The sequence below is a fragment of the Haemaphysalis longicornis genome, unplaced genomic scaffold, assembly GCF_048455015.1.
Source record: "Haemaphysalis longicornis isolate Haplotype H1 unplaced genomic scaffold, Haemaphysalis longicornis Haplotype H1 scaffold_6, whole genome shotgun sequence".
NCBI classification, from domain to species: domain Eukaryota; kingdom Metazoa; phylum Arthropoda; class Arachnida; order Ixodida; family Ixodidae; genus Haemaphysalis; species Haemaphysalis longicornis.
The window spans coordinates 2,687,545-2,817,514 of NW_027526407.1; the positions used below are offsets into that span (position 1 = coordinate 2,687,545).

The window sequence follows — 129,970 nt, forward strand, 5'->3', positions numbered from 1 at the left end:
AACAGCCCCGAAAGACGACACATGAATACATACACACACTCCATTCATTCCTAAACCTAAATAATGGGAACAGAAAACATCATTCAATGGAACTGCAGAGGCCTCCTTAAAAATCTTGATGATGTGTATGATATCCTGCATGCCAATCAGCCAAGTCTCATGTGTCTCCAAGAGGCTCACCTCAATTCCAAACAGACAAATTTCTTAAATAGGTACATGGTATTCAGAAAGGACAGGGTTGGCTGCACACACTCTTCAGGAGGTGTGGCAATTGTCGCCCGGAAATCCTTAGCCTGCCACCCTGTCACTCTGAACACTGTCCTCGAGGCTGTAGCAATTCGAACAATAATATTTAATAGGTTGGTAACGGTGTGCTCCATTTACATTCCTCCTGATCATGCACTTTCGAGCTGTGATTTTGAGGCGCTGGTCGACCAGCTGCCCGAACCATACATCCTAACAGGCGACCTTAATGCGCACAATTCTCTTTGGGGCTCCTCCAGAACGGATGCCCGAGGTTCCCTGATAGAGAAATTTCTTACATCTTCAGGAGCATGCCTTTTCAACAAAAAACAGCTACATACCATAACTTAGGACATAATACGTACTCACATCTCGACTTGGCTATTGGTTCTGCAATTCTCTTTCCATGTCTTGAGTGGGGCGTGGGCATGGACCCATATGGTAGTGACCACTTCCCCACATCCCTAACATACAGAGGTAAAGGCCCATGCAGTCCATTTGCCCATAACAGGTTTAATGAAACAAAAGCAAACTGGAGTACATTCACAGAAACATCTAAACTACACCACACAACCATAAAACACCTACACGTGGAGGAAGCAGCCCAACTCGTCACGGTGCACATAGTCGACGCCGCCGAAAAGTCCATGCCCCAGGCCTCCAGTGCGTCCCGCAACCCAAGGAGGCCCTGGTGGAACGAGGACTGCAGGCGGGCGCGAGAGGCCCAGAACAAGGCGTGGGGTGTCCTTCGCCGGTACCCCACGTCAGATAACCTAATTTCTTTTAAACGGGCAAAGCCTTTGGGTAAGCGAGTGCGTCGTGAGGCAAAAAGGGAGAGTTGGCGCACATTCCTCACTTCCATCAACTCATACACTGACACACACAAAGTCTGGACACGAATACGAAAACTAAAAGGACAACAGACACACAGCCTGCCCCTGGTTAGTACAACAGGGGACACTCTGGAAGACCAGGCTGACACACTCGTACAACACTTCCAACACGTTTCCAGTTCAGCACACTACACAAACACTTTCCTGAAACACAAACAAATGGCCGAAAAGAAGCCTTTACATGACAATGACAGGTCAGCCACTTCTTATAACTCTGAGTTCACACTTCCTGAGCTGAGGGGTGCTCTGAGCACGTGTAAACCCTCAGCTCCAGGCCCAGATAACATTACATATACAATGATACAGAACTTACACACAGACACTCTTGTAACACTTCTTCACCTTTTAAACAAGGTATGGCTTTCGGGGCACATTCCAAAGTCTTGGAGGGATGCCATAGTTGTAGCATTTTTGAAAGAAGGGAAGGACCCTTCTTCTCCCGCTAGCTATCGACCCATTGCCCTGACCAGCTGCCTGTGCAAGCTTCTCGAGAAGATGATAAACCGGGGGCTTGTGTACTTTTTGGAGTACAACGGTCTTCTTGAGAGCTGCCAGGCAGGCTTCAGGGCAGGGAGATCCACAAACGATCAACTTGTGGCACTAGAGTCATACATTAAGGATGCCTTCATTCACAAACAATTCTGTCTTACGGTGTTTTTTGACATAGAGAAGGCCTATGACACCGCATGGCGTTATGGCATACTTACTGACCTTAAGTCGTTCGGAGTCTCTGGTAACATGTTAACTACCGTTATTAGTTATTTGTCGGAGAGAACCTTTCGCGTCAGAGTTGGTTCTGCGCTGTCAAAGGTACACGTGCAGGAAAATGGCGTGCCGCAAGGTGGAGTTTTAAGCTGCAGTCTCTTCATAGTAAGGATGAACTCCCTTGGGAAGGCACTGCCGCCTACAATTTCTTACTCTATGTATGTAGATGACGTGCAGATATCGTTTAAATCTTGTAATATGTCAATATGCGAACGTCAAGTCCAGCTCGGCGTCAAGAAACTTGCCAGCTGGGCAGACAAGAATGGTTTTAAATTGAATCCTGCAAAAAGCTCCTGCGTTGTGTTCTCTAGGAAGCGCGGGATCCTTCCAGACCCAGACATTAAACATAATGGCGTGTCGCTTCGTGTGAACAAGGAGCACAAGTTTTTAGGTGTTGTGTTTGACCAGAAACTCACATTTATTCCACACATCAAGAAACTTAAACATAAATGTCTTAAAACAATGAATATCCTGAAGGTTCTCTCCCACCATTCGTATGGTTCTGACAAAGAACTCCTGCTTCGCTTGTATACTGCTTTGGTTGGGTCTCGTTTGGACTATGGCAGTGTGGTATATGGGTCGGCGAGTAAAACAGCATTGCGAATGCTGGACCCAGTACTACACTTGGGGCTACGGCTTGCGTCGGGTGCTTTTCGCCCTAGCCCTGTCGAGAGTCTACATGTTGAATGTAATAAGTTGAGCCTTGAGAACCAGCGAGCGTACATGGACTTACTTTATGCTTTTAAAATTTCATCTCAGAATAGCCACCCTTTTTATCCTGTCCTTAACGATACATCCACATCTGTGTTGTTTGTAAATCGCCCGTCCGTTACTCCGCCTTTTTCACTTCGAGTGAGAGAGCGAGCCTCGGATCTGAGTGCTTCGTTTTTAGACGTGTACAGGTCATCCTCTTTAAACATTTTACCGCCTTGGCAAGTTCGCCCTGTGTCCTGTGACCTTTCTTTTATAAAGCTTGACAAAAATCGGGTACCGCGAGCTGCAATACTTCAGCACTTTCTTTCTTTGCAGCTCAAATACCCACGTGCTGAATTCTACAGTGACGCTTCTAAAACCTCCACTATGGTGTCGTGCGCTGCTCATGGTCCAAATTTCAATGCAGCCAGAACCATGAGCGTGCACACAACAATTTTTTCAGCAGAAGCGTACAGAATTTTACTGATTGTACGACATATCCTTGAAAATCAAATTCCCAATTCTATCATCTACACAGATTCTTTGAGTGTTGTTCGCGCATTATCATCGCATAAACTCCCCAAAAACCACATAATTAATCTTGTATTCAACACTATCATGTCGGTGTATGCGGAGAAGCATCGGCTGCTCCTCTGCTGGGTCCCAGGACACGCTGGGATCGCTGGGAACGAGTTGGCAGACGAGAGGGCCGGTGCTGCTGCACTCAGGAACACTGTAGACATTACAACGATACCCTACACAGACCTCAAGCCACACATAAGACAACACCTGCGCAGAACATGGCAAACACACTGGGACGAACAGACAGACAACAAGCTACACGTAATAAAGTCACACTTAGGACGGTACACATCTGACTCACACAACAGACATAAGGAAGTCGCCTTGGGTAGGCTACGGATAGGGCACACGCATGCAACTCACTCGTATCTGCTGACGGGATCTCCTAGGCCCCAGTGCAGCAGGTGCGGAGAGGCCCTATCCGTAGTACACATACTAATAACATGCAAGGCACTTCACACAACACGACACAAACACTTCAGAGAACTCTACAGACAACATATTCCCCTACACCCATTGCTGTTTCTTGGTGACAATGCCATGGTTTCCCTGAGACGTGTGTTTGAGTATTTGTCAGATGTTAAGATTTTAAACCTTATCTCATATCACGCATAATCAAATCTGGCCCTATACACCAGCCATCACCATTACCTTTAATTGATTTTACTAAGTTCGGTCTACATGTTTTTATACCTACCTTTTTGTGGTAATCACCTCGCTTCATTATATAACTTCTTTTCTGGCGCTCTTTGCCCTCGTTGGCCTTGCGCCATGAAACACCAACCATCATCATCATAAATATGCATTTCGGGCACACAGTTTAACGCACGGCTCGGTTTAAACTCTGAAACGGTGTGCAGGGACAGTAAACACGAGATGTGTTACACCCCAGCGTGAAAGATAGTTCTTAGTTTATATGAGAAAACAGAAAGTGCGTTTCTCTGAGGGCGAACCATTAGAGTCCCACACTGTTTCGGCCCGATTTAATTAAGCAGGTGGTGTATTCTTCAGATTGCTTATTGAGGTACTAAAGGAAAACAAGGTATTTTCGGTTGCGCCGCTTGGGAATTCATGCAATCCTACTTATAATGGCCACTGTTATAGCGAGAGGTCGGTTACAACAAACTAACGTGCCTTGACTATCGCAGCATGCAGTGAGGCAATGGCATTTTGTTTCTGATATAGCAAAACGCCAAGAGGGTGGATCTTGGGTACAGCGAACGATCACCATCACCCGACCGCGCCTTGCGATGGCAGTTGCCGCTTTATCGGCTTTCCGCGAACGCGAAACATAGAATAAACAGCGTGAGACACCCTTTTCCAAGAGAAAATATTGCAGCCAGCACAAGTACGCGAAAGGAAAATAAAGTGCATCACAAAGCGCGTCATCGCATCGGGTTTAGTAGTGTTGCACACCCTCCCCCCTTCCCCGCCCATTCAACATCGTCTGCAAGAGGACGGATGAACCACACGAAGAAAATGGGGTCAGGCGTGATAGGGGATAAAATTGGGGAGACGACGGAGAACTTGAAAAAACCTCGCATTCGCAATGTGCTGGGAAAAATTCCGTGGGACGGATTTTGTAGGGCCGTGAAATTAGTACCCATGAATTTCGGCAGTTCCCTTTCATGTTCGCTCGCGCTTTCCTCTCCAGTTAAGACGACAGAAATGTGAATAAGAAAAAATCAACCTTAAACACAGGCCATCAAGCCAAAACTTATTGAGTAACTCTGAGGTGTCGTGGGCTGTTCTCATCAGACATTGTGAACGCTCTAAAGGAAGAAACACTAAACTGCGACCACGTTAAGAAGCACCATCATGTCCAAGTAAGATATCTCTACAATTTTTTAAGACCAAAAAAACAACCTTAGCCCCAAGATGAATGACGAACAGTCTACCAGGAAGCACAATAGCCTCAATGATATTTCTTTCCACATTTACGCATTATTCATGACGTATTTCTCCGCATGTTTTACTCCCTTTTGGCCCTTAAGTTCTATTATGGCGGGCGAGGGGCTAACTTGGCTTCATGACTGCAGGCAGCGCCCAGTTATCGCCGGGAGCCTTCCGGGCAATGTGCGTTATCGCATGAGTGCGGTCACCGTATACATGACACATTTTTACGTGCAGAAGACGCCTTTACGGTCACCCTGGTGCTGTTGGTTTTGGTGAGTTACAATAATTGAATTGCAAGTAAACCGACTCAGACCTTAAGAGTTTAAGGGGAAGGATTTTGGAGTACGCATTTATTAGACACGGAATTTAACAGCTACACAAAATAACCCTGCCATTGAAAGTCACATTGAACAAACAATGTTCTGCCCATTTCAAAGATTCTTCAAAAGTGACGCAGATCGAGTATAAAGCGGTTGTTTTGTGAGGTGTAGATATTGGGGAACGTGACACGACATTAGAATTTATTATGTAGGGAAACGTGTTCTACAGGTGTGGTTGTCCTGTTCGGTCAAACTACAGGGTTGGCGGGAAGTATCGGAAGTCGCTATAATTATTTTTGGGTGTAACTCCTCTTTTTCGTATAAGGTAGATACCGGGAATATTTCTTAGTGGATTTCCTGAATGGCTATACAATCTGTTTGAATATCAGAGTCAGACAAAATATTTTGAGGCCGCCGCAGCCTCCTTTCTGCACTGCAAATCCTGTTGGTTCACTTAGGTACAGCAGGTTGATAGGTGGGCTTAAGAAATGTGTCTACATAGTAGAGCTGTGTGAGTTCTACCGGTGTTGTAAGGGCGATTTATGGAAAGTGTAGAAATTGACGTTCAGCAAGTTTTAAGCGGAGACATGTACCGCCGCTTTGTTAGGAAAATGGTCTTGTCGCAGGAATTTTCCTAAGGCAGTTATTCTTTCAATTACTTTACAAGAAAGTAAAAGTTCTAGATGCCGCCATACATCTGAGGAATATCCTTAAACCGGGAAGTAAGAATTCGACGCAAAAGATGACAGCTCAGGTCTGTGAAGTGGGGCTTTTTGAGCATTTCGGTGCCCCTTAAAGAAGATTTGTTTCTTGCTAAGGTGCCTCGGTTCACTTGAAGAGACAGTATGAGACTTCGTTTCTACAGAAAATGGGTGAACCCATAGTCATGCAGGAGGTCGGGCAGTAAGCTTAGCACGCGAATCTGGAGGATTGGAGATCTCCTCCACCCAATTGGAGATTGGAGATTAGAGATTGGGTGAGATCTTTTGGGGGAAGCTTTCTTAAACTTGTGACGCGAGTTGTATAACTGTTAGGTAGCTGAAGGAAATGAGTAGTGGCCTGTATTTTTGAGGGTTTGCCTTGCTATCCACTTTTTATTATGTGGAGAGTGCAGTGGACTGGTCTTTGAGACTAGATACTCATGTCAGGGGTGCGGATATGAGCCCGGAGCAGCAAACCTTCAGTTCACGAATAAAGTGTTTGCGAAGAGGAAGTTAAGCATGCCCCACATTGCGACCTGAGAGGTGAGAGCCGAGGAAAACGGGCTGAGGGCCCCCGCGAATCTGCGGGACAGCGTGCAATGGTTATCTTCAGTTTTGGTGCACTCCTAAGTAGCCAGGACATTATGGGAATTGTTCTCCTTATTTAAATGTTTCTCAGAAACTGTACACGATATGAGAAATATTGCCTTTAGCGCTACAGTATTCATTGAGGACGAAAAGAATAGCTTTTACCTAATTAAGTAGGGAATATACTTTTATGATGATGTCGTTGTTCGATTCAATTCGCATTGCAGATTAGCTCTTCTTCGGGCTTCTGTACACAAATGTAGTGCGAGTCAGCACGAAGGAGATCTGCTGTAGCCTATCATCACTCATTTCATGAGTTTGGCCACCCAAATGGCCTTGTCACACAAAGAGCAGACTATTGACGTCATATGAGCGCGCGATTTATGGTACAGTAGGTGCATCGAAAGAACGGTGAACTGTGAATTTCGTGCAAATGTCACCTGAATAATTTTCTTTTCTTTATATCTAATGAATTTTATTCAGAATTTTCAACACAGAATTGCGGATGTATGATATTGAAATTCCGGCATTAGTGGTGTATGCCTTGCCACGACTTCATATTTACATGATATGTTCGTCAATCCAGGTGCAGATTTTCAGAAGAACCGCCGATTTCATTGGAGATTTCCCTGTGACGACCCCTGCGAAGTGGTCACCAGCCTTAGGAAAGGCTACAATTACATGAAGGGCATTCTTAAAGGCTAATAGAAAGGTTCACGCAAGATACGCCAAACGTTTATGGCCATCATAAATAAGAAACAACACGTAAACCTGGTTTTACAAAGGGTTAAGGCGGAAATCAGACCCAACAGGCAGATGTGCGGTGAACTTAGTTGTCAGGAATCTCGGCAATTCCATCGTCGTCGGAGCTGGGCTGCGCTGCCGCTGGCGTAGAGCACGCCACCCCACCTGAATAAAGCCGGGAAGTTAGAACTGCTACGCTCTTGTAAACTGTTCTTTGAAGCAGTCGGAGCAATTCTAATACAATTGTTATGTGATTTTCTAGCTGTTCGTTCTTTTTTATTCTGATGAGGTTTTGCTAAGGTATCAAAAGCCAAACTAGTTGGCACCAGACTGACTGCGGTGAGTCACCGTCGTTGTTTATCGCTAATCGCATGACCTGCTACATTTTGGTTCTATGCAGGTCGTTGGGCCTTGCAGAGGCACTTTTGCTCCATCAGAAATAAGTCGCAAAAAACGCACCCACTTTCTAATCGGCCGTAAGAACGAAATGCACGATTCACTAAATACCATAGAAAAGAAGACAAGGGAATGAGGTTAATAAAATTTTATTCATAGGTTTTCCAAAGTACCAGTTTCGCACAGCTCAAAAGTCCCATCCTTCAACCTATTTTCGTCTTACAAAAAATAGTAGGATGTTTGATGACCGGAAATAATTTTTTTGAATTCAAAATATTTGTTAGCGATGACAGAAATCAACAAACTGAATAAAGCATGCAAACTTTTTTTTTAAGGATAAAATCGAAAAATGCACATCAACCTACAGGGTTTTCAACATAAATGTATTTAGGCAGTATTTGGAAATGGTCTACTCAAAAATGTATTGTGTGGTACGGCGCCGGCGCGATAAGAGCGGACGAAGAAATTCTTATCCAACACGCTGCTTTTTTTCAAGTTCAATACGAGAGTGTCCGTAATTCGCTGTACTTTAGTTCCATTTTCCTTACGGCTCGTAAAGAGCTGAGGGTAGACAACGTCGCATTGCTTCAAAACTGTAAGCAAAAATATTAGGGCACTGATTTGCTTTCTGTCAATGCCGTATTATGTCATTAAACTACGCCTGCAGGCTGCAAGGGAAAATTTTACTGTGCCAGAACAAAAAGCAATTGCTGCCGTACATTTAACATGGTGGTATATGGTCAAGCAGCCAATGATGACGCAGATGTTTAAGGGTAAAAACATTTTTGTGGAGCAAACTGGCGCTTTACTAAAAACACAAAATAGAACACAGGGGAGACGAAGCAGTATCAGCAGGACGTACAGAGGCCAGCGTGTATGGATCGAATGCCATGCCGTCAGCTCTGCGGTTATTCTTCGGCGGGATTTCTTCTCGAACCATCAACGTACATTGAGAACACTGCAGATCAAACATTATCCTAGTTTAGTAACGACAGGGGAACACAATCTCTTTATCAACTGAGTTAACTTGAGCGGAGTAAAAGAAGAAAGAATGGAATTGGCATGGCGTGGTAGAGCCGGTCGCGGAATAGCAGCAAAAACAAAACACGTAAGTGATGATGATGATGATGATGATTCCTATTGGTTTTCCCTTTGAAGCGGGGTGATGACATGTCATCTTACCAAAAAAGACTAATATAACCATGTTTTACACTCTTGGATTAACACCAGCGCTGCTTAGGGCAGGCACTAAAGCTTATTAGGCCCGAAATACTTTCTTTTCCCTGTTACAGGTGGTAACTGTCCTAGGCAATATTCCCCTCTCTGCTTTTCGTCCACCAGCATTCTAATCTTCTTTTCGTCCCCTCGACAGCCTTGAAGTTAACTTCCTCTCTGATACCCTTAAATACTAGGGCTTCTGAAAGCCCAATATTCCCTTCATGTAGATTTGGATGGATACCCTCACATTCTAACACTATGTGCCGCGTAGTTTCTGTTTTTTTCCGCAGACCACACCTACCCCATCATTTTGTGAATACTTCCTCACAAAACTCTTAGTTCGCAGGCAACCTGCTCTAGCCTCAAAAAGCAAAGCACTGCCCTGGGAATTATCGTAGAAATTTTCCTTTCTAATGTTCATCTTCTCAGCCCTGTACATCTCTAACGACGTTTTAGCTTCCATTTTTTCCCTCCATTTATTCTTTTCAATCTGCCTTGCCTCTTTTTTGGTTACCTTGGCTGTTTTCAATTCCCCACTGTTCTTTCCGTATTTCATCGTTATCCTTCTAGTCTTTCTTAACCACTGCGTGTCCAAGCTTTTCAAGTATAGGTACCTAAAAACCTTAGCTGCCCACCTTCGTTGATCCATTGCCCTCAACCTCATCTCAAAGCATATTTTACTCTGAGCTTCTCTAACTTCAAACGACGGCCAGCCCATATCTCCCTGAACTGTTCGTTAGTTGTTTTACCATGCGCGCCTAAGGCCAAACGTCCTACCGTTCTCTGAATTACTTCAAGGCCTGATAGAACGTCTGATTTTAAGCAGAGTACAGCATTCGCAAACGTGAGACCAGGAACCATTACTCCTTTCCACATTCCTCTTACTACTTCATATTTGTTATACCCCCACAGAGCTCTATGCTTCATTATAGCTGCGTTTCGCTTTCCCTTAACCTTAAGTTGCTCCTCGTGAGTACTTAAGTAGTTATCCCCTTCGTTTATCCACACTCGCAAATATTTATATTCCTTCACTCTAGGTATTTCGCCTTGCTGGATAGACACTACGTCGGTGGTAGCGTCATTGAAAACCATTATTCCTGATTTTTCTGCACTGAAATTTAACCCGAGGTCAGTGGCTTCCTGGCCGCAACTATTTATTAGCCCCTGCATATTGGTTTGGTTATCAGCTAAAAGAACACTGTCGTCTGCGTATAACATTCCCGGAATATGCTGTTGTACCACTTCGCCTTGTAGCATATGGGTTAGGCTAAACCCTACTTGACTTTCTTCCAGTTTCTTTTCTAACCCTGCCATGTAAAGCATGAACAGTATTGGGCTCAAAGGGCATCCCTGTTTCAGTCCCCGATGGATGTTGACCTGCTGGGCGCATTTCTGTCCTTCCCAAGTAAGGTGCACTCTATTGTCTTTTTATATTGCTATAAGGAACTGTACTAACTCGTCATCTAATCCCTGCAGTTTCAGCATTCTCCACAGCCGTTCTCTGTTTACGTTGTCATATGCCTCTTTAATGTCCAAGAACGTAATCCATAGTGGTCTATTCTGTGCTTTCGCAATTTCAATGCATTGCGTTATCACGAACAGATTGTCATCCAGTCGCCTGTCTTGTCTAAATTCATTCTGCAGTTCCCCAAGTATTTCATTTTCTTCCATCCATGCTTGAATTTCTGATTTTATCGCCTGCGCTACGAATCTATACACCACTGACGTTACTGTGAGTGGTCTGTATGAATCAATACTGGGTTTGTCTCCTCTGCCTTTATATATTAAATTCATCCTACTTTCTAACCAGTCCTCTGGTATTTGTTTGGTTTCTATCACCTTATCTATTGCCTTCATAAACGATTCCTTACTTTTAGGTCCAAGTAGGTTTATCAGTTGCATTGGTATACCGCCCGGGCCCACTGCTGTCTGGGGGGAAACCTTTTGCTCTGCTTTTTTCCAATCAAGGTTGCTCAAACTTACTTCCCTTTCCGCAGTCTTTTGTGGCGCTGATGTTATCGGTGCAGGTTCCCCTACCACTATTGTCCTAAACTTCTCACTAATCACTCGATGAATATGCGCCAACGCGTGCTCTCCTTCTAAATGTTCCCCCTCCTCATCAATCAGGAATTTTGGATGGTTATCGTTTTTTGAGCTTAGTGATTTTACATGGTTCCAAAACTTCTTGGATGCGCTTTTGTCCTTCTTCCGTATTTCTGCCATCCATTGTTCGCTTTTCTGCTTGATCTTTGCTTGCACCATTTTCTGCACTTCTGGTTTTTTCCCACGGTAGACATCCCACTTCTCCTTCACTACCTCCGGTCCCATACCAGTTCTTTTTGCTTCTCTATGTTCTCTCGACGCCTTTCTTCGCTGGTCAATAGCCTCTTTTATTTCCTTATTCCACCAGCTTCTCGGCTTTCTCTTCCCTTTCCATCGGTTTCGTTCCTTTGCTTCATTCATCTTACCCTTTATGAACGCAATCATTTCGCCGTAATCGCAATTTTTGCCTGGGTATTTATTGATTTCATCTTCCAATATATCAGCGATGATCTTTAACTGCTCATTATTCAAATTATTTCCTCCTATTGTACCTATTTCTGCATTTGTCCGGGTTGCGTCTCCTAAGTGCAAGCTAAACCGCTTGTGGTCACTTCCTAAGCTGTCTGTTCCATTTTCATCTATCCTCATTTCCCGCAGCCTTCCGTATACTGTCTCGGATAATAAACTGTAGTCTATGCTGGACTGTCTGTTACCGCTTTCCCACGTTATTTGTCCATCACACTTGCTTTCGTGTTTACTATTACAAGCCGGTTTTACTGGCATATATCTATCACTAGAGAACCGTTGTGGTTTGTGTATCCATCCAAACCTTCTATATGGGCATTCATATCACCAACTATGATTATTTCGCCCGAATCTTTGAACTAGTTTAATCTCTTCTCAAACAGTTTACCATTTCCTCCTTTTCCTCCCTAGCACTACTTCCGGTCCACAGATACACCACTCCTAACCATGTATTTTCCCCTCTATGGTGCCTCTAACCCATAGATGCTCTTTACAACTTTCATGCACTCTCTGCCAGTCGGTTCCTTGTTTAATGAGCATGCCAACACGCCCCCCTTTCTTCATTCCTGTGGTCCTGTTGCAACCTTCCCAGACATAATTGTCTATGATAGGTGGGGCTTCTAGGTCCCGGAGGTGAGTCTCGGCTAAAGCGTACACGTCTATACCTTTCCGTTCAAGTTGCTTTTGAATTTCCACCCACTTATCTGGCTTTCTGCCTGCCTGCATATTTATGTAGCTGATTAAATAGTTATTGCATTTGTTTTTCCCTTTCCGCTTACGGGGTCTGTTTTTGTCTTTTACAGAATTGTTTGCTCCATTGTTTCCACTTAAACGGCTTCTCTCAACGCTCTCAGTTACGTCCGTAGGTTCTTCGTTTAGCTCTAGACCCGGCTGCCTCCCAGCGTTGAGTGTGCATGTGTCTCTTGCTTCCCCTTTGTCTCCTAGTTTGCCTTCCTTAGCTGCGCGGGGCCCCCTAAAAAAGCTATAGCTCTACCACCTAAGCGCCACCCCACCTTGTTTCCCAGCCTGGGGCTGAAGTGAATCCCGTCCCACTGAAAAGCTTGCCTATGTCCGATGCTGCCCACTACCCTGTTCACGTCTATCACTTCAAGCCCAAGTTCCATGCCGCACCTCACGATCTCGCTGTTAGCAGCGAGTACTACCCGTTCGGTGTGCACGCCCTGCTTCATCACCTCCGGCACGGTGCAGACTGCAATGCGCACATTTGGGGCCGTCGCCCGAAGGTCCTTTACCCCCTTCGCTATCTCCTGGCCAAGTTTTCCCTCCTCTCCCTTTAGAGCATCGTTAAGCTCCGCGGCAATCACCACAAGGTTTCTAGCTTTACTAGACAAGGCTAGCTGCCCCTCGCTGCAGTCATCACCGTGTGCGTCGTTTGACCTGGGAAACACCCCACCTTCACACGCTTATCCCCCTTTACCCTTTCTACTATGGCAGCGCTGCTCCTCTTCATGTTAGAGTCACCCGCAATGATTACCACGCTATCATCTGCCACGTGCCGCTCTTTACTGGTACCCGGGTTATCGACTGGTTTTGCTGTCCTATTTCGGAGCACGTGGGAGTAGCTGTTGCCTATTGATGCTTCCACCCCCGGTGTCACCTCGGCGCATGCCTCCGCTTCGCTGCATGGGGCGAGGTGGTCGTCATTTGTTGGCGAAATGACGCTCCTTTCTAGCTTCCTCTCAGCTGCTTCTAACTTTCCCTCAACGGCCCTCCGTTCCTCGCGTTCGTTACTTAGCGCTGCCTCCAGTTCTGCAACCCCCTTAGCTAACCCCAAGTTATCCGCTTCTACGCGTTCTAGCGGCGATACCACTACGCATAACCGACACGTACCTGCCCCTTTGTCTGCCTCGCCGCCATCCCGCTGAAACGCCTCTGCGTCTACGTGCCGCGGACAGCTGCCACACAGTACCAGCTTTCTACGGGTCATCTCGGCTGAAACCCGGACACAACGAGAAAGAAACCGTGCAGGTAAATACTCAGCTTCGGATGTCCTCCGCTGTCTCTGCCGTTTCGCTGTCCTTCACTGTAGAAACACGCTGTTGTCGGAGCACTAGAAAAGCACGTCCGAATAGGTCGACTGCGCACTGCGCACTCCAACCAAAGCATGGTTGGAGTGCGCAGATCCAAACAAATCCAAAGCATGGTTCCCTGCAATACGCGTGACGTCTTCTTTGTGGCATCGCCAACTTTTTCAGAATTTCTACATCAATAAATATCCTGCCCGGTAAACTTGAAATAATTGGCAATACATGTGTGCGCAAGCGGCTGTGTTAGCACTTCCAATTATCTCTCGCCCCTGAATCCACACTGCTCCTGCGATCATGTTTGCATTGAATTCAATACTGCCACACGATTGTTCAGACAAACAAAGCGCGAGAGGGAACTTATGATTTCTTCATTAGACGTTTTCCCTATCGTGACAAGCATTCTCTCGGGAAGGGCCGTTTGGACAATTGCGAACATGCTAAGTACCACAAACTTGCACAGACGGGAACAGCAATGCAGCGACCTGGCGACTATCTTCGGTATCTTTTAATGTGAATACCGGAGCCTTGAGGCCTGCTGCTACTCTTCTGCTTTATTGCTATCTTAAGCAGCATATACTCAGCCCCCTATCTGCTTGGTTTCCGGAATATTGCCAGATATAAAATAATTCGTACCTATGTCATTACATTAAAACGAAGGATTCAAAAAGAAACGTTTCTACAGCTCCGTAAAAGGGTGCATCTGTCTTTCTGAATACATATAAAGCCAAAATTCTACTCCAAGCTCCTGTCAGAAAAAAGGTAATCGCAAAGCGAAAAGTCATATTAGTCAATGTTCCACACGCACTATACCAGTAAAATCGCCACTCCGCTGTCAGTAACAGTTTTTGAGGTCGTTCAGCTAAAGCTCCAAATTCCTAAAATCTGAAGCCGTTCCATTGTTCGCTAGCTTAGGTTGGCACTGTCTTTCGCTATACCTAAAAACCTAAGATACGTTCAGCGTTTTGGTAGCAAACAAACTTTGCAGTGGCAGTTTGCAGGCATTTGTAATGGGATGGCTAATCGTTACGCAGGCCTTTTTAATACAGTTGCTTCGCTCGCTCACTCGGAGACCAAGTGCCCTGACCCTACAACTATCGAATCCTGAGCTATGTGTTATCCAATCTATTAAGCGAATGTTAAAATAATACCATTACCCTCGATTGTACAGTTATTGTTTTGCAGGTTCAGAGTTTTTATTCTGTGATTTATTTTGACAAGCATCAAATTGATGTATACAAAAAGATTTTGGGCAATGTAGGTGAAACCTTCTCACAACTGAATATATTGGTGAATGCACAACTGCACGAGAATTTATTTTTGTGCATAACAATTTGTTCTGCGGGAAATTATCCTGACAACAATGCCCATTAGCGAAAGAGGAATATCTGAAATTCAGGGCTGCATCAATACAAGCCCTAGAAACCAGTTTATTGTGTCCATAGTAAGGTACAAAAAAAACAACTTTGCCAGTACGCAGATATTTCAAGGGCAAAAGATGGTGCACTGGTGCTCTGTTCTCGTACACAACATATTTTCGCTGCTTCTCTGATATCACGCACGCGCGTCATGTCGTGCTTATCTCGAATTCTGCTATTAGAGAGTTCCGGACAACATCCGCTGTGAGGACAGGGAATGACGGTGTTTTTATTTTAGTGGAACTTGTTTTTTGATCCTCTGCCTGTTTTCCCTCCACACGTTTATCTGCATGTCTGAGTATTGTGAACAGAACTCCGCTGCTACAACTAACATTCACGAGACGCTCGTGACATTTAGAAGCCCTTGCTTCTAAACATCTCAAACGCTGGAATTTATCATTTTAGTTTTCCTTTCACAAATTATGAATGCAAAATATATCAGCTCCCCTTTATCCGTTACCACAGCAACAAACCACGCATATTTTTCTGCCGAAGAAAGGCACTATGTAAACGTTTATAGGTACGAATATTCCCAAGAATATTGGTTGAAAAGAGCTTGTTTGGTGTCTTATGCTGACAAAATTGTCAGGGCTTTAATTTGAGTCAGTGCACGAGAGATTGAAATATACGGTTTCGCCTAACCTCAGCTTCAGAGGAATACTGAAATTTGCTCATTGAAATTGCCGTTACAGCACAACTTTCATATACTTTGTCCGAACAGCACGTGAGGTGTACCTGGTGTATCGTGAATTATTCGTCATTGTTTTTTGCACTATGCTCGGTATTTTTGCCCTCTACGCTTCAAGTGTTTGTTTTTATTGTGAAAGACTTAGGCCACCGCTCACATAAATATTTTTGCACTTAAACCTTTTGCAACTACAGCTAGTAGGCCCGTACACTCAAGCGTGCAAGACCAACTGAATAAAACCAATATTTGTTAAGAAGCGTGGAAGGAGTGCGCCTCTTATTATGTGAAAATCCCCTGAAGAAGCACGCAACTACACCGAAGTTCGGCAGCGTACAAGTTTTTCCATTTTCATGACGACACACGCACTAGAATGTCTATGCGCACCCCTTTTATATAATGGCTGCAATCAGTTATTTTACACTGAAATATTTTTACAATTATGAGTTTTCGTCATGAGAAGTGGCTTTGAATGCCCTCAACTAAAGAACGTGACGCCAAAATCAGAGCATACAATTTTGATTGAAGCCCTTAATATGCCTCTGTCAGGTTCAGGTGACAATAATAACTAGAATAATAAGCTTTATGAACGAGGGTAGTTTTTTTAACACTCGAGACCCAAACAATATACAGGCAATGTAGTAAAGAGCAAAGCGGAACTAATAACAAATGAGGAACAATAGCGAGACTATAGCACATGCGGTATAAAAAACCAAAACGGGTTCGAACAAAAAACAAAAAGTCACGGTCCCGGAATTAAAGTAAAGGACGCAGTACGTAGATACTACCGGCACAGGTCCGTGGCAGCGTTGAAATGTTCACGTACTGGTTCGATGCCGTGGCAGTGCAGCGTGTTCCGAGCTCCCGTCACCGTTGTGACGAACACAGCTGGCTTGGGGGCCGCTGTTTTTCACTGTTGCCCGGCAACACGACTCACTTGTAGAGAAGATGTCTTGGAGGTTGTGCTGGTGGAGGACCTCCTGGGGCACGGCACGGGTCCGGTCGCCCGATCGCCGCGAATCCCAATCACGCTCCACTTTTCTGACTCTCTCGGTGTTCTTCTTCGGCCCCTTCTGCCGCCAGCTGCTGTCGCTGGCCGCTTTTGATTGGCCGGCTTCTGAGTGAGGGGTGAACGACCCCGAAAGACGCTGATGATGATGATGACCTCGGGGTGTTTAAAACATACGCCATAGATCGCGCCTTCGCGTCTTCGTCACCGTCGTTGTCTTCGTTTTCACTCTTTACAGCCTGGCACTTTTGATACATTATTTCTTGTTAGCGTTCTGGTATTCTAGTCCCAACTACAGCTTTTGAGTCTTTCAACATCCATTCACTTCCTAAACAAAAATACTACTTTTTAAATTTTTTTTAAACTTCACAGACTAAGTTGTTTTGCCCAAACCTACACAAGCAGCCCGCGTTTTCTGTGCTATTTTGTATGTGGGCCATTTATTATTTGTCAATTGCACACCTAGGTTTCGATGAGAACAATTCTTGATGCACATTGCAGACCATGATTGGCGTTGCCTCTCATTATTTTAGGGCTACTGTATAAGTAAGAAGCATGGATAAATCACCATTGCCCACAGCCCTAAAGGCAGCCTAGGTTGCCGTTAGCAAACCCATGTACACATGCGCTGGGTCGAGAGGCTACAACATAACCATGGAAGCCGTCGTAGTGGAAGAGTACCGAGAAAGGAAGAAAATGGACGCCCCCCTCTCAGTTTTTTGACTTACTGTAGCATAAATATCTGGGATACCCTAACAATTAAACAATGAAACCGCATTTATATTGTGCTAGTGGAAAAAGCATGATAAAAATTGCTTTCAAACTGCAGGGCTGCTTCTACAACAAGCACAAAATGCATGTAAGGGAATAAAATATTTATACATATTAAGCTACAAAGTTGAGAGCAGTCCAATAATATTTCAGGTAATTGTCAATTTTCTTTAAAGCGCTATAAATACTGGGGTACAAAATTTAATATGTGAGGGTACTTTTAACACAAATAAATATCCGAGCGTCTGCTCCTTTTCATATGATAGTACCACGAGCATCAGCTTCAGGTTTTCGTGGCATTTGCGGGCAATCTGAGATTAAAGATATGAGAGCAAACCACACCTCGTGTTCCCGACTCATTAGTAGAGGAAATGTTTTGCTTAATTCCAAATGACGCAAGCAGTGAACGTTAGAACCGACCCACAAAGACTAAAAAAAACTGCTGTTTTAGCGAGTAGCTGCTTTAAGCATTCGATACAATATGAAAATAACGAAGGTTTTTCAGATACGTAAAAACTTTTCTGTGCCCATCTGTATTGTACAGTATGTATTTCTTTCTCGGAGAACGTGGATGCTATGGTTTTTGTAAAGGGTCGTTCAAATTATCGAAGCATTGCGTTTTGGATAACAATTACGGCGGCAATTACAGACATCAATATTTGTAACAACTCACTGCGTTCTGAGGAGGCGTCATTTCTTGCTATCATTAGCACTGTGAAAAAAATCCTGAAGCCCACTGTCTGCATTTCGCCTAAAAGAAGCCTGCAACCGTAAGCTGAAAGTCGTCGTCTAGAAAACGCTGTATTCCTCTGCATATCTGTCCATAACAATTGTTTTTAGGTGGCATTAGGAACTGGCCCCCGGAGTGAACTTCTATGACCTTCGTGCCCTTTGCTTTAGAACATGGGGGCGAAAATCTTCTGGAGGAGGGTTTCAACAGCTGCGACTAGTACCGTGCAAGGAAATCCGGCTTTTTCGAGCCGAGTAACCTCTACTCTGAAGCTTTTGTCTGCGGAATGGATGCAAGATTTTAGGAAGGATGACTGTAAGCATGACACCGCTATTGCCTTCTTGATGGTCTTTGAATGAGCTGAGTCATAAGGTAAAAACTCTTTTTGGGCTCTAGGCTGGTAAGACCAGCAGACATGGTTGTGCGAGAAGGTGATATTAATATCTAAAAACTGTAAGTGAGCTTGGTTATGAAGTTCATGTGTAAAGGATAGGCATTTTCCCAATCGTCGGAACGTTGAGAAAACGATGTCTATTGAAGAGTCCTTCTTAGGCAAATCTTGTTTTTTCAACACTAGTGAGTGTGAGGACAGCAAATGCACCCCGTTATTTCAGGAGATTAAAATTGTAGGCAGAAACCGTGAGAAGATAGCGCGAGAAATAATGGAAGCTTATCATATCAGGAAAATGCGTCACAAGTGTGTTAGCGACACTTCGGTGTGTTTGCGCGGCAAAGAGCAGGCGTTTTTGGATCTTTTAAAAACGTGATAATGGGCTCCGTGTACTCTTATACTTCGATGCTTTCGGCAAAATAAACACAGTTGTAAGTGAGCGCTATTCCAGTCTGGTCTTTCTGTGTCTTTGTCAAATTTTTGCGTTCAAATTTCTACTTGAAAACATGAACCAACTAGTCCAACAACAAGTTCTATTAAGTAGCTTTAAAGCTGCCCTAAGGAGCCACCTTTAACTTGGCTATACATAGCGGTATTCACCAACAAAAAACTTCCGCGTTCGCCTGACTGTGCCAAATTTAGATCGGCTTTCTATGTGACGTTTACAACAAAGTTGGTGCGAACAGCTTCACTACTCCTCACACTCTCTGGGAGTGTTGTATGAGAACTCCTTGGTGCCTTGTGGCAAATCGTACGTCGGAAACACCGTGTGTGGCATCAACAACACGTTAAGGCAGTACGCCAACACACTGAAGAGTTGCATGGGCAGCATGCTTCTGCAACACGTCACGGCTTGCCGGTGTTCGCCGTTTATTTTAAATATGTTATATCTTGAGAAGATACAAAGGCAAGAGCACCCGCGAACTTCCAGTATCGTTCGAGATTTACAGTAACCGAACTTCGTTTATGAGCACCCCGTCAGTACTATTCCAGCAGCAAGAAATATCGTAACTGTCGATATTTCGTTCTTTGTTGATTTTAACAATTCCTGTATTTACAAATAACTCAATTTCTTCGCTGATGATCCACACTGATACTCTTCGAGAACATTTCGTCTACATATTCTTTTCATCTTCATCATCATCATCATCACCAGCCTATCTACGCCCACTGCAAGGCAAAGGCCTCTCACATTATTTTCCAATTACCTCGGTCCTGTGCCAACTGTGACCAATTTATCCCCGCAAACTTCTTGATATCATCTGCCCATCTAACTTTCTGCCGCCCCCAGCAACGCTTGCCTTCTCTAGGGATCCACTCTGTTAACTTAATGACCAGCGGCTATCTTGCCTTCGCATTACATGCCCTGCCCACGTACATTTCTTCTTCCTAATTTCTACTAATATGTCTTTAACACCAGTTTGCTCGCTGACCCACTCCTCTCTCTTCTTGTCCCTTAATGTTACACCTATCAATTTCCGCTCCATTGCCCGCTGAGTCGTTCTCAATTTAAGTTGAACCCTCTTAGTGAGCCTCCAAGTTTCTGCCCCGTAGGTGAGTAGCGGTAAGATGCAGCTGTCACACACTTTCTTCTTCAGCGACAATGGTAGTCTGCTATTCATTATCTGAGAATGTCTGCCATAGTCACCCCACCACATTCTGATCCTTCTAATTATCTCTGCCTCATGGTTGGGATCTGAGGTCAGAACTTGGCCTAAGTAGATATATTTGCTTACCACTTCCACTGCCTCGCCACCTATCTCAAACCGCTGTGCTGTCCCGAGGTGATTGATCATTACTTTAGTTTTCTGCATATTAATTTTCAGGCCCACGGTTCTACTCTGTTCGCCCAGTGCAGAAAGCATGCTTTCCAATTCGTGCCCCGAGTTACTTAGCAAGGCAACGTCATCAGCAAATCTGAGGTTACTGAGGTATTCTCCATTAACCCTTACCCCCACCTGTTCCCAATCCAATGTTCTGAATACTTCTTGTAAACATGCTGTGAATAACATTAGAGAGATTGTGTCTCCTTGTCTGACATCCTTCCTTATAGGTATTTTACTGCTCTCCCTATGGAGGATGATGGTAGCTGTGGACCCATTGTAGATATCCTCTAGTATTCTTACATAATGCTCATCTACCCCCTGGTTCCGTAATGCCTGAATGACTGCTAGGGTTTCGACCGAGTCAAATGCTTTCTCATAAGCTATGAAGGCTATATGTAGGGGTTCAGTATACTCAGCGCACTTCTCTATCACTTGATTGATCGTGTGAATATGGTCCATTGTTGAAAAACGTTTACGGAACCCTGCTTGTTCTTTAGGTTGACTGAAATCTAACGTTGCAGAAATTCGGTTACCGATTACCTTGTAAATACCTTGTAGACGACTGACAGTAAGCTGATCGGCCTGTAATTTTTCAAGTCCTTCATGTCGCTTTTCTTATGGGTTAAGATGACGTTCGCGTTCTTCCAAGATTCCGGTACCATTGCGGTCATCGGGCATTGCGTATACAGGTTTGCCAGTTTTTTAAGTACAATTTTTCTACCATCCTTTAAGAGGTCTGCTGTTATCTGATCCTCACCAGGTGCTTTGGCCCCTTTCATTTCTTTCAAAGCCTTCCTTACTTCTTCGGACGTTACTGGTGGGGTGTCTATCTCCTCTGAACTACTTTCTTGTTCGGCATTATCCTGGATGTCTTAGCTACTGTAGAGATCTCTATAGAACTAATCGGCCACTGTGACTATTTTATTCCTATTTGTGATGACATTGCCTTGCTTATTCTTAAATGCATACATCTGATTTTTCCCCACGCCAAGACGTCTCTTCACTGCTTTCAGGCTACCTCCGTTCTTTACAGCGTATTGGATCCTATCCATATTGTACTTCCGTATGTCAGCTGTCTAACGCTTATTGATTAACTTCGAGAGCTCCGCTAGTTCTATTCTGTCAGCCGCGGTAGAGATTGTCATGGTTTGCCGTTCCCTGATTAGATCTTTCGTCTCCTGTGAAAGTTTACCAGTATCTTGCCTAGCCATAGTGCCCCCGACTTCTACTGCACACTCCGTGATAATGCGTGTAAGTTTGTCGCTGGCTTCCTGTGTCGTAAGCTCGGCTTCCTCGTTAAGAGCGGAATATCGGTTCTGCAGCACGATCCTGAATTCTTCTACTTTACGTCTTACTGTTAGCTCATTTATCGGCTTCTTTCGTACTAGCTTGTTGCGGTCCCTCCTCAAATCTAGCCTAATTCGAGGTCTTACCACACGGTGGTCACTACACCTTACCCTTCCGAGCACGTCCACATCCTACACGACGCCAGGGTTATCGCATAATATGAAGCCTATTTCATTTTTGTTCTCCCCATTCGGGCTCCTCCAGGTCCACTTCCGACTCTCCCGTTTACAGAAGAAGGTATTCATTACGTGTAGGTTATTCCGTTCTGCAATCTCAACTAGTAGGTCCCCCCTGCTACTTCTACAGCCCAGACCATAGTGCCCAACTGCCTTGTGTCCAGCCTGATTATTGCCTACTTTAGCATTGAAGTCCCCCGTAACTACGGTATACTGAGTTTTTACTTTATCCATTGCCGATTCCACATCTTCATAGAAGCGTTCCACTACTTGGTCGTCGTGGCTGGATGTGGGCGCGTAGCCCTGCACCAACTTGAGCTTGTACCTCTTATTGAGCCTAATTACAAGACCTGCTGCCCTTTCGTTAATGCTATAGTATTCGTCTATGCTGCCAGCTATGCTTTTATTGACTAGACATCCCACTCCTAGTTCTCTTCTGTCCTCTAGACCACGGTAACATAGGATAATGTCCATTTTTCAGCACCGTAAAGGCTTCGCCTGCCCTTGTAAGCTCGCTAAGCCCTATTACATCCCATTTAAAGCCCTCTAATTCCTCGAACAACACGTCGAGATTTGCTTCGCTAAATAAGGTTCGCGCGTTAAACGTTGCCAGGTTCAGATTCCATTGGCAGCCTGTCCGGATCCAGGGATTCTTAGCACCCTCTGCTGCGTCACAGGTCTGACCGCCGCCGTGGTCAGTTGCTTCGCAGCCGCTGGGGACTGAGGGCCATGGGTTAATGGGCGTATTCATGGGAGGTTGTGGCTGTTACTACACCAGGGTGGCCAGTCCTGCTCTGGTGAGGGAGTGCATTACCGGCAATGGTCGCCCTGGTCAGGCCGCACCCCAAGCCCCTTTGTGCAATTCCATCAATACGCGGATTTTTTTTCTGTTATTCTCTTTCTGTTATATTTTGTTATTTCTAGTCCAATAAACATTTAGTCAGTGATTGTGTACGTGTTTTCTTAAGTCCTTCTAGTGTTTCCCATTGTTTCGTTCGATGAAGTACCAATTTGCCTAACTACAAACGGTGCTGTAATTATCAGCGAACTTGAGCTTTTCACCAACAGTGCTATCATACTACTAATCGAACAGCCGTATTTCACGAGTCCATACAAAGTTCTTGTCAGTGCTTGGTTTTATAAAATTTTTACTTAGTTTCCAAGAGCTCTGTCTGCCCCATTAGCCTAAATTCGGCGTAGGGCGCCAGTGTGATGGGAAATTTTTAAAATAGGGCTACAACTCAAAAGAATAAAAGCAAAAAACATGGCGCAATCAATGTTGCGACTGTAATACACTTCCGAGAATTCTCCGTCTTACACAAATTCTCTCCTAATCGCGCATTCGCTTTATCCATTTCATTCATTGCTCTCATAATCAATGTAGGTAATATTATTTACATTTGTTCATGGCTTTATTTGCCAAGATTGGTTTCAGAGCTAGATTTGCACAAATACACAATTACATTATATCAGCAATGATATAGGGAAGACGTAAAACGGAGCAACGAATATTATCAATAATTTGGGCATGTCAGGCCGTTAGCTCTGAGACTAATGAGACAGTAATGGTATTCAGAGGAACGTGTGGTCGGGAAGGAGGTATCCGAACGTTGTCCGAACAGCATAGCGTTTTCAATAGGCTTTGCAGAGCAATAAATACAATCTAAACGCACAGCAGCATGCACTGGTGCTATACAATATCTCACACTATCGAATTTTAAAACGTGATTTTTTAGGCTCTTTTCAAGGATACCTAAAATAGGTTGAGCAGTTTTGTAATAATAGGAGATACATCTCAAGTATTTTAAGTTTATCCTAACGTGGAGAGTAACGATAACACAAGAAACTTTTTTCAGCTTTCAGTCACGTCCAAATGTGGCAGAGTTTCCATGTGAACCTTAAATGAGTAATGAAAAAGACTTTCAAAGTTGAGATGACTCTGCAACAGTCTTCCGTTTTGTATTGGAGATATCTCCCGGCAAGGTTCAACAGTACCCTTTTACGCCCATTTTTTACGTTCATTTTTCGTCCACTTTCACATTTTAGGTCCACTTTCATATTTGCGCACACGAGAAATGTCAGCCCACATACCTTTTTAAATCGCTCTCAGCATGACGCTCTCTTCTTGTGGCATGGTCCCAGGCCCCAAACTTCCGGATAAAAGGCTAACCATCAGGTCACGTATGGTAGCGCCAACGCGTCGGCTGTGGTTGGTGCGCGTAGCTCCGCTGTGGTATTGCGTCATGGTTCCGTTACTGACTTCATGATGCTCGGGCACGTGGACACATTAGGTGGAAACCACGACCAGGATTGGCTCTAAATATATACTTACGCTGCCATCAACCGCCTAATGTGCTACTTTTTGAGTAAGTGTACTGGCAGGACCCATAACAGCACAACAAAGGTAACTCAAAGTTTTTCTGTCAATACTCGTTTAATTAGGAGAACCTCGATGACGATGCACAGACAACCAATAATCATTTTACAGGTAGGTTCTAAAAATCATTATTTTACACTGGTCTAGCGACCACATCAAAGTGGCGTTCTTGTAAAATTTCCCATAGAAAACTTTTATTCATTAGCTGGGAAGAAATATATAAATCAACACTCACTAGGGTGTGTGCATTTCACAGGAGCCCAATATTCAAGCTGTTGGTGATAATGAAAATCCCTCGTTTGGATTCAGTGAAGCATCCACCAGTTCCAAGGAACATGTTCCATGTTATAGGGTGGGTTAAAGGAGAGATAAGTAGGAAAGTGAAACTGCCTTTCCCAAAAAAACGATTGGTTCAAGCCAGTTAGCCGGGTCAAGCTGGCGTGAATAACTGAGTCACAGAGAGCGCAGTAACAGAACAGAACTTGTTCGCCTACAATCCGTGTTACTGTGAAAGGGTTATTGTACATAATTGGCTTCATGAAATATTACCCCAAACATGTCACGAAAACTCTACGGACCATCTGTATGTTACTCCTAGGTTGATGAAGACCACTGTATGTTTACGCTCCTATCAATACCTCACATACTCGCTATTCAACGAAGACTGCTCGGCAGCTGTGCCACGTCGCAGCGCACTTACCGCTTCGCCCTGGTCATGCAGGTATTCCCAGCATTGGTTCTGCACCTACTGATTCCCGCCCTGGTGAATCCTTCGTTGGATTTTGCATGGAACGGGACGCTGCCAGCTTGTGAAAGCGACGCAGGTGCTGGCCAATACGCTATCTTCGCGGCTGCACCACTGCTGGCAACAACGCTACCGGACCCCCTAAACCTCACTTCGACCAGGACAGCACCATCGCCGCCAACATCATCGCTCCCCCTAGCTATAAAAGCGCAACGCCTATCGACAGCAGTTCGTGGTCTAGGCAGCTGTGCCACGTCGCAGTGCACTTACCGCTTCGCCTTGGTCATGCAGGTTAGTAAGTAAGATAGCCGATTTGCTAAAAAGACAAGTAAATTCTACTTGGTGCAGCTGCCGAGCCCACAGTGCCTTTGTGAAATCATCCTTGAGTGCGCACCTCCTCTCTACTTTTATTATTACCCGGGGATGTCGAGACTAACACTGGCCCAGAAATGCAATAGCTCCTCGCAGAACTACCAACAATTTCCGCTGGGCAAGCTACACTTCTCACTGAAGTGCAAGAACTTAAAAACCAGCTTTCAACAACCAACCAAACAATACCTGACCTATGCAAACGCATGACTGAAGTAGAAGACCACTATCATGACCGGTCGTCTCTACAAGCAGATCTTGAAGTGATCCGTACGGACACAACGGAAAAAAACCGTTTGGTCTCCGAGCTGGAGGCTAAATTAGACGACCCGGAAAACCGCTCACGGCGTACTAACTTGCTATTCTACAATCTTCCCCATCCTAACCCAGCTGAAACAAATGCAGAAGCAGAAGGGCTTATTATCAGACACTGCCTTGAACACCTCAAAGTAGCCGTCGACCCAAAAAAAAATAAATCGCGCACATCGCATCGGATGCCATACTACCAATCGCCACCGCTCTGTAATAGCAAAGTTCACCTTTCATAAAACGAAAGAGACGGTACTTACAAATGCACCCAAGCTGACAGGAACAGATTTCAGCATCGGCGAAGACTTCTCCCAGTCTGTCCTAACTGCCCGCAGACACTTCGTCAATTTCCCGAAAACAAAATTATCAGTTTCAGATACGTTATAAAACTCTTCACATGGGCTCGAAACATTACAGTTTTCACAATGCTTCACAAACTGTTAAAGAAATCGCATAGCAAACCCCTCAAACAAAGTAAGTAACAAAGCGCCCCCCAAATCCAGCACAAAAATATCTTTCCTTATCTGTAGTCTTTACTAACATACGCAGCTTTCTACCGAAACGAGAAAAAACATCTAGCCTTGTGACGTCATTTAATGCCAATCTTGTTGTAATACAGAAACGTGGATTACTGATGACGTGACGGACACTGAAATTCTTTCAGATGTACCTAACTTCCACTTATACCGAAAATATCCCGAATGCACTCGCGGAGGAGGCGTACTAATCGCCATCAACATAGCATCTGACATAGAAATCCTATGACTACATTGCCGGGCTTCAGCCCAAACGATAGTGCTTGGTGTCTGCTACAGACCACCGAATGCAAATCCAGACTTCGCAAAAAAACCTAATGACATGCTAAATGCGCTCACCACATCCCACCCGAAAGTCCATATTTTGCTGTTTGGTGACTTTAACCTTCCTAATATTACCTGGCAAACCCGAACAACCACTCAACAAAACCAGAAAGACTCGAGAGAATTTATAGATGCTTGTTTCAACTTTAACTTATCACAACTTTTATCAGAGCCAACACGTGTTGCCGCCAATTCCTCAAACGTCCTTGATCTCATTCTAACAACCAATCCTTCTAGCTTATCGTCGATTACCTATCTCGAAGAAATTAGCGACCATAAAGTTGTCCATACATATTTCTTATTTCCCCAGAACGACGCGAAATGTTAAATAAAACAATACGTTTATATGATAAAGTTAACTACAAAGAAATTAACAACGAACTTAATAGCTTCTTCCCAGATTTTGAAGCCGACTTTTGTAACCGATCCGTAGTGAAAATTGGGTAGTTTTTAAACAAAAGCTTAGTCAACTGAAAAATAATTTTATTCCGAAGACCACACTTCGTGCGACGCAGCAAAAGCCCTGGTATACTAAAACAATAAACGGACTAAGCAACAATAAAATACGCCTTTTCCGCCAAACAAAATGTAAAGGAACGACATGCGAATGGGATAAATACTACTACGTTGAAAATGACTATCTTACAGCAATTCGCAACGCCAAGCACGTGTATTTAACACCGACCTACCCAACATGCTGAGTGATAACGTGAAAAAATTTTGGCAGTTCGTCAATCTAAAACCATCCCACACTATCACCCTCTATAACGAATCAGGTGACGTGACCACAAATGCCGAGTGTGCTAACATTATTAACATTGCATTTTCGTTGGTGTTCACCAGAGAGCCTAGTATGTCTTCCGTTCCTTTCATTCCCACAAACACTCTGATAGCTTCCGGCATGCCTGCGCTATCATTTTCCACAGACAGTATTTCTTCTCTAATAAAAAACAATAAACTTTCCATGTCATGTGGCATTGACGAAATTAATTCAAAACTCTTAAAGAACATAACCCACACAATTGTACCATACTTGCACCTCATATTCTCACAGTCGCTCACCACCGGCGACCTTCCGGATGACTGGAAAATTGGTAAGCTCATCCTAGTTTACAAAGCAGGTGACAGCAACTGCCCACTAAATTATCGTCCCATTTCATGACCAAACATTCCATGCAACATCATGAAACACGTCATATATTCTGATGTTTTCAACTTTCTCCATTTCAACAGCTTCTTTCACCCCTGTCAGCACAGCTTCCGCAAATGCTTTTCCTGTGAAACACAAGCAGCACTTTTTCTTCAAGACATACATACAAATCTTGTGACAAACTTTCAGACAGGATCTGAACAATATTCAAGAATGGTGTGACAATTGGCTTCTCAAACTTAACCCCAACAAGTGTAAGGTTGTCTGATTCACTCGCCGCAAAAACCCTTTCCTATTCCCATACCAAATCACTAACGCCCCTGTAGAAATAGTACTGTGTTTCAAATATCTAGGTGTCACACTGTCCGCCGATCTAACCTAGAATGCGCATGTCACAAACATTATCTCATCTACAAACAAAATATTGGGATTCGTGAAACGTCATCTGCGTTACGCACCTCAACACGTAAAACTGCTCGCATACACATCCCTCATCCGGCCAAAACTGGAATACGGCTCAGCTATATGGAGTCCGCACCAAAATTACCTGATCAGTGACCTTGAAATAATTCAAAATCGCTCAGCCCGATTCATTCATTCACCATATTCTTATGACATCATTGTTTCATCTTTAAAAGCCCAATCTGGATTACAGCCACTTCCCCTTCGAAGCCGCATAGCCACTTTTTCCTTGTTTCACAAGCTGCTTCATTCGCCCCTCAAACATCCTCCATACGTCATACCCTCGACGTACATTTCGCACTGCACCAGCCACCCCCACCAAGTTTCCCGTTACCGCTCTAGGACTGCTACCTTCTCCGCGTCCTTCTTTCCGCGTGCTGTGAAGGACTGGAACGACCTCCAAAACCACGCCGTCGCAATCACTTGCCCATCAACCTTCACTTAAAATGCAACAACTCATTTGTGTCAGTGAGCGCTTATGGCAATGTATATATGCACCCCTATGTATCAATGTTTTATACCTTGTAGACGCCCCTTATGTAGCAGAAGTTTTTATATCCAGTATACCAACCCCTTATGTGGCAAATGTTTTTGATACCCTGTATATCCAACCCTTATGTAATACCCCCTAGTGCGGTCTTTAAGGAAATAAATATAATGGTGATGATACTAAAATGCACAAGAATGGTTAAAATATGCAATACCGTCCAACCGATAAATGTTGTAGGACATGGGCGCATAAATTGTGCGAACATCTGCGTCGTAAAACCGTAAGCCCAATGTAGGTGTTTGTTTTCCTGGGACAATTTCTGGCAGAAATGGGATCGCAGGGGCCCGAAGTGCACTTTTCTCTCTGGAAAATACCACTATTTGCAGTGCATTGACACCAAAATTACTCTATGTACTTGTGAGGTTTAAGAAATACTCGATCAATGTCTTTTCAGGCTGATGCAACTCCATCATACGTTAGGAGAAATTTTCTTGCGTTCCTCTAAACGCGGTTTTCTGATATTGGTAAGGAACAAGGTCAATTTTTTGTGTCGGGTTTTTTTTATTTAGCGGTGCATGCCGGTATCTGGATGTATAGCGGCGGAACTAATCATTTCCCAGCATTTAATAAAATGAAGTGCCGGAGATGCGGGTGTCGGCCAACAAGATGGCGGACACGGACACGGGTGCTGCGGACACGGCTGATTGAAAAGAAAACCATTTCAGTTCGGCTTCGGAGTCGCTGACCATTAAAGAAATGTGTGCCAGAGTTGACTGAACGACGTTTTGAAGAAGCTGTTCAGACTATTTGAATTGATTTGTTGGAGCCTGTGATTACACTAATATATTTTTGACACGTTCTTTTCCTTTTTTTATACGTCAATGGCTGCATGTATTCGCGATCCGTTTTTTTACGTTTTTTTTTCTTTTACTTCGTTCCCTATCAACAAAATCCCCTCTACTGCCCGTCTGGTCGGGTTCTGCTGTCCTGCCTGCCTTCTCACAAGCACTGCGTGCTTAGAAAGGCAAGGAAAGCCTTCTACCACTCTCATGTGCTCTAAAAAATCTATCTATCTATTTAGAATACTGTGTGGAGCAGTGTCCTAAATAAAGTAGTAAAGAGCATTGGCCGTGGAAAGTAACATTGCGCCATGGATGCAGTGAAAAGGATTTGAGAATGGCGACCTTTTATAACTGTTCGATCGTGTAGGGAAGGTCAACCACTTCCTACATTCGGTTCTGTCAGATCCTCATAGGTATGGATATTTATTGCTTCTCATTTGCAAGATTTTACTATATTTAGGCGACGACCAGACGGGTGAGGGCTGTGCTTGTTTGTTTCGGGAGGAGGGCGGGGGGCTCTTGCTGAAGGGGAGCAATAGATGTTGAAATATGAGTGAAAGGGTAAAGATGGGTTGTGACTTACACCGACATTGAGTTTGGCCCGGTAGGTTTGCAGGGTTTGTGTACTATTAGTTTTGAAGACGTGCGTCACTAAGATTCATCAGGGATTGAAAAATAAATATATGCTACGGCTTCTGAAACTAGTTGTACTGCAAATATTCAAGCTAAAATACCATGCACCACCCGTAGTTGTGTAAATATTTTGTGTAAGATTAGCTACTTGTGAGGTAAAGCGCTCGTTGTGATGATGACGACGACGGCAAGGCGGCGTAAACAGACCCACAGAGTGCTCGTAGCACAAATTCAGGCTGCAAAATTGTCCTCAGTGTGTTGCGCTGATAAAAAAGCAGCAAGCCACACAAGGGAATGACCTAACCCAAATGAAAGTGGCTACAAGCAAGGAGCTGTGCAGGCCAGGCTGGAGTGATAGAAGACCTCCGGTAGTTTGGACGGAGCCGGTTCGACGACCGTGACGTACAAGTTGAAGACTCGAAGCTCGTCACATTTTCCCAACCCGAGATCGTGAGTGGTCTACCAGGTGCCCTGTTATCCTGTGGCCGAGGAGCTACTTTTGATTTGTGAAGGCGCGCAAAATTCATGTGCTCTGCCCTTAGACGACCAGCTTCCGGCTCCCCGTCATCGACGGGCAGTGCTCGGTTGCCTCCTGTCCGCTACGTGCGGTTACCTGGCGCCCGATCGAGACCAGGTGACAAGCAGCCCGCGGTCTGTGAGGACAACGGTGCCTCATCCTTGTCGACGTTCGTTCACGTGCGACGCCTTCATCGCATCCCCGAAGTGCCTGACCTCGCATAGTCGCTAGCACCCACGAAGCTATTTCCACCGCACCTCATCACCCTGGGCATTTGGTGGGGACTTCCCTTTATATATTTAAATATGATACTCTTGCTTGAGGTATTGTCTGTCTGTCTGTCTGTCTGTCTGTCTGTCTGTCTGTCTGTCTGTCTGTCTGTCTGTCTGTATGTCTGTATGTCTGTCTGTCTGTCTGTCTGTTAGTCGATTCAGCCACCCGGTCAGTTAACAAAGCTAGAAAAGGAGACGTTTATATGCACTTTGCCATTTCTATCATCCAAGTCTGCTGGCAATGTTCATACCTGTTAACATTGTTGAGCAAAAACAAAAGATTACGGATATCTGCGTCAAAACCTCAATACATATTTCATATTTAGTTTTTCCTAATTAAGCATGCATGGATGCTCGTAAAACTCTGCCAGAAAAAGTCGTTACCAGCGGTGCTTCTGAAGCCTTTCTAACAAGTCAAACGGCAAAAGTAACAAATGGTTCCATTACTGGCGCGCTGAATGCTAGTGTAGTAAAGGCTTGGAGTTCAATTAAGGTTGGTTCTAATACGGGCCATCGAACCTAGATGCACGCGCGTCTCCAATTTATGCCGGCACTAGCGTAGACATTCTCGGCGTGGAACAGTGGAACTCGGTAAATTTTAAATGACCTCGGCCAACACCTAGCTTGTTTATCCTGGTATGAGCAAGACGGGAAGAAAACAGCATGAGACGTGACAGTAAATGATAAGGATGACTTTTAATTTGTGGGGCCACCACGCGGCTATCTTCTCACAACGACATATCCAACCAACTGAGCAGATGCGCGGAATATTTTTCGGGCACAGCCCCTTAGGGGCGGTGTTTTTGGCGTCTCCTGTCGTCTTCCTCGTAATAGTCGTAACCGTCTGATGTCGTCATGGCACTATAACACCGGGAAATTTGTTTACGCTTCGCGCTAGACTATGAGGCGTAATAAAAAACACCGGGAAACTTGTTCACGCCTCGCACTGAAGCGCTTCCTAACCGGAACTTAAAACACAGGGAAGCCCGTTCACGGCTTGCTCTAGAAGGCTTCGTGCTCCACAGACGAGAGACTTTTACAGCGAAGCTGCATACCCTCTACCCCCCAGCAGTTTCATCTCTATTGGGAAAAACGTCAAGGCGCCACGAATACACTTATACACTGCATGCTTCGCCCCTCCTCAGGTTTCACGATAGTGAAGATGTTCCGGTAAATTTTCAGAACTGGTATTTTTCTTATGTACCTTTCACCAAACTCTGAATTGTAATTGGCTGTGGCGTGTAATTCATTCGGTAATCTTTGCTACTCTATTGAGATATGCAATGTGTTTTTTTTAAAGAATGTAAGTTTCTTTGTTTGTTCCGTCTTCAAGCGCCATCGTCTGTGTGTTCGCACCCTGGTTAGCCCCAGTCACCACTGAGTATACCCGAAAACATTCTGCGGAGTATCAAGCACACTGCTTTGTTTAAAGGTACCGACTCCAAAAAAAAAGTCAAAGCGTTTCTGCACGGCTTTTTGTTTATACGCTCTTTGATTAAACTTGCTGCACGGTAGCGTGTTGACTGATAAAATTTCACTATTAGGTAGTTTTCCCTATAGTAATAAAACGTTGTTATCAGACAACAATTTGAGAAATCTATTCCGGTATTATTCTAAGTTGAAGAAAGTTCTTATCACATGGGACAACCCGCGCATACGCACACGTAGAGGCCATATCGTAATGCCAAGCGGAACATGCATATCACGCGTCACCATAGACGGTACCACGTACACAGCAGCGTTCATCATTTCGCCTAACTGCTCCCGCGATGTCATTCTTCGAATGAACTTTCTGACGGACACTGCTGGAATAATTGATGTCCAGACGAAGTCGGTGACTTTTTCCTCCGATCACTCCATGACGCTTTAAGCAAACCCAAAACACAGTGCTGCTCAAAGGATCGCCGACGATCACCTCACTACCGTCCCTCGCAAGCTTGCCGAGCACCGTCTACTGTGAAGATGCTGCTTCTGACGTCGACACTATCGTAGGGGGTGACCAAAGACTGCTTCTCAACCACGGTGTCTGTGTATCAAGAGGCATTGAGCAATTTCACCAACGACAATCCCACGTGTTGTTCACAAATTTCACCAAGGAGTACCAGCGTTTAAAGGAGCCATGAAGAGAAAATGCGAGTTGGTTTTATTCGAAAGATTTCGTGTTTTATAGTGCCCCCAGCGCTTGTCCGGATACAAACGGTGCTTTATTCACTGAGAAATTAAACAATCTAGGTTAAAATTTTGATTTTCCCGCTCAATCGTGCGTTTTCGTGGTCCCAAGTGACATCACTGAAACCGACCGCTCTGCAGCCTAGAGTACCTTCATTCACGCATCCGCCGTACAGGGTAGAGACACGTATACGCTGGCGCCGCCATTTTTGGTTGCTCGCTCGCCGCCGAAGCAAGTCATTGTGTCAAAACCGCGCTAAAATTATCGCCGCAACGCGGTTTACTGAAGAAGTTTGAATCATATTGTCTGTTTCGTGTTGCTAGGTCTCGTGGGAAAGGAAAAGAATAACGCGCTGAGCCCGTTGGCCCAAATGCAGCGGCACGGGACCGTTCGAAGGTTGTCTCCACCCTGTACAGCGGTGTTGGTTTGTTCCCGCGTTTCTTTACGTTCCGTAGCCTAGATGGCGCCATTATACCATGGCAAGCGTTTGGTTTGTTTTTGCCCGCATTTAAACCTGGCTTGTTTTTGTTCTGGGAGAAAATATTCGTTCCCTGAAACAGTGCTCGCTCGACAAATGGGGTCACGTAAGACACCGTTGCTTGCGTCAATCGGCCAGTGTCGTATGAGACAACCCCAAGCCCCGTAGTGCTGTGCAGCGAAACCAGGCATGCTGTGCGCAGTACGAACAGCAGAACGCATCAGTACTTCTATGTTTACATGTGCTTTCGTGACTTCCACTGTTTGTCCCATCATTCTTATTGCTTTGTAAAGAATGTGCCCTAAATTTAAGCGCAAATCGCTCGTTCGTCTAGTTTGTAAGCTCTACCTAATTTGCGTCTGCTTCTGCCAGCCTCCGCCAATCGCAGAGCTTAGCTCATGTGACGACATAGGTTCTGTTGCGGGAAATGAGCTGGTGGGTCGCATGTCCATTCCCGTTTTTCCTAATTATGTAGCTTATTTGAGCGAAGTTTACGTTAAAAGTGGTGTCAGTATGATTCTAACGAGACAATCTTTTGAATGAACCAAACTTGTGTTTTCTCTTCATGGCTCCTTTAAACAAGGGCACTGCGATTGCGTTCCTCGAATAAACAGAATAAGCGAGGGACGTGATCGCAGTCACCGACTTTGAACGCGCCCCGGAAGATACCTTTGAGCTTCCGCATTCCTTCAACTTAAATTCGCGGCTACTGCAAGAACAACAGAACAAACCATTGGCTTTGCTGCATCGCTACAGCGAGTGTTTTGTGTCGAACTCAAAATGCGTCAGACACCTCTAGCGAAGCATCGAATTATAACCGTGGATGGAGCCCGAACTACCCGACAGTCACCGTACCGCGTGTCTTCACACGACCGCGAAGCCATCCGGACGCAAGTGGAAGACATGCTCAGCGGCGACATTATACAGTAGTCGAAAAGACCCTGTGCTACCCCGGTCGTACTCCTGAAGAAAAAAGACGGTACATTACGTCTTGCATTGACTACTGGCGACTGAATAAAATCACCAAAAGGGACGTGTACCCCGTGCCATGAATCTACGACGCCCTCGATCACCTCTGCCAAGCGAAGTACTTCTCATTGATGAAGCTAAAGACAGGCAACTGGCAAATAGAAGCGAACGAGGGAGACCGAGAAGGACTGCATTTATAACACCGAACGGCCTTTACGAGTTTAAGGTGATGCCGTTCTGGCGGTGCTCATCATTAGGAACATCTGAAAGACTCATGGACACCATGCTTTGCTGGCCTAAGCTGGCACACCTGTGGCATACCTCGGCGACGTTGTGGTATTCGCCCACACTTTCGACGAACACGGCGCAAGGTTGGAGTCTGTACTCGAGGCTATTTGGTCGTCAGAACTAACTCTGAAACCTGAAAAGTGCCGTTTCGCGAACGAGGAAATCAAGTTCTCGGGCCATGTCGTCAACGCCGTGGGATTCCTGCCTAACCCGGCGAAACCTTCAGCCATAGCGAACTTCAAAGACCGAAGCACAAGAAGGGCATGCGAAGAACGTTCGCACTGTGCGCATATACCGACACTTCTTCGCAAACTTCTCACGCATTGCAGAGCCACCCACACGCCTGACGAAGGATAGCACCCCGTTCACCTAGAAAAACGCACAAGAAAGAGCAATCTGCAAGCTGCAAAAACAACTGCAAAACCCGCCCGTCCTCGCTCATTTCAACCAAAATGCCGAAACTTAAATGCACACGGAGGTTGGTGATATAGGCTTGGGAGCCGTCCTCGTCCAAAATCAAAGCGGTCACGAAAGCGTAATCACGTATGTCAGCCGTGGTTCATTTAGGGAGGAGAAAAACTTCTCAGGCTTTGAGAAAGAGTGCCTAAAAATTATATGGGCCATTTTAAAATTTTCAAAATTTCGTCCATACGTGTATAATAGATCACTCAACGTTGTGACAGACAACCACGCCCTCTGTTGGCTTGCCAATTTAAACAACCCCTTTTGCCCTCTTCGGTGGTGGACCTTGTGCCTGCTAGAGTTCGACGTTACAATCGTCTATAAATCCCGCAGGAAATAGTCCGACACTGACTGCGTGTCTCGCGCCCCCGTCGAGCCATTGCCTCAAGACTCCAATGAAGACGGCAGGTTCTTCGGAGTCGTGACTGAGAGCGACCTAGCCGCCCAGTAGCGTACTGACCCCGACTCACGGGTCATATTCTTCTACCTCAAATGGTGCATCGTTGCCGTGCCTAGAGCATTAAAACAAAACTAAGCAGCATTCAGCTTAGAAAACTCCGCCCTCGGGAAAAATATCTTCCGCCCCAGAACGAGAACGAATTATCTTCTTGTAATCCCCGCAGGCTTTTCTGACAAAATCTTGGAAGCATGCCACGGCGCCCCGTCCTCCTGATACCTCGGCGCGGCTAGCAGTATTTTAAAAATTAAGACGAGGTAGTACTTACCCTGCCTTACAGGAAACGTCACCAACTACGTCCGCAATTGCCGTCACTGCCAGCGATGAAGAACGCCACCCACGAGACCCGTGGGACTTCTGCACACAATTCCGTCCCACCGACGCCCGTCTAGCATATTGGAATGATCTTCTATGCGGCTATGCGGTTCCTACGTCATGATCTGAGAACAAGTTGATTGTGTTGGGGACAGACTACAGGACGCGCTACGCAGAGACCACCCCTCTTACGAGCTCCACTGCACAAGAAGTCGCCAAGTTCTTCATAAATCAACTCGAGCTGCGACATGGAGCCCCTAAAGTCCTAATCACGGCCCGCGAACGGCCTCACTGCAGAGCGTATGCAAGGAATCATACGCTACAGAGACTCGAACCACTGAAGAACGATGGCGTACCACCCCCAAAGGAACGGACAGACGGAGCGTCTGAAGAGGATGATCGCAGATATGCTGTCTATCTACGTAGACGTTGAACGTAAGATTTGGGACGAAGTCCTTACGTACGTCACGTTTGCATACAACATGGCTATCCAGAAACTAACGCAGATGACACCATTCTAACTGGTCTATGGACGGCGGCCGACAATGATGTGTCACGCCATGCTTCCGCACGTAGAAGACGACAATCTCAACGCCGACGTCCAAGGATACTTTCGGCGACCGGACCAGTCCCGCGAGCTCGCTCGAGTTCATACAAAGGACCAGCAGCTCGTGGATGCCGGGCGCTACAACCTCGATGCCGAGACATCGACTACCGTCCAATGGATAGTGTGTGGGTGGGTACTCCCGTCCGATAACGTGGACTGAGTGAGTAGCTTTTGCGACGGTATTTCGGACCCTACCGGATTCTAGGTGTTGGCCAATTTACCTACAAGGTCATCCCTGATGGGGATTCCGGAACATCACTATGACGCAAGCGTCCACAAGTAGTCACGTTGTTCGCCTGATAACTTACTACGCATGATAACGGACGTTTCTCTTCTTTGTTGGGACTTTCTTTTATAATAGCATTGGGTCTATGTACTCTTAGAAAGTCCGTAATGCCGCGAGCGGTGCGTTTGGTTGGTTTAAATCTATTTGGTTTTTGAGGTCCGGCTGTGCCAGCTGTGCTATCTGTGTTATCCGTGGACCAAGCCAAGCGCGCATTTCAATTTTCATGCCACACGTGTTATTTCATTTGCTGGGACAATGTTTCGCCCTAACGCCACTAGCCTAGAATAGTATTCTTTTATCTACAGTGCGTTCGATGTAACTCGACGGTTCGAGAGACACCCGTGCCGAAAGATAAATACCCGCAGAGCAGGCGCCGCGGCATTCGATTCACCGACACTCGACTGCGTGTCACTTTGTAACGTGCTGCTTCACCGCCTGCGTATTTTCGAGCGTTTCAAAAAGCCCAGGTTCGCTCCAATAAACTTATTTCTTCAAGGCTATTAAGTAGACTTTGGCTTCGTGACACTAAAGATTATAAGTGGGGCTCGCCCGACATGCTCAGGATGCAAGACGGTTCCACGAGTGCTGTTCTGGGCCCAACGTTTTCAGGGGCGTTCTACAGGCAAACAATATTTGACAATCCCATATTCAATCCGTGAACCTACAAAGTTGGTAAAATCACGCAGCAAAGGTTGTTTGTCGCCGCTGTACAATCAATGCCAAAAGCCGTTCTAAATATTGATTGTTTTGATCCTTATTTGTTTCTTGTATTTGGATTGCGGATTGAATATCGCTTTTTAGCAAGAAGTGTGCAAAAATTTGTTTTTCTTTTTGAGATGAATTGAAACACCTTTAAGTATAGTAACATAATCGGGATGGATCCGTGCTTTTCTAAAATGCAATGAAAGTAGAATTTTCTCTATTATGTTAGAGTGGTTTTTTTATGCCCAGCCAGCAAGTGCGTTCACACTTAGCTGAACTTGCCTCTCACAAAAGGACCGATCGCAGGATTTAGAGGACATTTGAACATTACCTATATTGGAACAGCTAAAACTCTATTTCGTGGTGATTTTTTCCGGCGTGTGTATATTTTTATTATAATAGCGTGCATCTCTGAACACCCCTCTGATCGACATCGTTTTTTCTTGACGTCAACCGGGGCAAATACCGGGCCCACTCTCGCACCAAAGTTTTTACCTTAGCTTGTACGGTATTCAACATGTTTTCCGACAACCCAAAACACTTTAGTTCGCTAAAAATGCAATTGTGCAATGCAGTATTATAAGCATGTTCAATATGCAAACAACCATTATGCCATATCATTTATCAATTATTGCACCTTTGCTGGAACGTTTTAGGGCAGCGAGGTTATCATTTGCACATTGCCATGGCCTGAAGCGGGCCTTGCAATCCTCGGAAATACCATCTTATTCTGGAAAGTATACGTCTCTTGTTTGTCATCTCCTCAAGGAGCTTCAATATTAAGCTTGTCGCTCACTTGGGTTGATAACATATTGTAGAGGATTCCGATTGATCCTTCCGTTCCTCCAGGAAGGCCGTCATTGTAGCCTCCCTTTAGAACCTGGAATAGGTGTCCCAAAAGCCATATTTCGTTGTATAGGAGGGGAAGTGCTCCAACAGTGTCTTACTGTAGGTGTATAGTGGTGCATGTAATGTTGTCTTGGCCCGGATCTGAATATTTAGAGGTGCTGAAACCATCTTTCAACTCAAGTAGCGAAACCTCCGAGTACTAGGAAGTTGTTAATCACTTGGTATAAAGCGTGCCGTTTCTAGGCAGACATTTTGTGCTGCATGAAACTCTTCCAGTAATGTGCAGAATTGGGCACGGGTGGAAGTGCTCAAAAGTTTGTTACCCTGGTCTTCGAATGTGTCCCCTGTAATGCTAACTAGAAGCAGTCTATGGGTTTGTTTTCCTGCGAGTTTACTTATTTTTATCCATTCCCTGCTTCTGTTTATGAATGTGGTGAAGGCGCTCCAAGTTCCCTTGTTTGTTTCATGACGCACGAGCCTCTCAACCTCGTTTTTTTGTTTAATTATCCTCATAATACCCAGAGTATCACAGTTGACATGCGGTGTTTGAGACGCCTGAAAGAGACGATAAACCAAATAAAGCGGAAACCAAACCCGGAGTATGTTTTTATACACTTCCGGTGTTTTCCCGTGTGAGTAGTCCAGAAAGGCGCCGCCAGAGGTCTCGTGGGAGCTCGACAAATACGGCCGCAGGCGGGAGCTCAGCAGTTACATCCAATTCAAATAATGTTATTTGACAAACAGTGAGTATCTCGTTCTATCATCGTACATTTGGCCATTTTCTTTTTTAGAAAATTTTGCGCAACCAATGTGTTCTCTTTATTGTCGTTTTCCAAGCCCATCCACTCTTTCGAGTTCCTTCGAATTTCCGTGTATCATATTTGATGCATTGGGTGTTCAGTGATGGCAACATTTTTTAGTTGTTTTCGATATGCTTTCCAACACAACTCTCAATTGCTCCAGGTGCCCGAGGCACTGGCACATGTTTCTCATATAATTTGCTAGTGTAATGTGCGTCATAAATGCGCGGAATGTCCACACGTGCGAACCGTGAGTTGAAAGAGCGACCACTGAAGCGAATGACATTCTAAACCTATCAGAAAGCCTAATCTCCACAGGAAAAAGCGCCAAGAGTTTCCAGTTTTTTTTTTTTTGCGTAAATCGAAGAAGACGAGGGTCATACCGGATTAGCCCCAAGATGATGTTCGCAGAGACATGGGTGGGCATCTTACACTTGGAGAAGAGCAAGCGACTTCAACGCAAGAGCTCCGTACAAAGCGCTAGTAGGTTTAGCTCAGCTGTGTTCCCGAAAGGCCATGTACTGCTTTGTATGAAGATTGGCACAAGCCATGACAATAGCTGGCAAAGAGACAGTTAAAAACCTATTGTGTCATATATTATGCAATTATGATTGTTTACATATTTGAAGTATTGGGTGTGTGTCTGAATGGAGTCATATCAGCAGTAAATAAAGGCACACACATGTCTGCATTTTTTGGAGGGAAATAAATGTTTGGGTTTTGTGTGGTAAAAGATACAAAGTTGTCTGGTGTGGGGTACCGAAGAAGGATGGCCTAGCATTCTTCTGGGCCCCTCATGACCACCTACATTATTCTATCAACAACGGCTTTTTCGGATTCCTCCGAGTGCTGGGTGCATCGGAATGTGCTATTCGGTACAGTATGCTTTAAAATGGGAGGTTTGTTTTAGAGACAGATAAATACACATATAATAAATCTACAACCAAACGCAGATGGCTGGTTTACATCTGCAACAATATTAGGAAAAACCACATGGTGAAGCCCTTTTATTCCACAAAAAAAAAGCAGGATAACGTTGAGGAATTCCTCAGCGTTAACGAAAGAGTCGCAGTCGTGATCAAACTAAGCAAGTGATACTGGTTAAAGAAAGCCCACAGCGTTGCCCCAACAGCTAGCTACGATCATGAAGCCATAGGCAGTTTATATGAGGGCGTCGATTCAGCAATAAAGAAACGAACATCTAAGCTCGCCATTTTGATTGGATATTTTCACCCAACTAGAGAGAAGCAAGTTGAAGTAATGCCAGTCATAAAATGGAATAGGCCGTTACAGCAGTCCAGGAAATACACTGGTAAGATTTGCAGAGACAAATATCCTGGGGGACATTAACACATTCATCTTCAATGAAATAATAGGAAATGGACATCGAAAAGTCCAAACGATTCAAAAATAAAATAGCCACTTCATTTTAAATAACGGCGCAGGTATTTTTCAGCGCCTGGGGTGCTGGACACGATTCTGAGCAGTGATCATAAAACCGTTAGGTTAAAGGAGTACTGACACCACATTTTGACGCCTAAAAATGATATAATTGGCTTCCGTAGTTTGTACAGATGAATCACAGAAATTTTCGCAGCGATCCGAGGCCGTAATCACATCTAACATTGATTTTTATTGTCCAGGCGGCGAGCTCCCACAAATGGGCTGCATTAGCGAAATCACTTTCGGCGTGACGAAACATCGGCCTGCGTGTCTGGCCGGTTCAGGGTGACGTCACATATTCGTTTTCGGAACCGGAAACGATATCCTGCGCTGCTGTTGTCGGTGGTATTCGTTTGGGCAGGAGACGTGGGCGCAGCCGTGTGAGCAATGCTTGTAAACGTTGCGTGTTCGACGTCTTTGCTCTTCAGTTCGTGGCCGGCGCATGGTGTTCCCTTGCACTGGTGCCAAAAACTGCTCGGTGCCGGCAGCGCGCGATGCGCGATGTCGACAGGCACCGCGGCGACGCGGCGGTGCGCGTCGCCGAGCTCGCCCAAGTTGTGCTACGGCAAGCTCGCGGTATGCGAAGTACTGCTCGTGGAAGCCTGTCCGAGCAAATCAACGACGACGCCAAGATGCATTATTTTCCACGCGACGACATGCAGCGCTAAACGTGGACTGAGTTCGTGTGCGGCGGCGGCCGCAAGAACTGTCGCCCAAGCCAGCAGGCTCGGCGTTGCTCGGGTCAGCTTGGGTGTTGGGAACTTAGGCTTAGTATCGTGGCGACTATTTGATCGCTGGTATCTGTACAACTGCGAATGACCATCCCTTACACAACTTTTCACCACACTATCATCCCCTTTTTCGCATATGGAGCTTTATTTTGGAAATAATTTCCGTTTCACCGATCGGTGACCAAGACATCTGCCGCGGCCTGTTTTGATTCTAGCGCGCAGGTGGCGAACTCTTTCGGCCGCTCGCCGCACCGCGATGCCGGCAGTGCTGGGTCGGAGCGCCGAACCTCCGCTTCCGGTCAGCGTAGGCGTACCATCGCGGCAAATATCTGAACGCCACTTTTAAATTCAGTGCTGATAACAACCCCTAGCACAATTTTTCAACACACTAACATCTACTTTCTCGCATGTGGAACTTCTTTTTCGCGATCAGATTGATTATAAGAGTGGCGACAAGCTGTTGCTATCACGGTCTGCACCGGTTCGAGCCGCAGTGATATTAAAAAAACGGACGACGGCGAAGACATCGCCGGCCTAATCGCCTGGCCAAATGAAGTTCTGTCTGTCGGGTGGCAGCGACTCATCCGAGTCTGACGATTCAGACGACATGTCGACTGCGCGGGCGAGTGCGGACCATGTGCAATCGTAGCAGACGATGCGGCGAACGCGTGTAGGAAAGAAAAACGTCCCTGACGTCGCGGGTGAGACCGTGACGTAAGGCTGGCCCGCTTGCAGGCTGGCCTTCGAACGGCCATTTTTCCGCGCGGCGACCAAATTTGAAATTGGTTGCAATAAACGGGCTATAATTAATTCTGTGTTGGCGGCTGACGGCTTTCGGTTCGATTTTCGTAATTACTGGGCCAATAGGTATTCTTTACACCATAAAAACTAAAAGCGAGAAATTTCGTGTCAGTACTCCCTTAACATTAAGCTGTATCTGAAAGGAAACAAAAGGAAACTCAAGAAAAGTAAGGAAACAAGCATAAAGACAGTACGAGCTAAGGTGCAGGAATGGGTCATAACTTTTTTAAACAAATTCGATCTTCTAAATCAAGAGAACCACGATAGTCTACACAGACTAAATTACAACCTAACAACGGCAGTCACAGAATCAGCAGCAGATGCGGGAGAAGTAGCAGGTAGCAACCAAACTGTAAATCTAAATTAAAAACGAGGGAGCCAATAGCAAAACTCAGATCATAAACGTTTCCAGTACGGCAGACCAAATTGAATTAGCAGCCCTGTCGTAATTGATTACAGAAGCAAAACACATGATATTCTTGCCTGCAACGTGGCAGTGTTCAAGAAAATGCTGGAAATAGAAGCCTAGAAGCATCTAAGAGAAAGCACGCTATGAAAAAAAAAGAAAACATACAGACTGTACGCCCTCATAGCCGAGCCCGCTAACATTACATGTAGCCTTAACGATGTGATAGAAGTAGCAAAACGACTCTACGCTACGCTATACGACAGCGACGTTATACCAGTAGCAACTACTGATCGCACAAGCTGATGCGCAGCCTCCACGGGAAATTGTGGAGGCTGCGCAAATCAGTAGGCTAGGTAAAGATTGTGTCAGCGCTCCGTCTATAGCCCTGTCAACAAAGAAACTTGAATTTCTTCACGTGCGCGAAGGAGCGACCTAACTTGCCGCATCAATGTACACACACGGGCTGAGTGCGTGTGGGTTGTTCATCTTATATGCATCTGTTTCGAATGTAATGTTTCTAGCACATTTGTTATAGATTACCTATCGTGTCGAATTGCTTCATCGTAGGTGTGTGCATGCGTGTTTGTATTAATATGGCTTGTTTCTGAAACAAAAATTCAGTTGGAAGTCAGCGTTCGTCCTGTGTGCCTCGCTTAAGTCTTTGTTTCTGCCACGCTGTATTGTTAATATGGTCATTTTTAGCATTATTAATTAAACGCTGAAATGCAGGCTTCGGATAGATGGTCCGGTTCACCACAACCACGAGGTAGAAATGGGCCAGAGAATGGGTATGCCCTTGGAAGCAGACGGCAAGCACTCCTAAATATTAAAAAGTAAGCTACATCTATCACTGAAAGAAATCAAATACAACCAAAGCCCCCTGCCAGTGATGGCATAAGGAGCGGACACACCGGGAGTTAATAAGAACTAGAAAAGAAACATGTCCGCTGAACGGGCCATGAAACGAATACTGATAGCAGTAGCCCTTACGAACCGGAAACGAGCAACCTGGATTAGGGAATGAACTAGAGTAGGTGATATCACAGTTCAAATAAGCAAAAAATGGACTTGGGCTTCCCTATTATTGGGCGACATAACAAGCGGTGTACAACCAGTGTAACAGAGCAGATACCAAAAACGAGCCAATAAAAAAGGCCACTAACCCGATGGAGACACGAAATAAGGGAGTCTAGATTTTGAAGAATGGACTCGAGCAGTGCTCGAGAGGAGCAGTAGGAGGCTAATGAGAGAGGCCTTCTTGCTGCAGTGACCCTAACTAGGCTTTTCATGACGATTATGATGATTATGATGATGATTATTTTACTCCTTATTTTAAAATTCGCAGCTGACCACTTGGAACGTTGTACGTTTTCCGTTTAGATCTTCCATCCGTTTGTCTTCCATGCGTTTCTTTTGCATTATCTCGCCCTAAACACCGCCAAGTGCACAGTTGGCGCTGAGACATGAACAAAATTATATCCAAACCATATTTTACTGTCCATGTGCACTACATTGATCTCACAAGAGTTTCTCAAACTGTGTTTCTTTAAGGCCATTTATTTGGATATGCCATTAAAAATGTTAGATGCGATTCAAAACAATCACCAAAAAGGTCCTAAAATGAGACCCCAAGAAGAAGCTTTGAATCAAACATATAATTTTATTATTAATACAACCAGCCACTTAGTACATCACCTATTGCTTTGAGTAGATTCCTTCGTTTACGTTGCCTAATAAAGTCTTTAATATGACTTTGCAGTATAGGTTTGTTCATCTTGCGCGTTGCTACGCTCCTTTAGCTGCGTACTTAGCACGTTTTTCAACGCAGTCACCATTTATGCAAACCTGCAAAATAGGCGACATGTTTGTAGCATACGCACTTCATACTTGTAATGGTAAAATAGACGCCTGGATTCGAAACGCACGTGACTGTACTTCAGAAACCAAAAATGTAGCGTAAAGATTTAAAAAACTCAATCGCTAATGTTGGAGGGAACAACATTTGAATTGCTTTGTAAAGAGTTGTTGTAAAGTACCACTGTTTTGGTTTCATTTCAAGAAACGTGAGTGAAAAACTTGCTTTTCTCTGGCCTGACTGTTTTGTACCCACCGTTTTCACATTATTTCCACATTGCGAGCCGTCTGACAGAAATGTGGGCCACTCCATATCATCGTCAAAAACTTCATCCTTGGGGACAAAGCAATGAATAGTGCAGTTCTCGTCACCCTTGTTCTGTAAAAAAACAAAGTTTTAGAAAAACGTTTGAAATTGATAGTTAGGTAATTATTTGGGGTACTCACGCTTATCCAATAGGTTTGTCTGATTGTGGGATAGGCATTTCTGCATTGCTGGTTTCGATCCGCTTCTTGTCCTGGAAGGAGGGCCGTTTGATCTTCTTGTGCGATTCGCGTTATGGAGCTTGAATAGATGAGGCACTGCGCTTCTCGAGTTCTAAAAATATCAGTATACGTTATAATTAAAAATTTTAAATAATGAAAATAAGTATTCAACAATAAAGAAACCCCCTCTGGAATGTAAAAACAACATTTTGCTTTATTATGTGGTGCTTAGGTTTTTGTTTTGATTAGTTTATTGTAATCAAACTGGCAAAGAAAAGCCAGCGGTTTTGGGCGCAATAGCTTTTCTAAAGCAGACAGAGATTAATACAGAAAGTTGATCTGCATTCTTGCAGTTTGATTGCGGAAATGCCCTTGGGATTAGCAAATGTTCAGCTATACAGATTTGCCGGAGGAAATACATGCGTACGGAACAAGAAGAAGAAGAAGGCAGCAGAGGTGGCTTCACATCGCTCTGTAGGAAAATCTCGCACACTGCGGAAATACTTCCCCTACGCAAAGAGAATCGAGTTTACATCGTCAGAACAGGTAACGGACGCATGCCCGCTACCGGTCTCTCGGTCATCTGTCGATTTTCTCGGCGTCGCGGAAGTCCACGATCATCGAGCAGTGGGTAGGCCTAGCTTGCCCGGCGCGGGTTCGGCGGGGCCGTCTCCGCCCCCCCTGCGAACTCTTACGACGGCGACCCCACCAACTTCCGATGCTCCGGTGCCACCCGGACAAGGCTACGATGCTGTCAGCACGACACCAACATCCGAGGCACGTCAATCGGTGAACGAATCGGTTTCCGAGCCTACCGTGCCAATGGACATTCAACCTGTGGTTCGGGATAAAACACAAGCTGCATCGCACCTCCAAACGACCAACCCGACTACGTCAGTGAACAAGACGCAAGACTTGTCTTGTGGGACATCCGCTTCACCATCAACGTCCACAACCAATCGCGTTGGCCATAAGCGGCCTACAGGAGGAGGAGGAGGAGGAACAACTTTATTTAGTCAATAATCATTGACTTTGATTAATGATGGGCTTCTTCTTGACACCGTGAAGTGGCCAGAAGACCTTGCTTCGTGGCGACTTCTAAAGCCCAGTCCACGGCATGAATTTGGGTATCAGGCTTGGAGCTGGTCACCGCAGTCTGCCACTCTATTTGGTTAGAGAGATGTCATTCGGCTTTAGGTTGGAGCTCAGGGCATTCATATAAGATGTGGGCTAGGTCGGCTTTTTCGGCCTCACATATTCTGCGCTTTGGGGTGTGCAGACCTGGGTACATTAGGGCCAATTTATATGGGTTTAGAAAGGTATGAGATTGGAGTTGCCTCCATGTCGCTTGCTGGATTTTCGTTTGGTAATAATGAGGCTCAGGGTAAACCAGTCTTTCATTTCTGAAGTGAGATGTAATCTCTTGAAAAGTAACCATACGCTCCTTAGACCCTCGCAGGCATGATTGGTCCACCGCCTGGTTGACGAGTTCGCAGGCAAAACTGTAGGCCGCTTCCTTCCCTGGATGGGACGAGTGCGCAGGAATCCAGATAATCTGGATCTGGCGGGGTTCGAAATGATTTCGTAATAGAATTTGAGATGCCGATTCGTGAATTGTGTTTTTCGCAAAATTACGTACAGCTGTTTTCGAGTCGCTGAAGATAAATTTTGCTTTGGTACTAATAATTGCAACAGAAATTGCAGCCTCTTCCGCTTCTTCCGGCCGCCTGCCATAAACAGTGGCTGCGGTGATGTGCTTGAGTTTGTTGTCGATGGCTGCAACTGCAAAGGCATCCTGCACTTTGTATTCGGCTGCATCCACGTACACTACCTCCTCGTGGTGTTTAAACAGTTTTTCGAGTGCTTTGGCTCTAGCGTTTCTTCTTTCCTTGTGATGAATAGGGTGCAAATTTTTAGGAATAGAGTTAATAGTGAGGTGCTTAAATATATCTCTAGGGACCGGGTTCTCCCTTGTGTGTGTTCCTTCGTAAGATATACTTAGATCCTTTAAGATGTACTGTCCTGTCGGGGTCTTCGCTAATATTTCATATTGAGCGATTCTATGGGCCTCTATTAATTCTTCGAGGGTGTTGTGTAGGCCCATTTTCAAGAGTTTATCAGTCGGAGTACACCTCGGTAAGTGCAAAGCTGCTTTGTACGATTGCCTAATCAAACAGTTTACTTTCTCCTTCTCCGCCTTGTGTAAACTGAGGTATGGAAGGGAGTAGACAAAGCGACTCAGAACAAAGGCTTGAACTAGCCTCGTGAGGTCTATTTCTTTCATCCCCGTATGTTTGTTCGCTATGCGGCGAATTAGACGGTTCGTCTGATGCACACAAGCTGTCAGTTTACTGAGCGTGGCGGTGTTCTTGCCATTGCTTTGTAAGTACATCCCTAGTATCCTGATCGTTTGGACTTCTGGTACTAGTGCGTTATTCATGCGAATTTCTATTGGGACTGGTGTATCGTTGGCTTGTCTTCCAGGCGCGTAACGCATTACCAGGAGCTCGGACATTTTAGGAGAGCAAAATAAGCCTATAGCCCTAGCCTGTTCCGAGACAATGTCCGCTCCGGTTTGCAACGTGTACTCTATTTCTCCGTCGCTGCCCTTCGTTGTCCACAACGTAATATCGTCAGCGTACAGGGAGTGGGACAAATTAGGTACTGCCGCTAGCAGCTTGGTCATGGGTATGAGTGTGATGTTGAATAGCAAGGGGGAGAGCATTGAGCCCTGCGGTGTCCCCTTGCTGCCTAGGGTGAAAGGGTCAGACTTGAGCTGCCCGAAATGAATCTCAGCTGTCCTGTTGGACAGGAAAGCCTTGATGTAGCTATGGGTTCGCTCACCGACCTGTAGGGCTGACAATGCTGCCGTAATCGCCTCATGCTCGATATTATCAAATGCTTTGGTTAAATCCAAAGCGAGCATTGCACGGGTGTGTTTATTATCTAATGGATTAACCACCTCTTCCGATATTCTGAGCATGATATCTTGTGTTGATAGGTGTGGTCTGAAACCTATCATAGTGTCTGGGAAGAGATGGTGTTTCTCCATGTGTGTTTGAATCCTGTTAAGGATAACATGCTCAAGAAGCTTCCCTAAACAAGACGTGAGGGAGATAGGTCTTAAATTTTGAATGTCCAGGCTTTTACCTTGCTTAGGAATAAAGGTATAAATCTCCAAGCAGGCGGGAGTTCTCCTTTTTTCCAGCAGTGATTGAAAAGCTTAGTGATTATCTAGCTTAGCTATCGTCTAGGTTTTTTAGAGTTTTATTTGTAACTCTGTCTGCCCCAGGGGCAGAGGAGGTGCGGAGTTTGTGCATTGCCGCCCTAACTTCCGCTGTCGAGATCTCCTCATCCATCTCTGGATTGGAGGAACCCGCGTACCATGGAAGTTCTATAGGGCTAGATGTGTTTAAGTATATGTCTTTGAGCGCCTTTAGGAGTTCCTTATTTCCCAGCGGATGGCCATGGATGATTCGCTCAATGTTCTTACTATGCGCCGACACAGTTTTCCGGATCTTGTAGGAACCTAAGCAGGTGCCATGTGTCTTTAAGATGTAGGTTGCCGCTCATCTGATCACAGGTTTGCCCCCATTGCTGCTGTACTAGTTTTTTCGCATATTCCTCCATGTCTTTTCCCAGACGCGCGATTTTGATTTTGAGTTTCTTATTGTGTTTTTGTTTGAGCCATCTTTTTTGGAGACTCTCGAGGGCCTGCCACATATGTAATAGTCTGCTATCAACGGACTGCATCTCTGTTGTAACCGGGACTGACTCGGTTGCTGCTTCAACATCGTCCTCTAGCTGGTTAATCCAGTCGTCGAGATTTTCAATTTCCTCGGCAGTTTGTGAGCGTAGTGTTCTAAATTTGTCCCAATCTGTTATCGGAATTTTTTTTCTTCCCTTTCTCTTCAGGGAAGAAACAGGAACAACAGTTTCAACTATATAGTGGTCACTACCGAGGCTTTGCGCTGTGTTTTTCCATTTTCCATGTCCAATATTTTTACATAACATGAGACCCGGGCTAGTGTCCGCCTGTACACTGTTTCCTATACGGGTGGGTTGCAGCATGTCATTAAGCAGGGAGAGACCCTCATCTTGGATATATTTCCACAATGCGGTTCCCTTTTTGTTGTTCTTTCGGTATCCCCAACTCGTGTTGCACGCGTTGAAATCTCCCACTACTACTAGAGGTTTGGTTCCGCAGAGTCGGAGAGTCCTGCTTATGGCCTCCAGGATTGGGGGGTGGGGCTCTTTTGGGGAGCTATATACATTAAGCAGGAATAAACTCCAGCACCCTCTCGTTTGTGGTATTATCTCGACGAGGAGACAGTCTACGCCTACTATATTAATCTTGCGCTCAATAGCTGTGAGATTCCTGTGAATCAAGACGGCTACGCGTGGGTTTTGCGTTCCGGGTATTTCATGAGCTTTATAGTTTCTAAGTTTAACTCTGGCTAGATTTTCTTGTAGAGCAATATTGTCTGGGGCCTCGGAGTTGTCCAAATTTTGAATGTGGAGCTGCAGGTTCTCCCGCTTATGGCGGAAACATCTGCAGTTCCACTGCCATATTTTTACTTCTTTATGGTCCCTCTCCATGATGAATTACTGTCTGCATTTGAGTATTTCAGGCGGCGGGGTTGACGGGAACTGCGAGGGTCTCGGCGAGTTTTGCATTCGGCTTGGACGCCATGCTAGCCTCCGTCTGGCTTTGTCTAGCTTCCATCTGGCTTTGCCTGGCCTCAATAGCCTCTGTGCGTGTGGACAGCGCACTCATCCACTTCTGGGTTTCGGGTCTGTTCCTGTCGATGTTAACCAGCAGTCTCTCCTCAAGCTTTAGCATAAAAGTAAATAAATCCATCAACGTGGGGGTTTCATCTGCCTCCGTTACCTCAGTTGCTTTCCTTTTGATTGGGGTACCGCGCTGCGGTGACGGGGCTCGCGAGGATGTCGCGGAAGGGGGTAGCGAAATATTTTGCCTTGGTGTAGGTGAGGTTTGGATTGCAGGGGGAGGCGACCTGTCCTTTACGGATAGTAAATTTTGTAATATTTCTTTAATTTCTTTCATTCCCTTCTCCTGCCGTCTTATTTGTGCCCTGAGCTCCGCGTTTTCTCTCTCTAACTGGGAGTCCTGCGGCTTCCAGCTCACCTTGTCTGGACGTTCCTTGCTCTCGGACCTCCGGAGGGGTGGGAAGGAGTTGGAGCGGCTTCTGCTGTGCCTTCTTCCTGATCTGTAGTTAGACCTGAATTGACTTCTGGACTGACGATGCTCTCCGCTTGCCTGTCCTTGCTGCTGCTGTCCGCGTTGCCACGGGTTCTCGGGGCTGGTAGACGTCCTTCGCTGGAAATTTCCGGCTCTCTCGAAACGCTCCTTGCATTTTCTGGTGCCAGTGAAATGATCCCCATTGCACAGGATGCATTTGGGTGTACAGTCCGGTTGTTCTTTGACGGGGCGCTGCCCTCCACACCTGCGGCACAAGCCTGTCTTCTCCTTTGAGCACACGTCCGCCCTGTGTCCTGCTCGTCGGCAGTTGAAATAGGTCTCCACTTTCGCCTTGAAGGGGTAGCAGGTGTAGATCGAACCGAAGAAGATGATTTCTCTGGGTACCTCCTTCGTCCCGATGAAAGTTATCAGGAGCGGCTTGGTTTTGCCTAGTTGCCTGGCATCGGCAATCGTGTAGTTCCTGCTCTTGTTCAGGTTTATGATGTCTTCGAAGATTTCGTCTTGGGTTTGGTCGTAGACCGTATTGTAGATGATGCCCTTGATTGCGTCGTCAGGGGCGGCCACGTATGCACGGAGTGGGTGTTGCTGGTCCTTGATTTGCAGCTTTTGGAGTTTGACATAGCGCTTCATCCGTTCTTCGGACGGAGTGCTGATGGTGAAAGAGTTGTTGAAGGAGTTGATACGCAACTTGTCCTGTGTGCGAGCAATGGCGAAATCCACATCGGCACACCGGCAGACCGTCTGCAAGAGCATGCCGCCGTTCACAGGTCGCAAGTCCAGGCCTCCTCCCGGTCTGTAAATTATCTTATAATCGGACATCGGAAGGCGCGGTAATGGTTGCCTTCTCTTGATTGGGTAGTTGACTCTTTTTTGGGTTTCTTTCTTGGCATTTTTGCCCTGTCCGTTCTCGGTACCGCCGGGTGGTGATGCGGTGGTGTCCACCGATTTCTTCTTCGCGAACAAGTGGTCGTGAGCCTTGACGGCGCGAGACCACAGCTTCTGGTCATTATATTCCTCCGGAGAAATATCTTCCCTTCCACGGTATACTCCATCTTGCCTGGCACCGAGCGCCGGCGTTGCGGCGGTAGGAAACCAGACCGGTGGCGCTAGGCCTGCCCGGCGGCAGCTGAGAGCTGAGCAGCCCTATCGCGGTAGGCGACGTTAGGCTTACCTCGCCACAGTGCAGTTCACGATCAGAGATGAGGTCCTTCACAAAAACGTAGCGGTTGGGTGCCAGGCACCTTCACTGACCTCGGTGAGTCATTTCCAGGTCTCTTCGGTCCGACATTCCGCTGACAGGACCCGAAATTCGGGAGCCCATGTGGAACCGCTGTTGCTTGCTCGGCCCCCTGGTGTGAGCCGCCTACAGGAGACCCCGAAAAGAAATCATCCCCTCGTGTTTCTCAATAGAAGCGTTCTTGCCTGACTATGGACCACCCAGTCGATTTTACATTTGGATCAGTCCGGTGCAAGGCCACGGTTAAGGCTTTAACACCTAAAAGCCTTGCAATCATCCCGAACCAAATCTTACAAGCGAACTTCGACTCCTGCCTCGGCACCCCAAAGGATTTCGCGGCTTCGCTGTTCGTCCGAAGTCAAACACAATTGCTGTGTGGGTCCCGACATTGACTGCAGTGGATCGCCTGCAAATGCTCAAGTTCATAACGATCACACCCGAAGATGTGGTACCCGTGCAAGTGTACCTAGTTGAAGGGTCTGATTTGCAAAGCTACGTTGTGTTAAGTGTTGACTGCAACGAAGGCCAGGCGGTGCTCCAGCGTGAGCTTTACTGCCATACACATCGTATCATAGCAGCGCGTTACATGGGAAAAAAGGACTCCTGCCTCGTAACGCTGCAAAGACCTCCTACAACCCCCGCCTGCTTGTACTACTACGGGTGCATTTTGCGACCGCAACCCTACAAGCCTAGTGTTGTGTACTGTTACAAATGCTTTCGACCTGGCCACATGCACAAGTCTTGCCCTTCCTCAATTCAGGATGAGGAAATGGCTGAGAGCAAGGTGTCTTACGAGTGTGGCCTTTGCAAAAGTAACGATCACCACATCACATCGCCTACGTGCCCGACCAAGCGGAAGGCTACCGAAATATTACGCCGCCGCCAAAACCACAGGCTCCAAGCAGTCAAAATGAACACATTTGCCGTACCGACAGCCAACCGTTTTTCGGCTCTTCAGTGGGATGAAGAAGACGGGCCAGACCTCCCTGATTTGTGTTCTGCACCTGAACAACCAGTATTGCACAGTGATGCTGCGCGCCGAGGGGGTCGTCGCCGCCAAAAGAATTCCCTACAGCATACACCTATGCCAGAACCCGATGATGTCGACACGGCGGCTGTTGATGAGCAAATTGCTCAACTCTTAGCAGAAGTCACTAAACTCCGGCGGCACCGAGAGTTACTTTTACGCCGGAAGTGACCTGACCAACGCGCAGACCTGCCCTCAACACCCGCACCAACGATGCGCCAGCCGCCACCCTTTTTCGGATCGCAAAACTCGTCCGCGATTCCCGACAACTGAACTTCGTCGCTCTTGCGTTTCATGGTCAACCAGTTATCGCACCTGACATCAGTACTCCTACAGCGCTTGGACTCTTAATCACCCTGGCGACTCCACCTGTGTCCGGTGTCTTACAGTGGAACTGCAGGGGCCTGTCATCGAAGATTGGTGAGCTAAAGGCTCGTATACTCAACAACAAGCTGCACGTCTGGGCTCTGCTTCTTCAGGAAACAAACGCTCTGCCTGCTATTTCGGGTTTCAGTGGTCATGTGTCCCCATCTATGGTCAATCGTCCTGTGCACGCTGTGGCGCCTCCGGGTAAGGTGGCCTTGTATGTGGCGGCGTGTTACCCGCAAATTCAGCTCTCCCTTGAACGGTGGTGCAACTCGTATCAGGTGGTAGTGGCAGTTGCAGTTCAATTTACAAGGGCAACAGTGGTCGTTTCTTGCTACGTGAGGCCCGCAGGTGGCTCACCCTCATGCATTAATTTGGACTGGCTATTGGCTATTTCTCAGCAATGCCCAGGGTGCCCAATTTCGGTGGGTGGGGACTTTAATGCGCCCCATTTAGAGTGGGGTTACCCCGTATCAAGTCCCCGTGGCAGGCGTGTGCGGATGCGTTTGCGGATGCGTCCTTTGTGCTGCTCAACCAGCCCGGCGCAGCGACACGAGCGGTGCAGTATTTCCGTGGGGCGTCCTATGCACCGGACCTCACTTGGTGGTTGGGGCAAGGCACTCATCTATAACACCTGGAGCCCGATTGCTGGGGGAGTGATCACCACCCAATCACCATAGGACCACACCCGTCGCGGGCCCACCGGCTGCGTCGCAAGTGCTGCGTCGTGAGTTGGGACAGTTTCCGATCTAGGCTGGCTGCCCCGTCTGTGGAGGCAGCAACAGATCTTGTCGACAGGATACGAAGTGCGCTCGTTGGTGCCACCACTACCACGTAGGTGGACGTGAATCGGCCTGCGCCAGACATCGGCCTCCTTAATCTGTGGTCTGCTCGCAGGCAAGCAGATTTTTCAGCATCTCGTGACCCTGCTTCTCCAAACGCCCGTGCGCGCTTGCAGTTCCTTGCAGCGAAGGCACGCCGATACGAAAAAGACCTATCGCGTCACCAATGGTGTACTTGGTGTGAAGGGTTTTCCTCGAAGACCTCGAATGCCTCTCTATGGCGAACATTCCGGGCGATGGAACGTGGACGGCGCCCTCCGGATCCGGCTGCCCATGCTTGCTTTGCGTCAAGGCTAGGTTCCGAATATTTTGCTAAGGAAGCGGCCAGAGCGTTTTTTTCCGTTCTATGATGCGACACCTGTCCGAAATCTATTGCCGTCCCCTCGATTCCTCCCTGTACATGTGGACAAGCCTCCATTGTCTTCTGACATCGAAGGTATTGCTACGGCTTTTACGATGGCAGAATTGCTTGCGGCAATAGACTGTTCTAAGCGGAAAACTGCACCTGGTCCGGATTCTATTCCTTACGAAGCCTTCAAGAATTTGAACAAAGATGTGCTCGCTCAGCTCCTCGATTCCATCAATAAGGTATGGCTTAGTGGAGTCGTCCCTGGCAGCTGGAAAGCAGCGCACGTCGTTCCCATACCAAAAGCTGGCAAGCCAGCGATGGTGCTAGAAAACCTGCGGCCAATATCACTTACGGCGACGGTTTGCAAGCTTGCAGAGAAAATGCTAGCCACTGGCTTGTCGTGGTGGCTTGAACAGCATGGGTATTACCACCCCGCGCAAATCGGCTTTCGCCCATCACTTGGCACGGAGGACCGGTTTAGCGTTTTGGCAACATCAACACTGTCGTCAACCCGAAGTCATGCTGTTCGGACCATCCTAGCAATGGACATCCAAAAAGCGTATGACAACATCAGTCACGCTGCTATCACGGACTCAATTGATATGCTCCACCTTCCCATGCGGGTACGGCAGTTCGTCCAGTCATTCCTTCAAGACAGGACATTTGCCATACGCCTTCACGGACAAGCTGTTGGGTGCTTCGTTCCTGTACGTGGTGTGCCCCAAAGATTGGTATTCGCTACGACCTTGTTTAATAATGCCGTGATACCACTGGCATGGCGCCTTCATGATGTACCGGCTGTTACATTTCTCCTTTACGCCGATGACATCACCGTGTGGAGCACTCACCATGACCTGGAAACTCAAGCGAGTTCGTTGCAGTCAGCCCTGGATGTCACCGCAGCCTTTGCCTCTTCGGTGGGCCTTCAGCTATCAACGAGTAAAACAACATACACATCCGTTGCAAACCACTGGGGCCGCCGAAAGCTTGCTGCTTGTCCCATCCGCCTTCATCTGTCTGGGCAACCACTGCAGGAGAGCCCAGCAATCAAAGTCCTGGGATTGCTGATACACCAGTCAGGAACGGCGACAGCTTGGCTTGCTCAGGCTAAACACCAAGCTGCTCAAACGCTGTCACTAGTACGTATTGCTCCCAAAGCTGGTGGAGCCAGCTCACACGTGGCGCGACAAATAGTGAGAGCAGTTTTACTACAACCGCGCTTGGTGTACTCTGCTCAGTTCCAGCATTTGACGGCAACACAGTGGGATTGACTGGAAGCGATTACCAGAGAGGCTATGAGAGCAATTACTCCGCTTCCACGCATCACCCCTATAGTTTCGCTCCAGGAACATGCCCAACTGAACACGTTGGATGAACTTGTTCATCAACGTCAAGAAGCTCGTAAATTGAAGAATGCACTGTGCGATTCGGCGCGAGCATTAATAGCTTACGCAGTCTCTCATACGCTACCAGCCCTACCGCAGCGAGTACTTCCCCCGTGGCAGTTCGTGCAATTGAGTGGCAACAAACCAACTAACCTTCGTCGTCCAGATTCCAACATTTCGGCGTCTGCCCTCCAACAACGCATCGCCGACACGGATAGCCTCCTTCCACCCGGCTCTATCATATTATATACTGACGCCAGTATACAAGAGACTGTGATTGCCACTGCCATTCATTGCACTAGCCATCCAGCCCTCAGCAAGACGTCCAGATTTAAGGTCCCGGAACCTCCATCTTTGTTCTGTGCAGAACTTGTAGCCATTAGAGAGGCTCTGATTGCTGTAACCGGAATCACTTTGCAGCTCGGGGCGCGCATCCTAGTTCGCACCGATGCTCTACAAGCAGTCCGCCTACTACGGTTAGTTAGTCGTAGCCCTGTGCTGGCTCAGAGTATTCATCAACTTGCGGCAGGAATCGCTCACAAGATCCTGATTGAACGGGCTCCACGTGACCTGCTCACAGAACACTGCAAGGCAGACGTAGCAGCCCGACTGGCAGCATCCGTCCCATCTCCGACTTTCTCGTTACAGCTGGGTGATGCCACTCTCCTGGTGACGAGAAAAGAACACCTCCGGCACCGCACACGTGCTCTCATTCCACCGTGTGCTGCCACCCTCCCCCCGGGTCTTACCCGTGCAGAGGAGGTTGCGCTCAGGAGGATTCGGGGGGGGGGGGGGGGGGTGGCCTTAACTCCCGCCGTGACCCGCCAATAGCCTCAATACCTAAGTTCTTTTACAAACCCTGGTTGCCCAGTGTGCCACCACAGCGACGCGATTGCCGACCTTCACCACTTGCTGTGGTCCTGCCTCGCCTTGAGGCCGACGAGACTGCGGCACCTTGCAGCGACGGGCCTCCGCGCAGACGACGCCTCCGCATACGCCGCATGGATACATGGGCGCCATCATCGTTCACTCCTTGACTTCATCCGCGAAGCGAACATTTTCATTTTCATCTAATCACCATCACCTCATAATCCCATATATATGCCCTGTGGCAAAATAAACGTTCTTAAAAAATACCTGCGTACAATACGTAGCAGTTGGAAGAACGGCATTGGCCTAATAACGATAAGCATGGTGATTAAACCATTGACGCCACGTGCGCACAATAGCAGAAAGACGTTCCGAAAGAACACAAGCGAATGCTTTACTGGCCACAGCAGACTTATTGCAACAGACGATTTTTTCCTATAAAGAGGAACCATAGATTGCAGGTACATAGTGCTGATTAGCCCGAGCTATTTCGCTTGTAGACGCACAAATGTTTACTTAACGCACCTGGTGCCATGAATAGGGATACAAAAGGCCTCACGGAATTCCTACCAGCTCACTTGTGTGCTTTCTCTCCGTCCTTCAACCCTTGTTTGCAATCACCGTCCACGACGCACAAACTAACACAACCTTCCGTGTGGTAATCACAAAGTAGTGAGGTCGAGTTTCGTAAGCACATCTCGCAGCTTCTGTTCTGTGCACAGCTTTTGCTAGAAAACAATTTCAAATATATTTTACTACTAAATTGTGCTGTAGGTGTGGTTTTATTTTGATCTTGGAAAAGTGATATCTTGTCGTGTAGAGACCGGCCAAATATTATCGCAAACCCCGAGATATCTTCGCTCTTCTTCCGAATTTACGAACAAGGTATGTTTTCTTTCTTCTGCGTAACTTCGATGGGAGACAGCCTGCTTAGTTTGAGTTCGGCAACTTTTCAATGAATACTGCCGGCAGCTCAATTATAGTTGTGGCGTATACCTTGTCCAGTTTCCTTGTCTTGCCGAAGGAAATCTTTTAGCCTTTCGTTGTTTTTCGGGAAAGGCTTGGATGTCTCGTTTCCATATGCACACCGGATACAGAGCCGAGCCTTTGTTCTCGTCGGGGGTGAAGAGCCTGATTCTTTGTGAATGTATTAAAAGTGCCATGCGTAAGTGTCTATTTTCACTGCAGATTTCTCTGCGACATAGATGAATTCTCTCAAGTTGATAGGGTCAATTACCTCATTAAGAGGCAGATCACGGGTGCATCATGGTCGGTGGCGTTATTCTACATGCGAGGAAACTTTAGGTGTTATGTTTGTGAAAAGAGCTGTCGTACTGCTCCAATTTATGAAGTGTGCGCCCTATAAACACATCGGGTTTGGTCGCCAATCGGCGGGGATTACTTAAACGCAGTAACAGATCCTATTGCAGTGTGCTGCGATTTTTAAAAAAGACACGAATTTCAGTCGGCGTGAGAGTTAGTAATTTAGGCAGGCCACCAGAGGTCAATTGTCGCATTCAGACGTGCTTTTCTGTGCTTTTTGTCTGTGTCCTACTCATGTCTTGATGAATACATTGGGTATTATGAGTAAGAGCGAGATTGTGGACCATGTTATTTTTGTGAAAACATTTGCATGTTTGTTGTAGATACCAATCACAGGCCTTTACTGAGGTAGCATTATCCTCGCCCCTCTTCGCTGGGACCCGCCTCGGAAGCATGGAAGGAAGTACGAACACTTTATCAAGATTGATTTGATTAATTGTAGAGTTTAACGCACCTACGAAACGCCGTCGATACGGCGCGCTGTAGTAGAGGGCTCCAAATTAATTTTCACCACCTGGAGATATTGTACACGAGAATTTTTGCTTTTCACCTCAATCAGAAATGCGGCCGTCGTGGCGGGGAATCAAGCCCGCGTCCTCGTTCTCAGCCGCACAACGCCTTAGCCACTGAGCCACCGCGGTGGGTACTTTATGAAGAAAGGATGACCCGAAGCCGAGGGAGGAAGAAGAGGGGCAAAAAGGGCGCTAACGAGCCTTGCAACGAGGCTTGCTGCTGGATAGTACCGAGATGAAAGTAACGGGTGGTTACGGATGAAGTTAAGATACCTCGCAGGTTTTTGGTTCTGTGGCATACTACTCCTGGTGGTTTGGGAAAAATTTCGTGCAACCGGTCACTCTGCGTGACAATCTTGCAATGTTTACCAAAATATTTGTAAAGTTACGCGTCGACGCGTGTTACGTAACCACCAGTTGCCAAACATTTCTCGGAACCACCACGAGTTGTATACCGCAGAGCTAAAACCCGCGAGATATCTCAACTTCATCCATTTACCCTCTGTTTGTTCCATCTGGGTGCCATCGTTGCAAGAATTGTCGTTGCAAGGTTTGCGAAAGCTTGACTACCACGGAAACAGCCAAAAGTCCAGCCTCAATGGAATGCCTGAAAAATAAACAGTTACCGCAGGTGTGACCTCCCAAATGTAATCTATATGTTGAATATTCAATTCGCAATCTGCAGTTTATTGGTCAAACGGCGAGGTCATTTAGACTATGCTTTAACCAAAGCGAACTTCTGACTTCCTTTCCGCATCTTCCACTATCAAGTCACGCAGATATTACTGCCCATTTCTTTGATTATATCAAAAATGCAAGCCCTCAGTCTGGCTTCCGTACCCACCACAATGAAGAAGTTCATGAGTCCTTCCTAATTTACGAATTTAACCCCTTAGCTTCAGGTGAGGATGAAAATGCGGGATATTAGGCGTCCGAAATTGTTTTTCTAACGTTTCAGGGCGATATTTATGTTCAGTGAAACGACTTCCCCATGTGAACATCTAATGAGGAAATGTTCACAAATACGACAAGAAATTTTGGCTTCTGCTGGAAGGCCACATCTGCACTTGCAAATCCTACATACGCCTTTCACATGACTAGAAAATATCCTCAGGGCGCATGTCAACATGACAAGGTTGTTTGTATTTCTTGAATTGCTCAATGAACGTTTTAAAACAGCGAAAAACGTTTTTGCAAAGGAAAATTTACAACATCCAGAAAACACCAGCCTGCCTAAAAGAAAGGAATCTGTGAACACAAACTACAGAAGAAATACTTAACCTGGCTCATTAGTGCAATTCAAATCTAAAAGCGTCGCAACTTCAATATGCACCTACCTGGCAAAAATGGACATTTGACGGTTGCAGCACCGAGAAAACTTCATGCTTCGGCTGTCTTTTTCCTGGTGGCTCATAAGATACCCGTCGTACCAGGAACAGCTCCTTGAGTCCGGGGTATATTTGGCGTAGCCAATGGCGGTCTGTCCATCGTGAGGACATCCCAATCTATAAAACGGGAGGGAGGCAACAATTCTCGACAACGGTCTCTAGAAGTAATTAGTCGAAACCAGTTTTTGGACCTGCAGCAACTTGCCTGAGCACTCTTGGGGAAACTGTATGGCTTGTTAAGCAGGCGAATGCACCAGTAGTATAAGGTATAGGCAGGCGACATAAAAAATGATATCGTATTGGCAATACAACTGACTCCATCAGTACCACAAGAACAGTATCCGCCAGCTTTTGGTGAACTTGGTGACAGGAGAGTGAAACTGCTTGCGCACCTTTCTCACCATATGGTGTTTTCTACGGGGCCCCCACGGAGCGGCTCAACGCAACGTCCTACACAGTTCATCACTTCCCCTGTGCGGATGTAAAAATCGAGAATTTTTCACCTGTAGGCGTGACCGTCCCTGCCACCAGCGACTCTCTTTATATCCCACGTCACAGTTCAACTGCACAAAAGGAGTCCGACACTACTTCTTCCTTCACTTGGCGGCAGCGGCGAAACTACTTAGCCAGCGTTACAAAGACTTTCAGTTTATATCTTATTAATAATCCATACTCAAAACATTTGTTTGCCTTGTTAATATTCGGTGCCTCTGAAACGTGCAGAAATCGATACTATTGGCGTAGTAGATTTATTTGCTTCACCGCGCTTAAACTTTTGTGCTGAACACTTGTATGTTGGCTAAAAATACATCAAAAACCCAAATACAAAATGAGAGGGTAAATAGCGAAGCTGGAAAAAAAATAAAGCCGGAAGTAAACTTATTCCGAGAAACCATGCTGACGGAGGTAAATATATTTGTGAAGCTCAATAACAAGAGAAATAAGAAAACAAAAGTCTTGAACTTGCTCATTACCAGTAAACGACCAGAAAGAAGGCACTGGATGAACATACTGAAAAAACCGGTAACGTGAGACAACCAACGAATCGCTATATTGCAGATACGTCTTGATAGAAAACAGCCCAGCGCAGTGTGAACAATAACCCTGAAGGAGCAATCTTAAAAAAAAGGATGTCGTGAAAACCGAGAACAAATATGTTACAAACATAGCTTCGAAGATACGTGCCGCAATCATACAGCCTATAGACGTCAGCTTTATCGAGGTCTGCCACCATGTTTTATCATAAAACAGTTAAAAAAAGATATTGTCACGCAGTTAGTCTCACGGGCAAAACGCAATAACGACCTTAAGAAAAAAAAAGTACTGCGACTAATCAAGAGTGACCATCTCCGCGGCCGAGCGTTTAATTTTGAACGAGCAACTTTGACCCACACGGTCTAGGCTTCTTGCATTGTGTGTCAGGAGAATTATGAGCCCATCCGAAAGTCTGCCCGGCAATGTTAAACAGCACTTGACCACACGACGACGAGGAAGAGAGGACACAAGACGGCGCTGACTCTCAACTAAACCTTTATTCGAAAGAAAACCTAATATATACAGTCATACACCCCACGTGTTTCTAAACGTCATCACTGCACAGCGGCGCACCAACAATCTTATCGTAGCCCACTCCCGCCCCCCCCCCTTCCCACAAAAAAAACACTACCTAAGGCATTGTGTTTGACAGAAAAGCAATTTTCTTATCGTCCGGTGTCACAAAAGCATAGCTAATACACTTCCCTAAACGTTTTCTTATATAAAACGCTTCCACCAACTCTCTTGTCAACTCGTCATTATGGCACCAAAGAATACAGGTGTCCTTATACAGTGGGTTGCATTTCTCTTGACTGTTTTCCTCGCGGGCCTTCAGTGCCGAGTTATATGTGCAAATGAATTATTCTTGAGTGAACCAAAGGTGCTCCATGAGCCGTACATTGACAACCATGCCTGATTGGCCAATGTACACATTACCGATTGGCCAATTATGATGCTGCACGTGTATGATAAGTAGTTTTAGCGTTTTTCCCGAACCAACAGTGACAGCTCGAGTCTGCATTTCGGAGCAAATTGACCGTTTGTAAAGGTACCGCAAATATGTTTCATAGTTTGATACATTGAAATAGATTTTTCTTGCTAAATATTACTCCTTCAAGTGAACAAAAGCAATTATAGGGATATCGCCTTGCGACGCCGCTAAATACGCGAAAAGGATTTAGGGGAATTACCCCCAAGACCGGCCAGAAAAGCTTAAGATTTTCTGTGAACGTCAAGCCAAACTTCTGATTGTAGATATTTCAAATCTAAGGCGCGGACTGATCTTGTTGTGTAGAGTGAAGTATGACGGCTTCTTAATACATTGGGACTCTGAGAGAATGAGAATCGCCAAAAAATGTTTCAGAAACTCGTTTTTTTATTGCAGCCCCATTGAGATTTTGAAAACAATTTTTCTGACATAGGCAACTAATAAACACGTGTAAAAACGTTAACGATATTTCACTCTAACGCCATGAAATAGGCAAAATGAGATTTTAGCACATTACCCGCTTTTCAAAGTTCTCATGAACTTTTGAGACCTTTGATATATCACTTTCAATTTGTTTATAAATGCCGCAAAACAAAACAATCTAAAAACCAATTTTCGAATTTTGTTCAAGAAAGCGCACAAGGATGCGACAAACATTTTTCCATTTACACCGCTCTAAGAGAAACTCACTTCAATTTTTTTCTTAGCATTAAGTTCGCCATTTGTAGGAAATTTTTCCAACCAAACGCCTTCCGTTGCATCCCGTGTTAGTCGTCTGCACATGTCAAATGAAGTGGTGGCCGGATTACTTACTGACTCACTGACACATGCATCTAACCCGAGCCGAACTACTGGACTTAGGAATTGACTTTCCCGGACTAGATTTTTCTAATTACCTAAGGTTTCTCTTCAGCGGGATTCCCCACAAATTATCCTCTCACCAGGAACAGGAGGAAATTGTGCTTTTCCAAATTTTGGATTATGTCCTCCATCAGTCCAGATATTCAAGTGTTCTTTTGTAATGTATGTAGCCCTTAGGAATATCTAAAATGTGGTTATTACGGTTTTGCCCTTGCCAGAAATATTGCGCGCATCTCAGTTTTGCAGCATATCAGTGCTTTTAAAAAATCCGACATTATATAATTCACCGCTTGAAACATCCAAGCGTCTTTTGCTGCTACATTATACTCCTGCGAATGCACAAAACCATTTTGAGTATATCACCCTGCGATGCCACTAAACGCGCAGAAAGGGCGTTTGAAATGAAACCCATAACGAGCCAAAAAGGCCTAATATTTGGTATGAACACCACGCCAACTGAACGTTGCATAAAACTTCAATTTAAGGAGCCCATTCCCGACGTAGTGTAAGAGCTGGATATTGTAAAAATCCTAGGAAAAACGCCCCTGCGAGAATGAGAAGCGCTGAAAAATTGTTCCCGTTATTTTTATTTTTATTGCGGGGCCATTGTGATATCAAACAAATCTGTACTGACAGAGGTAACCGATAAAACTGTGTAAAACATGTTTACGAGATTTCTATAACGGCCATGTTAGAGTGATAATCCAGATTTCCGGCAAAATGCCTGTTTTTACAAATTTCTTAATGACAATCCTCTTCTCCCCCCCCCCCCGGTATATATTCAGTTTCTTATTTCTCATAAGGGCGGCCCACAAAATTGTCCAGCACCGATTTCAGAACTTTGTCCCACCAAGAGTATAAAGCTAGCGGGATATTTACCTTACCCCCCCTCGAAGGAATATTCAGTTCAGATTGTTACCGAAACGTTGGCAGCAATCGAGGTTGTTACGTTGATCAAATTTTTTTCTGGGCGACGAGTGAAACTAAGTTATTGTGACAACTTGAAATTGTGCAACAGAGTACCGGTATGCAATTTTATCTTTCGTTTATATCCTCTAGTTGTGCATATTTTACCAGGTTATGCCTTGTCTATGGTCTTCAACACGATACTGCTATGTGGGGCGAAGAGGGCTCAAGCTGCATTTCTAAGTTTCCCTGATGTCCTCCCCCATGATGTACTTCGTTTTAGGTTAAATAAAATCTATCGCTGTAGCTATCGATCTATTCATTTAGACAAACATCGTTACCGTTTCTTCAGTAGTTCTCAATATTCTTTAATTCTTTAATTCTTTAATTCTTTAATTCTTTAATATTCTTTAATTCTCAATATTCTTTAATTCGGGGGATTAAGTTGACGGGTTTCGGTCAATCGTGTCCGCTTTAGCCTTTTGTGCATCCCCAGGTCAACACAATTTGACAGATTGGTACTAACGCTTTGTAACACAACGGTTACATTAAACGAACTGAGAAATAGATGTAGCATGTCCAAGACATTGTGTTGAAGCTATGCTTACACTAGTTTGTGTAAAGACGATTATACTATGAATACGCAAAGTTAATATAAAGCTTACATGAATTGGGGTTTCTCGTATGGTATGTTTTTTGGTATTTTATTTTGTTTGGAGGCAGCCGGTCCTTGTTGCTTTCGTTTGAATACCCACGTCGGAGCGGTTTTTGTCACGGGAACCTTATTCTGCACCAATAGACTAAACCTTCTTAGGTATTTACTAATATATCCTGTAGTAACCAAAGTGCTTACAGTTTCGAACCGTGAAGCGCAAAGAACGACCAATGATAGACAATAAATCAAGCCAGAGACACGTTATTTTGTGAAGACGGTTGATGACTTCGCGTTTGCAGGTAGTGTTACAACCACTAATGATCGCGGAGCTTTTCTCCTTAATAGCATTTTTCAGTATATTCAATTTTTTTTAATATGCCCTATCCCCTTCGTTTTTGCTGAAAACAATCCACATCCCTCAAAAGGAACAATTTTCTTTGGAACCCTAAGCCACACAAGTGTGAGCCAGGATGCTTGGTGTCCACGCATTGTCACAGTAGTTGCTGCAGGCTGCAGCTAGGTCAATGTTTCGTGTCATAGAGAAAATTGTAACTTCGGTAAATTTGTGCCTGTGTCACACAAATTTAAAACAGCACGGCCCGTCAAGCGCCTTTCGGTACAAACCTGTTCGTTTTTATACAACCCCGGCTGACAGATCTGGCGACAGCTTTTTCTAGCGTCTCTGCTTGGCGAACACGCCGCTCTAACCCACAAATAGCCATTATATAGTGAAAATACTATTTAACAAAACCAGGAGTGCTGTTCCAGAACGCCCGAGATTGAGAGGTACTTGGGTGATAGGAGCTCTAGTGGCGCCCACTTAACATTATGATAATATTTTGAGGCCGTGTTCAATCCCTTTAAAATGTGATTCATCCTATTTCCTCATTACTTAGGTGACGTAACTCGATTAGGGCATGGCGAATTTTTAAGTGCGTTGTTTCGCTCCACTGCAGCACTGGTGGCTACTGGGTGGCAAGCACATCCAACTGCTTTCATTTATCCCTCTTTCATTTTATTGATATGTATTTCACTACAAGGTTTATTTTTCTTTTATTTCAAGCATTCATATGGCCTTTCTCTTTGAAATTTGTCGTCGCAAGAACCAGTTTCCGACCATTTCGGCCGTCGGTGGCAGACGTGGCAGAAACCAATACCATAATCTGTGCCGGTTCAACGATTATCAAGAAAAACCCCTCAGAAAGTTTATTTTGGTCCATGTTGTAAGAAACACCTCGAAATTGATTCATGACGTGCCAAAGATAACATCACAAGAACATTTGTCCCGCATTACTAAACAGCGGGTTGCGAAACGCGAGTTGTAATTTTGAACTGAATTCACCGGCTAGAGCCATCTGTTAAAAATGTGCGTTCCCACGTGGTATGTAACCCTGGAGCTGATTGTAAACTTATATGAATTTTGAAAAAAGGCTGACACCGACTGAAATGATGGATGCCTTTGATCGGGGGCGCGTGTTTGTGAGAATGCCTCAGGACATCGAAGACTCACTAGACGCGCTACAATCTTACGAGAAATCCGTGTGGCCGTTGCTTACAAAGCGCATACAAACAAACATCACCGACGTCATTGGGGCGAAATAAACTTGTAGGCCCCCGGGGGCGTTCCTTTCCAGGTAGCAATTTTCGTGGTCTCTTTACATACGCCAGAACCGCATTTTATTTTCAGGGTAATGAATCTTCGCAAATGCAACGCATCGTAATGTTTCTGGATTGCGCTAGATTATATAATTGAGGGTATCAAATGGAATGTGCCACATGTACCAGACTACGCTCCCTACAGCGAAATGTTTGCGCAGCTTGAACTGCTGCGTTCTCGGTCACGGCGCATATCTCGTGTGTCATGGGAAGTTATCGCGTGATCAGCGAACACACGCCGCAGCCTGCTACAGTGCTGTAATCTCGCAGCGCATCCCCGCAGCCGGGTACCGCGTCGTTGTAAATCCTGTTTGACCTCCCGCCCCGCCAGTTGACTCAATTTCTGTCCGCACCATCAATCCTGCAACGGCGAAGGAGGCGGCAATAGCGCTTCACATCCACCCAGGGTCAGCCCCGGGACCAGACGGAATTACTAACAAAATATTGCGTAACTTGGACGATAATTCAATCTCGACTCTCACCAAGTTTTTTAATCATTTTTCGACATCAGGTACCCTACCCCAGTCGTGGAAGCACGCAAAAATCTCTCTCATCCCCAAACCAGGAAAACCTCTCAGCATGGATCACCCTAGGCCGATATAAATTACGTCGTGCATGGGTAAAGTTCTTGACGACATAATCCATGCACGGCTAACGAAACACCTCACCTCCATCAATGCCTTCCCTCATTCAATGATTGGCTTTCGTTCTGGATTATCAACTCAGGATATTCACCTTCAATTATTTCACGAAGCCATTACTCCAGCATCTAAAGTGGACACGGCTGCCATCTTTGCATTGGACCTCAAGAAGGCCTTTGACCAGGTTTCCCATGCGGCTATTTTGCAGGGACTAACTGCTGTATCCCCGGGAGAACGCATCTACAATTATGTGCGAAGCTTCCTCACGTCACGCACAGCGGTTATTCAGGTTGGAAACATAATGTCGGACCCCATCAACATTCCCTCTATTGGCACACCTCAGAGCGCCGTTCTCTCACCTCTACTTTTTAATCTTGCAATTTTCAACATCCTCCAGAGACTTGAGAAAATTCATCGCCTTAAATTCAGCCTTTACGCGGACGACATCACTCTCTGGATGTCTGGGGGCAGCGATGCACACATCGAGGAAACTTTACAAACTGGAGCACAAATTTTCATCGAGGAAGCGCGGCAGCCGGACTTGACTGCTCCCCTACTAAATCTGAACTCCTTCTTTCACCGGCAAAAAGCAGCACCAACTCCGTCCCGGATATACAAATTACAATTGGTGACATCACTGCCCCCGTGGTAAACAGCATACGTATACTCGGTCTTCTAATCCAGCGTAACCGGGCTAACACTCAGTATATTTCACAACTCTCTTCGCACGTTACTCAAACAATCGGCCTCATTAGACGCATAACCGCCCGGAACAGATGGATTAAGGAAGAAGACAGAGTGCGACTGGTACAGGCTTTTGTCGTACGCCGCATCACATACTCACTACCTTTCCTTCAGGTCACTCCCACTGAAATGAAGAAAATTAATTGTCTCATCAGGAAAGCCTACAAGGCTGCATTACAGGTCCCCTTGTACACTTCCACTGCCCGACTTGAGAGCTTAGGAATTCACAACCTCGCGGAGGAGCTGGTGGAGGCCCATGGCATAGGTCAGCTGCAACGGCCATCAGGCACCTCTACTGGACGGCACATTCTGGGAAAACTCGGCTTACGAGCTCCGCTAATCACAGACAGCAAGCTTTAAATCCCCCCAAATATCCATTCTAATGTACTGGTTCGCCCACTCCCGCGCAATATGCACCCAACTTACAACAGGGGGAGGCGGGAACAAAGGGTGTCCGCGCACAATAAGCGACTCCCCGTCCGACCGGGCATTCTTTATGTGGACGCGGCTGACTACCGCCACTATGATGCGTATGCGGTAGCTATCATTGACCGCCCTAATGCACCGCCAGTTGACTCAATTACTGTCCGCACCATCAATCCTGCAACGGCGGAGGAGGCGGCAATAGCGCTTGCCTTAACGCACCGGCCGACTCCCACAATTGTGATGTCCGATTCGAAAACGGCGATTCAAAATTTCGCCAGGGGGCTCGTATCCCCACAGGCACTCAAAATTCTCTATCAAAATCCGCCCTCCACCTCAGTAGAACTGATCTGGACCCCTGCTCACCCCGGGCTAGGAGGTAATGAGGTGGCCCATTCTGCTGCTCGAGGGTTCACTTTCCGAGCCGGCCCCAGCCTCCTCCCCTCCCACGGTGCCAGATCAGCTAGAGATAGCCTACTCAGCTATCACGACATAGTGACACATTTCCTCCTCGCCCGCCGTGTATATCCCCCTGCTCACGTCAGTCTCGACAACGTGCAAGAACGCACGTGGCGCCTTCTGCAGACAGGCAGCCTCCACTTTCGCGCGCTGCTCCTTCGTATTCATCCGTCCTTATTTCCCTCCCCGAACTGCCCATCATGCGGCATTCCCGCTACCTTATCGCACACCATGTGGGCTTGTCCCAATGATCCTTTTCCCTCCATCAACTGCGACGAGCACTGGGACAGGGCGCTGGACAGCTCTGATCCGGATGTTCAAGCCTCCCTGACGAATCGGGCTGCCATTGCCGCCGCCAGGCTAACGCCAGCGGCCACTACGTCCCCGTAACAGAACCATGCAAAAGTCACGTGGTTCGTTTGCGAGACGCACGGAGTAGTAGCGTCTGTAGAAAGTGTGTTGGGGAGGCAGTGAGAGAGGTAGTGTCGTAGCAGTGCGTGCCGCCCTCCCCTTCATAATTTCGCTAACCGCTCCAACGATCGTCTCGTGCGGGCTCAGCATACAGCCATCCCCCACGTGCTTTCGGCCGATTTGCCTCCGCCGTTTACTTCCTGGCATCGCTCGCATGGTTAAAACGCCGACGCCGTCACCATCGCCGCCGCCAAACCGCGGTACTAACCGCCGACAGGCTTGCGCACTAAAAAGCGGGTAAACCCACGACAAACGAACACAGAAGCGGGCGCACGCAGACGCGCTTCCGTGTGCATTACATCGTTTGCTGCTCCTGCGTGTTGTTTTGTGAACGAAGTTTGCTCCGTTCTTCCCCAGTTGAGACTAACCTACAAAATTATACCAATTTTTTGTTGGTTCTAAAGGGATTTTCTAATCACGGTATACGCGTGCGCACGACAATCTCTTACCAGACCCCTGTCTCCTAAGCACGCAGCTTGAGAGGGGAGAAAAAACGTGGCGGTTGCAGTAGCAGATGGTGCGGTTGTCTGCACTTTTCTCAGAGGGGTAGGATAGGTTACGCAGACCTCTAAATTTACTAGTTTGTGTTTTTGCTTTAGGTTGGAGACGTTATTTTAGCCTTCGCTCTGTCTTCGACCAACATCGGAAATACGCAGACGTTAGGGGAACAAAATGTCAATTTCTTCCCCTAGTATCTGTGTATTTACGATGTATTACGTATAGGTCGTTAACAAAATATCAACTAGCACAAATGTCCATCCGTCTGCAGTGTATCATTCGCTCGCCCTCTACTTGCAAGGGAGCTATTGTGGCTTGAAAGTGTCGGAGCGCAGCATATCGTTTTGTTGAAAGCGTCGCGGAAGCATCATGGCACCGCCATTCCGGCGGCTCCCAGTGGTGGTCGCATTTTCCTCTCTTCTCGAACTACCGCCCTCCTGTCGAGAAGAATGCTCTTTTTGCACTAGACGCTTCTTTTCGACACCGCAGAAGCTCACTGCGGGTTCATTCTCTCTTCCCCATCAACATTTGCCTTTCGGGGGCATGCTTACCCGGTTGTCCGCCCGACTCCTGGCGCCGAGCCTGTCTGCTCGATGATGGGCCTTTTGCCTAGCTAGTTTAGGACAACGCGGTAGTCCCCCTTGTATTCCTCGTCAGGGGACCCACTCGAGGTACACCTCTTTCGAAAAGACACAGCCATGCCTAAAAACTGCGAACCTGCGCTATCTCGGCGTGCTGTTACAAAATTGGTGACCTGGACAACGCTCTAGTGAAATTGACGGGATGAGCTCCGACAACAACATCGCTGACTGCACGCCTGTGGTGTTCGCCACAATACCAAAACTACCACATTTTCGCATTAAAACACAAGGGTTTGGTTCACCAAGTTAAGGACCGCTTCCAGCGCCGGTACATCATGTCGCAATCGACAAAGTACATTGACGGCGTCGCAGGCGTGCCCCAAGAAGTTGCCGATGCTATCAAGGACATTTTGGTTTAACCGCCATTGCAAGATACGGACGACACCATCACAAAGACGGTGCTAGATCGTCGTGGTGCGCCTGAAGAAAGCGGACTCCGGCAGCTGTTATCCCGGAAGGATCTGGTCGACAAACAATCGTCACAACTTCTGCCCTGAACGTGGCAACTGCTCGGTGCGCCGGCCCGTCAGGACGGGCAGCTCCATCTCCTTTGTGAATTTTTCTGCAATGGTGGCCCCAGTCGGTGCACGTGGTTCTCGTGAGTTCACATGTGACGTCCATTGATGGACTGGCGCAACTTGGCGATCGCATCACAAAATATACTGCTCCAACCTTTGCGCACATAGCTGCTGCAAGAACACACGAACAACCACATCGACCGTAGCGTCTTGAGTAGAAACTGTATCAACTACCGAGACTACCTTTTACTGCGCACGTTCGGCGGCCTAGCCACTACCTTAAACAGCAACGCTGTTACGGCGCGCAGCCGAACAGCTATCTGACGTGATGTTTGACAGCCTAGAAAGCTGTGCGCCCTACAGGGCTTGTGCCTTTTAGACTCTGCCTCGCCTTGCGTTCTTTTCCAACCTTTCGTGCTTTAAACCAATAGTTTTTTACATCAACACACATGTGATTGCGTGCACGACTTTGCATAAAAATGTACACAACTAGGAATGATAAGATGTTATGCCGCTTAAAAAGCAACCAAATCTGTGTATGAACATGTGACCCCGACAAATGGCCAATAGAATTTTTGATATGATGCAGCAGACGACTGTTTTAAAGCTTCCAGTCGACCTGTATCTCAACATCCACGCCAGTCAGAAAGATACAAAACGATCAGTAATGCTTCATTCAACATCTTCCCCTTCTCAATATTCATAAACCCTAAGGTTGATTTCAATCTATATTAACCGTAAGGTTGATATTGATTGCTCTTTTAACTATTTCCAACTAAACTCTTCCAACATCAAAGGTATGTTGGGAAATACTTCATTTGCAAAAGAAAAGCGAACACTGACCAAGAATAAAGATACTTTGACGTTTCGGAACCATATACGGGTTCCTTGTTCACTACGTAAGACAAGCCGTCGTCGTCAATTATGTAGGCAGCACATGACGTAGAGAGCATGCGTAGACGGGAGGCAAAGTCCCATCCATCCGGTTCATTGTGGCTGGCGTTGATTGGATAAAAAGTGACTCTAGCAGACGCCGAGATGATGTGTTCTTTTCCTTAGCTAAAATTGCGGTGTTCTCCCGGTCAATCTTGCGGTAATGTTTGTGCGCGTGCTCCGCAATGGCATTCGTCATGTGATTATGATTTCTTACATCACGTTGGTGCTCTTTCAGTCGTCGCGGAAATTTCCCGTTTCACCAATATACACATAACTGCAGTCAACACATGGTATCTTGTATACCACTCCAGGGAATGACTCTCTCGGCATTTTATCTTTCACATTCATCAGCCGGTTCCGGAGCTTGCTGGTCGGTACATGGGCAATGCGCATGTAGTATTTGAAAAGACGCGCGACAATGCTTCGCTTATTCCTGGCTGCGCGTGCTCGTAATGTCCTGTTGTTGGGCGTTCTTGGCTGTAGTATCTTATTCTCGGTTTGGCAAATAAGTCGCTTAGGATAGCCATTGGCTATTAGTTCGCGGCGGATCGCTCCTAATTCACGTTTCAGTGCACTGTCATCTGAGCGGATGCGTACGGCGCGCGTTATCAAGGACGACACAACGGACGTCTTGTGGCCGAGCGGGTGGCAAGATTCAAAACTGAGGTAACGACCCGTGTGTGTGGGCTTCCGAGCAAGACAACATGCTTCCTTTCTTGGATGTTCTCGTTCGCCGCGATGCTGGAACTCTCACCTTCCCAGTGTACAGGAAGCCCACACACACGGGTCGTTACCTCAGTTTTGAATCTCGCCACCCGCTCGGCCACAAGACGTCCGTTGTGTCGTCCTTGATAACGCGCGCGGTACGCATCCGCTCAGATGACAGTGCACTGAAACGTGAATTAGGAGCGATCCGCCGCGAACTAATAGCCAATGGCTATCCTAAGCTACTTATTTGCCAAACCGAGAATAAGATACTACAGCCAAGAACGCCCAACAACAGGACATTACGAGCACGCGCAGCCAGGAATAAGCGAAGCATTGTCGCGCGTCTTTTCAAAATACTACATGCGCATTGCCCATGTACCGACCAGCAAGCTCCGGAACCGGCTGATGAATGTGAAAGATAAAGTGCCGAGAGAGTCATTCCCTGGAATGGTATACAAGATACCATGTGCTGACTGCAGTCATGTGTACATTAGTGAAACGGGAAATTTTCGCGACGACTGAAAGAGCACCAACGTGATGTAAGAAATCATAATCACATGACGAATGCCATTGCGGAGCACGCGCACAAACATTCCCACAAGATTGACTGGGAGAACACCGCAATTTTAGCTAAGGAAAAGAACCCATCATCTCGGCGTCTGCTAGAGTCACTTTTTATCTAATCAACGCCAGCCACATTAAACCGGACGGATGGGACTTTGCCTCCCGTCTACGCATGCTCTCTACGTCTTGTGCTGCCTACATAATTGACGACGACGGCTTGTCTTACGTAGTGAACAAGAAACCCGTATGTGGTTCCGAAACGTCAATATATTTTTAATCTTGGTCAGTGTTCGCTTTTTTTTTTTGCAAGGTCTCATGTCTGGCCAGAAGACATTTCGTCCATCCCTTGATTGTGAAATACTTCATTATTTTTACGGCTCAAACAAACCTAATTTTGCACCGCACGCAGTTCGAGCAGTCATTAGTTTTTCAAGGGGTTCGCTGTTAAAGAAACAAATCGCTGACAAACATTTATTCATACGAAGCCAAGCATCTATTTTTAGCCGTTTTTTCTGTAGCTCATTATATCCGTTCATTCGAATGTTACAGCTATCGTACTCACACATGTCCGATTTCATGGGCCATAACTCGTACACCTTTGTACGTTTCACCGGAATCTTCTCCAAGAGCAACTCGGAACATTCCACATGCGGCAGCAACATAACCATAGCCTGCGAAGAAATTTATCTTAGGGCTTTCGGAGCACTCTGTGGAAACCTTTACATTGAGTCCGAGGATATAAGCTTTTTTATTCATCTGAACCGACACAATTTTTATGCAACAGTCGATTTTTATTTGAGGGACAACATACTTTGAGACTCCAAAAACGATGGACTGCTTCAAAAAGGGCCCCCGGACCGAATGCCGAACTTGCTACAATGTCGTCATATACCAACAAAACTAAACCTACTGGAGCTAGCACTTGTGATCTTTTCTGATGTGATAATACTTTGTGGTTAGCAGGCACTTTAGGTGTTGTAAAATTGTGCTTCCCTTTTATATTACAACTTTCGTCTCTTTCTGCATGCAAAAGCCAAAGGTATGCCAAAGGTTTACACTTAGGCCTCCGTCACTCCTACTATTAAATATAAAACGTCCGAAAAGTACAATTACGGTCCAGTCTCGCAGGCTATCACCTGTTTTCCTCTAAAAAGTAAGCACCTTTTACAAGACTGCCCACAGTATTCACTGGACTTTGAGAAGAAAACCTAATTTGAAGCTACACGACATACTGAAAACAGTTATTAGAGTATTTGTTGTAAAGCACTCACCCATAACAGTTCTCTTTACCACTCTTCTGTTTCTGACATCGGCTATGTCTAGACTAGTTTGAAATCAGAAAGAGTTAGGAAATCGGAATAAGACATTTTCTCGTGCATATTGCGGAAAATAGGGGCAATGTTTATGGCGCACGTGGTTCTCACCCTGTGATTGCGTAGACAATATCGTATGCCGAATACGTAAATCCTCCGACGAAAACAAAATGGCGCAGTGATGACAGCGTCAAAAATCCATCGATAATTCCAGGGGAACTGGGTGCGTGCTTAATAAAATATTCCTTTTCAGGCTATTAAAAAAACGATTTTTGTGAAACGGCCCAATCCTGAGAAACATTTGCTTACGAGCAACAAGAGGAACAAACTCACCGTGAGTATCTCGATAGCCCGAAGTCTAAGTTCAACCTCTGGGTCGGTCACGGTTAAGTACCGCAAGTTTACCTGAATTGAAGGCAATAAAAGTGCATGCGGAGAAGGTATTGAAGTAACTTGTGGTACCTTAGCAAATTATCTGTTTCAAAAAGTAATCTGTATGCGAGGTATTTTCGGTATGTGTGGCTTGTATAAATTAGGCGTCTTGTAAGGTGGCAAACTATTATTCCGTGAGCAGTAGGTGAGACGATCCAGCAAGACCTTTTCCCGAAAGAACAAAAAAACAGCACAAAACACCAGGCACTCAGAAGGGCATGTGGATGTAGCTGTTATTGACAATGAAGAGTGCGGCATTTCAAAGGACAAATTAGTCGACGCACGTCTCGTGTTATTTCTTTTTGCCCTTGTCTATTTCCGAGCCTTCCTTCTCCTCGCCTCAGCCAGCGGCCACCTGCACACCCCACACTGCACAACGGCTGATCTTTGCGTTCCCACTCGTTTTAAGGCGTCGTTTATTCAGATAATATCATGCTCATGAGCTACAGGGGGTGTATAGCATGTGTTTGCACATATCGTCGAAGTTATCGTCCGTGCTACGTGAAGTGTAATGGTACCTACGGCTTCTGCACGATCTATAAGAGTCAACCGAATCCGAATCGTGTTAAACGGCGAAAGTAATTAAAAACTGCTAGTCAACACTACGAAAAAGAATCTCAAGCTTTATTTACTATCGATATGTATATCTTGTTCATTTTAGTTTTCAACCCTTTAGGGAAACTAAAATTTTTGAATTTAAATAAAATCACCAAAGGAATGAAACATTTATTGTTAGACTAGAGTTTTTAAGCATACTTCATATTTTTAGAAACAACATTCACTCATCACACCTAAGGCCAAACTTATACTTAGCGAAGACAATATAAACAGATGGCTGTGATTGACAGCGCCATGCTTGGCCCTTCGAACAAGATAAATTGAGGAGGGACGTGAAGCGTTGCACTCAGGTATATCAGCGTGATATACAATGTTTTCTAAGTTGTTCTGCGCATCCCCAATAAATTTTGTTAATGTTACGGAGAAATGATCATTGCTAATCATCTACGTCGATCCTTTCTTACTGCGGAGTCGTTACCACGCGTATCCTAAATCACGTTGGCTCTCACCAAAATCTCAGTGCTAATTACAAGAGTATGTTCCCAGTCCCTGGCGCTTAGCCGGTATTCGAGAGGACCATGCAGAAGTCACCTGTCACGTGGGCAGAAGTCGAGGCTGATTCCCGTCGAGATGCACTACAATGGCGTCTCTCAAAAGGTCTTCGACGACACATTGTTGCGGGGGCGGGTAGATGTGTTTAGGGTGCATACCTTGTTTGCCTAACCCACTTCAATCTTTGTGGTATAGATTTACTTACTTTTTTCTTGTTGGCTCGCCAATCATCCTCACCCTAGTCATGCAGTTCAATTGGAGAGCTAGTGAATGAGGAAGCAGAATAAGAAGGCGTGCCTAAATCTCTACTAATTGCGCCATGGAAGCCCTGGCATTCAGACGCGTTACCTCCGTTGTTCGCTTTCTTACCATGAGTATCATGTAAATGTAAACACATTCAGGTCATTATAAGGATTAATTAGAGAGGACCAAGTGGTTTGTCTCCAGACTTTTTCATTTTCAGCAGTGCCACTGTCAAACTTACGAAAACTTCCCGTGAAACAGGGCAGATGTGGTGAAGCAACTCCATGCCACAGGTACAACAAGGCGACATAGCACAAAGCATTCATGCGCGTGCTGTGCAGCAAACGGTTAGTCCGCTAGAGATGCCGGCGTGTTACTATCACATGGCAGTTGAGGCAGGTATTCGCGAAAGTTTGCCTTTGCTCACATTTAAACCCAGCCGTAGCCTATAGCTATATACATTACAGTCATTCTTTTGCTTGCCATGACGACTCAGCACAAACACCACGACAGGTGCACCATCGCTAACGAGACTTCGAACAGGTCCTCGGCAAAGCAGCGTTTTTTTAGTGTTCATCCTGGGTTTTTGTCTCGTTTAACATAAGTTCAGTCAGCGGACTCTTTTAAGTGCAATGCACTGCTTAAGCGACCCTGAACCTGCGTCCACCGGCGATGTCCGCGCACGTGGAGATGGGCGCGCGCAGCCTGGTCGCTGACATGGCACATACCCACGTGGGGGATTGGTCAGGAATCTCCTCGTCTACCTTGGCAACGGGGGGAGATGGGCGCGCGCTGCCTGGCCGCTGACATGGCACATACCCACGTGGGAGATTGGCCAAGAATCGGGCGTGAGAAGGGCTAATGCACCTGCTTAAAGGAGTACTGACACGAAATTTCAAAGCTGAGATCCGCTCTAGCAATCAAGTACAACGACAACACAAATAGGTGTCAGTGAATAAATGCATCTTTCTTTCTTTGTAGTTGTGTGTGTGTGTGTGATCTCTCTTTCGCGAACATTACCGAACCACGCAAATTCAACTCGTGCATTCGCACTTTCACATTCTTCCCCTCGGGGAAATGCGGGGAATTTTTACATACCAGTCCCCATTCCCTCGAATACTCGCCGCGGTGGCTCAGTGGCTAATGCGTTTTGCTGCTGAGCATGAAGTCGCGGGTTCGATTCCCGGCCGCGGAGGCTGCTTTTCAGATGGAGGCAAAAAGCAAAAACGCCCGTGTGTACGAGATTTCGGCGCATGTTTAAGATTCCCAGGTGGTCAGAAATAGTCCGAAGCCCTCCACTACGGCGTGCCCCATCGCTTGCGCTGCGTAGGCGCGTTAAACACTACAATCAATCAATCACGGGGTTTTCTCGCGGTGAAACGCAAGCACAGAAGGCCCAACTGCCACTGGGGATACGAAGCAGGTAAAGCAGCATTTCCGTAGTGACGTGATACCGCACCAGCCAAGCTCCAAGCAAGATAAACCAGAAAAGACACGCAAGCTGTGCGCTGTCTTCTAAAGGAAATTGCGACGCAATGAAGAACCTTCGAAAATGTAGCTTAGTAGAGCTTTCTCTTTATAAAACAAAAAGTAGCCAGTTGCCGACACCGGCATCAGGACCTTCTGACCTGGAGGAAGCAGGAACACCCAGGAAGCCCCCGAAGCTGTTCAATAAACCATCTCCGTATTTAACGTTGCTTGCCGAAGTTTTCGGCAGCAATGTAACAATAATTAGAGTACTTGCCTTGTAACTGCCGTGAAAATGTTTTGAGATATTTTAAATGAACGAGTAGTATTACGACTTTATACAAAACCTGTGACACCCAAGCATTCTTTATGATCTCGCGAATTGCGAAAACCGCCGTCAGGATTTGTAAAACGGATATGCCGATATACTGTGCAGCAGGGTGTAGGACAAATGGTTCCGGAGCAAAAGGTCCCGGATAAGTTGTTCTCGGGCAATAGAGCCCCGCACAAAACGGTCCCGAACACTATGGTCTCAAGTAAAAAACCGGACAAAATGGTCCCAAATCAATCCTCCCACCCATTAAAAAGTCGTCAATACCTGTTGCAACGATTGCAGTTTATGTGCGTGATGCAAAAAGGGGGATCTCGCAAATGTTTAGCAATATTTTTGAAATTTCGTGGTGTAAAATAAAGCTGCAGCAAGTTGAGAACGAATACATTCTGCATGTTATCACGAAACCAAAGACCACGCAGTTGTCGAAGGAAAACAAGTTTATTGGTGCGAAATTGTGCTCCCCGAACAACTCAATGAATACACAGGCGGCGAAACAGCGGCAAAGTGACGTGCGAAGCGGCATTCGGCGGGTCGAATCGAATGCTGCGGTGTCGGCTCCGCGAGAATTTATCTTTGGGTGGGAGTGTTTCTGGAACGGTCGATTTGCATTCAGAACAAAGGAGATTATTCTAGCCTGTTCACGTTAGTTCGGAACGCTCTCCCTATCAGAAGAGATAACACATGCGGCATAGAAAGAAAGAATAAAACACGCGCTTCCCTTGGCACACCGATAACAAAGACTGGCGCAGCCGAGCGGTAAAAGTAAAACATAAATAAACACACCCAATGCATGTTTCATGGCATTACCCCCCCCCCCCCCTTTTAAGAGTGCAGTGACCCGACGCTAAAAGAAACGACAGTCTGAACAAGTAAAAACTAAAAGTTCGTCATCGTGTGTAGAAAGGTTATAGCGACCCATGTGGACGACTTCGGGCCGCGTGCGTCCTCGTGATGTTCCGGCATTACCATCGGTGATCACCTCGCAAGTTGGCCAACACGTCGTAAAATCCGGTAGGGTCCGAAGTACCGTCCCAGAAGCTTTTCACTGAGTCCGCGTCGTAAGATGGCAGTCCAAACCCACACACGATTCCCTGGGTAGTACTCGGAGTCTCAGCGTCGGAGGTTGTAGCGGCCGGCATACACCAGCTGCTGGTCCGTTGTACGAACTCGAGCGAGCTGGCGGGCCTCCTTCGCACTCTGAAGGTATCCTTAGACGTCGGCGTTGAGGTCCTCATCCTGTATGTTTGGAAGCATAGCGGCAAGCATCGTAGTCGGCCGCCTTCAGTAGATAAGCTCGAACGGTGTCATCTGCGTAGTTTCCTGGATAGCCGTGTTGTACGCAAACGAGACATACGGAAGGACTTCGTCCCAAGTCTTATGTTGAACGTCGACGTACATAGACAGCATATCTGCGATCTTTTTTTTCAGACGTTCCGTTACTCCGTTGGTTTGGGGGTGGTAAGCCGTCGTTCTTTGGTGATTCGTGTTTCTGTAGCGCAAGATTCCTTCCATAAGCTCCGCAGTAAAGGCCGTTCCGTGGTCCGTGATTATGACTTGAGGGGCTCCTGAAGAACATTGCGCTTCTTCCGCAGTCTTTCTCGGGAGAGAAGTGGTCTCAGAATAGCACGTCATGTAGTCTGTCGCTACGACAATACAGTTGTTCTCGGATCGTGAAGTAGTGAACGGGCCCAGAAGGTCCATTCAAATCTGTTGGAAGGGCCTCGATGGAACGGCAATCGGCTGCAGAAGTCCGGCGGGTCTCGTGGACGGCGTTTTTCGTCGTTGGCATGCTCCGGACGTAGTGGGTGACGTCGGATGTAAGGCGGGGCCAGCAGCACCTCGCCTTGATTTTTCCGATTTTGCGAGCTGTTCCGAGATGTCCCGAAGACGGATTGTCCTGGCACGCTTCCAAAATTTCGTCACGAAGACCTGCCTGGATAACAAGAAGTTAATTCATTCTCGTTGCGGGGCTGAACTTTTTCTTCACGAGGACAGCGTTTTGAGGCTGAATACTGGTAAGTTTCGTTTGAAAGCCCTAAGCACGGCTATATTGCGCCCGTCCAGGTTGTCGATCATGACGTGTAACTCGGCGTCGGCACGCTGTTTGGTGGCCAGATCGCTCTCCGTCACGACTAACAACGCGCTGTCGGCATCGGAGTCTTGAGGTGGTGAGTCGACGGGGGCAAGGGACAGGCAGTCGGCATCGGAGTGTTTCCTGCCGCATTTATAGACAATTGTAACGTCCAATTCCTGTAGGTGTAAGCTCCATCGCCAAGACGGACGGGGGGGTCCTTCGAATTGGCGAGCCAACACAGCGCATCGTGGTCGGTTACAACCTTGAACGGTCTACTTACACGTAGGGGCAAAATTTTGAAATGACCCATATGATAGACAGGCACTCTTTCTCGGAGGCAGAGTAGTTTTTCTCCTCCTTCGACAGACCACGGCTGGCATAGGCGATTATCTTTTCGCAACCGCTTTGCTTTTGGACGAGGACGGCCCCCAAGCTGATATCACTGGCGTCCGTATGCATTTCCATTCGGCGTTTTCGTCGAAACGAGCCAGCATGGGCGGGTCTTGCAGGCGTTGTTGCAGCTCGCAGAATGCTTTTTCTTGGGCGGTTTCCAAACTGAAAGGGGTGCTATCTTTTGTCAGGCGCGTGAGTGGCTCTGCAATGCGTACGAAGTCTGCGACCAAGTGGCGGTAGTGGGCGTACAGTCCAAAAAATCTTCGCACGCCCTTTTTAAATGCAGAGCATTTCTTAGCCTCGCCTCTTCCTGCGTCGGACGGCGTCCGCGGCACAGCTCCGCGTCCGCAGCAGGTGTGCCTCTCCTCCTTCCCTCCTCTCTCTCAACAGCAGCTGGCGCGCGCGTGCGTCATAGTCAGCCCGTTCGCTCCGTCGCGGTCTCGGCGTAACATGTGCGTGATAGCAGCGCGGTGGGGCGTGGAAGGGCGCGCGCTGCTTGCCCATGCGCGCTCTCCCCCACCGTACTGCTCTCCCTCTACTGCAAGCGCTGCAAATATAAAGCGGCTAGCGGTCGCTCGTGCTTCAGTCACTGCGTTGCTCCTTCCTTCCTTGGTTAACGCTCGCTCCACCCTAACCCGACTTTACTCTCCTCCCTCTACCCCAAACCAACACCAACGCAACTACGACCCAACTACCCACCCTAACGCGACTTTACGCCGCGTTAACGACCCCCAATGCTCTGCATTTACTCGTGTTCCCCTCGCGGGAAGGCGCGGGAATTTTTTTTGTCTTTCGATATGGGCAAGTTCGCTATTGCTGAAGTTTTTGCCGGGTCAGGCAGGACTCCCGCGGCTTGCTGTCGTCAGTACCTGTATCGATTGTATTTTAGGTGAATGACGCAAATGGAAGAATCTTGCTAATGTTCGCAGTATATATAAAGTTTTCAGGTGTAAAATTAAGCTGCAGCAAGATGACAAGGCGGTAATCCTTGATATACTGCCCGATTTTCTACGGGAATAGGCCCATTCGCCACATGGTTTTTGTCATGGGCCTATTTACAATAGGTCATCTGGCAACATTGGATCATCCACACTAAACTTTCTCATAGGGGCGCAAAAAAAATTTGGTTTATTTCCTTTTTCTTTTTTTTTTGTTTTCACACGTTGAATATAGTCTGCAGTGAGGTATAATGACCCACGGTCCTACATCGCTCATATTCGGTTGCATTGTGCTGGGATGTATTTTGCTGAAGACTATATTTGCTATTGTTAACTCCAACTGCACGTTTGTCAAGTAATGTGAACACTTTTTGTAAGTGAAAGCAGGTTGACTCATCCCTGCTCTTCAAGAGCACATTTGTTAGTCAAAATTTTTACTTTCGTCTTGTGAAGTTCCCTTTGCCTGCAGGGTCATTGCAGCGCCTCTTCTTTAACTTTGATGTGACTGCAAAAATGACCGTTTTGCAAAAGCATAGCACCATCGGTGGTGATTAAATTAAAGTTAAACTCAAGAGTAAAATTATACCCAAAATTTCGTTTTTTATAGGGCACACACCTTTCAATTTTAACGTAAAATCAAATTCTTCTATATCAGCTACAGAAAAATCAGCCGGTGTAACAGGAAACAGGAGGAATAATACTCACCCGTCTTCCTGGAATCTCGTCTATGATATGAGAACCCTCTTCCTAAATAATCACCTGCCTGGATGCCCGCTTCTCCGTGTTACTGGATGTTCCTTCACTTCCCGCTTCCTACTATATGGCCTATGCCAAAACGTCATGTGAGGAAAGGACTGTATCTCGGCTAGGGCGGGTTGCATAAAAAAATATAATACTAACGATAACAAACGAACAATACGAGGAAACATTCCATCGGTTAGTAACTAATGTGGGAGCTCAGATTAACTGTCATAACTCACACCGAAACGCTCCATGAAGTTCCCGCTTCAAGCTGGCGAAACAATTTCGTACCGGTTTTCCCTTTGGACCATATTGCCTGTGTTTCCACTTGGCACCAATTTGTCCTGGACCATTTTGACAAGAATAATAGAGTCCGGAAATTGTCCGGGGCCATTTCGTCCGGGACCATTTTGTACGGGTCCTGTGCGGCAGAATCTTAAGCAGTTTCTTGTAATTCAGGCCGTGCGGACTCCATCACCGCATACATCGCATGGTGAAATTACTAGAACAAGGGTCGCCCTAAATGCAGCATGTTCATCGTATACAGTGGTGTGGCGTGGTTCCCAGAGTAGCACGCTTTTATTGCTGCGAATGTGTCATGGTAGTATCATTCATCCTTCCTTTTTTTTACGGCATGTTTTTCCTGTTTCGGTCACTTTGACTGCGCATTTTCTGTGTTTTTGGGTCTCTTTTAAACCCACCGCTTGCTTCTTTGCGGCATACACTTGTTGCATGCTAGTAAAACGGAATATTACATTAAACGCACAAACCACGTCCCTTTACCCAGTGTTAGACGGCAAACGTAAACCCAGCTGGCCAGTCTCCCTTTGTAGCCCAACACTCACGCTATGCGCGAAACGTGCTTTGCTTCTCACCTAATTGCCATTCGCGTAAATTCTATAATAAAACCTTTTGAATTCTTACTCTAGGCATCTTACACACATTTTCTCACAATTCCCTGTATCTGGTTTACCTTAACAAGGCTCGGATAATAAACATTTTGGAGCGAAGCATTTCGCCTCTTAGTGGTGTCGCCTGTTGTAAAAGCAAACCGCACTGCAGAAAAGGCAGCTTTCTTGCCGATGATAATCGTGGGATTAGTGAAAAAAGTTACTTGCTTCTCGTTGTCTTAATCGAACCCGTGTACCTCGCATAATGAAGCCATCGTCTATCGGATTGCGTGGTTCGTGCACGGTCGAACCAGATAGGATTTGGTCAGAGGTGCACAGACATGAAAATTAGACAAAAATTCACCCCTCGGTCTTCGGACAACGATAACTGAGCGCTTAGAAAAGCAGTGGAATAACTTCATCAGTAAAGCACTCCAGAGCACAATTCCAGTGCAGTAAACAGCATCGAATAAAATGGGTTCTTTGTTTGGTGTACACCTTGATTTTGAAAAGTGTCGCGTTCCCCTGTCGTTGTCGTTTCAACATAGGGATAGTTTTTTTTTTGCTGGTGATCTAATGCAAAACCTTGACAATTCCGTGGTTACGTCCACGTATCCATCCGGAAAAAAGCGGTTCCAAGCAAAGGCAAATATATTAAAGCAGAAATCGTTCTAGTTATAATTTAAACTCTAACTTTGGTGGCGTTTCTGTGCCAATTTTGGTGTGTTTTTTTATGGGCAGTTGAGCAATATGGGCGCCGTCCGTGGGTAGTTTTCTGTGGCATGAACACAAGTTTTATCGAGCAATACAGATACCTAGACTTTTCCTAGTTAACCTACATAAAATAACTAGTGTGCACACAGATATCGCCTGCACATGTGGCCTCACTATGTATACTAAACCTACGTTTTATTACTATACGCCTCGAGCTTTGCGATCGCTGCGCCGCCTGCCGCCGCTTCTCCGCGGCGCTGACGGGATTTGCGCTGCGTTACTGATAGGGGTTCGTGCAGTGTTTTGGTTCTATTTCGCTTCTTTTCGCTTTTCCGCACCCTAAAAAAAACTTGTTATGGTGACTACTATAGGCAAAGAGTACGTGTAGGTCACTTAAAAAGCAGCTGCGTCTTCGTAGAGTACGCGATCGCCTGCAAGAGCTACCCGGGGACGCGGTTCTGCGCGCTTCGTCGCCGCTCTTCCGGGCGTCGGCGACGGCAGCAACATATCATCCCTGTCACCTCCAAAACATCAGGCACAAATGAATTCTACTGACGCCTCGTTTAGACCTGATACTGGCACAATGAGAGGTTGGCTTCATTTTGCAGCGTGGACAACGAATGCGGCTTCGTTTCGCATATATACGCCGCAGAAAAGTATGTTTCGGGGATGTGATTACCCAATCCCGGACAATGACTCATGCCTTTTATAAGAATATAAACCATGCGAAAATGTAAAGTATATTCCAAGCCTGTGCGTCGTTAAATATGTGCCCACACACGCCATATAGCAAGAACCAAGGAAACGAAACCACAGGAAAATAAATGCTGTGCCAATGCGGAATTTAGAAACATAATAGCTCTAACGGAAATGAAAAAAAAAAAAACAGTGCAACTTCTGCCATGCTAAAGACGTTCGTCTAAACTTAAGCCAGGTAGGTTTCACTAGACCAACTATACGCGAAATGCACTGCTATTTCGCGAAAAATCGGGGGGGGGGGGGGGTGCGGGGAGGGGGACGCCGTGTACAAATGCGGAGCGGAATCAAGCAATGAACGTTTTAGTAATCCCACACATAAATCTCGCGTTCACTTTCCTTTTGTTTTTCTACTTCAACGAAGAGCTGATCGTACGGCGGGCGCATTTTTGGAAGTATACAGGGTAGGCTGTTCAACAAGCAATGAAATGTGTCGTTGGAAGAGTGTGGTATGTGATAAGGCCCTATGATTTCAGTTTCTGGTTTATTCTGCAGGCTCCCTGTGTCATATGACGATATTTCGAAGAAGCATTCAGTCGCGGACGCGGATTATATTGTAAGCCCGTCTCCGCGCTGCTCGCAGAGGATATATGTAGCAAATGAAGGTCTGCGGGCGCGCACCTCACGACAAGACGACTCTGTCGTGTGCTGATCATTGTCCATCGTACTTTTGTTGAATATTCCCGAAATTAACACAGACTGGCTTGTAAATGGTGGTGATCAATATCTGAGGTATAATATTGGCAAACGTAACTGGTGTGCTGTCAGGTATGAGTGCTCCGCTGATTACGTAAGCGCACAAAACCGATTTAAATCGTAGTGTATAGCCGTAGCATGAACATCTGAGGAACCGGTGGTTACGGAGACACGGATAGTAAATTCAGGTCAGTGTACTACAATCGGCTCCATCATACGCCGGTTCCGCGACGCTGGCCTGTGACACACACCTGGCGCTTATACAGACCGAAAATACCACACTAAGATCGCGTCTGAAACATTTACACTCTCGTATACACACCCCATTTGCGAACAGAGTGACTGCTCCACACAAACATGAATTTCAAACGCCCGCAAACGGTAAATCTCAGTCGTGAACGTGCCGCAAAAGCAGCGGCGGCACTGGGGAGCGGGTCGCGGACTCCCGCGCCAGCTTTCGAAACGGGCCGCTAGGGGGATTTCAGTGGCGCCCCTACAGGCCGCGCTCGAGGCGTATAGGTCGTTCACCAGCGCCTGTATTTCTTAAGGCGATGACCTCTACTTTTCAAACATACCCTACGTGATATTGCGATATGAAATTTCGATATTTTTAAGAGTGATTTTTGTAGCTTTAAGTAACTTCAGATGCACTGCTTTTGCAATGCCGACCCCTTCTGGCATCACGAATACATATGGGGAGGAAAAAACGAAATGACAAGACCAAGGACAAGGGACAAGAGAAATTACTGCACTGATTCACTGAATGTGGTTCGATGCATGCCAAAAATGTAAATGTAAATATGTGCGTTTTGTGTGTTTTAGGGATTTTTTCAGAACCATCGCGTGCTCCTTTTTTGCTATGACGGGCTGCTGAAATTGCGCTCAAGTGCATTCAATGCTTTAAAAAAATTCTTTATTCTTGAAAGTAAGAAAGCTTAAAATATATCGGGCGTGCATCGCCGGCGCTCGGAAACAGTTTATAGCTTAGAAAAACGGACAGTTGGGGCCTAATGGGGGCAGGCAGTTGTTGCGTGGTAATAAAATAGAAGAATAAATTAAACACACATCATGTCCTTTTGCCTTGGGTTTGACGGTGAAAGTAAACCCAGCTTGCCGTTCTATTGTATGGCATCTTGGTGGTGTTAGCGCATAAAGGCCCGAAGGAAAAGAATATGTGGAGTATGCAATAGGCTGACTTAAAGTGTATGCGTTATTAAGAGCACGTTGTTTTACTAAGCAAAACCACTACCGTAGATATTTGCCCATGCAAACGCCACTTCAGTCATGCAAATTTTGGAGGAACCCCGCTTTTTTTGTTTGTACAAATCTCACCATAACTGATGGGATTATATGAAAGTATGTCTTTTTGGGACTCCAACACTATTGCAGCCGTAGCATGTGAACGCCACTATTTTTGTGTTCAGCGAGACATCGTGTTTTCTAATTCGTCAGGGATTAAGCCACTACTCGCTGCTTTCTATTTGGACATTACTTATGACATGCCAAATCACTCTAGGGAGCGATCTGAGGCTGCGAAGCTGTCGTGGTTTCACCGCTAAATATCACCCTGCCTTGTCACAGGTTCATCACTGGCTGGCATTCCTGCTGCTCTTTGACCGCCCCCTGCGCACTCGCCTGGAAATCTGCAACCAGCCGCTTCCCCCCCTCCTCCTGGATGCCCTCACCGCAGTCGTAATCTGCCCTCTGTTCGCTGCCATCGCATCAAGCTGCTGGGCATTTAAAAGCGACGTAGCCTGCGTGCTGGCCACACTCTAGGGAGCCATCTGAGGCTGCGAAGCTGCCATGGTTTCGCCGCTAAAAATCACCCTGCCTTGTGACAGTTAAAGACCAAATTCCTTTGTTTATTGCCTGGATGATCACTTGCTAACGCTGCCTGGGATCGCTCCTGGTGTTATGGCGCCTACTGTTGCCTCCTTAGCTAAAGATTTTGAAGAGTTTAAGAATTCTATGAAAAAACAACTCCGTTGTCTTACTGATGAGTTGAATGCTTTAAAAGCTGTCACTGTGTGCGATCCAGCTAATTTGAAAAAGCTACAAGGTGATTTTTCTGAACTCGAAAAATCAGTTGAATTCATAAGCGACGCACTTGATGCAGCTAAAGCCGAAAATTCGAGCCTGGTTGGGAAGAACCATGAACTAATCGCCAAAAATGAAGCTCTCGAACACAAGGTTGCTCAACTCGAGCAGTACTCACGCGCGAACAACCTTGAAATCAGAGGTGTTCCAGTTACTAAAGATGAGGATTGCCGCGGGATATTAGACCTGCTCGGCAAGGAGATCGAGTGCCCGCTGAGGAAAGAGGACATTGACACTGCCCACAGAGTACCAACCCGAAAGGCGAATGAAATGAATATAGTTGTTAGATTCGGCCCCCGTGACAAGCGATCAGAATTTCTCGCCAAAGCCCGGAAGACCCGCCCAACTACAACTTGTCTCGGATTTCCTGTAACACAGCAGAAGCCAGTTTACGTCAATGAGCATCTAACGGTGGAAAACAAGCTTCTTTTTTCTAAGGCACTTGCTCTAAAAAGGCAGTACAACTGGCTTTATCTGTGTACCGAAAATGGCACCATCAAGGCAAGGAAATCTACCGTGGGCCGTGTTTTTCGCATCATTCGCGAAAATGACCTCAATGTCTTTTCGTCATAATCCTTAATCAGTCAACTCTGTTGCCTCCATCATGTCTTATCTTAGCCCTAAAGAAGCTGAATGAAATTTAACTTGCGCTAACAGATTTTCTGCTGTCAACTTTAATGCTCGCAGCTTACGTAAAAACTATGAAGATATCGTGGCTTTTCTTCAATCCTTAAATCATTCATTCTCGGCAGTTTGCTTCTCTGAAACGTGGCTCAGCCCGGCTGATAAGAATTTGTATGACATCCCAGGGTACTCTTGCGAATACGGTTACTGGTCTGACGCCCCTTTTGGTGGCTCCGCTGCTTGTGTACGTAACGATATTAGTTACCGTAGACGTCACGATCTAACCATTAATGTCGCAAATTGTGAATGCGTATGGGTTGAACTTGATTCCATCTATTCATCTCGTAATGACAAAAACTGTTTTGGGGTGTATTTATCGGTCGCCTTCTTCTGACTTTTTACAATTCTGCGGTGCTTTCTCTATCATTCTTGATAAATTATCGTTCGAAAAAAAAGACGTAGTCATTTTAGGTGATTTAAACGTCAACCTTCTTGATTGTAGTAGTTCTAGCACTTTGGAATACATAAGCTCTTTTTGTAGTTACAGACTACAGTCATTGCTTTCTGTTCCCACCCGCTGTCCTAGTCACGGCCCCCATACGTTACTGGACCACATTATTTCAAATTTGCCAATTTCCCCTACTGTTGGTGTAATTCAAACATCCCTTACAGATCATTACCCGATATTTCTGTTTTTCAAGCTGTCAAATCATTCCATATCAAACCATAAATCCAAACCCGTTTTTTCGAAGGAAACATTCATTGACATTATTTCTAGTAGGGACTGGTCTCGGATTCTTAGTTTATCTAACCCTGAAGACGCTCTGGATGAGTTATGGAACGTTGTGATTGCGGCAGTTAATGAAAGTACTACCCTCTGTTCTTCTAAAAGAAAATATAGTTTTTCCCGTTCCCCTTGGCTTACTGATTCTCTCCTGTGCTCATTACATAAAAAAGACAATTTGTATAAGAAATCTAAACGCCAACCTTTCAATGAAAGACTAAAAAATTGATACAGATTATATTCTAATATACTTCCTTCAGTTCTAAAAAAAGCAAAACGCATCTATTTTGAAAAACAAATTCAACAGGCTAACAACAACACGAAAAAAAAAGTGGCAGCTGCTCAATGATTTTCACAACGCGGGAAACCGTCCAAATAACGTATTGTCCTTGTATTATAACAACTCTGTTATTACAGACTCTGCTGCCATCTCGAATGCTTTTAGTGACCATTTTTCCAACATTTTCTGCAACACTGATCCATCTCATGGTATTCCGCGTTATGAGAGATGCGCACAATCGTACTTTCTTCGTCCAACCTGTGCCAGAGAAATCAAATCGATCATTTCCTCGTTAAAAACTACAGGTTCTGGCCTTGATGGCATTTATTGCAAGCAGATTAAGTTGATTAGCGCGATTTTGTCACCAGTCCACAGTCATATTTTGAACCTGGTCTTTAAAACTTCAATTTTTCCTTCGCCATTAAAGATTACTAAGGTTATCCCTATGGTTATCCCTATATTTAAAAAAGGCGACCCTTCACTCCCCGAAAATTACAGACCCATTGCAATTCTACTGTTTTTTGATAAAATTTTAGAAAAATAATTGAAGTTCGAGTGACGAATTATTATAACAAATTTAGTATTTTGTCTCCTTGCCAATTTGGCTTCAGGCAAGGACTGTCTACTGACCTTGCCATCGCGTGCTTCACTGATATGGTAAAGTCTGTGGTCGATCGCGGTGACATAGCTGGGGCTGTTTTCATCGACTTCAGCAAAGCCTTCGACACAATTGATCATAACATTTTGTTCTTGAAATTACAATCGTATGGTATTTCGGGACCCCCTTTATCACTCCTAAAGAGTTTCTTGAGTAATAGATCCCAAGTCGGATATGTCAATGACTCCAATTCTGACCATAAGGCTCCATCTTAGGCCGCTTGTTATTCTAATTTTTATTAATGATCTCCCTTCTTGCCTTCATCACTCCAGTTGCTTTCTCTATGCAGATGATACCACTATTGTGTCATCCCATCGTAATCAGCACACTTTGATGTGCAATTTGCAGAATGACCTGTTTGCCATCCAGAAATGGTGCTTTTGTAACCGGCTCGTTAATATTGTTAAGGAAACTGTTTTTTCCGTTTCACTCCCCTCAAAAACACCTACTTCCCGTCCCTAATTTATACATCAACGCAGATTTGATTCCGTCTAATGGTCGCGTGTGTTTTCTTGGAATTATTGTGGATAGCCATCTCAAATTTCATTACCATGTAAATTCAATTTGTACAAAGGTTTCATATGGAATACGTGCCCTGCTCAGGGCTCGATCCTACTTTGATATAAAAACATTAGTAACTATGTAATATGCGTTTATTCATAGTCATTTGAATGTTTGTATATTGTCTTGGGGCAGCGCATATTGTAATCATCTCTGGACTCTTCAAAAACTCCAAAAACAAGCTTTAAGAATCATTACTTTTTCTTCCCGTCTATCTTCTTCTACTGCTCTGTTCATTGAACTTGCGATTTTGCCCCTCCTCTGTCTTTACCAGCTAAATATTGGCACTTTGTTCTTCAAAGTATTGCGTTGTGGACTCCTGATATCTATTTTCCCTCCTAGCACTATCTCTAACCCAAACTCCACTCGGTTCTGCTCTCGCAACAACTTTGTACTTCCCAAAGTAAGAACTAACTTCGGTAAACAAACTATTCAGTTCTCTTGCTTGCACATGTGGAATACCTTAAACCTGGACATTAAATCTTCTCATTGTGTCATACCCTTCAAGAAAAAAATGAAACTCTACCTATTGTCTTCATTACAGTGATGCGACGCGTCTTATTGTAGTTTTCTTCCTATTGTCCCAGCTGATTTTTGGAATATTTGTTCAGTACTCTTTTCTATTACGTTTACCAGTGTTGTCATTTTAATTTTTTAGTCATTTTGTTAATTTGTATAGGAGGTCCCGCTTGCGGTTTTCATAACCATGGGACCTCCTCCTGTATATACTGTGTACCCATATCATGTTTGTTTATTAAAACTTCTTTTCAATTCAATTCAATTCAATTCAAATAGCGAAAAACAAATTTTCTCTTCTGAATAAGTCGCAACAATATGGTCGCATTATTGTGCGCTTTTGCCGAAAGCAGTTGGGGAAACAATAATAGTTTTACATAGAGTGTGCTGCTTTATTACTTTTATAAAGTGGTAATGCACCTTTAAAAATTGACGTTGATGAGCGAACGCAAAAGAGGTAAAGCAATTCCATTTGTTGTTTGATTGCACATCACGAGAGACGAACCTTGCCGAAACGTTTTGCTAAAAAAAAAGCAATTGCTTTGTCGTCTTGAAAAAACTTTTGGGTAACAGGATAATGCCTAGAAACGTATTCTCATCTTTATCATTTTTGTTGAGCGTCAAATACTACTGGTATTTTCTAAACCAGTTCGCTACTTCCATGTCTTCATTTTAAAGCCTTGATCGCACTGGACAAATGAGGAACATTGCTGACCAAAAACCATTTTTTATAGTTGGGAGAGCTGCTTTACTATATTCTGCTATAACGTGTGAAAATCTCGCTCCTAATGAGGATTCACCTAAAACTACTGATGGTGAAATCAGGTGTCTTAAAACCCTGGAAATAAATTCTGTACTTGCAGATGCCGAATTTCGCGATGGCAATGCGTTTTTAAAAGGAGTTTCCAATAAAAATGATGTTTTAACACTAAAGTGCCGAGCTTATTTTGGCAAGATTTCTTAGTTTTTGCTTTTACAGATTTGCCGATTGCCAATTCCTAGTATACAAGCGCAAATTTTGTGCGCGTTTTTTTGTGTTTTTGGATCTTTTATGGAACCACTGCGTGCTCCTTTTTTTAGGAAAGGGGGGTGTAGTTACACTCCAGCTATGAAGGCCGCCGTAGCAGACGGCTGCGTATTATTGTGAATTTAAACAACACCTATAAAGTTCGCCGTTTTAGATGCAACGCATCTCATGCTTGCCCCTCGGTCCTTCCTGCGTCTGTCCCGCGTTGCCCGCACAGCTGCGCCTCTCCTCCTCTCCTCTCTCTGATAGCGAACACTCTCTTCCAAACAGCTGCGGGTTGGCGCAGCGCACTTTCACTCCGTTGCTAGGCGCCGGTGGGTGGCGCTGGGCTCGGCGCTGCGCATGTGCAATACTCTCTCTCTCTCCGCGATCTCCTCTCCTTCGGGCGCTGTGAATGTAAAGCGGCATGCCGCGCTCCGGCGGTCTCAGTCGACGGTCGTCCGTGCTACGCTTGCACTCTATCGCACTACTCGACGATTGCTTGATGCGACGGTATAAGCGTAATCAACACGACAGAAACGCCAATGGAACCCCCCGAGAGGCGTTGCATCACACCAGGTTTCCCGCGAGGGGAGGTGGGCGTAATTTTTATTTAGATACAAGCTCCCTTAAGACTCTTAAGACTCTTTCACACTCTTAAGACAATGCACCGTATTCCGGATCGTATTGCTACTGCAGGCTAAGGAACGTAATTCTCAGCCACTAAGCTACTACGGTGTCAAATAACCACCTGCAATTGCGCTTACAGACCTCTGGCTGAGGTTTAATTGAACGTTGGGAGAAACACAGCATTACGAGTGTATTCGTCTTAGTTCCAAGGTGACATACGAATAAGTATCTCGCCTTTATGATAATGGTTCCCCACAACCCTCCCCAGAAGTGGTAAAGCAATCAAATTCAATTTCAAATTTCTTATTATTACCATGCAGAAGACAATCCTACCCCGAACCTTACAAACGCAAACACATTGGACAGAACGCGACTAGACTTTTCTTACATGATTGCATGAAGACAGGTAGTACTTACGGCGTTGAAAGAAATTAGGATGTAACGAATAAGACTCCTCTCAGACAGGAACTGAGCGCGAAATGCCGAATCGCAAAAAACCAAAATTTCTGGGTAAATTTTCTGCATGTTGTATCCTAGAGGGAAATAACAAACACCTAGTGGAAACATGCTGTAGATGTCACAGATCATTGAGCTTGCGTGTAATATGTGCTGTAGTAACAAAAGTACTGCTTAAAGTTTCTTTTCATCATTCAACATTTTTACTTCCTTTACATTATTATCACCAGCCACACAAATATGCGCACTAAAAAACACTAAAGGTCACAGAAGGCATCCGTTATGAAGAGGGAATTATTACTGAAATTTGGCAACCAGTGCATGGGATATGTTACAACCAACATATGAACGCGTGGAAAACGCGTGGTTGCTACTATTCTTAACTAAGTTACCTACTTTGAGTTTCTTTTCACACTACTGCACATTAAGTCTCACACATGTGCTCAGGCTTGCGTCCGTGTCAGGTGTTGCGAGAAGCATAATTTGTGCTAGAATGATACGAACTTGAGAGAACTTACCTCCGACACCTTTTGCACACGACAAGCAAGAAATAAACCAATATTCATCGCGTTTTAAAAAGATATGCATCTGAGTTAACTAAATGGTAGCACGATCGTTCCTTTAATCACACCTCATAGAAGCACACACCGATAACCGACTAGATAACCGAGTATCGGGTGGCTCCCATGATCTGGTTAGCGTAACAAAGGAATTCGCAGGTCATAGTGCATCCAAACTCTGCTTTCTATTCTGCATCAAACATAACCAAACTTTGCATTGCGTATTCCACATACGTACCGAACCAATTTCTACTTACGAAACTTGCTTTCAGCTTAGAAGACAATCAATAGAACTGACTTGTTAGCGGGGCCCGGGGAGGGGGTGCGGTACTCTGTTCCCTTTCTACGACTAACAGAATCACGTCTCAAACCAAGCTCAGGTAAAGTTTGAAGTTGTCAAAGCAAGTTGGTGAATTCAGCTAATCGTGTGGTTTTTGATTGAGGGTTTGAGAACTTCTTCAAAAGGAGTAAAACATTACATGAAATGGTATTTTTGACACAGTGCCACAATATTTGTCCTCGTGCTTCAAAAATGGTGAAAATATACTGTACATAGCCCTGCTCGGAAAGTGGGAAAGGCAATTTAAAAGATACAATAAAACCGAAGAGTCTAAAGCCGGGCGTTATGAGTATGTTCCAATTCCCTGCGAAAAGGGTAAGTTTTTGCGAAGCTCCAAATAGTAGCGCAGATTCTGCGTAGAACAAGATTGACCGAAAAACATTTATCACCGCCGGGAAAAACTCGTTCAAATAAGAAGTTTCTAACAAAGCTGTACCGCATGGTTTCCAAAAGTAGGGCTGCATTTTTGTAGGAACCAAATCTTTTTTCAGTAGTCGCACTTTGATAGCAGCTCATTAGTGAGGTGTGATTGATTATAGCACGGGAAGAAATTTTTGCCTCTTCAATGCACTTAGTACAAGAAGTGCCTAATCTTAGCTCCCTCTGTGGCTATCTGTAGGAAGACAAAAGCTTACCCTGTGTGGTGTTTCAGTATATCTTTATAAGCTGTTGAAGCCTCAATCGCTTAATGGCGAAAATCGCAAGTTTCCTGCTAGAAGAAATAACGCCGTTTGCTTGAGGACTAGTGAGCCTACCAAAACGCCCGCGCTATATTTCAGGAGTCAAAATTCAAGGAGTTACTCGACAGCTGCGCATGCGGAGAGCTATGGAATAAAGTTAATGGCGACCCGCTGGCCTCCCACGTTATTGTTCGGCGGCAAAGCCCGCCACCGCCTGCTCCGACACCCGACCTTTACTTCTGTACAATATCCTGACCCTGCAACTCAACTATCACCTGTGATAGTTGAAGCCATTTTTCCCTCCGGAAAAATGGCCTTGGCTTGCTTTCTTACTGCAATGATGGCGCTTCTCATTCGGTGCGGAAATGACCATGGTTATAGTACCTCTATTAGCAACTTCATTGGGCGTAGAAATTTCACTTGAAAACGTTCAGCTGCCAGACTCCGGTGGATACTCCGGCGTTCATCATTTTTATAACAGGACAGCTATCTAAGAGACACACGTTATTATAGCGATAGTTTTCCAGAGCTCCCACTTACGACACATCTACGAATGGATCGAGAACGTCTGTTTGTGTGTCTAACTCCTTTCAATTTTAAGGGGAAAAACTTACTGTAGTTGAGATTGTATCTCGGCGTCAATTTAGCATCAGATCCCAAATTTACTCCCGCTGGAAAAAAGCAAGACGTCATCAAGGAATAATGAGTGCGAAAATATACGCATTACAACCAGTGTATAGTGAGTAGACTAATTTTGTAAATAAATTGACATACCGTACAGAGAAAAAGGATTGTAATTGTCGTCACCATCAATAGCTTTTATTATGTGAGCAATCTGGCCATTGCTGCTTCTTTCTGCGATGTACAGAGGCGCTATACTCATATTTGATACCAGAAGTCCCTCCTGTAAACATTGAAGACATTTTCAAAAAAACAGAAGTTTCCATTATTCATCCACACTAATTCGCTAATCTGGCTTTCAAAGTACGTCTTCGTGACACCGGTTAAATATTCCGTGCAATATATGGCCCTCTTTATTGAAATTGAAACCTTGGGCTTCGTTTTTACTATACGTAAAAACCGTCCTGTTACATGAAAACGTTGTGTAATATTCCTTTTCTATCACCAAATACCCCAATGATAACGTATAAAATGCTTGTTATGTCTCTCGAAAAGTCCTCTAATAAAAGGTGGATATTGACCGTCCACAAAGTATCCTCAGTACGTCATTAAAGACTAAACTGGTACTGCGTGTAATAAAAGAACGAGTTTGTGTAGATCAGACTCTTATATTTTAAGAGCTCTCCGCGTGATAAAGTAGGCAGTTTGTTTCAATAAAAAAATACCAATTGCTACTGCTGAGTTCTTTTGTTTAGAAACAACACCACTGGGTACATTTCCTGCATTAGGTTGATCCTCTTTTCGAACAATAAGGAGCAGCGGAAAATAATACACATTTGAAGTTAGTAATTGACAGAATTCAAAGCTGCAGTGTTTGGCATGGCTTGGCTTGGCTTGGATTGGATTAGATTTGGATTGGATTGGATTAAAGTGGATTGTGTTGGATTGTGTTGCGTCATAGCCGCGCAACGTTGCGTCATAGCCGCGGAAAGGGGTTCACGGCACGTTTCACGCGATGGGAGAATCAACCTAACGGAAGCAACAACGGAACCCCCTATGCGTCGCATCTACACAGGGGTTCCCGCGACGGGAGGTGGGAGTACTTTTTTCATTATCACCGCTATCCAACTTCTGTTCGATAAATGTGGAAACCTATTAAAAATAGCAACAACTTTATTTACAGGAATTTATTACCTAGAGCAGCTACTTTTGTACAATATTTCTGATGGAGGTTGATGTGAGGACCTCGAACGTTTGTTGCAGAAAGGAGTTCTACAATATTGTTAATTTTACTGCTCCTACTTTTCAGCATTACTTTCATCATGAGGACAAATATAGAAACATAACATCAGAACATTAGGTTGTCGTAAAACAATCTTCTAAAGTGGGAAAGTATGTTCTAATGATGTGACAAAATACCCAATTGTTTTTTTATCTCCATTTCTCAACAACAATATTTTTCAGTGCACCTATTTGTGTATATACCAGGAAGATATATTCTTATTTGTTCCGCTTTAAAAGTATTTTAGGCTGCAGTTTATAGTTATGACTCTGAAACGTAAGTAGCTATAAAAAACAATTGCTTGAGGTCACTTTGTTAATGATGCATCCCTGGCAGCAAATTCGTGAAATAACCACTGCCAATATATGATAGCAAGCCGCAATTCACGTGCTTGAGGAACGCCCGGAGCAAAATATTTCACAGATGACACACTCTCAGAAGGAAGTTTGATGAAGTCACTACCATACTACAGCACATTCAGATAAAAAGGTAAAACAGGACAAGTTGATCCACTCGCTAACATTGGTTTTCAGAAAAAACATATTAACATGTTCGCGGGCACACCTTCACAACTTGAGGCATGAAGGTTACGTAAAAGCCATCAGACGTGTTCGGATACTGGGAATTACGATGGGCCCGTAAGTTTCGAATAGACCAAATGTCCGTAGGTGGGCAAAGATACTTTGAGCGACCCGCCCCTTTTGTCGAAAGCGTGCATGAAGAAGACGAGAGAGAGAGAGACAGTGCGTAAACTTTATGCCGAATGGCACGGTGCCAACCCGGACAGGTATGATAAAGAAAAGTGACGGATGGACTTCGTGGCAGAACGCGTTTGCTCGTTTAACAGTGGTGTGAAGTTCCGAGCAGATGTGGGTTGTGTAAATTCGGCACTCTGTTATGTGTGCGGAACAGGTGATAAACTTTATCTTTTTTAGTGAATCTTATTTGTGAAAGTCACGTCAAGATCAGTGCTAGCAGAACTACAAAGCTCTGACAGACACTGCTTAATCATCCAACTCAAGGTGTAATTACTGGGGAAAACCAGATTTTGCTCTATTATTACTTTGTTGTGTGTGCATACAGATAACAAAATTGAAAGCAAATACCACAACATTTTACAGCAGTTTTCACTTGTTATATAACGCTCACTATTTGAAAAGGCGTTTAATGTCGCGATTCACATGAGCGATAAAATGACTATTATAGCCGACCAGAATACTGCAATACACTGTTTCTGTGTTACATTCTATGTAATTGTCTTCTATATTTAAGTCTTTCGTGATTGCTTCCCCTAAATGAAAACGAATCGCTGAAGCTCATATTGCACTGTCATTCATAAGACAAAAAGTACACTCACCACTTCTAAATTGCCTTTGTCGGACACCATAAGTGATGCTCCCAAAGCGGAGTCCTGGTACAAGTCCTCTTCGAGTACACTGGTGTCGAACTGTGGAATGAACAATAATTATAGTAAGAACTGTGCCCGCATAATTTGCACAAGCACACGCGTATTTAAAAAGCTACAGATAACCGGAATGCTGTTTAATCCTCAAGAATTTTAAACAGGCTTTTTTTGTCTCAGCACCCTAATATATATGATTCCACTGAAGTAGCAGTCAATATAGTCAGCTGCTTCTCATTTGCTATTTCATATTGTGTTATTCGTGTCATGGTAGGGGATTAGATACCTTTCATGAGTGGGGAAGCTCCTGTTTCGACTTTTACTTCAAACTCATTGCATATCTCTTCATTTCCCAAAAGCTCCCCACTTAGATACCTTTTGGTAAATGCGTTAATTCATTTTTGGTTTTCTTTGTTCTGTTATTCTGTTATGGGGATATTTGTTCATATTTACCACATTAAGGGGCTCTACTGAGTGAAGTATCGTATTTTTGTACTTCACTTTCGATTTTTGTGGGTTTATTTTTGCTTTTGATATTTTTTCATAATGCGATTTTTTATAATGTTGATCTTTAAATGTGGCACTAAATATTACAATTGTGGATTTTGCTACGAACAGAAAAACTGAGCTTGTTTTAGTTTTTCAGTTGCGTTGCGCGTGTTTTAACTCATGTTTGCTCATTACAGCAATACAGCATCTCAAGCCCCCTCACTTAAAACTTAGGTAGGCATTTTTTTAAAGTATAATGCTTGCGCTTACAGTATTTGCATACCATTCTTGCCTAAAATGCACCTTCGTTTTTAGAACACCTGACGTCACGCTGCGTTCGCAAATAATGAAGCAGGTACTGTACCCCTCGCACCATATTTTATCTCGTTTTATCTGCTGCGTGCAAGTTCAACAGGACTTGGCGAATTTTCTGGCTTGTAGAATATCCTTGCAAGCCCTGAATTTTGCTCGATGTATGCGGCAACCAACATGAGGAAAAAAGAGAAGGAAAGTCTGTCTTAACAAATTAAATGGGGCGTCCAATATCCGCTGTCCATGTAGAGGGCCGAGATATCAGGTTCCTCAAAAGGGCAGAGCTCCGTGCCTTACCTCCAACTGATTGACGGTATTGTCGGATGAGGGATATAAGTGGGTGGAACACCAGCTAGTGGGGTAAATGCTAGGTGTCTCTTGAGCATGTATTGTAGTTTTCAGGGTATTGTTGTGGAGGCATTATGGCCAGCTGTGTCTTGACAAGAAAAGTGTTCGTTCGTTATTCTCTGAAAGACAGAACTCCTTAAGCCGCGAGCTTTTTGTGCTGGCTGGTGTGTCTGGTCTTTACCTGTTTAAGTGTTCTCTAAAACCGGAAGAGATGGGTTGAAAAAGTCCGAATCCCATGCTTCCTTGTTGATTAGATCACACCAAGATAGGTCCCGCATTTTGTTGTCCTCATGTCCCTCATTTCTTGAGGTCGGCATGATATGGCAGGGTTCACTGGCCATCGTGTGATCTATTGCTCTAAGCCTCTTGTGGATTGGCCAATTGGTAGCGTTTTGGTTGGCTTTTAATGAATCGGTAATTTTGTGACGGTTGAATAATGTGAAGGGTGCGTGTGCGTGCTTTTTCGGTGCTGCTGTTCTTGACTGACATTTTCCAGTCCCTCGCTTGGCCGACGTAGAGGAAGTTGCCATGTTTCGACACTTGCATATTGAAGAACGCCACCAGGCTTGTCTTCCCTTCTTGTTGAGATAATAGTTTCTGTTTACTCCAAGAGTTAACACCAGAATTTTTTTATACTTCTATAGTAAGGTCATATTTCTGTTGGGTATTATGGATGTCACCTGAAACCACGCCCTTTGAAAAAAGCCTCTGCCGCGTTTATTTCCATCCAGTCGTTCTTTTTTGGTGTTTTAAATTGCTTTCTTAGTTATCCAAGGTAGTTTATAGTACTACCAGGAGAGGTTATTTTCTTCAGTTGTACAGAAGGATACTACAAGGGCCGAACTATAGGCCCTAATCTGTGTGGTGTTGGCCTGTTCCTCCTCTTGCTTGTTAAGGAAGTAATAAAAAAGTAGTAGTCGACCCGGCTGAATAATTAACACCATCTTCCCAATTTCTTGCTAAAATTTCTTCCTATTTCACACCATCCCTCATTCCCTATTTAATTAAAGGTTTTGCACTTTCTAATGGAAATGTGGTTTTTGAACTTTTGATGGGGATTTTTTCTCTGCCATTAGTCTGAAGAAGCAGTCTCAGTAGTGCATTCATTATCTTTCTGAAAGCCATAACTATTTGCTATTTGGACCTAAACTTTTTAACCATTCGAAGTGTATTCCAAATATTTTAGATTTTCAGTCAGGTATTTTAGGCAATTTTGGCTAACAGTTTTTTTAATCTATGTTGCGGTTTTTGTAGGTACACCTCTTGTCTGCGGGTGACCATTTGGCGAACAACATTGCAATGTACTCGGTATAGAAGGTGTGACGTCTGCGCCTATTTTTCTGTGCATTCTTGCCCTTATTGTGAGAATGAAAAGAAACACGGAAGATATTACAGATCTTGTCTGTGCACCGCCTTTAAGCAAATCTTTGGAATTTGGGCGCAGTTCACCGATTCCTGTGCTAGTTGTGCAATGCTTCAAGAATGATCTTCAATAATTATACATCCGTTACCCGCAGTGAAGTTTCTAGAGACGTTCTAGTATTTAAGCCAAGAGGGGTGTTTCTGCGACCTATTTGTGACATAACTAGGAAATGTGGAAGTTCTGATATCCCGACCATAACGATTCTTTTGTAACGCGCTATAGGAGGTGCACTTGCCACTTCGTAGGCCGCAAGTTGTTTTATTCAGTGAAGAGACATCCCCAAGCGGGAGGAAATGAAAAGCTGGTTTGACTTTACAGGCGAGGAAGACTCCAGAACACTGAGGAAAAACGCACGTGTGTCTTTCTTCGTTAATTTTTAGAATGTGGCCTGCGTAGAACAATGGTTACGAAAGCCCACATAGAAGGTACGGATGAAGCCCTTATCGTTTACAAGTTCTTTGATCCCGTGATACACGTTGCATTTCACTAGTTTGCCAACGGACTACTTGAGTAGATATGAGAAAAACTCTACCTTATGCATATCCCCGGGCTTCTATAAAAAGTGGATTGGGATTTCACTTACACGGGTGTTGAATAACCATAAGGCCACTTACTCAATTCCAGGAAGAAATAGCGAAAATAGGATGCAGGGAATATACTCGAGGGGCACCAGACAGGAGCGGCTGGAGGTCAAATTGTAAGTAAATGTTAGGTGACAACGTCCAACAAATCACCATTGTTATGGATTACCAGATGGCATCTGTGTTTACCAGCCAAGGTATGTTTTTTTTCCTCCACTCGGACAATATTGCTCAGGGATTATGTACTGACGCTTCTCTGCCAGAGCCTGCATGTAATTTACACCTTCAAGCCGTGGTTTGGTATTTACGCGTAAATATTTATTTCCGGCGCAAAGTTTAGAGCACGGCTCGGTTTACCCTATGAAACAGTATAGAGTGGCAGTATACACGTGAGACGTTACAACCCAGCTTGAAAGATAATTTTTAGAATATAAGAGAAAATTCAAGTTTCGTTTCACTGAGAGTGGACCATTAGGACTCCCACAGTGTTTGTGCCTCGATTCATTATGTCTATTCTAGGAATTGCTCATTGAGGTAGTTTAGGAAACGGGGTAATTTCAGTTGCGCTGGAAGGGAATCTTTCAAGCCTACGTATTATGGCTGCTGTTATTACGAACGCTCGGTTAAAACAAACTAAGGCGTCTTGACTATCGAAGCATGCATTAAGGCAATCGCATTTTGTTTCCGATATGACAAAATGACACGAGGGTTCATCTTGGGTGCAGAAAACGATCACCATCACCCGACCGCGCTTTGCGATCGCAGTTCCAAATTAATCGTCTTTCCGCGAATGTGAAGCTTGAAATGAAAAGCGTGATAACACCCTTTTTCAATAGGCCTGACTGCAGCCAGCAGAAGTAAACCAGATGGAAATAAAATGCATCCGAAAAGCACATCATTGCTGCGGGTTTCATGTTGACCCCCCCCCCCATTCAACATCGTCTGCAGGTGCACGGAGGAAGCACATGAAGAAAGAGGCGTCAGGTGGGATAGGCGAGAAAATGGGCGAGGCGGTGGCGGACTTGCCAAAAGTTCGCGTTAGCACTGTGCGGTGGAAAAGTTGGCGGGAGCGAGTTTTTGGGGCCGCGAATTTAGCTACCCATGAATTTTCACAGTTTTCTTTCATGTTCCCTCGCGCTTTCCTCTCCAGTTCGGACGAGAGATATGTGGAAAAAAAATTACACCATCTTCCCGTGGGGAACCCTGATGAGGATGCGAAGCATCGTGGCGGTTCCGTGTGGTTCCATTGTGTTGCCGTTATGTTGAGTGATCTGGTTTTTACTAGCGCCAGAGGGAACTCCGCGTCCGGGTCCACACCGGTGGCAAAGGCACGCAAGTGCTGTTGTATTACGGTGAGTAGGTGGTGGTTCTCGAAGCGCCGAAACTCGTCCATCATGTTCTTGTCGATGTTGTCTCTGTGGTAGAATCGGTAGTCTCCGTCAGCTTTGGTGAGGTAAAGGTTGTTGACATTGGTGCACCGGCTGAGAGCAATGTACATGCCCTCCTCTTCGCAGCTTTGTCTTCTCGTTCTTCTTCTTCTTCCGCGGTTCCCCTACGGGAACATGACGACGGTGGTTGAACGCGAACCTATCTGGTGATGGATTCTTTGGTTGGCCAATCCCTAGGGGCATCCTGCCACAATCAGCATCAGAGGCGCTGCGGACGGGGCTGGTTGAGCTGCAAGGCGCGTGGCGTTACCGGCCACAGCTTTCCCACGGAAAATTCAGCATCCCCCTCTAAAGTTTTCAGTTCGTCGTTTGCGTTGACGTTCAGCTTCGCGTGCCTTCGTTGTATCAGTAGGTCCTTGGCGTAGTTTTAATGAGTCAAGGACATAAGACGCGTTCGTAGCACTTGCTCCTGTCCCGGATTTGTAGCGTAGTGGGAAGAGCACTGCATACCTCCCGTTGCGGCCAGAGAGTCGTGGGATCGAAACCGGGCGCCGCTAACTATTTCTTTTTTTTATAGTGTAGTACTGCGGAGCTGTGGGTGTAAGGAGGAGAGTTGCGCATGCGCCATGAGCGTGTGGACGGCGCCGCCATCAACAACGCAGGACCAGGCGAGCCTAAGAAATGCCCCGCATTTAAAAAGAATCAACCTGAAACAAGGGCCATCAAGCCAAAATTCATTTACTCTGAGGCGTCATGGGCTATTCTCATTGCATATTGCGAACGCTCTTATCCAGGGAGAAAAAAACTGCGACCTGGTTAAGGAGTACCATCTGTCTAAGTCGACAACCGTTATAATTTTTCAAGACAAAGAGAACAACCTGAGCCCCAAGATCAATGCCGACCCGCCTACCACGAAGCACAATAGCCCAAATGATATTTCTTGCGACATTTACGAACAAGTCATGAGGTATTTCTCCGCTTGTCTAACCTATTATTTGGCCGGGAGTTTCATTTTGGTGGGCGAGGGGCTAACTTTGCTTCATGACTTCAGCCAGCGCCCAGTTATCATCGGGAGCTGCCAAGACAATGCCTGGGGCCGCATCAGTACGGTAACCGTGAACATGGCGCATTTTTACGCGCAAAAGACGCTATTGCCCTTATAACGAAGTTTGGATATGACGAACAAAGCATGACGGTCGGGTTTGTTACAAGTGGGCTCGACTGTATATTGTTTTGTGCGAAATCGGTGCACATCAGAAGGTCGCAAGAGTTTTGTGGATGGGAGGTATCCTTTTGGTCTTTGCGGGGAGATGAGATGTTCACCAATCGCACGAAATAGGAGTTGGTGCAGATGGGCAGGATTGTATGATGGGGCGCACCTATAGGCATAAAAAGTGGGAAGGCGCACGCTTATTTTCGGCGGTGCATTCGCGCTTGTTGGCGGAAGTTGTTTTAGTGCTAATATTCCCCCAAATGCTTTTAGATAGGAGATGAAAAAAACCAAGAGGGCTCGCATGATGCTATATAACTGCATTATTGTTTATGGTCACCCTGGTGCTTGTTGGTTTTTTGGGAGTTAGGTTCAAGCATGCCTACTCAAACCTTAGTAGTTTAAAGGGAAGATCTAGAATTACGCATTAAAAAGTGATTGTTTTGTGTGGGAGCACATTTTTGGAAAAGGGACACAAGTTTTAAGTTTAGTATATAGAGAACCGTGTTCCACGGATGTGGTTGCCCTGCTTGGTGAAACCTGAGGGTTGGCAGGAAGTATTGTAAGTGGCTAGAAATATTTTTGGGTGGCACTTGTGTTCTTCGTATCAGATAGCTACCGGGAATTGTTCCAAGGTAATTTTGTGAATGGTTATACAATCTGTTTGAATATCACAGTTAAAGAAAAATGTTTTGGAGCTACGGCGGTCTCCTTTCTGCACTGTAAATCATGTTGGTTCACTTAGGTACATCACCTTGATAGCTAGGGATCAAAGATGCGCCTACATAGCACACCTGGAAGTAGTTTTAGCTACATGTTCCTTGCCAGTTCTACTGGTGTTGTGAAGGCGGTTTATGGAAAGTGTAGAAATGGACGTTAACCAAGTTTTAAGTGGGAAGAAGTGCCGCCGTCTTGTTGGGAACAATGTCTTGTAGCAGAACTTTTTAAGGTAGTTATTGTTTCAACTTCATTTCTAAGAAAGGAAAATTTTAAGATGACGCCAGATATCTCAGGTATATTCTTTGACCCTGCAGTAAGAGTTGGCGCCAAAGATGACGGGTCAGGGCATTGAAAGGGGGCTTTTTGAGCATTTGGGTGCACGTTAAAAAAACTTTTACTTCATTATATGTTGTCAGGCCCGCTTCAAGAGACAGTATGAGTTTGTATCTTCAGAAGATAGATCAAGTCCTTGTAGTCATGCAGGAGGTAGGGCAGCATTTAGTTTAGACGAGGAATGTGGAAGATCATTGAGGGCACTCGTAAAAGCTAGGAGAAGGGTTCACGCTGGATACGCCAAACGTTTATGGCGTTATAAATAAGAAACAACAAGTAAAGCTGGTTTTACGAAGGGATAAGGCGGAAATCACACCCAGCAGGTGAATCTGGGGTGAACTTATATGTCAGGAAACTCGGCAATCCCATCGGCGTCGGAGCTAGGCTGCGCTGCCATTGGCGTAGAGCACACCACTCCATCTGAATAAATCCGGGAAGTTGGAACTGCTACGCTTTTTTAAACTGTTCTTTGAAACAGTCGGAGCAATTTTAATATAATTGTTTGTGATTTTCTAGCTGCTCGTTCTTCTTTATTCTGATCAGGGTTTGGTAAGCTATCAAAAGCCAAACTAGTTGGCACCAGACTGACCGCGGTGAGTCACCGTCGCTGTTGATGGGTCACTGCATGAAGCGCTACATTTTCGTTCTATGCAGGTGGTTTAGCCTTGCAGAGACACTTTATCTCCACAAGAAGTAGGTCGCAAAACACACACACGTCATGTTCTCAACCGTAGGAACGACATGCACGATTCACTAAATACCATGAAAAAAAGCAGGGGAAAAAGGCTAATGAAATTTTATTCTTAAGTTTTCCAAAGTACACGTTTATCACAGCTCAAAAGTTCCGCCCTTCACCTTATTTTTGTCTTAAGAAAAATCTCGTAGGACGTTTGATGATAGGAATTACTTTTTTGAATTCATACTATTCGTTAGTGACGACCGCAATCGGCAAACTTGAATAGAGCAGGCAAACATTTTATAAATTCCAGGATAAAATCGAAAAATTCACATCAACCTACAAGGTTTTCGACATAAATTTGTTTAGGCAGAATTTGAAAACGGTCTACTCACAAATGTGTGGTGTGGTACGGTGCCGGCGCGATAAGAGCGGACGAAGAAATTCTTGTCCAAGACACTGCTTTTTCTTAAGTTCAATACGAGAGCGTCGGCAATTCGCAGAACTTTAGTTTCATTTTCCCCACGGCTTGTAAAGATCTGGGGGTATACAATGTCTCCATGCTTCAAAACTGTAAATAAAAATATTAGGACACTGATTTGCTTAATGGCAATGTGGTATTAATTATGCCATTACACTACGCCTGCTGGCTGCCAGCCAAATTTGTACTGTGCCAGAACAAAACCCAATTGCTGCCGTGCATTTAACGTGGTATAGGGTCAGGTGGCCAAGGATGACGCAGATTTTTAAGGGTACAAACCTTTTGTGGAGCGAAGTGGTGCTTTAATAAAAATGCAAAAGATTACACAGAAGAGACGAAGCAGTATCAACAGGCCGTACTGAAGCGAATGTATGTGAATCGAATGCCATGGCGTCTGCTGTGTGGGCATTTATTCTTCGACGGGATTCTTCTCAAACCGTCGAAGTGCATCGAGAACACTGGAGATCAAAGATTATCCTAGTCTAGTAACAATAATGTAACACACTCTCCTTTTCAAATTAGTTAACCTGAGCGGGGTAAAAGAAGAAAGAATGGAATGCGCATGGCTTGACACAGCCGGTCGCGGAGTAGCAGTAAAAACAAAAAACATAATCCAAAGCATGGTTCCCGGCAATACGCGTGACATCTTGTTTGTGGCATCGCCAAATTTCCCAGAATTTCAACATCAATAAATCTTCTCCATGGTCAACTGGAACTAATTGGCAAGACATGTGTGCGCAAGTGGCGCTGCTCCTGCATCATATTTACATTGAATTCAAATTTGCCACGCGATAGTTGAGACAACAGAAGCACGAGGGTGAACCTAGGATTTCTTCATTGGACGTTTTCGCTATCGTGACAAGCATCCTCTCGGGAAGTGCAGTGAAGACAACTGAGAACTTGCTAATTACAACAAACTTGCACAGACAGCAACAGGAATTCAGCGGCCTAGTGACTAAACTTCAGTATCATTTAACGTGAATAGCGTGGTCTTGTTGGGCTTCCGCAATTTTTCTGCTTTATTGCTATCTTAAGTAGCAGATACTCAGCTGCCTATCTCCTTGGTTTGCTAAATATTGCCACATACAAAATATTTCGTATCTATGTCATCAGCATTAACACGAAAAAATCAAAAAGAAAAGTTTTTACAGCTCCGTAAAAGGATGCATCCACCTTTCTCAATACATGTAAACCACAGAGTCTACTCAAGTGCCTGTCATAAAAAGGTAACCGCAAAACAAAAAGTCTTATTAATCAATGCTCGACACGCACTATAGCACTCAAATCGCGACTCCGTGGTCAGCAACCGTTTTTCAGCTCCTTCAGCTAAAGCTCAAAATTCCTAAAATCTAAAGCCGTCCCATTGTTCAGGAGCTTAGGTTGGCATTGCCTCTCGCTTTAGCTAAAAACCTTTTATAAGTTGAACGTTTTCTCAGCAAACAAACGTTGCAGTGGCAGCTTGCAGATATTTTTTATATGGGATGGCTGATCGTTCTGCAGGCATTTTTTTTAAAGTTGCTTCGTTCGCTTGTTCGGAGAGCATGTGTCCAGAACCTACAACTGTCCACTCGTGAGCTGTTTTATCCAATCTACTGAACGAGGGTTACAATAATACCATTATCCTCGATTTTACAGTTTTTCTTTGCAGATTCATAGTGTTTATTTGGTGATGGATTTTCATAAGCACCAAACTGATGGATATAAAAAGATTTTGGGCAATGTAGGGGAAACCTGCTCACAACTGAATATATTCGTGAATGCGCAACTGCAGAAAAATATATTTTTGTGCTTACCAGTTTGCTCTGCGGTAACTTATCCTGACAAATTACCGAAACGGGAATATCTGAAATTCAGGGCTGCATTGTTACAAGCCCTAGGAACCAGTTCATTGTGTCCATAGTAAGGTACAAACAAAAAAACAACTGAGCCGGTGCGCAGATATTTCAACGGCAAAAGATGGTGCCCTGCTCGTCTGTTCTCGTACAAAACATATTTTTGCTGCTTCTCTGATATCACGCACGTGCGTCATGTCGTGCTTATCAGGAATCTGCTATTGGAGAGTTCAGGACAACATCCGCTGCTACGACAGGGAATGACGGTTGTTTTTTTTCGTGGAGCTTGTCACTTTATCCTCTGCCTGTCTTCCCTACACGTTTTCTCTGCATGTGTGAGTATTGTGAACAGAACTCCGCTGCTACAGCTAACATTGACGAGACACTCCTTACATTTAGGAGCCCTTGCTTCAAAACATCTCAACCGCTGCAATTTATCATTTTAAATATTTTTTCACAAATTATGAATGCAAAATATATCAGCTCCCCTTTATCCGTTACCCCAGGAAAAAACCGCACATATTTTTCTGCCGAAGAGAGGCAGTATGTAAACGTTTATAGGTACGAATATTCCCAGGAATATTGGTCGGAAACGGGCTTCTTTGGTGTTTTCTACTGACAAAACTGTGAGGGCTGTAATTTTAGCCAGTGCAGGACGGATTGCAGAATACAGCTTGGCCTAACCTCAGCTTCAGCCGTATACCCGAAATTGCTAATTAAAATTGCCGTCGCATCTCAACTTTCATGTACTTTGTCCGAAGTGCTCGTGAAGTGTACCTGGCTGTGTATGAAATTATTCGTCATTATTTTTGCACTAGACTCCGTGGTTTCGCCCTGTACACTTCAAGTGTTTCTTTTTATTGTAAAAGACTTGCTCCACCGCTCACGTAATTTTTTTGCACTGAAACCTCTTGCGACTACACCTAGTAGGCTCGTACACACAAGCGTGCTAGACCCACCGAATAAAACCAATATCCGTTGAGTAGCATAGAACTAGTGCGCCTCTTATTATGTAAAAATCCCCTGGAGAAGCAGTCAACGACACTGAAGTTCAGCAACCTACAAGTTTTTCCATTTTCATGAAGACACTCCATAACGTCTTTGCGCACCCATTTTATAAAAGGCCGCAATCAGTTATTTTACAGGGAAATATTAATAATATATGAGTTGTCGTCATAAGAAGTGGCTTTGAATGCCGTGAACAACAGAACGTGGAGGCCAAAAATCAAAGCATACAATTTTGATTGAAGCACATAATATGCGTGGCACTTTTGGTACATTATTGCTTGTTAGCGTTCCGGTATTCTAGTCCCAATTACAGTTTTTGAGTCTTTCAACATATATTCATTTCCTAAACACAAATACTACTTTTTATTTTTTGTTATATTTCACAGAATAAGTTGTTTTTCTCAAACCTACAAAAGCACCCAGCGTTTTCTGTGCTATTTTGTATGTGGGCCATTTATTATTTGTCAATTGCACACCTAAGTTTCGATGAGAACCATTCTTGATGAACATTACACATCATAATTGGCGTTGTCTCTCATTACTTTTACGGCTACTGTATAAGTAAGAAGCATGGAGAAATCACCATTGCCCACAGCCCTAAAGGCAGCTTATGTTGCCTTTAGCTAACCCATGTGCACACTGCTGTGGGTCGAGAGGCTACAACAGAACCATGGCAGCTTACGTAGGGGAAGAGTACCGAGAAAGAAAGAAAACAGAGACCCCCCACCTCAGTGTAGTGACTTACTGTAGCATAAATATCAACGATACCGAAACAATAAAAACAATAATACCACATTTATATTGTGCTACTGAAAAAAGCACCATAAAAATGGCTATAAATCTGCAGTGTTTTCTACTACAAGCGCAAATTCATGTAAGGGAATAAAATATTTGTTATTATTAAGCTACAAAGTTGGGAGCAGTGTAATAATATTTCAGGTAATTGTCAATTTTCTCTGAAGCGCTGTAAACGCGGGGTTACAAGATTTAATAATTAAGGGTACTTTTAACTCAATTATAATCTTCTGATTGCCTGCACCTCTTCATCAGATAATACCAGAAGCATCAGCTTCAGGTTTTTGTGGCATTTGTGGGCAATCTGGGATTAGAATATCAGAGCTAGCCAAACCTCGTGTTCACGACTCGTTAGTAGAGGAAATGTGGTGCTTAATTCTGAATGACGCAAGAAGTGAACGTGAGAACCGACACATACAGAATAAGAAAACAAATTCTGTTTTATCGAGTAGCCGCTTTAAGCATTCGATACATTATAGAAATAAAAAAAGTTTTAAGATACGTAAAACCTTTCTGAGGCTATCTGTATTGTACGGTATGCATTTCATTCCCGGAGGGCGTGGATGTTGTGCTTTTTGCAAAGAGTCATTCAAAGTATCGAAGCATTGCGTTTTGGATAACAAATACAGCAACAATGACAGACATCAATATTTGTAACAACTCACTGCGTTCTGCGGAGGCGTCATTTCTTGCAATCATTAGCACTGTGAAAAATATCCTGTAGCCTACTGTCCGCATTTCGCCAAAAAGAAGCTTGCAACCGTGAGCCGAAAATCGTCGTCTAGGAAACGTTGTATTCCTCTTCATATCTGTCCGTAACAATTGCTTTTAAGTGACATTAGGAAGTAGCCCCCGGAGTGAACTTCGATGACCTTCATGCCCTTTGCTTTGGAACTGGGGGCGAATAGGCTGGTAGGTTTTAATGTTTTTGCGTGCGGTGTCCTGCTTCGTAGTCACCTTTAATGATATTTTTTCAAGTACTGCATACGAAAAACCTGTAGAGAAGCACGAGGGCCGTCGTAGACACTTACTGCTGTTCTGTTACAGAATCTGGGCAAGAGGATGTTATAAAAAGTGAATTGAAATATTCGTAGTATCTTAACATTACAATATTTTCAAACGCCTCCTACAATCCTCAGTTATGTTTTTCCGAAACGATGTTACCACAGTATGGCCCCTCCGGACTATTTGACACTGCAGGGATCGTACTAAAAATACTTTCAAAAATACTGCCATTTAAAAAAAATGATTTACGTTCTCTTTTCCGCTGAACACCATCATAACGCATAAATCATTACGCTTTTCACGAAAGTTACATGGGGATTTTTCATTCAGATGCTTTGCGCCTACTCCTAACGTTGGGTCTCAAAAAGTAAAATGTATAATCTAGCTGTGTTTCCTGTATACGCTTGTTGACAATATTATTACACAGGGTAAAACCAGGTAAGTATACCTATTTTCGCAATACCAACAAATTGTATAATCAAGGATTCTAAAATGTCTGCATGTAGTGAAGTTGTCGACGATCACTCGGATCTTACGATTTTCTTACGATATAAAAAATGTAAAGATAATATTAGGAGTACTTATTGAGGTGTCAACGTTCCCGTGAGTGTACTCTTAGCACGAAAAGCTAAACAACAGTTCAGAATAAAATTTGTTCAAAAAACGTTTTTGTTGCTCCCCATTTTCGTAGTTTATATGTACACTTAAGCTCAAGCAACACTTAAAGCATAAAATATTTAGTTAGTACGTCAATTGAACGATACGAGTTTAGCCAAAACAATTTTATTTAGTGAGCAATAACTGTTCTTTTATTTTTTCTAGGTTTTTATTCGAAGTGAATGTGTCTTTTAAATCTCCATGCATATGCATGCATGTGGATATGTAAAACGTTACTGGAAACTCGGAAGAAAAAATGGGTATTTTTCGGATTTCTGGTGTTTGAAAATATACTACCTAAGATTCAGGATTTTGTTTTTCCACTGAACAAGTTGGAAACGAAAGCAACGCTAAATATCAATTTACTTAATTCTTGCAAAGGCCGCTAGGAGGCAGCCTCATGGATTCATGCTTCTCGTCATCTCGCGGCCCGATTGATATTTTCACCGGTAATTTTCAGTCATTGTGGTAAAACCTACATCCCGAGGATGGCTGCATCACGCGGATCACATAGACACCACCCACAACAGGATCCATAGTTCTAATGCTCATCAATTACCCTTTGAAAATTGTACTATGCCGCTCACTTCGCTGGACCTATTAGGCCTATCTCGCAAGCCCCAGCTGCGTCGCGCCTTGGCACGTGCTCTCCTCCTGGCAGCTGCGCCGGCAGCATATCTACCGCCACGTATGCAGCCGCCCTTAAGCACTATCACACCAGCATCCGACGCACCAGCATTCGACTCCCTGAGCGTATGGTCGTGGCCACGCGACGACCCTTGAATGCAAGTCATGGGCACAAGACAAGGCCTCAAAAACCCCAACCCTCCAAGTACGCCTTAAGTAAGCCCACAACGCAGCATTCACCCTGCCGCTTCCCGTGCACGACCTGCTCCCATACTGCATGCCACGGACTACAGCATCAATATTTGCCCGTGGTCGGGCCTTCGGTCGGAGCTGGAACCAGCAGCCAGATAACCAACAGCCTGCAAGTCGCCAGCAACATACCAGCTCCACAGTTCTACTGCGAAGTCACTGTACAACCCCAGCCGAAAACATCCTCATTGCTATAAGCACTCTAAATGAAGCCGTCATTGACAGCCTCCGTTTATTTACCGCGATCCCACACGGCTCTGCAATATACGAAGTTACGGCCTTCATAAAAACCCCTCTGGGTACTTCCCGGGGCATCATTCAGGGCATCGCTTTGGGCACCACCCCGCATGAATGCCGCAAAGCCATTCATACCACTGGACCACCCATCTTGTACATCAGAATGCTCGGGATGTCGCCGGCAGCAATTATTACTTTCGACGGACCTCACGCTCCAAGCCAGGTTAGAGCGTATAGTGCGTTACTCGCTTTCGTCCTTACTACAATAAGTATCAGGGCTGTGCTCAGTGCGGCGAACTGGTTTACCGTCAAGATATGTGCCCCGATCCCCACAGGAACATTTGTGCGCAGTGCCACACCCCACACCCTGCTCCGATTCATGACTGTGTGTCCTGCTATAAACTCTGTGCACTTACTCACACAACCATTAGCAAGGAGTCAAACGCAAGGAGCAGCCATCACCCCCAACTGCTTTCCAAAACGTCATAACCCAACTCCTAGCTACACCCCATCCGCTGGCGCAAACTAACTACCCAAGCCTGGCTCCCGCTGAGTCAATAAAGATGAGCTGCTCAGCAATAGTCTCTCCTCCCCGCACTGCTTCCGGGCCACAAAATACTGCTCCAACTACCTTCCACACAACCAACACCATTTCACTAAAACACGAAACAGTAACCATTCTCCGAAGAAAAAATGCACGCCTCAAAAATCAGCTGTCCCATCAAACAGACCAGATTAATGCATTGCAAGTCCAAATCACTGAATTAAAACAACTCATAACGCCAAAAAGCACCTCCAATTTAATGCAGAAATCGCAATTCTCTACACCCGCCTCCTCCCATGGTGATGTTATCCAAAATGGCCCGATGCCTACACGTATCCACACCTTAAAGCAAGTGCAAGAATTTGTAAACTACGCCAGAGTTAGCATCAAGGCCTTCCTGTCAGAAGCTGTCAAAACCTTAAACTCCCGAATAGACCCAATCTAAAACTTTTTCCAAAACTTCCACAACTTCTAAGAACGGTTAGAGCAACTAGAACATCCCCAAGGCAAAAAGTACAAAACTTTCCAGCTACATCCCTTGCCTCCTGACCCTGCACGAATGGAACTACCTGATTGCGATGATGAGGACTCCTCCATTAAATTTTTCCCCTGTCCAGAAGACCACCGTAGCTCGAAACACACTGCTTGTATGGATATGGAGTTCTTGCTCGTATACCAATAAATGCGACAAACTTCTTCCGCTGGCTCAACGAGCATACCGAACATCATCGCATTACAAGAAACCGGCACTCCCTATGTTTATCTCCACGTCTACAGGGCCTATACGCCAAACCCAAACTCCTGCACTGCAATCATCACCGGTATGATCCTTACTGCGGAGATTTTAACCCTACCCAGCACAATAAACCACACGTTCTCCCGGCTAACAAATCCGAACCCAGCGTGTTCGTACTTAACATGTACAGTCCTCCTAAATATCTGCTTACCGGCATTCGTGACCTACTCAAACACGCCACCACCGGTGCGAAACACTGCCCGCTGATTGTCCTGGGTGATTTTAACGCCCCACACATGGGCTGGGGATACGGATAGAATACCATCAAAACTCCAAACTGGAAGAGGCAATCCAACAATTCATTTTACGCTTCAAAACCACCCTCAAACGACAATTCGTATAGGGAATAGCGTTTCTCGAGACACCACCCCTGACCTCATGCTTACCAAGAATATCAAGGACGCTCATTGGGAATGTACGACACACACCCTCGGCAGTGACCACTACTTCCTTGCTCTAAGAATCACCAATCAGAAATTCGCGCAAATCCGTTTTGCCAATACCCGATTAACCAATTGGAAGAAATTCCGCGATTATCAAGATGTACCGATCACAGACATAGGACGTTGGAGCCACGACCTAATTACCAGAGTCGACAAATACAGCACGAAAATCCCCCTTAGCCCTGACTACCCTGCAATAGAGAGTCATTTGCAAAATCTGTGGGATGCTTGCGCAGGACTACTAAAAAGCTCGAAAAAACACCGTACTAACCAAAAGGTAAAACAACGCTTCGAACGCATAACCAAGGAAGCTGCCAAGTACGCCACACAACTAAGCAGACTGAACTAGAATCCGTTCTGTGACAAGCTGCAAGGTACACTTGAGACCCTGAAAACAGGGAATATCTACGCACGCAGTAGGACGAAAGAGAAGCGAAGACACAACTCACCAACTTTGTCCCCTCATTCATAACTATCCGGGTTCGGAACAAGAGGTACTCCACAACCTCATGAAATGCTATGCAAGCTTCCACTCTGACTCCCTTCGCCTTCCCGTATACACAGGGCAACCTAACCCAGAATTGCACGCCCCCTGCACGCTATCCGAACTCGAAGCCATCCTTCGCAAACTCACGCGAAATACTATACCTGCCAAAGACAAGATACCAAATAAACTCATCCCAAACCTAGACCATGCTAGCCTTCAGTACCTCCTTGACTATCCGAAGGCGCAACGAAGACAAGGCAATATCTCCCCAGAATGGAAACACGCAGACATCCCCCTCATACCTAAGCCCAACAAACCTCTCAAGTTAAACAACCTCCGTCCCATCTCCCTGACCTCCTAGTGAAAAACCTCTTTCAACACCTCGTTCACACCGCATCTCTGGATACCTAGAAGATTATCACCACTTCCACAACACCATGTTTGGCTTCCGTCTTCACCACACAATGCAAGACAAACGCTTAAGCTTAAAAGGAGACCATCTGGACAACTTTAGTTTTCACAAACGCTATACAATCCTGGCACTGGATATTAAAGGCGCATTTGACGATGTGTCCCACGAAGCCATACTCACCGGACTAAATTCGACAAACTACGGACAACATAACCGCATTTATGTTAAATCATTAACAAATCTTAGAGCCACGGCGGGGGTGAGCTACCTATGCATGGGCCCTTTTCCAACACGACCACAAGCCACGCCCCAAGGATCGGTAATTTTCCCACTTCTGTTTACCCTTGCAATGAAAGACGCACCTCCGCCGCTGCATTCTTTTTCGCACCTCAAACACGCCATCTATGTGGCTGATGTGACACTACGGACGTCCACTGGTTCCATTAGAGAAAAACAAGACACCTTACCGCAGGCTGCCCACATCGTTCAAGACTACATCCAACGACGAGGTCTGACGTGTGCACCAGAAAATTCTCGCTTTTGACTCTCGAAAAGCGAACCTCGTAGCGCCTCAAGGTCAAAACTTCTCTTCCGATAGCTACCTTGGACAAAAAAGCAATCTCTTATGCTTCGCAACTTCTCTTATAAGGTCTCAATATCCTACAACACGGTTCCGGGTCACAAACAATCTTACAATTACAGAGTAGAATAACCGAACTAACACACCTCCTACATCAAGTAGCAGGAAAACGGACAGTCTTAAAGAACATGACGCACGAGACTCATCCAAGAACGTCCAACAAGTAACATCACGTACGGCACGCCATGCCTACTCCTCTAACTGTAGAAATCAAGAAGGCCGACTCTCTAACCCGCGAAACCTACAAGACCGCGCTAGGCTGTTCTTCTACGACAGCAACCACAAAATTTCTCCAATTGGGCCTCCGCAATACATGGCAAGAACTTATCGAAGCCAACAAAGTCACGCAACTACGTCGGCTCACCCTTACACACACTGGCCCGAACCCTTTCACCACACTCGGATATTCAGCTCATGCCCGCCATGAGCAAAAGGAACAAGTCCCTCTCCCAATCCGCCAGCAATTGCGCATCGCCGCCATACCACGCAATACGTATACAGAATACCACATCACCCACCACCAAGCCAGAGCTCATCACCATGCGACTGGATACGCCCAACAAACCACCATTCGGTGCGTAGATGCCACGGCATACAACCCTCAAGCTTTTGTTGCCAGGGTCCCCAATCACCAGGGACAAGAACTCGCCACCGTTACGATTCCAAGCTCACAATTCCCTCAGCGGAAGAAGTTGCCATTGCCCTCACGTTGCAAACTAGAAAAGAGTACATCACAATTTTCAGATTCTTAATCAGCCTGCCGCAACTACCGCACCGGCCATATCTCTCATCGTGCCCTGCGAATGTTACGTCAGAATCTCCATCTTCCCCTCGCACACACCGTATGGACTCCATGTCATAGGGGATTAGAAGGCAATGAAGCGGCCCGTGCTGTGGCCCGTGAACACGTACTCCGGGCCGTTGTCGACTGCCCTAGTGACTCCCTCCCCTTCGTCCCGCCCCCAACCATGTCTACTTCTCTCCTCACATATGCCTATATCCTCGCCCACTATGGCTATAACGACGGAAATACCCACCTCCAAACCATATTCTCTCCAGGATCGACGCGTTACACTACGCAAGCGAAAACACTTTCCCCCTACACTTTACCACGCCACGTTCCCTACCCAATACCCAGCCACATGTCAGTTGTGTTAAAACATGGTAACTCTCTACCACACTACCGTAGAATGCTCCAACACATCTTCCCGACCAAACACCCAAACATTACCACTCGGCAGTGGGTGGAGTTACTGGCTAGCTACCACCCCTCTACCCAGTGCATGGTGGTAGAGAGGGCAACGCGAGCGGGTCACTTCCAAGGCATCCTGGACTGAGGACGCCTCTCACCGGCCGGGTGCCCTAACATCGCACTTGTCTTGAATAAAGCTTACTCAAGCAATCAACTTAATTATTAGCTTAGAAAGTATTTCACTAGCTACTTTTGCGCACCAAGCAACGACAGACGGCCGTGAGCTGTGGCGCGCATCATCATACAACGTACAAAAATCTATAGCAAAACAAAACAAATTTGTGTACTTTGATGAACTAATAAACCTTAACACATGTGCAGTTGGATATCTTGTTTTGCTTGGTTTTCTGGCATAATTTGCAGGAGCCCCTAAACAGTAATATGGCCACTGATTCCAGCCAATGAGCACTGTTTCTTGGCAAAAGTCAAGAGAAATACAAAAGACAAGAAACCGCCTTTTCCTGAAATTCTTAATGCTAACCTTCTCACTCAGTAGCCAATACAAAAAAAGATAACCTCCACACTCCGCAAAAAAACTAGGATATTCGAGCGTAACCTTAAACTCATTCCCAACTATCATCTGTCATTTACTCTTACTTGGGGGATAAACGCAGGACAAAATTCAAACAAATTAGGCTACAACCTCTTGCAAACCATTAGCGAATACCCCAAGTCAAAAGCTCGAGTACTGTAAGTGCATGTTTTCTCCTGAATTGAGAACTTGCATTTGGAATTGAAACAATTTCGGCTCGTTTAATATATTTTCACATGTAACTGCCAATCCGAGAGTCATTAGGCTATAAAAACAATAAATATTACAAGAGTATCTAAATAAATAAAAATATTGGCTAATTTATGCTTGTCATGTAATCTGCACATAAGAGGGATATCAGTTTGCTGAATCAAAACATTCATTCAAGGCATGGTAAATGACATTTGCCTTAATGTTGCGGTGACTGTTTCTTTCCAGATGTAAAAGATCACAGCTTTAGTGTGGGGGAAAAGTAATATACTTTTCTTTCGTGAACGCCAAAACTACATTTATTCAGTTTGACGTCACTGAACGTACCTGCTATGCTACAACAGTAGGTCGGCTGCAGGCACTTGAAGGTGAACAAAGACAATCACCTTTCACGCTTTGCTGCTCTTAGAGGGTCTGGCCATTCTGTGCATTATCAGTAAAGATGGCACTTACTGCGAATATGTAGCTTGTTTGAAAAGAAGAAAAGCATGAAGCCACTTCCGCCGGTCAACGCAATGCACAGTACACACTCGCTGCAAATCAATGCACATGACGACAGTAATTTGAAGTGGGGTGACGCTAGCATATAGTGGCATATGGTTGCCGCAATACGGTACGTCGGCATTAAAAGTGCATTTGATTCGCAAAGCGCTTGTACAAGCACGTACAGGAGGTTCATATTTATAAATGTATAAAAGTAACGGTGGGCAGTCCAGAAAGCAAAGAAACGCAAGGGGAAAAATGCAGTCACAGCCAGCGCAACTCCGACTACTCGCGGTGAAGGGGACCTTTTTTAAAGTCCCCGGGCCGTAGCTTGAGCGTCTAGGACATGTCCAGAGTTGTCGACCAGTGTCGAATCCTCTTAAGCTACCTATGGCACCAAAACTGCCAGAACAGAGACCCTTGCTATTCATGTAGCGAATCGGAATGGGAAATTAGAGACTCGGTAAAGTAATACAGAAATAAGCGTATGCAGTCAAGAAAGCCAATGAAAGCAAAGGTGAAAATGCCGTGTCATTACGTATTGTTGAAACAGTTGCATATTGAAGCAGATTCGTGTTGAAATAGATGAAGATCCCACCCGCCGGGCATGTTTTTCTCTACTTTTGTTGTTTCAAAAACGCATGCATGTTATAGCAATAATAAATGACTTACCGTATTTCTCTATTGGCTTTCGTTGGCTTTCTTGTGCCGTGACCTGTGCTGTCAGTTTCCGAAGGGCAAGAAGTTCAACCCACTTGCTGGAGTGATCCGTGACGACCAGCAAGTACTTGCTCCTGCGTGGTGCAATGGGGTAGGGTCCCATTATGTCAAATGCAACGATTTGCCAAGGTATCTGGCTACCGATTGGCCGCATAAGACGGGGTACTTGACCGCTCCTAGGCTTCTCGCTTTGGCACACATGGAATAAACGGGCGTAACGGAGAGCGGTCCGTGTCATGCCAATCCAGGTAGCAGAGCGACACAATTTGCGGCAAGTATCGGGGCCGCTTGCATGACCAGCGATTCCCGTGTCGTGAAAGTAGCGCAGCAGCACTCCTTGCAACGTGCGTGGGTATACCACTTTTACCGACTCGTTAGTGTCGTTCTCAGATGAAATGCACGTCAGCAGGGGACGTTGTCTGAATCCCGCAGATAGGAATATAACGCGCTTATGGCATTACTAGCTGTATCGAAGCGCTCCGCAGTGACGCAAATACCAGCTGCCCCCTGGTGCCAACGGCCAATCCGCTCCGCTTCCGGGGCTCGTCGAACTCTTTTCGACAAAAATGATCCCTCTACTGTGCTCTGAGAAGCCCGCAGCTTCTGAACGCGATACCAACCTGTCTTTCTAAGTGCACGTGGTTAAAGCTGCCACCTGAAATGGACAGAAAGTATGCACTTCTTTCGTCGACAACAACAGACACTATGTTTCCGCTCTCGGCATGAGGGCGTTCCGTGGACTAAGCGTGAGTGCCGGACTCACTTTGACTGGGGCCTCGCGAGAAAGCACCCGGCACAACGTTGTTTTTGCCATTATTATAGTAGCGCACGGTGAAGTCATAACGCTGCAACAACCACGCCCAACGTGTTCAACGGCCAATTGGCACGTTCACGTGCCACAGCCAAGTCAGCGCCATGTGGTCCGTTTAGATCCCAAAGTGCACTCCGTCGACATAATAGTCAAATTTGCGGAGAGCAAAAACTACCGCAAGACACTCTTTCTGTGTTACCAAATGCTTCCTCTCTCCCGGCGTTAAAGAACAGCTCGTGAACGCCACAGGCCGAAGTACGCCCTCGTGTTGGAGAAGCAGAACTGCTCTCAAGTCCAAGTCGCGTGCATCCGTTTAGATTACAACTTCCTCTTCAAGTCAGGCAGTTGTAGCTCTTTCGTGTCCGCGAACAGTCTGAAGTTAGCGAAGCGCAGAATCCTGCTCCGGACCCAAATTCCAAGGTTCGCCTTTCTTTAACAACTTAGTTAAAGAGGCTTGTATTGCGGCGCATTCTAGAATAAACTGGCGTTAAACTGAAGCAAAATGGAGAGCCGAGCCAGTTGGTGAACATCCATGAGTGACACTGAAGCGCATACAGACACAGGGACGAGAAAAGGAAAGGACACCAGCGTTTTACTCAGTAGAGCGCTGGTGTCGTTTCCTTTTCTCGTCCCTGTGTCTGTTTACGCTTACGTTTCACTAATGGCGTTAAATGTTCGGCGTAACCATGAACTGTTGCAAGCCGCTCATATCTGTATGAGACAGAAACTCCAGAAGTGCGGCAAGCTTATCGGCGCTTGGAAAAATGCGGCCGCGTTCGATCGTCAACATCATCAGCCTGTCTGCGCCTACTGCATGGCATACGCCTCTCCTATCGATCTTCTATTATATGTGCGAACAGCGACCAATTTATCCCCGCAAACTTCACTATCTCATCTTCCCAACTAACTTTCAGCCGCCCCCTATACACGCTTGCCTTCTCTATCTCTTTCAGTCACGAATTATTATATTCACTGCATAAAAATTCCATACTTGGAGGTCCAGTGTCAAGTATCTAGAGGTAAGAAAAAAAAGTTCAGTCTCTCTAGAATACTTATTACGCAAATAGGGTGGCGTCCTCATATGGAGACACCTTTACTCAATCCTGCTTTTCCCTATAAAAAATAATAAATATCCTGAGGCAGTTTACAAGCAAGGAGGTGAATTAATAATTGCTCCACATTAAGAGGTGATTTTAGCCTTTTAAATGATTTATGCAGCAGTAAAATAATACATAGGGCGGCAACATACCGGAGCTCCAACAAAACTTGGTGGCGTCCATTTGAAACGATGTTTATGAGTGCGGTTCCGCCATTCCACATCACATGTTGTTATTTTTCACTTCCGTAGGTTTCGAATATCAGCCGCACCGATCTGCAGCACGAACGCTTTTCGTTTTCCCGATCAAAACGACGACGAGAGTCGCGTCTCCGTATGGAGACACGGTGACTGAAAGGGCTACGAATCCGCACTGTTACCATTAATGGCCAACAGTTATATTGCCTTCGCATAACATGCCCTAACATGCCCTTCGCATAACATGTCGATCGTACACCCTAATTTGGGTTTATTTGGGATCGCAATTTGGGTTTTTGCATTCTGCGCTTTGGCGGGATTCAGAGTGACACTCCCTGACCTGAGCCTCTCTTGAACGTCCCTCAAGTGCTAGAAAGACCTCCTAGAATGTTTTCAAGTACACCACCACGTCATCTAAGTGCGCTGGGGCATGCTGCCACTTTGCCACCCCCAGAACGGGGTCCATCAGGCGCTGATAAGTCGCGCGCACCCCAAGCAAGCCGAAAGAAATGCTGGTAAACTCGCCTACTAATGCTCGCCTACTAATTCCGTTATTTGATTATTCAACATTTGCCAGTTTTCCTCAATTTTTCAAGAATCCAAAGATGGTAGAAATATTTTATCGAAGATTATTGCAAGTCCTGCATTGATAAGGTCAAAATTCGCTGCATTGTAATCCCAAATTTGTTTGCGAGACCAGTAAACGGTGACATCCCTTTCAATTCAAATTCCAGTATGTTGTGGTCAGAGAGACCTTCTAGGTTACATTTTGGGGTAATGGTTTCCGAGGCCGACGCAAAAACTAAATCTAAAACGTTTGGTCCACGGGTAGGTTCGTTGACTAAGTGGGAGAAGTTGAAGTCTAAAGAAAGGTTGATGAATTCGACGGAAGTTTGGCAAGAGGACGACAGCGTAGCCCAATCAATGTTCGGAAAATTGAAATCGCCAACAAGATCAATTTAATCAGAAGGACACGGCATTATGGCTTTAGAGATGCTATTTCTCAAGTTCTCTACGAATGAATTTTTACAATCAGGTGAACGGTAGCAAACTCCAATCAGTATGTTACCGGAACATGTAAGAGACGTGTCCCAAAGGATTTCAAGTGGTGATTTCACAGGGATGGCTTTAGACGCAAGGCTGTTCTTAATTGCCAGCAGCACACCACCTCCTTTACGGTTGATTCGATCTTTGCGATAAATGGCGCACGTGTTGTTATCGATTGGAATTTCAGTGTCAAGTGCATCCGGGAAAGCCAAGTTTCTGTGAGTGCGGGAATGTCAGCATTACTATCTTCTTAAAAAGAGCTGACATGGCTCCGTTTTGGTAGTAGGCTGCGAATATTATTGTAAGCTATCGAGATAAAATGTGCGTTGCGACAATTCATAACAGGGTGCTGCGGATGTTAGGACGCGACACTATTTAGCTATGCATGGGGTGAGGTGATGGATGGCGCAGCGGGAGGGACAGCAGAAGGGCCCGTGGAAGTGACAGACGGAATAACAGGGGGAGCAACTAAAGCAACAACCGAATCTGTGGCTTCGTCCTAAACGTATGCATCGTTATCTACTCGAAGCTTGTCGAATGGCAGTTTCCACGACTTTGTAAGATATTTGCTAAAGTCAAGCAACTTTTTCCTTGCTTGCCTCGTCGGTAAGGAAAATTCTTCGCTGATATAACACGTTGTACCTTTAAGTTTGGGAGTGGAAGAAAGGATGTTTGTTTTTATCTTTGAAAAAAGTCTTTTTAATAATGATGGCTCTATTCTTATCCGCGTTATACCGACATAATCGTTGTAGTCGCTCAACCTTCACTTCAGCACCGACCTTGTAACTAACCTGTAAAAACAGCCTTTTAGAATCGTCCATACGCGTAGCGGTGGCAAGGCCAACGTGGGCGCTTGCTGGCCGATGTTTATATCCCACGCCGGTCATTCCAAAGGGGGTAGTGAACGATCCACGTTGCCAGACGAGCGAGGAGGAAGCCTCCAAAGTTGGCGAAAGTGGCTGCGGAATATGCCACGGCCGAAAGCTGCCCAGTGTAACAGGTAGCCAGAAGTCGGGCTACCTGAAACTGGCCGCCAACAGCAGGGTAGCCTGTAAAAACAGGCTTTTAGAATCGTCCATTCGCGTAGCGGGGGCACCCCCCCCTCCCCGCTGGGTTACATTAGAGGAGTTTTCTGCTGACAAGTAACCGAAGAATTTTCTTCGCGAAAGTATAAAGGTTCTCTTTAAAGAAATCAGTGAGAAGTAAAAGTTACACTGGTCTTGAAGTATAAATGTCAGATTTGTTAGAGCCCTTCTGCTGGCACGTTAAAGGGCTGTTGAGATCTAAGATGTTTTTATAACCTTCTCCGAAAATATTCACGTTGAGTTTTCCGGCATGAAGTAAATCAGAATAAATCTACCCCGGCTCGCTATTGACGAACAAATAATTAACGCGCCCCTCATTTGTACCCCAAATCTCTAAACAACTACTACTAAATATGAAACGTTTACATTACGTAAACGGCACCCCAACCTGTTATATCTCCGGGGAAATTCTGCAGCAACGCGTATTATCAAATTACGAATAGTGACATTACCCGTCACATAAGTTTTGTAAACGTCGAAAAACAAGTGAACGTCCTGCTAAGAATTGTCATTGGAAGTGGTATTTTTATTAAAACCTAGGAACACAGAGCACGCATCAATACGGCCATATTCCTATTTGCTTGCTTCATACACACTACAGAGACCTACGTATTCAATAGGTTCTTCATTTATTTATTTTTAAACCTAGGTAGGTAGCCAACCTGTGTTTGGGAGTGGTCTTTCTTGACTGGACTGTTGTTCCACCCGGCTTTCTTCGCGTGGAAAAAGGTCAAAACCGTTTGTATGCAATGATTGGGCGGCCCAATCTGAATACAAAATACTTTCGCAAAACGTTGACAAACTATATTCAACTGGTTGGCTCTGCTCCCAAATAGACATTGTTAAGCACACAGGTAGGCTTGAGCAGATATAATGCAAGACCAGCGCCGTAGCCATATATTTTTCTGGGCGGAGTTATGAGTTATCTGACGGGGAAGCTTTGCCGAAAGAAACACCAAGCTTCGCTTACGCGCTGCATGGAAGGCATTTCGGAGGGTGTTCGATCCCCCACACCCCCAGTTTGGCTACGTCCCCGTGCAACATAGAGGCATACACGCATGCCTCAATGTGTTCGATAAACTAAAAATACGATAGATTTTCCTCCCAAAACCACGCCAAAAACAAGCCCCTGAAGAGGTAGAAATAAATTTAAGTGGCAGAAAAAGCTTAACCACGCGAGGCCACGCGCACCCATAAAGAACATAATCTGAGGGCCGTACGTGCGCACGTGCCAAAAACAGGGCATAAAAATAGCATAAGCATAACTTTTACACACGTGCGCACGTGTCATTCCATTGTTCACAGAAAAGCCCACCACCGCTTGCAGTGCGCGGAAAATAGTTACCATTTTTAAACATTCAGAGAAAGCGCCCTCCAGTTTTGTAGCAGATAAAGTTCCACAAAGGCAGTTCAGCGGTTTAAGCTCCGCACTATAGAAAAATTCCCCTATGCGCAGTTTAGACACCCTTTTTATATGGGTAAAGGGCTAAGCTCAACTGGGTAGCCGGTTTGGCGACAGGAATGTCTTAATTTAAAGTTTATTTTGAATAGTGATTTGTATTATCGCATGCAATATAAACAATCCAATTTTTTTTTAATTACGTTTATTGGAGCGAGCTTGTGCTCCAAAATAAACAAGGATATCCAAGCCACGAAGCACCTGTCAACATCACATGCACCGCTGAGCGTTAAAAAAGTGTGCACGTGGCAGTTGAAGTCAGCATTTATTTGTTAGCACTATTCTTTGCGGAACCATTCAGGACATCGACAACGTCCCCGATCAATGAAGGCCACTCTAGGTTACTGCAGAAAGGCCGACACGCTCCTCTATTACAGGGATTCTCCGACATTTTTTAATCTTTTTTCGACATATGAAAGGCTTCTAAAACGTAGTCACCCAGCACATTAAGTACTAAGATTAGAGGATCGCAAAGTACCTGAGCCAAGAATTACTAGTCTACAGCATCAGATAACGTAAATACTTGCTATAGGCACGTTGCACCGGACAGAGGCCGCTCTGACCGCAGCACTTTTCCTATTAAAGTTTTCTGTAGCGCACGCTAGGGCATCGGTAAAGGAGTGGCGATTCCTTGGCCCGTTAACACCCACTGCCTGCAGCATGCCGTGTTAACGATCTATGGGGTTGACCCTGAGACATGGTGTAAAGAAAGACGGCCGTGATGAATGCATTGGTTCCTTCCTGCCATTTGTATTCTCTGCGATCTGACTGGTCGGCTATAATATCAACAGCTAACATATTTTTGTCTGCACGACTTAAGCTGTTAATTCTTCTCGGCCTTGTTATAATGACGTTACCTTAGATGCCTCGTTTGTGTGGGGGCCCATGCATGACTCGTGATAATCCCGGGTGTTGTTATCTACGACAGGGCACCGACACTTACGTAATATGAATGCTACGAACCGAGCCCGTGATGAGCGGAACGTCTGCTACAATAGGGATGACCCCCGAATCACCGAGATATAGAAAACGGTGCTGCTGCTTGCGAGGCAAGCATCAGCGCAGCGTTCCTATGAAGATTTTAACCTCTTTTGCGGTAAGGAATTCTTTTACCATTCGAATTACGTCAATATAGTAATGTATCTGCTGTTGGTCGGATTTCCTTCTGTTGTAGCAATGAACGCATTCGATGGCGGCTTTAAATTTCATAAAATTTTCGCAGAAACAGAACGTGTATCTATAGCGACAAGTAATTCAAACAGTACCGCTCCATACTGGCGATAACTTATTTTCCGTAGTGATTGCACAGCTGACAGAAAGAGAGAAAGCGTTTATGGGAATTGTAGAATTGAAGGATTTGCGCTTGCCGACGCAGTACAGAACAGATAGAGCAAATACGCGCTCCGCATGAAAAGAATAAGACAGCCGGGTGGGTCCAAGTGCAAATAACCAAACATAAAAGATATAGGTTCGCGCGAAAGTGCATATCTGCAACAGTGTTGTAATTTGCTTGCCATAATAAAACTGTTTTTTGTCTGTGCTCCTCGTATTACAAAATATAATTGTTCGGATTTTGAAACAAAGTAAAGGTAAAAGTTACAATGTAAAAGTAAAGGTAACGGTAAAAAAGCCGGGAAGTAATAAGTATTGCAGCATCAGTAAGGGTATTTATTTCGGCATTTTGATAACTGCCTCTTCAAGATGTCTTTTCTCGGTAAGCATAATATAACGATCCCTTCACGAATACCTGAATATGCAAAAAGCAATAACTTCCCCAGAAATGCCAAGCTATTCTCGTCACTCAGAAGAAGCATAATGATTTTGAAATGATCATATACATTTGATGAGTAAAAATATCTTGAATAAAAAATATTTCCTATTTTCCCTAACACTTGCTGTTTTAACGAAGTACCTTTTTCTAAGGGATTTTTATTTTATTTTACCTGTCTTTGTCTTCTCGAGAAAGGGGAATCAAGAATGAGAACACGTTTCCACCGTGTAGAGACACGTTCGACACGAGGAAGTGACTGCAGCGTCGGGGCGTCACGATCGTTTCCGGTGCATCCCGCATACACTTTATCATGGGGTGACCAGCAGCGTTTTTGTTTGCTGTGAAGTGAAACACACATCTGATCCAGTCAGATTACTTATGTCGTGGCATCGAGCGAAACTTTTTTCTATTGCACAAAACAGATAGAGTGATCATTACCGGCTAATGGGCCTGAGACAAGAAAGGCCGTGTTTTTTATCAATGTTTTAAAAGGTAATTTTCACTGCGGCGTGGAAACTGGGCTATCTTCTCTTTGCTGAGAAATTAGCGTGTTTATTTTGTCACTTTTTAACATGTCTTTTTTTAATTTTGTGACTAATATTCTATGTCTACTGGAGAAACAATAATTTTTTACGGCATGGCAGGGTTCCTTTTACTAATTCTCTAACGACACTTATTTAATTGCCATACATTTACTGTTACTAGTATGGTGTCATCTGTGTCGTCATTGTTCTGCTTAATATTGTCGTGACGCTGCGGCATAAAGAGTGCGTTGTGAGCGCTGAACAAGATGAAAGAAATGATAGTTGGTTGTAGAAGAAACGGTGAATCGCATGTAGCCGGACACCGAGTGGAGCAGATTTTTGGCGCTCCACTGCAGCGCCACCAGGGCTGCCGTTACCGAGGCTTCTCCATTTAAACATCTCGCCGGCGCCGCTACAACACCCAATAATAATAATTTACTTCAGACAGAAAGAGTAATAGTCCTCTGCGATGTTTGTATTGACTAGCAGTGACAGATTGATAAAGCAAAAATGGCTAGGGGTCTTTAAATTGCAGCAAGAAGTTGTCAGAGCTCCTGTCTTTCTTATGCTTTGTTTTTTACGGTTAGGCAATACTCTGAACCACCGTTCTATTTCGTCTGTTGGGGTTACGTACAGCGCAAGATACACACACCAAACATTTAAATATGCCAGGCATAAAAACGATTTGTTAGGGGAAAAGGTTGAAATCATGACGGGTCCGAGGCATTTCTGTCCATCGGGCCCGTGCAAATCACTTGTCATAAATCAGCTCTCATTGATTTATTGATACAAATTTTTATTGGAGGAAAGGAGAGGCTCGGAGGCCGTGCATGAGAAATCAGAAGTGAAGAAATAGGGAACTAGAAAAGAACTTCCTGAAACAAGTGAACGTTTCTTTCTGTACTGATTTTGCGTACATGATGCCAAGGTTCTTCTCTGGATAGGTACTCACCTCGGGCTACACTACTCTCGCAAGGTCGCACCGTATACCATAACTTCCTAGGGCTACAAGAAAATCGATGTCCTGATTTCGAGGATGTAGATTGTCCTTGTGTGGAAGGACATGATGAACAAGTCTTGTCTCTGGATCGCAAAATGACTGCACACCAATTGAGGGGGTGAAGATATGACGATCCCTTTTAACTATAAGGGCAACACGTGGGTGGGTGTTCATTCGGATGATACCATTTCCGCATAACAGAGGGCGTGTAGGCACTGCCGATGAAGCTTTTGTTTAAAAATAACTCGAAAACCCTAGGCATTTAGAGGCTCCGCGCAACATATCCTTTTTGAGTTTGATGCAATAGAGTCTCCTTGTGTACGATGCGCCCAGCATCTAATTCTAGACGTGGTTTCGTACAAGGCGAGATGGTCGAAGAGAAGGGAGGAAATGGTCCTCATGGCAACGTCATGTGCTGCTTCATTCTTCGACTGGAAGTCTGATTGACCCGGTGTCGACGCCAGGTGTATAAATGATGTACCATTTCGAAAAAGATGTAGTAAATAGCGCGTAATGATGTTGGCGGTATGGTGGTCTGAAAATGGCCTCTGCCGTTCTCACATGACATCGTTAGAATACGTTATTATACTTTCCATTTGAGGTGTATTCGCACAGTATGTTAAGTGATTCACGGCTGCCGGTAAGCCTCGCAGATTAATTTCATGGGGTCCCCAGGTGTTCATGTCGCTCACTGCCGCACCATCCAGGTGTGGTGCCTGTATTGATTTCCGTGCTATAAGGATGCATCCGGGTCCATAAAGCTGTTTAAAGTTACTCAAAGTTCCGTGGTCTTGTATTCGACGCAGTAAAAGTCCTGTACTTCGGTTCAAATTGTTATATCGTGGGATCTATTGCAAATAGCCGCCGTCTCCTTTTTGAGCTATCGAGCTACTCTTGTCAAGGCCAAATATAACAACATCGGTTTGACGATAGACCCCTGGGGCACACCCCTATCCAAACGAAATAGGTCCTGTGAATCCATCTCGGTGCCCATGCTGCGATTCGCACTTGTCGTTCGTTTACGAAGCTTCAAGCCCAATTTTGAACACGCTGGCTGGGGTAAGCCTGGGTCAACTGTTCTAGTAGTGATTGATGATGAAAGTTGTTAAACGCCGTTCGCGAATATTCTACGTCGTGGCGAAACCGCTATGCGCTAGGAAAAACTGGAAAATAATCTGAAAGTCACCGATTCGATGGGATTTTTCTCATAAACACGGTAGGTGTTAATGAATATATGGCCCGTGATACTCCCATGGCAAGTCGCCCCCACCTTGAGGTCCCAAACGCAGTTCATACATTCCACTGCGGTGTAACTTTTCTCCCGTGACTCACACATTTTCTAACTGCGTACTTCACTAAGCCAACTGGGCACCATGGCAGCCTACTTCGGAAACCGAAACTGCTAAAGACCAGTAATGGCGAGTGCGCTGCAAATGTCACCTGTTGAAGGTCATCCCGACATCTACGTGTACGTGATTTATACAGCTCAGTGCTTTTATGAACTCTAACTAACGAAATAAATCCAGCGCTGTTCCGTAAATAAGGAAGTATTTCAACGTTTGCAACCACTTATAATGAGGAAGAACGTGAAATCCCGCGAAATCTTGCGGGCAGCAAGGTGACGCCAGATCTGAGTTTCCACAACTATCTGAGGGAGTCGCAAACGCGCACACGACGTATCGTACGTACGCAGCGAGTTTCCGGCGCACAAGAGGTATCATAGGATGCTGAAAACTCAGAAACTGCTGAAGCTCCTGTTCCCCCTCCAGGCCAGGTGACGGGCGCTACTTACTTTTTTCAGGCTCTTTGCTGGGGATCACGAAGCAACGGAAGATGCATTGAACGCTATTGCCTGCTGAAAGGTCCGGCCGCCCTACGCTTAGGAAGCGCACGCAGGCGCCAATCACAGGTTTTGTTTGCCAGGAAACGAATTCATTTCCCTCTGAAAACCGAGCTGTTTATTGTTAATATTTTTGCGTTGAATTTTGGTGCATTTCTAAATTATACGTAGGCGAGGGCCTCGGCCGCCGCAATTACGATGCCATGTCATGGTAGCTCCCGGGTTGCGTCTCCCTGTAAACATCGAAATTATGGAACCAACTGTTTGTAAAACGACAGCGCCGACTTTAAAACGTTCTGGGTTTAACAAAACGATTCGGGATTCCCGGCGACTTCCTTAGGTCGTGTTTTAACTCTATAATAATCCGCCGTTGATGAATTAAAACAGCTAGAATTAAAAATGTTTACCCGTTGCCCCTAACACTTGCTGTTTATATTGACTTTCTGTTCCTAAAGAAATTTACACGAGCTGTGCCGGTTGTTTTTTCAACGAGAGAGAATCAATATTGGGGCCGTGTTTTCGTCGTATAGAGACGCAATCGGGATATGGAAGCGACTGCAAGACCATGCGGACTCTCAATAATTCCCGGTTCTTCACAGAACAACAACTACAATAACATTATTATTGCCGCTTTGTGGCAGAAGGCGGACATGAGGCTTTCGCCTTATAACTCGCGCAGCGCGTTCCTTCGGACGACATTCATTCGTTGCAATTCAAGCTCGCTGAATTTCTGTTTACATATGCCTCAATTTTCAGCTGCTTGTTCCTTTTAAAGTCAAGTTTATTTCAACGGCCGGCCTTCCTCTGTGTAAAATCAATATGTGGAAGTCAAACGGTTGCAACTATTCGGCGTTTATGAGTATTAATGTGAATGTCACTTCGATCAAATTTTAGCCGTCTGCCTTGTCTAAAAAGAACGATTTCGCTCACGCAAAACAGAGGGCAACTTGGCCAGGAACTTCGTGCTGTCGATAACTGGTTTTTCACTAAACTGATAAAAACAACAAAGCGAACATTTTCAAAGTACGTGATGAACAGTAAGCTTTACTGAAAATCTTCGCGTACTTTTCACTTAATACCCAGCTTTTGCAAAGCTTCTTCCGCAGAACAGCATGGGGTGACTCCGGTGAGCGATACCGTGACGTTAACACTCACGGCACGATTCTGCGTCTGGCTTCACAAAACAGCACATAAAGCTGAACATACAATTGGGACCTTGTGTGTCGTAACCAAAAGCGTGCCTAAAACTATGTCTACAGGTTGAACGTTAGGTTCAACGTTAAGCT

The 129,970-nt window shown here is 45.3% G+C and overlaps 1 protein-coding gene and 2 long non-coding RNA genes across 3 annotated transcripts; all 3 read right to left on the minus strand.

The window, feature by feature from the left end:
* Positions 1-44,482: 44,482 nt before the first annotated feature.
* LOC144141362 (A disintegrin and metalloproteinase with thrombospondin motifs like) lies at positions 44,483-73,921 on the minus strand. Its single transcript, XM_077672954.1, has 7 exons — positions 73,790-73,921; positions 73,637-73,689; positions 72,928-73,036; positions 59,611-59,778; positions 45,100-45,250; positions 44,909-45,031; positions 44,483-44,643 (listed from the first exon to the last, which is right to left on the minus strand). The coding sequence occupies exons 2-7, from the start codon at positions 73,638-73,640 to the stop codon at positions 44,584-44,586; spliced, it is 615 nt and encodes a 204-aa protein (XP_077529080.1). The 5' UTR covers positions 73,641-73,689; positions 73,790-73,921; the 3' UTR covers positions 44,483-44,583.
* A 90-nt stretch (positions 73,922-74,011) lies between these two features.
* Positions 74,012-94,330, minus strand: LOC144141363 (uncharacterized). Its single transcript, XR_013316551.1, has 3 exons — positions 94,273-94,330; positions 92,040-92,155; positions 74,012-74,083 (listed from the first exon to the last, which is right to left on the minus strand). It is a non-coding gene; the product is annotated as an uncharacterized LOC144141363 (long non-coding RNA).
* A 108-nt stretch (positions 94,331-94,438) lies between these two features.
* Positions 94,439-109,356, minus strand: LOC144141364 (uncharacterized). Its single transcript, XR_013316552.1, has 4 exons — positions 109,225-109,356; positions 104,839-105,014; positions 96,919-97,008; positions 94,439-94,562 (listed from the first exon to the last, which is right to left on the minus strand). It is a non-coding gene; the product is annotated as an uncharacterized LOC144141364 (long non-coding RNA).
* Positions 109,357-129,970: the final 20,614 nt, after the last annotated feature.

Bases quoted from the DNA above. Each gene is read 5' to 3' on its own strand.
- LOC144141362 (XM_077672954.1), bottom strand. The intron at 59,779-72,927 runs GTGAGTACGATA...CCCGTTTTATAG, and splicing joins GCCCATGAAATCGGACATGT to ATTGGGATGTCCTCACGATG. The intron at 45,032-45,099 runs GTGAGTACCCCA...GTTTTTTTACAG, and splicing joins GACAAACCTATTGGATAAGC to AACAAGGGTGACGAGAACTG.